The sequence below is a fragment of the Chrysemys picta genome, chromosome 6 (assembly GCF_011386835.1).
Source record: "Chrysemys picta bellii isolate R12L10 chromosome 6, ASM1138683v2, whole genome shotgun sequence".
NCBI classification, from domain to species: domain Eukaryota; kingdom Metazoa; phylum Chordata; order Testudines; family Emydidae; genus Chrysemys; species Chrysemys picta.
Window position 1 is genome coordinate 608,002 of NC_088796.1, and position 114,348 is coordinate 722,349.

At 54.8% G+C, this 114,348-nt stretch overlaps 4 protein-coding genes across 9 annotated transcripts; all 4 read left to right on the top strand.

Annotated features, from left to right (window-relative positions):
• Positions 1-6,994: 6,994 nt before the first annotated feature.
• Positions 6,995-21,977, top strand: LOC101938255 (avidin-like). The gene is made up of 4 exons (XM_005288867.5): positions 6,995-7,216; positions 15,481-15,691; positions 16,946-17,066; positions 19,188-21,977. The coding sequence occupies exons 1-4, from the start codon at positions 7,145-7,147 to the stop codon at positions 19,219-19,221; spliced, it is 438 nt and encodes a 145-aa protein (XP_005288924.2). The 5' UTR covers positions 6,995-7,144; the 3' UTR covers positions 19,222-21,977.
• Positions 21,978-34,360: 12,383 nt separating this feature from the next.
• LOC101938531 (avidin-like) lies at positions 34,361-59,436 on the top strand. Of its 3 annotated transcripts, none has more exons than XM_065598558.1 (5): positions 34,361-34,657; positions 36,743-36,871; positions 39,121-39,331; positions 40,759-40,876; positions 59,107-59,436. In XM_065598558.1, the coding sequence occupies exons 1-5, from the start codon at positions 34,589-34,591 to the stop codon at positions 59,138-59,140; spliced, it is 561 nt and encodes a 186-aa protein (XP_065454630.1). In that variant the 5' UTR covers positions 34,361-34,588; the 3' UTR covers positions 59,141-59,436. The 3 variants fall into 3 exon arrangements, with proteins under 3 accessions (XP_065454630.1, XP_008173122.2, XP_065454631.1); XM_008174900.3 differs by lacking the exon at positions 59,107-59,436 and adding an exon at positions 41,650-42,510 and having other exon boundaries at positions 34,363-34,657; XM_065598559.1 differs by lacking the exons at positions 34,361-34,657; positions 36,743-36,871; positions 39,121-39,331; positions 40,759-40,876 and adding exons at positions 53,609-54,340; positions 56,065-56,272; positions 57,798-57,918.
• A 13,424-nt stretch (positions 59,437-72,860) lies between these two features.
• Positions 72,861-78,413, top strand: LOC101938182 (avidin-like). The gene is made up of 4 exons (XM_065598557.1): positions 72,861-73,015; positions 74,287-74,494; positions 76,314-76,434; positions 78,090-78,413. The coding sequence occupies exons 1-4, from the start codon at positions 72,944-72,946 to the stop codon at positions 78,121-78,123; spliced, it is 435 nt and encodes a 144-aa protein (XP_065454629.1). The 5' UTR covers positions 72,861-72,943; the 3' UTR covers positions 78,124-78,413.
• A 6,930-nt stretch (positions 78,414-85,343) lies between these two features.
• LOC101952043 (avidin-like) lies at positions 85,344-108,892 on the top strand. 4 transcript variants are annotated; one of them, XM_065598563.1, is made up of 4 exons: positions 85,344-85,365; positions 89,707-89,920; positions 91,754-91,874; positions 93,128-93,798. In XM_065598563.1, exons 2-4 carry the CDS (start codon positions 89,749-89,751, stop codon positions 93,228-93,230), a joined length of 396 nt encoding a protein of 131 aa, XP_065454635.1. In that variant the 5' UTR covers positions 85,344-85,365; positions 89,707-89,748; the 3' UTR covers positions 93,231-93,798. The 4 variants fall into 4 exon arrangements, with proteins under 4 accessions (XP_065454635.1, XP_065454632.1, XP_065454633.1 ...); XM_065598560.1 differs by lacking the exon at positions 85,344-85,365 and adding an exon at positions 85,956-86,515; XM_065598561.1 differs by lacking the exons at positions 85,344-85,365; positions 89,707-89,920; positions 91,754-91,874; positions 93,128-93,798 and adding exons at positions 86,312-86,515; positions 104,352-104,562; positions 107,506-107,638; positions 108,589-108,892.
• The last annotated feature ends 5,456 nt before the right edge of the window (positions 108,893-114,348 follow it).

Here is a 114,348-nt window from a genome sequence, read left to right on the forward strand (position 1 = left end):
AGTCCATTTGGTATGATGTCCATCCGTTTGCATTTGGAAAGGAAGATGATATCTGTCTGTACTTGTGCAAGTTTCTTCATGAGGTTGATGGATTTCCACTCCATACAGCTAAATCATAGAATCATAGAATATCAGGGTTGGAAGGGACCTCAGGAGGTATCTAGTCCAACCCCCTGCTCAAAGCAGGACCAATTCCCAACTAAATCATCCCAGCCAGGGCTTTGTCAAGCCGGGCTTTAAAAACCTCCAAGGAAGGAGATTCCACCATCTCCCTAGGTAACGCATTCCAGTACAGTGCCATGCATGGTGTCAAGTATCAGAGGGGTAGCCGTGTTAGTCTGGATCTGTAAAAGCAGCAAAGAGTCCTGTGGCACCTTATAGACTAACAAACGTATTGGAGCATGAGCTTTCGTGGGTGAATACCCACTTCGTCGGATGCATGTAGTGGAAATTTCCAAGGGCAGGTATAAATATGTAAGCAAGAGTGAGTCAGGTTAGAGATAATGAGATTAGTTCAATCAGGGGGGATGAGGCCCTCTTCTAGCAGTTGAAGTGTGAACACCAAGGGAGGAGAAACTGCTTATGTAGTTGGATAGCCATTCACAGTCTTTGTTTAATCCTGAGCTGATGGTGTCAAATTTGCAGATGAACTGAAGGTCAGCAGTTTCTCTTTGAAGTCTGGTCCTGAAGTTTTTTTGCTGCAGGATGGCTACCTTTAAATCTGCTATTGTGTGGCCAGGGAGATTGAAGTGTTCTCCTACAGGCTTTTGTATCTCCAATCTCCCCATCAGGTGTTCCCCGTTCAGAGTCACTGGGAAAGCAGCCCAGAACCTGGAGAGAGAGGTCAAGGACATGCTGGCTTTAGATGTGATCCAGCCGTTCAACAGCCCATGGGCCTCACCCGTGGGGCTGGTCCCCAAGGAAGACAGGATGATCTGGTTTTGTGGGGACTATCGGAAGCTTAAAGCCATCACCGTGTCCGATGCCTACCCCATGTCTAGACCGGGGGAGATGGGGAACGTGGCCCTGGCGTACATCGATGACGTGTGTCTTTAGCCAGACCTGGGAGGAACATGTGTCCCAGGTGGAGAGGGTGCTGGGCTGCCTCAAGGAGGCAGGACTGACGGTAAAAGCCGAAAAGTGCAAGGTGGAGATTGGCCCATTCCCCAGACCAAGAAACAAGTCCAGGCCTTTATCAGGATGGTGGGGTGCTACCGGAGGTTTGTCCCCCACGTTAGCCCCCGAGCTGCCCCATCCCTGAGCGATGTGAGAGGGGTAAGCCAGACGAGGTGGTCTGGACCGAGCAGTGCCAGAGGGCTCTCTGTATACTGAAGGAGACTCTAATCCAGGCCCCAGTAAATCTGGTAAACCCAGACTTTGCCAAGCCTTTTGCAGTGTTCACCGATGCCTCAGACGCAGGGCTGGGCACGGTGCTGATGCAAGCCGATGCTGAGGGGGGAGACACCCCCTCGGGTACCGGAGCAAGAAGCTGCTGCCCCGGGAGCAGAACTATGCGGCCTCAGAGGAGAAACGCCCGGCCATGGGGCAGGCCCTTAGAAAGCTGCAGCTGTATCTATTTGGGCGGCGCTTTACTGTGTATACTGACCACTCTGCTCCAACGTGGCGGCGTCACATGCAAGGGGCTGAGGCCGAGCTGCTGGGGACAGAGACACCTGTTCAGAGGGTGGCCAAGGTCAAGATGGGGACTCTTAACCAAGAGAACCCGAATTGCAGCCCTCCAAACTGGAGCGCTGGGAAAAGACCCAATCCCAGTTTGAACCCCAGGGGTATTGGGATGGCAAAAGGGTACAGGCCGCATAAACCTTCCTGCATGCAGCCTGCAAGCGCCATCAAGCACAACAGACCCCTGCGAGGGTGTGAAACTGGAATGTCCTGGCGTAACTCCCACCAAGGAATGGGAGAGATGATGGGGCATCCATGGGAACGTTGCTGGGTTCGAACTTCCCCAGGTCACTGGCTAAAGTGACCTCGCTCAGTTCGGTCTTGAAGGGGGGAGAGATGTGACGAAGTGGGACTGTTCTTAATGTTTCCTCTGAATACTGTGTGGGTGCCTCAGTTTCTGGCTGACACACTGTCACCTTGCAACTAATGGCTGGGCCCTTCCCCCCGAAGGGGATGCTAAAGGTGTGGGAGAACAAAGAGATCAGGTGACCTCCTGGCCTGGGAAAGGAACAAAGCAGAGGAGGAGGGGCTGGAGGGGGTTTCAGTTTGGAGCTGGCTGGGGACGAGGAGTTAGAGTAGATGGGGGTGTCTGGCTCGCTAGGCCCCAGAATGGACCCGGCGGAGGGATCCCGTTCGCTGGACCGACAAGCTCTGTTTTAGACCGTGTTCCTGTCATCTACTAAACCTCTGTGTTACTGGCTGGCTGAGAGTCATTTCTGACTGCAAAGTGGGGGTGCAGGACCCTTTGGCTTCCCCAGGACCCCGCCTGGGTGGACTCGCTGTGGGAAGCGCACGGAGGGGCATATGCTCAATGCTCCCAGGAGAGACCCAGGAGGAGAAGCCGTGTGAGCTTCTTGCCCTGAGGGAGAGGAGGCTCCCCAAAGTCCTGACTGGCTTTGTGGGGAGCAGTCCCAGAGCATCGCCCGGGGACTCCGTGACAATCTGAATTTCCTGCCCTCAAACATCTGAGGACATATTCCTCCCACCCCCCAATGGGGGCACCAGAAGAGTGTGAATCCAAGGCCTTCAGATTCACAACACAAATCTCTTCTGCTCCAGCAATAGCTGTGACAGCTGGTGGCAGCTTGCTGTTCTTCTCAGTGCCGAGGGGGAGACAGCATCTGCTAGGCCCGTGGGTTACACAACTCTTTGTAAGATAGAGCAGGAGTGCTGGGGAGCAGGATTCCTGGGTTCTTATTCCTGGCTCTGAACAATGGGGACAAGTGGTTGCACTGGCTAGCACATAGCATTTAACTGGGCTGGGCCCGTTCCTTCGTGGGGTTCCCAGCCTCTCCTGGCGTGACCTTGTGTAAGCGCTCCGTTATCTTCTCTGCAAAGGGCGGGGGTGCTACCTGCATGCCGAAGGCTGGGGCACCAGGGGTGGGTTAACAACGGGCAGCAATATTAACTGCAGGCCATGGCAGCTGGGATTCGAGCTCCGTGAGCTTTCCCACAGAGGAGTTTGGGGACCATCTTTCCCAGCAATCAGACTATGGTGAGAGATTGTGCCACACACTCTCAAAGAAACTGCAGAACCACCGGATCAACATCCTATACACCAAACAGAAGAAGATCAAGAATGACCTCTCAAAACTGGAGACTCTTGTAAAAAAAACCAACCTTCCACACAAACTTCCTTGTGGCTAGACAAGCCATTTACAACACACACTTTGCTTCTCTACAGAGGAAAAAAGACACTAAACTATCTAAACTCCTACGTGTCTCAAGGGGCCACAACACTGGTTCTTCTTCGAGTGCTTGCTCATATCAATTCCAGTTAGGTGTGTGCGCGCGCCGCATGCACGGATGTTGGAAACTTTTCCCTAGCAGCTACCTGTCAGGCCGGCTGGGGAGCCCCCTGGAGTGGCACCGATATGGCGCTCTATTTACGACCCTGCCGGCCCGACCCCCCTTCAGTTCCTTCTTGCCGCCCGTGACGGTTGTTGGAACAGTGGTCTCTTGCTCGCAAGTGCTCCACTAATCCCTCGCTCTTCCGATTATCGTTGTGTATAGTTACCCATTGTTAGTTAATTTTTCTCTTTAGTTGTTAAGCGTAGTCCTTAGCAGTTGGGGGGACTTCCCCTTCAACGAGTGCCCTGCGGGGCTCCAGGACATGCCGTCCCAGGACTTCAAACCCTGTAGTTCCTGCGCCAAGCCTATGCCCACGGGCGACCCCCATGACTCCTGTCTCCGCTGTCTGGGGGTAGCCCATCAGGTGGATCAGTGCAAGATCTGCAAGGCCTTTAAGCCTCGCACTAGAAAGGAGAGGGACATTCGCCTGAAACAACTTCTCATGAAGTCTGCTCTCCGTCTGCCACAAGACCCAGCCCCAAGCACCTCGGTGTGGAGCGCTCCTCCGGTGGTGCCGTCCACGGCACTGAAAAAGGACTCGGCATGCCCTCCTCGGGGCCGGCAGTCTCCCGGGGCCCAGAAGCGTTCCCCTCAGCACCGCTCCCTCTCGCCAGCTGCCCGCAAGAAGCAGACTATGGATAAGCCTACACAACGGCTATAGCAATAGACAAGACTTGTTTGCTTACATCACAAGCCCTGAGCAAACATCTACCCTTGAGATCTCTAACAATGCAGACTTGCATTTCAAAGCTCTATTCATTTACATATCTTCCTAATCAATCTCTAAAGTTCGGCCATGGGTCAGGTCAGTCTGTGTGTTAATTAACTCTTTCAGCCCTGTCACCTTTCAATGAGATATTCTATTAAACTCATAACGTCACAGGGGCTCATCGAAATGACGGCGCCCAAGTCCCTGGTCTCAAGGCCTCCACTACCTCGAGGCCCGGTACCGTCAAGAGGCAAACCAGCAATGTTTGGGCCGTCTGCCCCCAGACCAGCATCTCCACGCCGGTCTGACTTGAGGCACCAGTCTTGCAACCCTGATCCTCAGAGCTATTCCTGCTTGAGGTGGTCATTGGCTGATAGGTCTTGGTCCCGCTTGAGGTCTAGGTCCCAATCTGAGACCTCACGGCACAGCTCACGTTGACCTCGGACTGCACTCCCCAATCCTCGTTCGACGGGCCGGCACGACTCTGCACAGTGGCACCGCTCCATGTCACGGCACCGCAGCTCACCGCGGCACCGCTCTCCATTGGAGCACCGGTCCCCAACATAGCACCAGTTGCGATAGTATTCTTGGCACCGCTCCCCATTGAGGCGAAGCCCATCTTCTTGACGCTGGTCCATCTCCCGGTACCGCGCCCCACAACGGCACCGCCGGTCACCGTCCAGATCCCGTCATTCTTTGAGGCACCCTTTCCACCCGCCGTCCTGATTCCGCGCCCGGTACCGTGTCCTCGGTGCGCAGCGAGGCGCTGTCGACGAGTTGGCACCGCTCCCCTGCTAAGAAACAAGGGAAGACTCAGCGGCGCCGAGAGAAGGAGAGGGGTGAGGCCAGACCCGAGTTGGGCAGCCCACGATCCCCATCGGGACAGAGACCTCCAACTCGCGCTGAGCAGAGTAGTCCAGTCCCGTCCGCGTGAGCCTCGCCTGAGGTACGCATGCCTTTGACGCCAGAGACAGCTCAGGCCGCGCGTGACATCTTAGCGCTTCCGGTGCCGGGAGCAACACTGCAGTCGGGCCCCCGGTCCCATGGGAAGCCGCGCTTGGGTGCCCATCAGCCCTCCCCGGAGGTGTCGGAGGTTGAGGTACCTTCCCAGGTTGAGGTGCCGAGCAGAGCCCCACGACGCACGTCCACTCTGCGTCCCGGCTCTTTGGTGAGGTCGCGACACCGTTGGCACCGGCGCTTGTACTCAAGCGCCCGCCATCACAGAGGCCAGGCTTGTGGTGCATCCCGAGGGTCCCCGGCACCGAGGCGCCGTGGCCGCGGGCGCCGCAGGGAGTCCAGAGGCAGCTCCTCGGACATTTATCTCTCGACTTCCTCCAGGTCGAAGTCTCGGGGCAGGAGCCGTCACGATAGAGACCGCTCCAGTTGTTCTTATGGCACTGTGCGCTCCTCCCGGACACCTGTCGTGGAAGGTGGCGTTCTTAGTGGCCATCACCTCAGCCTGCCAGGTCTCGGAGCTCAGGGCCCTGACTTCTGAACCACCGTATACGATCTTCCATAAGGACAAGGTTCAGCTCCGCCCTCACTCTGCTTTTTTGCCAAAGGTGGTCTCAGCTTTTCACATGGATCAGGATATTTTCCTCCCGATCCTCTGTCCTAAGCCCCATTCCTCCAATATTAGACGTGCGCAGAGCGCTGGCCTTTTACTTAGACAGAACCAGGCCATTTAGAAGGTCCCCCCAGCTTTTTATTGCTTCAGCCGAGCGCATGAGGGGGCGACCGGTGTCCACCCAGCGGATCTCCTGCTGGATCACCTCGTGCATTCGCACCTGTTACGACCTGGCAGGGGGTCCCCCGCCTCCTATAGTGAAGGCTCATTCGATGAGAGCCCAGGCCTCGTCTGTGGCCTATGCAGCTCATGTCCCTATTCAGGACATCTGCAGGGCTGCTACGTGGTCCTCTGTCCACACCTTCTCATCACACTATGCGATCGTCTCCCAAACGAGGGATGACGCCGGGTTTGGAAGGGCGGTGCTCTGCCCTGGTAACCCTTAAACCTGTACATTTACACTCCTACCCACCTCCGTCAGGTATAGCGTGGAGTCACCTACAGTGGAATACGCAGGGTCAATCACTCGACGAAGAAAGGACAGTTACCTGTTCCGTAACTGGTGTTCTTCGAGATGTGTTGCTCCTGTCTATTCCACGTCCCGCCCTCCTTCCACTCTGTCCGAGTTGTCTGGCAAGAAGAAACTGAGGGTGGGGGGAGCGCACAGCCCCCTTTATAGCGCGATACGTTGGTGCCACTCCAGGGGTCACGGGGGGCGCTCGCACTACGGATGCTGCTAAGGGAAAACTTCCAGCACCGGTGCCCGTGGCGAGCACGCACACCTATAGGGAATACACCTGAGCAACACATCTCGAAGAACGCCAGTTACGGAAGAGGTAACTCTCCTTTTCTTGTGCCTGGAGCCAAGGACCTCTGTGTGGTGCCAAGCGAGAGCATCCCTCAAACTGAACCTCCTCTGCCCCATGGAGCCTGCCCCCAGGCCAGGACCTCCCCCGTGGGACCCCCCTGGAGCTCCAGTCTGCAGAGCCCAGCCGGCACCCCCGGGCAGGGAGCGGGGCCCTCAGGCCAGCACAGCCCACTCCGAGTTGCGCTCACGTCACCCCCCCGGCCCCACCTGGCACACACGGGCCTGTCCGGCGAGTGGCCAAACACTTCCCACCAGCAGGGCAGGCGGCACGTGGCCAGCCACTGGCAAACACTTCTGGGAAATTTGGTTCCCTCTGCAGGAAAAACAACTTTCAAAAGCCAGCGTTTGCTCAATACCCGGCACCGCCAATGAGAGACGTCACTGGAGCTATAAATAGGCGCCTGACCAGGAGCCCCAGACACGAGTCCCTGGAAGACTCACCTGGCGTCTGCCGCTCCCAGAGACGATGGGGAAAGTCGTCTTCTCCCTGCTCCTCGCCCTGCCTCTGGTGACCCTCGGGGCCTCCTCCAATCAAAAGGTACAGGGTGGGTTGTGGGGCCGAGGGGGCTGGGCACTCGCTCTGGGGTGTCTCAGGCCGGGGCAGGGTGAGAGGCCGAGGGGGCTGGGCACTCGCTCTGGGGTGTCTCAGGCCAGGGCAGGGCGAGGGGCCGAGGGGGCTGGGCACTCGCTCTGGGGTGTCTCAGGGTGGGGCAGGGTGAGGGGCCGAGGGGGCTGGGCACTCGCTCTGGGGTGTCTGGGGCAGGGTGAGGGGCCGAGGGGGCTGGGCGCTGGCTCTGGGGTGTCTCAGGCCGGGGCAGGGTGAGGGGCCGAGGGGGCTGGGCGCTGGCTCTGGGGTGTCTCAGGCCGGGGCAGGGTGAGGGGCCGATGGGGCTGGGCGCTGGCTCTGGGGTGTCTCAGGCCGGGGCAGGGTGAGGGGCCGAGGGGGCTGGGCGCTGGCTCTGGGGTGTCTCAGGCCAGGGCAGGGCGAGGGGCCGAGGGGGCTGGGCGCTGGCTCTGGGGTGTCTGGGGCAGGGTGAGGGGCCGAGGGGGCTGGGTGCTGGCTCTGGGGTTTCTCAAGCCGGGGCAGGGCGAGGGGCCGAGGGGGCTGGGCGCTGGCTCTGGGGTGTCTCAGGCTGGGGCAGGGTGAGGGGCCGAGGGGGCTGGGCGCTGCTTCTGGGGTGGGCAGGGGCCTCTTGCTTAGGGAGGGTGGCGTGACAGCCCAGGCAAGGAGTAGTGGGGTCAGGCACTGAAATGAGTCTTGGGGAGACGAGGGGGGGGTAGGGACACCCCCCCACAGCGATTTTACTCTCGAGGGAAAGCAGCAGCGTCTCGTACAGCGGGCAGCGCTTGGGCTGAGCCGCTGCGCGTCCCTTCAGGAGATTTCACCTCCCCCAAAGGCAGGGACAGGGACGGCTCCGGGGTTTGTTGTTATTGTGACGGGAAGGGGCTCCCGGGGTGCCTGGCGGATGATGGCGCCGGGAGCAGAATGTCGCAGTGGGTGGGTGAGGGGGGAGCAGAGTGTGTGACAATGGGCAGTGCGGTGCTGGGGTGCCCTAAAACCCAGAGCCAGCTGGGGAGCCGTGTCCCAGAGAGCAGACACAGCTGGCCAGGCAGGATACGCAGTGTGAGGGGGCCAGATGCAACAGGCTCAGCTCTGCAAAGCTCCCAATCTTCAGCCCTGGGACTCAAGACTCCCTTCAATTGGATAGCATGACACCCCCTTTCTGGCTGCCGGGCGCCCTCCGGCTGTTTGGCACGAGGGTCCCATGGCCGTGCCTTTGGAGGGTAGAGCAGGGCAAATTGGGCATGTGGGAATTCCCAGCCTGGATTCACCCATGGAGCCAATTGCCTGAAGGTGGCAATTTTTCAACAGAAAGATTTCAAAAAGAGACTCCAACGAGAAACTGCTGAGCTTGAATTGATTTGCAAATTAGATCCCGTTAACTCTGGCTTGAATAGAGACTGAACCCCCCTGAAGGGGGGTTCCAAAGAGGATGGAGCTCGGCTGTTCTCAGTGGTGGCAGATGACAGAACAAGGAGTAATGGTCTCAAGTTGCAGTGGGGGAGGTCCAGGTTGGATATCAGGAAAAACTATTTCACTAGGAGGGTGGTGAAACACTGGAATGCGTTACCTAGGGAGGTGGTGGAGTCTCCTTCCTTGGAGGTTTTTAAGGCCCAGCTTGACAAAGCCCTGGCTGGGATGATTTAGCTGGGAATTGGTCCTGCTTTGAGCAGGGGGTTGGACTAGATGACCTTTTGAGGTCCCTTCCAACCCTGATATTCTATGATTCTATGATTCTAATGGCTGAGTCATTACACTACTTGAATCTATTTCCTTATGATAACTATCCTTACACCTCTTGTCAACTGTCTGTAATTGACCATCTTGATTATCACTACAAACGTTTTTTTCCTGCTGATAATAGATCATCTTAATTAATTAGCCTCTTAGAGCTGGTATGGCATCTTCTCTGTATGTATATAGATACACTCTTATTATATATTCCATTCTATGCATCGGATGAAGTGGGCTGTAGCCCACGAAAGCTTATGCCCAAATAAATGTGTTAGTCTCTAAGGTGCCACAAGTACTCCTGTTCTTTTTGTGGCCAGGTCGTGCGGGGTGGGGGGTGGGGGAGTGGCACTATATGTGAAAAAAATGTAGAATCAAATGAAGTAAAAATCTTAAGTGAATCCACATGTTCCATAGAATCTCTATGGATAGAAATTTCATGCTCTAATAAGAATATAACATTAGGGATCTATTATCGACCACCTGACCAGGACGGTGATAGTGATGATGAAATGCTAAGGGGGATTAGAGAGGTTATCAAAATTAAGAACCCAATAATAGTGGGGGATTTCAATTATCCCCATATTGACTGGGAACATTTCACTTCAGGACGAAATGCAGAGATAAAATTTCTCGATACTTTAAATGACTGCTTCATGGAGCAGCTGGTACGGGAACCCACAAGGGGAGAGGCAACTCTAGATTTATTCCTGAGTGGAGCGCAGGAGCTGGTCCAAGAGGTAACTATAACAGGACCGCTTGGAAATAGTGACCATAATACAATAGCATTCAACATCCCTGTGGTGGGAAGAACATCTCAACAGCCCAACACTGTGGCATTTAATTTCAAAAGGGGGAACTATGCAAAAATGAGGGGGTTAGTTAAACAGAAGTTAAAAAGTACAGTGACTAAAGTGAAATCCCTGCAAGCTGCATGGACGCTTTTTAAAGACACCATAATAGAGGCCCAACTTCAATGTATACCCAAATTAAGAAACACAGTAAAAGAACTAAAAAAGAGCCACCGTAGCTTAACAACCATGTAAAAGCAGCAGTGAGAGATAAAAAGACTTCCTTTAAAAAGTGGAAGTCAAATCCTAGTGAGGCAAATAGAAAGGAGCATAAATGCTGCCAAATTAAGTGCAAGAATGTAATAAGAAAAGCCAAAGAGGAGTTTGAAGAACGGCTAGCCAAAAACTCCAAAGGTAATAACAAAATGTTTTTTAAGTACATCAGAAGCAGGAAGCCTGCTAAACAACCAGTGGGGCCCCTGGACGATTGAGATACAAAAGGGGCGCTTACAGACGATAAAGTCATTGCGGAGAAACTAAATGGATTCTTTGCTTCAGTCTTCACGGCTGAGGATGTTAGGGAGATTCCCAAACCTGAGCCGTCCTTTGTAGGTGACAAATCTGAGGAATTGTCACAGATTGAAGTGTCACGAGAGGAGGTTTTGGAATTAATTGATAAACTTAACAGGAACAAGTCACCGGGACCAGATGGCATTCACCCAAGAGTTCTGAAAGAATTCAAATGTGAAGTTGCTGAACTATTAACTAAGGTTTGTAACCTGTCCTTTAAATCGACTTCTGTACCCAATGACTGGAAGATAGCTAATGTAACGCCAATATTTAAAAAGGGCTCTAGAGGTGATCCCAGCAATTACAGACCGGTAAGTTTAATGTCTGTACCAGGCAAATTAGTCGAAACAATAGTTAAGAATAAAATTGTCAGACACATAGAAAAACATAAACTGTTGAGCAATAGTCAACATGGTTTCTGTAAAGGGAAATCGTGTCTTACTAATCTATTAGAATTCTTTGAAGGGGTCAACAAACATGTGGACAAGGGGGATCCAGTGGACATAGTGTACTTAGATTTCCAGAAAGCCTTTGACAACGTCCCTCACCAAAGGCTCTTATGTAAATTAAGCTGCCATGGGATAAAAGGGAAGGTCCTTTCATGGATTGAGAACTGGTTAAAAGACAGGGAACAAAGGGTAGGAATTAATGGTAAATTCTCAGAATGGAGAGGGGTAACTAGTGGTGTTCCCCAAGGGTCAGTCCTCGGACCGATCCTATTCAACTTATTCATAAATGATCTGGAGGAAGGGGTAAACAGTGAGGTGGCAAAGTTTGCAGATGATACTAAACTGCTAAAGATAGTTAAGTCCAAAGCAGACTGTGAAGAACTTCAAAAATCTCACAAAACTAAGTGATTGGGCAACAAAATGGCAAATGAAATTTAATGTGGATAAATGTAAAGTAATGCACATTGGAAAAAATAACCCCAGCTATACATACAATATGATGGGGGGCTAATTTAGCTACAACAAATCAGGAAAAAGATCTTGGCGTCATCGTGGATAATTCTCTGAAAATGTCCACGCAGTGTGCAAAGGCGGTCAAAAAAGCAAACAGGATGTTGGGAATCATTAAAAAGGGGATAGAGAATAAGACGGAGAATAGCTTATTGCCCTTATATAAATCCATGGTACGCCCTCATCTCGAATACTGCGTACAGATGTGGTCTCCTCATCTCAAAAAAGATATACTGGCACTAGAAAAGGTTCAGAGAAGGGCAACTAAAATGATTAGGGGTTTGGAACGGGTCCCATATGAGGAGCGATTAAAGAGGCTAGGACTCTTCAGCTTGGAAAAGAGGAGACTAAGGGGGGATATGATAGAGGTATATAAAATCATGAGTGATGTGGAGAAAGTGGATAAGGAAAAGTTATTTACTTATTCCCATAATACAAGAACTAGGGGTCACCAAATGAAATTAATAGGCAGCAGGTTTAAAACAAATAAAAGGAAGTTCTTCTTCACCTATCCTTGTAACAAAGCCCGATGCCAACTCTGTCCACATATCTATTCAAGTGACATCATCATAGGACCTAATCACATCAGCCATACCATCAGGGGCTCGTTCACCTGCACATCTACCAATGTGATATATGCCATCATGTGCCAGCAATGCCCCTCTGCCATGTACATTGGCCAAACCGGACAGTATCTACGCAAAAGAATTAATGGACACAAATCTGACATCAGGAATCATAATACTCAAAAACCAGTGGGAGAACACTTTAACCTGTCTGGTCATTCAATGACAGACCTGCGGGTGGCTATATTACAACAGAAAAACTTCAAAAACAGACTCCAACGAGAGACTGCTGAGCTGGAATTGATATGCAAACTAGACACAATCACCTCAGGATTGAATAAGGACTGGGAATGGCTGAGCCATTACAAACATTGACTCTATCTTCCCTTGTAAGTACTCTCACACTTATTATCAAACTGTCTGTACTGGGCTAGCTTGATTACCACTTCAAAAGTTTTTTTTTTTCTCTTAATTAATTGGCCTCTCAGAGTTGGTAAGACAACTCCCACCTGTTTATGCTCTCTGTATGTGTGTATATATATCTCCTCAATATTTATTCCACTCTATATGCATCCGAAGAAGTGGGCTGTAGCCCACGAAAGCTTATGCTCTAATAAATTTGTTAGTCTCTAAGGTGCCACAAATACTCCTGTTCTTCTTCACGCAGCGCACAGTCAACCTGTGGAACTCCTTACCTGAGGAGGTTGTGAAGGCTAGGACTATAACAGCGTTTAAAAGAGAACTGGATAAATTCATGGTGGTTAAGTCCATTAATGGCTATTAGCCAGGATGGGTAAGGGATGGTGTCCCTAGCCTCTGTCTGTCAGAGGGTGGAGATGGATGGCAGGAGAGAGATCACTGGATCATTGCCTGTTAGGTTCACTCCCTCTGGGGCACCTGGCATTGGCCACTGTCAGTAGACAGGATACTGGGCTAGATGGATCTTTGGTCTGACCCAGTACGGCCGTTCTTATGTTCTTATGGATACAGACTAACACAGCTGCTACTCTGAAACCAATCAATTCAGTTTCCCATCTCCAAACCTAGCCAATAGCAGCTTCTTCAGAGGAAGGTGTGAGGAAGCACGGAGGAGGCAGTGATGGGATTAACGTGCCCCAGAAGAGCTTCCGCCTGAACCCAGCAGTCAGGGGTGTGTACTCCTGCCCTGAAGCAGGAGGGGTCAGAGCCCTCCCCAAACTTGTATTTGTTTTAATCGTTACTGTTCTAGTTCAGTCTGGTTTCATTCACCATAGAAACATCTGAGCCTTTTCTGGACAGTGCTAAGCTTTGGCCTTGATGAAATCATGTGGCAGGGAGTTCCACCGACTGTGCATAGTATGAGAATGCATTTCCTTTGGATCAGTTTTAAATGTGCTGCTTTTCAGTTTTATGTAATGTTCCTGTGTTATGAGAGTGAGCGGCAGCACCCGGGAACCTCCTTTGTCCTCGTCACTATCATGTGTCCCTCTGTCATGTTAGCTCTCATTTGTCTCCTCTCTGTCTCCCCCCGCACATCTCTACCCATCCTTGTCACCCCTTTGCGAACCCCTCGACTCCTGCAGTGTCTGGTTTGAGGTGGGATGGCCACAACAGAACCCAGGCTCCTCGGGAGGGGTCACACTGATTTATATAACATACAAAAAAAAAAACGACGTCAAGAGAACAGTAAGAAAAAGTCAGGCACTCAGAAGTTAGGAAATACCAGTTTGCCCAGACAACAGCTGCTTTGTGCATCAGCCCCATGCGACGGTCTCTAATTCCGCAGCCACAGACAGCGCAGTCCGTGCATACAGGCATTCAGTGAGGCCTCAGTCAGTGCACTCATTGAACGCCTGGTTATGCAATATTTGCTTTTATGCTCATTATTCAGACGTAGCCCTGGGCTTTAGTTACTGTACACCGTGTAAAGCCAGCACTGAACACAGAGCTGTTCATTTCCTCGTGGGATTCTCTAGGTAGCTCTTCCTGGAGTATTTCAGTGGGTTACAAATATTCATGAGTTCATGTTCATGGAAACCCTTGGGAAGGGTGCTGAAGAGAGGGAGGAGAACGATCTGCCTAGAACTTCTGCCTTGTGGTGAGAGAAAGCAGCTCAAGCCCTTTAGTTTATCACAGAGACGGCTCAGCAGTGACTGGAACAGGGAACAGAAGTCGTCCGTACGTGGGGCAGAGATTTCTGGAAGCTGCCAGCAACTTGATCTAGCAGCCAAAGGCAGAACAAGACTAGAAATCAGGTGTAGATTTTAACCAGGAGGAGAATTAACGACTGACCTAGGGATGTGGTGGAGTTTTAAAGTCAAGACTGGGTGTCTTCCTCAGAGCTCTGCCGCAGTGCAGCCAACAGTGACACATGATCTGCAGGGCCTTTCTGCCCCTAAATCCATGAGGATGAAGTGTCCCCGTTTTACAGGTGGGGAACGGAGATGCCAAGGTCAAGGCCAGATCTGTCACAAGTGCTGGCTAATTTTGGATGTCCTATTTGTGAGGCCAAGGGTCTGGTTTGTCAGAGAACTTGGGGTTTGACAGCACTTTCCACGCTCAAAGCCCAGCTCCCACTGACTGCAGCTGTGAGCGCCCTGCACTTCTGCAAATCTCACCCCCGCCGTCTCGAGTCAGGCACCCAGAAAATGAGGCACGCACCAGGGCTCTCTGTGACAAGGCTGGTGTAGGCGACTTGCCCAGCATCACATGGGACCCGTGTGGCAGAGGCAGGGACAGAATCTCATCTCCGGGGCAGCATTCAGCTGTCTTCCCCATGAGACCGTTCTCTCTTTCTGCAGTCCCCTGCCTCAGTCGCTCCGCACCTTCCAGCTTCTGCAACAAAGGAGGCAGGGGTCCTACGGCCCACGGCTCATTCCCTGCACAGCCCCAGAGCAGGTCTGTATGGAGCACTGAATGAGATGGGGCCTGTGGGAAAATCGCAGGTGATCTTGTAGTTAAAGACATGGACCTCACTGCTGTGAGATCTCGCTGAGGCCAACAGCTGAGCGGGGTTTGGAAAGGGGCCGAATGTTCCTGTGGGGAATGATTAAGGGTTTGGAACGGGTCCCATATGAGGAGAGATTAAAGAGGCTAGTTTCAGAGTAGCAGCCGTGTTAGTCTGTATCCGCAAAAAGAAGAACAGGAGGACTTGTGGCACCTTAGAGACTAACAAATTTATTAGAGCATAAGCTTTCGTGGACTACAGCCCACTTCTTCGGATGCATATAGCTATATGCATCCGAAGAAGTGGGCTGTAGTCCACGAAAGCTTATGCTCTAATAAATTTGTTAGTCTCTAAGGTGCCACAAGTCCTCCTGTTCTTCTTTTTAAAGAGGCTAGGACTCTTCAGCTTGGAAAAGAGGAGACTAAGGGGGGATATGATAGAGGTCTATAAAATCATGAGTGATGGGCGCGAGGAGAAAAACACAGCACAGGAGGGATCTAACCCCTGAGCCAGCCAGTCCCTGCAGGTTTGGGGCAGAGAAAGAGGCTTCCCTCTGGGTCACGGGAATCCGATCACAGACCCTGCTCTGTTCCTCTCCTGGTTTGTGGGTCTGGCTCCTGCGTTCCTTGCCTGGGGGAGAGTCTGACCCTGCAGTGCTGCGGGAGGACCCGTCCTGCTGACCGTGTCCCTCTTTCAGTGCGTCCTGTCTGGATTGTGGAGGAATGAACTGGGCTCTAACATGACCATCTCTGCCGTGAATGCCGAGGGGGGATTCACCGGTTCGTACCACACGGCGGTGACGGTCACCGACAAACGCATCCTGATGTCGCCCCTGAAGGGGTCCCAGAACCGCAAGAGCCAGAGGAAGCAGCCGACCTTTGGCTTCACCGTGAGCTGGACGTTCTCAAGTACGTGGCCCGAGGGTTCGGTGCCCGGGGTGGAGGGGAACAGAGAGGAATTCAGTGCTAACCAGGCTGAAACACTTCCCCGCCCAGTCTCTGCACCATCCTCTGCTCTTCCGGCCCCTTAATGCTCGGCTCTGGCCAGTGCCGGGGCTCTGAGCCAGAACTGAACAGACCAGAAACGAGATATAAAAGTACCAACCTCTGGGGCCCGGCCCATCGCTCACCCTGGGCTGTGTCTCTGAGGCCGTGTGGTCAGAGCTCCTGGGGTTCATCCTGGGCTCTGCCTGGGACTCGCGGAGGGCTCTCGGGCAGGTCTCCCATCCCCTCTCCACCTGCTCACGGGGACCCTTGGGGGACCCACCTTGCCGGCTTAGCAAGTACTCTGGGAGCGAGAGGCGCTGGGGGGCACCGGAACCTGCTTTGTCTCCACCCTGGCTTGTCCGCAGCAGCCTGTTGGGGGCGCTGGAGAGCTCTGCGCGTTCCAACCCCAGTGTTGCTATGACCTGTTAGTCACTGTCTGTAGTAGGTAGTGCCGAGGCCCCTGTGGCGCTAGGCGCTGTACAGACCCAGACCCTGGCTCAGCGCTCAGCAATCCCGTATGCACAGGGCACTTGTGGGCCTCCCCAGTCTGGGTGCGAGGCCTCGCTCAGCCGGACACGCTGGGGACCATTACTGGGAACTGCCTCTTGGGGGACTCCACAGCAGCGGGCAGGGGCTGGGGGCAGCAGGAGCGTGTCCCCCTGCAGAGGCAGGGGGCTGTGAGACACAGGGGTGGGGGGAGCCTGGAGGAGGGAGTGCAAACCAGAGCCATCCAGAGCAGACTGAGGGGTGGGAACAGAGCCTTATGGCTTACTGGGTGGGGTGGGGGGGGAAGCAGGGGAACCTGAGGCAGGAACTTCCATTCAGCCTCTGCCTCCAGCCCCATCCCTCTGGGGCACCTGGCATTGGCCACTGTCGGCAGACAGGATACTGGGGTAGATGGGCCTTTGGTCTGACCCAGTCTGGCCGTTCTTATGTTCTTATGAAATGCGGCAAGTTATAAACAACTGAGAACAGGGTCTTATAATGGAAAACATCAGGCGCTCTTAACTCTAGGTGCTGCTGCCAGCTCCACCTACAACATGACTTTCTGTTCTATTCTGTAGTGGTTCCTTCCACTCCAGTCGTGCTTTAAGCAAGTCCTCCTCCTTCCCTGGGGTCTGGGCTCTGTCTCTTGGGGGCCTCACTGACGTTCACTCCTGTCCGGTTCCCCCGCAGACTCGATAACCGTCTTCGTGGGCCAGTGCTTCGTGGATGATAATGGGGAGGAGATTCTGAAGACCATGTGGCTGCTGCGCAAGGAGGTCGGATCCCCCAGCGCCGACTGGAAAGCGACCAGGTGGGTGACTAGGCAGAGATTGGCCAGGAGCGAAGGGGCCGCCTCCGGAGCTGGGACTGCAGGGCCTGGGCCCATCTCTGCTCGGCGCTGTGCCAAGGGCAGGGCTGGGATCCCGGCTCCTAGCGCTGGAGATGTAGGAAAACCAGCCTGCGGGGACAGGGCAGGGCTCTCAGTCCAGAGTCACAGACCCATGGGGACCCTTCGCCCTCCAGTGTCTTGCTGGGGGAGGATGAAGTGGTGTGAACTCGAATGCAGGTTTATTCCCCAAGGCTGCAGAGTTCCCTCGGCCCTGTCACACCCCAGGGCTGTGATCCCAGGGGCCCGATCCAAGTCCCTCCAGGCCTGTGAGAGACTAACGGGGGAGCAGAGAGGGGCCTGGGACAGCTTGTCACTGGGGAGCAGCCCCTGGGACAGAACCATCTCTGGGGGTGCACGCGGCTGGGGCACCTGGAAGAACTGGGGGAGGCTGGATAATGAGGCTTCGGGCAGCCCTGGCAAAGCCGTTCCCTGCTGTTGCCCTGGGCCGGGCCCCAGCAAAGGCCAAGTTGCCCCATGACGCACACAGTGCTGAACCCTTCCCCTCATGGGGCTGCTAGTGCCCCACAGCCCTGCCCGCCTTATGGAGGGGCCCACGGGGGCTGCAGGGGGGCTGCCTGCCCTGGGGGGCACCAAGGGGAGCTTTGAGCGGGTGGCTGCTGATGGGTCCCTGCCCCCAACAGCCCTGCTGAGCACCACTGGGACGTGCAGCCTGCGGAGCCCCTGCCCACCCCCGGGTGCTGCTGGGTGGCTCTGAGGCCAGGCCAGTGCGGGGTGCCCACAGCCACGCTGCCTCCCTGGGCTGGCGGCTGGGTTCCCCTGTGAGGTGCAGCCTGGAGGAGGCGTTTCCCCAGGCAGCGGTGCTCAGGCAGGTGGCCTGGGAGGGGGTGTCCTTCTTTGGTCTTTTCTCCTTCTGAGGCTGATGCATTTTCTACCCCTTCGCCCCCCCCCCCCACCCTGTACGGAGCAGCACCGGGCACATGGTCTGTGCTGGGCAAATAACAGGTGAGAACAAACCACAGAGGGGAAATACCAGGCGCTGATGGGCTGCTCAGTCTAGCAGGGAAAGGCAGGACAAGAACCACTGGCTGGAAGCTGAAGCCGGACAAATTCCCATCAGAAATAAGGCCCAAGTGTTTAACCCTTGGAGCAAACAGGGCGGCACTGGGTTCTCCAGCTCTTCACGGGCTTCAGCTCAAACCCGGCTGCTTCTCTGGAAATGCTTCAGCCATTCCCGAGTTACTGGGCAGGGGCCGGGGCAGTGTGGCTGCCCTGTGCTGCACAGGAGCTCAGACTGGAGGAGCTGAGGGTCCCTTCTGACTCAGGGGAAGATTCTGTCCCAGGGATTTTTAGTAAAAGTCAGGGACTGGTCGCGGGCAATGAACAAACATTCAGGGAAGCCTGCAACAAACAGAGAAACAAACAGAGCCTGCCAGCGCTTGCAGCTGCTCCTGCTACAGGGGCTGACCCAACCCCAGCCGCTGCGCCAGCAGGCTGGGCAGTAGCGTAGCTAGCGGGGTGCAGGGGAAGCAGCCGCTTCCCCTCACCCCTTTTCCCAAAAGCGGCACTTTTCCAAAGGCGGCCGCCGGCCGGAGGAGCAAGGGGGGGTGCAGGCTGGCCACCCGCAGCACGGCCAGCAGCCATGGGGGGTGGCAGGCGCGTGGCCGGAGGAGTGGGGGGCGCAGCATGCTGCCCGGCCCCACAGCCACGGCCGGAGGAATGGGGGTGGGGCGCAGCATTGTGGCCGGAGGAGTGGGGGGAGGAGCGGTCAGCGGTGCAGCCGGAGGAGGAGCCAAGGGGGGCGCCTCTTTTAGGTTTGCTCCCCCTCCTCTTAAAAGCTGGCTACGCCACTGAGGCTGGGGACCAATGCCCACCAGCCCCAAGGTTGGCTGCCGGTCAGCTGTTCTAGTGCCTCCCCCGACCCTGGCCGCAGCTCCAGAGACCCCGGTGCTGACAGCTGCTCCATCCCTGCCCCAGAAGAAGTCCTGGAGGTCACGGAAATCTGTGACCTGGCTCCGTGACAGAATTGTAGCCTTACTTCTGACTGTCACTCTATGAATCTATGAATTCTGCGCTTCCCCGCAGGGTCGGCACAAATGTTTTCACCCGGATCAAGTGATGGAACGTGGGTGAATCTGTGAGGAGCGACGGTGTCCGGTGACCCAGCAGCACCGTCATCCCACTCTGCAGCCCCAGGGCTCCTGGTGCCCCTGTCCGGAATCTCTCGAGAGTGTCTCACCCGGCCTCAGGACTGTTTGCTGGGCTGCAGAGGCGCCGTCTCTGTCTCCATCTCCCCTCGCTCTCCGGTTACCCCCCCAGAATTGCTGCCTGCGCCCCCCACGCTGCAGTTTAGTTCCTTTCCCAGTAAAGCTCTAGCGCGGGAGGCAAATGAGTCTCTGGTGTTTTTATCGTTCTTGGCCCTTGGGGTGAAGCTTTTGCTGAGCCGTGATTCCCACTTGCCGCTCTCTGGATTCCCTGGGAGGTGCCGGATTCTCTCCCATGAGCCGGGCCCTTCCTGGGACGCCCCTTGGCAGGTTCATCCCCCGGCTCGCTCCTTTGCTCACTGCCTGTTGCCCGGGGCACAGAGTGCAACAGCCACTGCACAGCCCCTCGGAGACGCCCTTCCTGCTAAACGGCCCTTCGCTCACTCAGCGGTTCCTGTCCAGCGCGCTCAGCCCGGGGGTTCGTTTCTCTCGGGATCCGGCGCCGCCCACCTCGAGTTCTAGGCACCAGGAGCCAAATAAACATTTTCCATCGGAAAAACGGCTCAGTTCTGTGTGGTTCTCCCTTGAACCCCTCCACGGGCGGCGTAATGCTCCGGAGGAACCCAGCACAGGGAAAGGGACGGGCAAACCTGTGGATTAAAGCTCTGGAGATTCAAAGCCACGTGTTCCTGCCCACCCCTGACTAAAATCCCACTGCTGCTTGGGATTTGAACAGCCCATGGAGCATGGGGCTGGCTTGCCCTGTGCATAGGGTGGAGGGGTCAGTCCCTGGGTCTGGCCCACATTAACATACTGGGGCAATAATCCAAAGGGGGGGGGGAGGCCTCTGGGGAGCAGGAGCTGCTCCACCCCCATGGGGGGCAGCTAGTCCCGGAACCCACAAGGGCAGAGGCAATTCTTGATTTAGTCCTAAGTGGAGCACAGGACCGGGCCCAACATGTGCATAGAGCTGAACCGCTCGGTAATAGCGACCACAATATAATTAAGTGTAACATCACTGCGGGGGAGGGGGTACCAAAGAACCTCAGCACTGTAGCATTTAACTTCAGAAAGGGGAACTACACAGAAAGGAGGAGGCCAGTTAAACAGAAGTGAAAAGGAACAATCACAAGAGTGAAATGCCTGCAAACTGCCTGCAAACTATTTAAACACCATAATAGAGGCTCAAATTAAATGTACACCCCAAATAAAAAAAATTGTAAAGGGACCAAAAAAAAATGCCACTGTGGCTAACAGAGAAAAAGAGGAGGTTGGAGGCAAAAGGTACCTTTAAAAATTGGAAGTCAAATCCTAGTGAGAACAAGGGAAAGGAGCATCAACTCCGGCAAGTTAAGTGTAAAAGTGTAATTAGACAGGCCTATAAACAATACGAAGAGCAACTAGCCAAAGACTCAAAAACTAACATCAAAAATGTGTTAAATACATCAGAAGCAGGAAGCCTGCCAGACAATCAGTGGGGGGCACTGGACAATGGGGATGCTAAAGGAGCACCACTTCTTCTTCGTATGGCTGATGGAAATGGAGAGCAAGAACTATAATTTTACATTCACATGGTTAAGCAAGATAACTGCATCAGGAGCAGCGGCGTGTATATCTCTGATGCCTCCTTCGTATTTGTGAATTGGGCATTGACTCATTATATGATCCATGATTTGTTCTGGGTAACCAGTCGCACACTGGAGAGTCTCTAATTTTCCCTTTGTGCAGCAAATATCCCCATCTGCCATGGTTTGTGCGGAGACGGGTTAGGGTTCCAATGAGCTTCGTAGGAGATTGAAGCCAGGGATCTTCTGCATCGGGTTTTTTATGAGGTATTTATTTCTGACTTCTTGTGAACTCCATTCGGCTTTCCAAGCTTCACCAGGGTTGAAGTTGTGACGTTGCACTCTATATGATTTTATGAAAATATGCTAATGTAATTGGAATATGCTTCATGCAAAAGGTCTCTTGTAAGGTATCATTACAAAACTCATAATCTACTGAGTGTGATCATCCTATTTGTATAAATGTATCACTCTTGTATCTGAACCTAGGAATATGAAATATAACTCTGAAGGCCTATTGTAATTATGCAAAGTGTGGGCCATTAATGGTGGTTTGGAATCTTGGTGACTCCCATTAACCAGGACAATTGTCTGTAGATGGCCCTGTTTTACCTGTAAGTCTTCCTGTATACCTGTGTGCTAGCAAGTGGATAATGAAGTCTTACAGTGACATGTGATCATGTCACCTGAACTGGAATCCATCTTTAACCTGGTGCTTTTCCATTCAGAAGGGGAGGGGGGGGAGAGAACCCAGATGGACAAAGGATTCCCACCTTATGCAAAAGATATATAAGGGGGTGGAACAGAACAAAGGGAGGGCCATCATGAGAAATCCCCTAGCTACCACCTGAGCTGCAACAAGGGCTGTACCAGGGGAAAGGATTGGGCCCAGACTAGGAAGGCGTCCAGTCTGTGAAAGAAACTTCTTGAAACATCTCTGAGGGTGAGATTTTATCTGTATTCAGTTTTATTACTGTATTAGGCTTAGACTTGCGTGTTTTATTTTATTTTGCTTGGTAATTCACGTTGTTCTGTCTGTTATTACTTGGAACCACTTAAATCCTACTTTCTGTATTTAATAAAATCACTTTTTACTTATTAATTAACCCAGAGTATGTATTAATACCTGGGGGGGGGGGGGAACAGCTGTGCATCTCTCTCTATCAGTGTTATAGAGGGCGAACAATTTATGAGTTTATCCTGTATAAGCTTTATACAGGGTAAAACGGATTTATTTGGGTTTTAGACCCCATTGGGCATCTGAGTGTTAAAGACAGGAACACTTCTGTTAGCTGCTTTCATTCAAGTCTGCAGCTTTGGGGCAAATAATTCAGACCCTGGGTCTGTGTTAGAGCAGACTGGTGTGTTTGGCTCAGCAAGACAGGGTGCTGGGGTCCTGAGCTGGCAGGGAAAGCAGGGGCAGAAGCAGTCTTGGCACATCAGGTGGCAGCTCCCAAGGGGGTTTCTGTGATCTAACCCATCACAGTTGTATTGTTGAAGGCTAAATGCGAGGGTCCAAAAGGGCTCACATGACTTCAAGCGATGGTGAGGGACGTTGCTAAGGTCCTGGTGGATGGAAAAACATTGGTTTTCCATGATCCTCTGGAATTCCCGAAGGGTTGCAGCATCGTGGCCAATGGATGGGGGAGCAATGTGCGACAGCACCGGCAGCCAAGGCGTTGGGGTCGACTTGAGGGTTCCAGTGATGCACCACATTGCAGTGTTCAACTGGACATCAACAAGTCGAGTGTGGCTACTTCTGGTCCATACTGGTGCACAGATCTCGGCTACGGGGTAGACAAGGGCCCTTGCTGACGTCCGTAACACCGATGCTGATGGTCCCCAACTTGTGCCTTCCGGTTTCTGGACCAAGTTGACCCTTTTCTTCATCTTGGCAGCAACCTCCTTCAGGTGGTCGTGGAAGGTTAGTGTGTGATACGGCTTCCCTCCGGGATAGGTTAGAGTGGGGTCATGTTGCACACTGTTGCCGCAGAAGGTCACTTTCAGAGTGCGCTCAGCGTTCCTGTTATCAAGATGGAATGCGGTGCTGTGGTTTTGTGAGGATTTGCCTTGAGCCTCCCTCTCCGGAAATATTCCTCCATGGTGTTTAGGCCCCCGTTCAAGGTGGACTCGAGGTCCTTGAAAGTGGCTGCTTTCATTGCCAGGTCAAGATCATCTGCATATGCAAATTTGCACAACTTCGTTGGAGGCATGTCGCTCGTGTCGACATTGAAAAGTGTCGGTGCGAGTACTGAACCTTGTGGCAGCCCGTTGTTGAGGAATTGGGGCAAACTGACTTTGTTGCCCAAGTGGACACGTGGAGCCTACTGCTCAGCATCATTCACAGCAGATGTAGTGTTTTGTGGCAGTGGATGATCCTTGCGAGCTTCAGCAACAAGCCTTTAATCCATGTCGTAGGAAGATGATGGGTCTACAAAGCTGCACCGGTCTCAGATTTCCTCTGGAATCTGGCCTCCATGTGCGTTACAAAGGCCAAAACTTGGTCACAACAACTGCATTAAGCTGGAAAGACAAGGCCATTGCAGAGACACTAAATGAATTCTTTGCATCAGTCTTCACTGCAGCAGATGGGAAGGAGATTCCCACACCTGAGCCATTCTTTTCAGGTGACAAATCTGAGGAAATGTCCCAGATTGAGGTGTCAATAGAGGAGGTTGTGATGTTCCTGTGTGTGGAGATTAATGGAAGAAGGAGGCACACATCGGGACCCTAGGGGGGCTCTGGGTTATCGCTACTTCCCACCACCCAACACAGATGTAATGAGGTTGAGTAGTGTCCACAAAAGGGAAACTAAACAACTAATTATTCCTTAAGAAAGGTTTTTAACGACTTACAACCATAAAGGCAACACAGACAGAATGTGCCTAGTGACTTTACATGTATTGTAACCATTCCCAACCAACACAAATTTATATGCAATACTGACGCATTAATTAACTATAGTTTACTAATTTTAACCTACCTATAACCTTATATAACGACTTATAAACTTTTATTGACTTTTATGATAAACTTGATGGTAACTTATACTGAAGACAGGCACAGCGACTTGCAAAACTATTATGATTTATAAACTACCAGCTTCACCAGCGCTGCACCTGTTTCCAGCAAGGCACACAACATGTACAGTTACTATATATTGATTAACTATTGACTACTACTATTTTTAAACAACTTAAACAATTTACTAATATACTTAAAGTATAGTATTAATACAGACTTAAGATTAACTAGCTCGAGCACAACCAGACCTCTTCAGTCCAAGACCTTACCCTGCGTTTTTCCAAAGATACATTACCTTTCAGTCGACCGTTTCCTGCGCTGGCCAGGCACAGATGGTCGGTGAAGCGCAAGTCCCTTTGGTTCAGGTGGTGCATGTGAGCCTGACAAAGAGTGATCTCCTTTAGGTCAACACACACACAAACACTTGCATCTTTGTGCCTTATTTATACGGTATTTCCTGGCCGTGTTTCAAAACAGGTCAACCAATGAAAGTGGCCAAATGTCTCCGGGTGGTATTTGCCATTGTCTTGAACTTATGAACTGTGCACCTGTGCTCAGCTCATTTCTTCTCTATGCAGCTAATTGTGGTCAATTTGCTAGACTCAAAAATGCTCGAGTAGCTTAAAGAGGTATTTGGTTGCAGAGCATAGTAACCACACGTCTGTATCTATCTCTGCAGAGTTTCCTAGCTAGATTATGCTTAGGCTTGCAGGATTTAATTGTACTCACTTCTTACAACTTCCGGAAGTTTTAGGCCTAACACTGCTTAGCCTGACACTACTTGCCAAGGCTTGTGCACATTAATCACACTCTGGTGTTATCTGAACCTGTGATCTGCTAGGTCACTCCAATCCTTGACTCTGGGAGACAGCCTTACCCTGCTCTGCTGTGAGAACCCCCACTCCTGGGCTGTTCACGCACAGCCTCTGGCATGTAAACCGCTCCTTGGATTGTGCAACTGAACGACACTAGCCAATATCTCCGGTCCCAGACACAACCCTAGGAACCTCCTGTGACGAACTGGGCCTGTTCTCACTGTGGTCTGTGAATGCTGACAGGGGAGTGTGCTGGGATAGTCTGCATTGGAGGATGGGATCTGCCCGAGGGCGCATACCTGAGTGTGTAACATGAGAACCCAGGAAGGGGTTGAAGGCCAGGTGACTCCTGAGCCCGGGAAACTGAACAAAGGCTGTGGGAGGGGTCGCTGAAGGCAGAGTGCTGGAAGCGAGCTGGAGAGATGGCTGGGAGACAGAGATGGCCCTGACCCCCCGAAGGGGGGTGGGCTGGAATGCCCTGGGACCCCAAGCTGGACTTAACTGAGGGGGTCCTGTTGTCTGTGCCTGCAAGACCTGTCTTGGACTGTATTCCTGTCATCCAAATAAACCTTCTGCTTTACTGGCTGGCTGAGAGTCATGGTGAATCGCAGGAGGCCGGGGGTGCAGGGCCCTGAGTTCCCCAATACTCCGCGACACCTCCTGTCACGGAGTATTGGGGGACTCAGGGCCCTGCACCCCCGGCCTCCTGCGATTCACCATGACTCTCAGCCAGCCAGTAAAGCAGAAGGTTTATTTGGATGACAGGAATACAGTCCAAGACAGGTCTTGCAGGCACAGACAACAGGGCCCCCCTCAGTTAGGTCCAGCTTGGGGTCCCAGGGCATGCCAGCCCACCCCCCTTGGGGGGTCAGAGCCATCTCTGCCTCCCAGCCATCTCTCCAGCCTCCTTCCAGCCTGCTTCCAGCACTCTGGCTTCAGCGACCCCTCCCACAGCCTTTGTTCAGTTTCCCGGGCCCCGGAGTCATCTGACCTCCAACCCCCTCCTGGGTTCTCATGTTACAAGCTCAGGTATGTTCCCTTGGGCCGGCTCCCATCCCCCGATGCAGACCATCCTAGTCACACTCCCCTGTCAGCATTCACACACCACAGTAAGAACAGTCCCAGTTCGTCACATCTCTCCCCCCTTCGAGACCGAACTGAGCGGGGTCACTTTAGCCAGTGACCTGGGGAAGTTCGAACCTACCCCCGTTCCCATGGATGCCCCCGCATCCCTCCAGTTCCTTGGTGGGAGTTACACCAGGCCCCTTCCGTTCCACGCGCCCCCTTAGGTCGGGGGTGCTTGATGGCACTCGCAGTTCGCATGTGGGAAGGTTTATGCGGCCTGTGCCCTTTTCCCACCCCCATACCTCTGGGGTTCCAACTGGGCTGTGGTCTTCTCCCAGCGCTCCAGTCTGGAGGTCTGTGCTTTGGGCTCTCTTGGTTTAGAGCCGCCCTTTTAACCTTGGCCACCCTCTGGAAAGGATCCTTTATGCTGGGCAAGGGTCCTAAAGCTGTTTTCCCCTTGTCCCAGGCCTTCCTCCCCCTCTGACAGGGGTCACAGGATCCGCAGTACTGTCGGACAGTAACAAAGACCCCAGGCCAGTAAAAGCTCCGTAGCAGCCTCTGCTGGGTACGCCAGGTTCCCTGGTGCCCTGCGAGGGGAATGTCATGGGCCCGGCCCAGCAGCTGGCGGCGATACTTCTGGGGTACCACCAGCTGCCTCCTGATCCCCCCTGACTCCATTTTCCCTGGGGGAGCCCATTCTCGGTACAGGAACCCCTTCTCCCACAGGAACCTTTTCCGGCCACCTCGTTCCATGGTCTGTACCGCATTGAGGTCGGCCAGGTCCCTTATCTTCCGCAAGGAGGGGTCTCTCTGTAACTCGGCCTGGAACTCAGCAGCTGGGACAGGGATGGCCACCTGCTCTTTCTCGCCCGCTGGGTCCGAAGCTGCAGCCTCCCTGAGCCGCGTCCCTGGGCGTTCCCTCCCCACCAGGTTAGGGTCCTGCGCCTCAGGCAAGGCACCCCCCCCAAGGCCAGGGCGCAGGGCCCCTCGCCGGCTCTGACTGCGGGTCACAACCAGTGCCTTTTGGGGGTTGCTTGGCCAGTTCTCCAGGTCCCCCCCCATCAATACCTCAGTGGGCAAATACGGGTGTACCCCCACATCCTTGGGGCCCTCCTTGGCCCCCCACTTCAGGTGTACCCTTGCCACGGGCACTTTGACTGGTGTTCCGCCCACCCCCGTCAGGGTCAGGTAGGAGTTGGGCACCACCTGATCTGGGGCCACCACCTCGGGCCGGGCCAGCGTCACCTCTGCGCCCGTATCCCAGTATCCATTGACCTTCCTCCCATCCACCTCCAGGGGAACAAGGTACTCTCTCCGGAGGGACAGCCCCGCGCCCACCGTATAAACCAAAAACCCTGAGTCTGGGGCATCCAGCCCCCTAGAGGAGCTGGCCTGGGGCCCTTCTCTCTCTTGAGCAGTTGATAAGCTGCCAGCCCCTCTTGCGTGAGAAGCCTGCCCCTCGTCCGTCTGGGCCTCTACCAAGTTAACCCTATGTGGGTTCGGTCTGCTCAGTCTGTCCTTGAGCTTGGGGCACTGGGCCCGAACGTGGCCTCTTCGGCCGCAGTAATAGCAGCTCATGTCCTGTGGGTCCCCTCGAGCCGGTCGGTTGTCCCTGACGCTGGGCATTCCCCGTGGGAGGGGATTCCCCATATTCCCTCTTTGGGAGGTCCCAGGGTGACTCTCTCTCTGCATCACGGCGGGCCTGTTCCTTTGGGGCTCCTCCCTGCCACCCCCTGACCGGCTCTTTACAAACTCATCAGCCAGCTGCCCGGCGTGTCGCGGGTTCTCTGGCTTTCTGTCCACCAACCACAGCCTCAGGTCGGATGGGCACCGCTCATACAGTTGCTCCAGTACCAGCAGTTTAATCAGGTCCTCCTTCGTCTGGGCCCCACCAGCCCACTTGCTGGCGTATCTTTCCATGCGGACGGCTAGTTGCAGATATGAGATCTCAGGGGTTTTATCTTGACTCCGGAACCTTCCCCGGTACATCTCAGGAGTCAGCCCAAACTCACGTAGCAGGGCCTTTTTGAATAGTTCGTAGTCCCCTTTCTCTGCCTCTCCCAGTTGGCGGTACAATGCCACGGATTTGGGGTCCAGTAAGGGGGTAAGGACCCGGAGTCTGTCCGCGGGATCAACCCGGTGCAGCTCGCAGGCCGTCTCAAAGGCCTCCAGGAAGTCATCCATGTCCTCCCCCTCCTTGTATGGGGCCATGATGCACTTATCAAAGCTCCGTGCAGTCCTGGGTCCCCCCTCACTCACTGCAGCCGGGGGTTCGCTGCCCTTCAATCTCGCCAGTTCCAGGTCATGCTGACGCTGTCTCTCATTCTCCTGTCTCTGTCTCTCATTCTCCTCCCGTTCCTGCTGACGCTGTCTCTCTTCACGCTGATGCTGTCTCTCTTCATGCTGTCTCTGTTGTTCACGATCCTCCAGCTCTCTCAGTTTTAGCTCTTTCTCCCATTCCAGCCAATTCCGCTCCCCGGATGCCGAACGTCGCCGGGAGGATCCTCTGCTGGCCGGCGAGCTTCGCCGGGAGGGTCCCCTGCTGGCCGGGGGGGCCACGGCGCCTTCGGTATTTGCTGGGCTCCTCCCCACCCTTCCCCTAGGCATAGGAAGGAGGGGTCTCGGGAAGCCCTCAGCAGCCGGCTGACCACTCCCAGCTGGGACAGACACTGGTGCCTGCACTGCATTTGCCAGGCTGCTTCCCTGAGACACAGGGATCGGTTCATTCGCGCGATCTTCCGCCTCTAGCTGGGCAATGAGCTGTTCTTTGGTGAGCCTCCCAATGCGCAGCCGCCTCTGCTTGCACAGCTCCACCAGGTCGCTCTTAAGCCGCTTGGCATACATCTTCCTGCTGGCCACTCACCGGCCTGTGTGCTCACAGCTCCCCACAGTTCCCAGGGGGACCCCTAGTGTGCCAGCCCTTCTCGAGGTCACCACCTCTCTGCCAGGGTCGAGCTGCAGACTCCTCCGCCCCTGGGACCACTCGCTGCGATCCCCCCGGGGGACCCTGTTACTGCAAAAGTCCTTCTCGCTGGTCACACACTCCCAGGGGTAATAACCGTCTCTCTCCCACTCTTCAGCAGGCCTGGTCCCCGTCAATCCCCCTTCGTTTTACTGCTCCCCAGTCACTTACTGCAAGAAGCGCCGTCCACGGGGTGCAGTAGATCCCACCGCTGCCACCAGTTGTCACGGAGTATTGGGGGACTCAGGGCCCTGCACCCCCGGCTTCCTGCGATTCACCATGACTCTCAGCCAGCCAGTAAAGCAGAAGGTTTATTTGGATGACAGGAATACAGTCCAAGACAGGTCTTGCAGGCACAGACAACAGGGCCCCCCTCAGTTAGGTCCAGCTTGGGGTCCCAGGGCATGCCAGCCCACCCCCCTTGGGGGGTCAGAGCCATCTCTGCCTCCCAGCCATCTCTCCAGCCTCCTTCCAGCCTGCTTCCAGCACTCTGGCTTCAGCGACCCCTCCCACAGCCTTTGTTCAGTTTCCCGGGCCCCGGAGTCATCTGACCTCCAACCCCCTCCTGGGTTCTCATGTTACAAGCTCAGGTATGTTCCCTTGGGCCGGCTCCCATCCCCCGATGCAGACCATCCTGGCCACACTCCCCTGTCAGCATTCACACACCCCAGTAAGAACAGTCCCAGTTCGTCACACCCCCGTCTTGCAGTGTCCAGTTATGCCTGCTGAGTGCTGCAAGCTTATATGAGTTCGTCAATACCAGGCTTGTTATCCCAAGGGGAGACTCTGACTCACTGCAAACCAAACACACTGCTTCAGGTAGAACAAACAAACAGATTTATTAACTACAAAGATAGATTTTAAGTGATTATAAGTCAAAGCACAACAAGTCAGATTTAGTCAAATAAAATAAAAGCAAAACGCATTCTAAGCTGATCTTAACACTTTCAATGCCCTTACAAACTTAGATGCTTCTCACCACAGGCTGGCTGGTTGCCCTTCAGCCAGGCTCTCCCCTTTCATCAACGCTTCAGTCGCTTGGTGTGATGTCTGCAGATGGAGGTGGAAGAGAGAGTGAGGATGGTAAACGTCTCTCTTTTTTATCATGTTCTTTCTTCCCTCTTGGCTTTGCCCCCCCCCCTTCAGCATCAAGTGAGCATGACCTCATCGCAGTCCCAAACTGACCAAGGTAAGGGGGTGACTCACTTGAGAGTCCAACAGATCCTTTGTTGCTGCCTAGGCCAGTGTCATTTGTTCCTGTGAGGCTGGGCTGGGTTTGTCCCATAAATGCCCTGATGAGGTGTGAACTGCTGCTCTGATCTTGGAGAGTTTTTGCCTGGGCTTGTTTTAAGCCATGAGGACACATTTTTAGCCTCATAACTATATACATGAAATTACAACCTATAACATCACTAGAACATTCCTGTAACAACAATGCTCAGTGCATCATGAGCCTTCTGAAGACACCCGATATGACAAACTTTGCATTGGATACCGCACAATCATTTTACAAGGATGAACATGGGGGTGCAGGGAGTTCCCCCGAGGCACAGAATGTCACAGAGTTTTGGGAACAAATTGACAAATTAAACAGTCACCCAGAACAGCTGGTATTCACCCAAGCCATCTGAAGGCACTCAGATACGAAACTGCAGAGTTACCAGAGTGGTATATAACTTATTTGCATAGACTGGTGATACTCACACTGAGGCTGGGGTGCCATAAGTTACTCTTTAATGTGTCTTCTGCAGCTCTTTGCAGCACATGATATTAAAACACTGTGTGATGTAATTATTAACCAGTCTAAGTCACTAACCAATCAGGATGCTTCTACTATGTCATTCACCAATTCTAGTTGATAAAATAATATTTGGTCAGTCATTTTGCTGTGAGAATACACACACACACACACACACACACACACACACACACACACACACACACACACACACACACACACACACACAGCAAAACGAAACATTTACCCTGTCATACTGTTTAAATATGAATATATAGAACTATAGGAAATGAAACAATGAATTCACAACCCTAACTCTCACACCCCCGAGAGAAACTATGCTGCTCCTCTAGAGGAGTTCCTGGCATTACAGTGGCCATGACAGAGAGGTTCCATGACTACCTCTATGGGGTCAAGTTCACCGTAAAGACTAATAATAACCCTTTAACATACGACAAGACAACAGTGAAATTCTCTGTAGCCGGACACCAGTGGTTAGCGGCACTCCCTGCATATGATTTCACCCTGCAGTACTGAGCCGGTCGAACAAACTTGGAGGCGGATGCCTTGTCTCGCCCTAAGAGCTTATCACCCAATGATCGGATGAATGTGGGGACCCCTGAATTAAAAACTTTCTGCCAACGGGTTTCCATTGTGAAGAAAAAATCTACAGCCAATGAAAATCAAGCGATTGACTCTCTGGAAGCACCATCAGAAGCCAAACCCAAAGTCTACTCAAGTTTTACCAGAGTACAGGACCCGCAGCTGCCCAGACTAAACGATCAAGAGGTGGAGCAAGCCCAGCGAGCTGATCCATGGATGAAGGACGTTCTTTACACATTTGAAAGGGGAAAGGACCCCAAGCCTATCCGACCATATCACCCAGAGGAGGCCCTTTTGCTAAAGGAATGGGACCATCTATGGGTACGGGATGGATGACTTTATCGAGGGCAGAAGCATCCCCAGAGGCCTCACCCAGAGCAGTTGGTGCTATTGCAGAAATACCGGCGAGGCATGTTGAAGGCCCTGTCGCGATCGAATGGGGCATCTGGGAGTAAAGCAGTTGGAGGCTCTAGATTCATAGAATATTAGGGTTGGAAGGGACCTCAGGAGGTATCTAGTCCAACCCCCTGCTCAAAGCAGGACCAATTCCCAACTAAATCATCCCAGCCAGGGCTTTGTCAAGCCGGGCCTTAAAAACCTCTAAGGAAGGAGATTCCACTATCTCCCTAGATAACCCATTCCAGCGCTTCACCACCCTCCCAGTGAAATAGTGTTTCCTAATATCCAACCTAAGCCTCCCCAACTGCAACTTGAGACCATTACTCCTTGTTCTCTCATCAGGTACCACTGAGAACAGTCTAGATCCATCCTCTTTGGAACCCCCTTTCAGGTAGTTGAAAGCAGCTATCAAATCCCCCCTCATTCTTCTCTTCTGGAGACTAAACAATCCCAGTTCCCTCAGCCTCTCCTCATAAGTCATGTGCTCCAGACCACTAATCATTTTTGTTGCCCTCCGCTGGACTCTTTCCAATTTTTCCACATCCTTCTTGAAATGTGGGGCCCAAAACTGGACACAGTACTCCAGATGAGGCCTCACCAAAGTCAAATAGAGGGGAATGATCACGTTCCTCGATCTGCTGGCAATGCCCCTACTTATACAGCCCAAAATGCCGTTAGCCTTCTTGGCAACAAGAGCACACTGCTGACTCATATCCAGCTTCTCGTCCACTGTAACCCCTAGGTCCTTTTCTGCAGAACTGCTACCTAGCCATTCGGTCCCTAGTCTGTAGCAGTGCATGGGATTCTTCCGTCCTAAGTGCAGGACTCTGCACTTGTCCTTGTTGAACCTCATCAGGTTTCTTTTGGCCCAATCCTCCAATTTGTCTAGGTCCCTCTGTATCCGATCCCTACCCTCTAGTGTATCTACCACACCTCCTAGTTTAGTGTCATCTGCGAATTTGCTGAGGGTGCAGTCCACACCATCCTCCAGATCATTAATGAAGATATTAAACAAAACCGGCCCCAGGACCGACCCTTGGGGCACTCCGCTTGAAACCGGCTGCCAACTAGACATGAAGCCATTGATCACTACTCGTTGAGCCCGACGATCTAGGCAGCTTTCTATCCACCTTACAGTCCATTCATCCAGCCCATACTTCTTTAACTTGCTGGCAAGAATACTGTGGGAGACCGTATCAAAAGCTTTGCTAAAGTGAAGGAATAACACGTCCACTGCTTTCCCCTCATCCACAGAGCCAGTTATCTCCTCATAGAGGCAATTAGGTTAGTCAGGCATGACTTGTCCTTGGTGAATCCATGCTGACTGTTCCTGATCACTTTCCTCTCATTTAAGTCCTGCCCTTGCCCTGGCTGGCTCCAGACTGACTCAAAAAATGGTTTCTCCCCTCTCCTGAGCTCCCGGGCAAGGGCATCTCACTCCCTATTGGTTGCCGGGCAGACTCTGAGTCTGCCTTGGCTCCCCCTCCCTACCAGGGACAGTGCGCCTCTGGGCTAGGTGATGCAGCTGAACCTCTGCTGCTAATGGCCCGTCTCAGCTGGTGGTGCCGGGGTTTGGCTCGGTGCATCGGCCCCGAGGAGGCGTGGGCACAGGAGTGCAGCAAGGCGTGCTCTGTGTGGGGACTAGGGACCTGTCTCCCTCCCCTGGAGCTGCTTTGCTGGGCTTCGCAGGACAGCTGAGCTTTGGGGCTCTGAATCATTCATGGGCCATCCTGAATCTCCCCCCGCCTCCGCGGCTGGCCACTGTCTGTCCACACCTCCAGCCAAGCTGCCGCTGTCCCTTCTGCCCCCCACTGCTCTGTCCCCCCCTTTCCTCTGCTCTGTCCCCGCACCGCAGGGCTCCCTTAGGGCTCCCATCGCCTCTCTCCCCTGCCCCTGCCCCGCGAGCCAGTGCCGGGCTGAGGCCGCAGAGCCTGGCACCTCTCCTCTGGCATGGAGGCCACTGGCCCCGTTGCTCTCTCCGGGTCTTCAGGGCCTCGGGGTCTGTCTATGGCTCTGGACCAGGGTCGGCAACCTACGGCACCCGTGCCAAAGGTGGCACGCGAGCCAATTTTTGATGGCACATGGTGACGAGCTGAACAGCTCAGCCCGCCGCCGTTCTGGGGTTTCCGCCGCCGGCTCCTGCCATCCGGGGTCCCACCGCCGGTCCCACTCAGCGCCCGCTGCTGGCCTGAGTGAAGGAACCCCAGGTGGCAGCGGGCTGAGACCCCGGCTGGCAGGAGCCAGCGGCCGAAACCCCAGAGCGGTGGCGGGCTGAACTACTCAGTCGCTGCTCTGGGGTTCCCACTGCTGGCCCCTTGCCAGCCGGGGTCCCCGCCGCAGCCCCACTCACCTTGCTTCCGGCTGGAGTTCCAGCGCAGGCCCCCTGCCAGACAGGGTCCAGGCCTCCGGCCCTGCTCGGCCCTACCAGCCGCCAGCTCCACTCACCTCAGCTGCCGAGCTGGGGTTCCAGCCGCTGACCTCCTGCCAGCCGGTTAACAACTGATCACTCAGAAGCCTGTGTGCAGCTTAAAGTATCCAAATCCGGGCCAGACATCGGAAAACTCAGCAAGGAAAAGCAAGGGCAAGGCTCACACTAAACTGATACGAGCTGCATTTTAATTTAATTTTAAATAAAGCTTCTGAAACATTTTGAAAACCTTGTTTACTTTACATATAACAGTAGTTCGGTTATATAATATATAGACTTATAGAGAGACCTTCTAAAAATGTTAACATGTGTGTCTGGCCCGCGAAGCCTTAACTCAGAGTGAATAACTGAAGACTCGGCACAGCACTGCTGAAAGGCTGCCGACCCCTGGTCTGGACATTTACATCTGGCAGGGGTCCCAGCATTGCTGGTCACATGTCCCTTTCCCTTTCCCTTTCCTTTTCACTTTCCCTTTCACTTTCACCCCCTTCCCAAAGCCTGTGCTTGTTTCTGGGAAATCAGCTACTAAGGGGAAAAGGAAACAAACAGAAGATGAAAATGACAATCCCACTGATGAGCTGTTCACTCCGAGGACACAGCTCAGAGGGCCCCTATCAGCTGTGGGGCCAGAGCTCACCAGAGAGAGGCACAGCTGACACCTGCAGTCACCTTCCACTCCAGAGATGATAAAGAAGATCAGCTTCCCGGTGGCTCTGGGGCTGGCATTCCTGGGGGCTTTATCAGGGCAGAAGGTTTGTCTGGATGAGGGGCCGGGGGGGGGGCTGGGCGCTGGCTCTGGGGTGTCTCAGGCCGGGGCAGGGTGAGGAGTCAGGGGGGCTGGGTGCTGGCTCTGGGGTGTCTCAGGCTGGGGCAGGACGAGGGGCCGAGGGGGCTGGGCGCTGGCTCTGGGGTGTCTCAGGCCGAGGCAGGGTGAGGGGCCGGGGGGGCTGGGCGCTGGCTCTGGGGTGTCTCAGGGTGGGGCAGGACGAGGGGCTGAGGGGGCTGGGTGCTGGCTCTGGGGTGTCTCAGGCCGGGGCAGGGTGAGGGGCCGGGGGGGGCTGGGCGCTGGCTCTGGGGTGTCTCAGGGTGGGGCAGGGTGAGGGGCCGGGGGGGCTGGGTGCTCGCTCTGGGGTGTCTCAGGCCGGGGCACGGTGAGGGGCCGGGGGGGCTGGGTGCTCGCTCTGGCTCATCTCAGGCTCTTGGTCCCCCAGTGACTGGGATTCACTTTCAGGTAGGGTTTTATCTGGGTTGGGAGGACTTTAGGGAGGCTTCAGACACTGTTTCTTGAGAGGGGGATAGCTCAGTTGTTTGAGCATTGACCTGATTAAACCCAGGGTTGTGAGCTCAATCCTTGAGGGGGCCACTTAGGGATCTGAGGCAGAAATCAGTAATTGGTCCTGCTAATGAAGGCAGGGGGCTGGGCTTGATGTCCCTTCCAGTTCTAGGAGATAGGATATCTCCATTATTATTTTATTTATATTTATTTTAACGAGGCACCAGTGGTGGAGGGAGATGTGCTGGGTTCTTCCCCTCTCTGGGGGCAGGCAGTGGGCTCCTGGTTTGGGCAGGGGGAGTAGGAGTTGGAGGCAGGGGAGTGAGAGGTGATGGGGACAGGCATTGCACTGACACTGGGGGAGGTGAGAACGGGGTGTGTCCCCTGCCCTCCCCCCACCCCAGGCAGGGATTTCACCCCATGAATATCTTATGCACAAGCTTTAAAATCTTTAGCAATATGTGGGGGCCCTCAACCAAGCAGGATGCTCAGTACAACGGGCCAGAAGCAGCAGGCTTAGTTCTTCACACAACTCACAGTCAACCTGTGGAACTCCTTGCCAGAGGATGTTGTGAAGGCCAAGACTATAATAGGGTTCAAAAAAGAACTAGGTAAGTTCATGGAGGACAGGTTCATCAGTGGCTATTAGCCAGGATGGGCAGGGATGGTGTCCCTAGCCTCAGTTTGCCAGAAGCTGGGAATGGGCAACATGGGATGGATCACTTGATGATTCCCTGTTCTGTTCTGTTCGTTCCCTCTGGGGCATCTGGCATTGGCTACTGTTGGCAGACAGGACACTGGGCTAGATGAACCTTGGTCTGACCCAGTCTGGCCGTTCTTATGTTCTTAACCCCTGTGTTACTCAAGTCATCAGCATTAAAAGCAAGACTGAGCAATTCCTTCCAATCTGAAACCCCTGTTCTGTCCTTCAGCAGCTCCCTGGGACTCAGCCTCCAGCCTGAGAGTCCCTGCCTCTGTGTAGTCTGGGTTTGTTTCATTTTAGATCCTGCTGCTGAAGACTCAGGGATGGCCCTGGCTGGAGATGGGACACTGGGCGGGTGGGCCAGGGCTCGGAGGTGGCAGGGAGCATCCTCTCTCGCAGGGGCTTGGCTGGCTGGTTCCTGCTCCCACACTCAGGGCCTGACTGAGCACCACATGTGGGGTTGGGAAGGCATTTCCCCCAGGTCAGCTTGGCCGGGACCCTGGGCGGTTTCTCTTTCCTCCGCAGCGTGTGGCCTCGGGCCTCGGGCATGGTGCCTCTCGGTACCGCCTGGCTTCTGCCTGTGGCACGTAACAGCCTGGTCTCCTGGGCCTGCCAGACTTTGGTCTCATTTCCGTTGTTGGGTTTAGTGGGCGGTGCTGGGTGGGTCAGTGGCCAGTGACAGCCGGCAGGACCCTTCTGGCCTTAAACGCTGTGTCTCTATGGGCAAAACATCAGCCCCAGGGGCGTGGCCAGGGTCTGGGCACCCGCTGGCATTTTCGGGAGCAGCAGCACCGGGCGCTGGCTGCGTTCGCTGAGTGTCTGCTAAGGAAGGCAGCTGCTCTTCTCTGCTCTCTTTAACAGCTGCTTTGCCAGGAAGATGAAACTGTCACAGAGGGAAAGAAACGCGCAGAGGAGGAGAGAGCCACAAGGAAAACAAAGCCCAGGCCTGGACCGACTCCTGGGCACCAAAGGCAAGCAGCAAACTGCAAGGTAACCTCAGCCTCGGTGCCCGTGCTGCCCAGGCCCCAGCTGGTACCTGGCTGCAGCCCAGGATGCCCGTCTGTCTGGGTAGCTTGAGGCTTTGCAGGAAGTGTGGAGGCTGAGATCCTGGTTGGGCTTTGCCTCCCCTAGCCCCGCCCGCGGCCAGGCTCAATTCCAGATGGGGGCAGCGTGTGAGACGGGGGGAGGCCAGGCTGGTAGCGATGGTGCACCAGCCTGGTGGCCAATACACTACAGGAAAGGCCCCTATGGAGCATGTTGCCGAGGAGGGAGCTGGTTCCAGGACACAGGCTGCAGGAGCAGAGCGTGACTGACCTTGGCGACCAAGGCGCGAGGGGCCCAGGTGGCAGCCCAGCCTTGCTTACGGGTGCAGTGACGTTACCCCACGCCGTGGGGCGAGAGCAGCTGGGCCCTTGCGCAGGCTGGTCACAGCCCGGGGCCGGAGAGAAGTGAACTGGAATTACAGCTGGCTCCCTCCCCCTTTCCCAGCCGGGTGGGAGGGCAGAAGCCGCTCAGTGCTGTGTGCTCAGTGCTGTGTGTGCAGGCGTCTCTGCTCTCCGCACAGAGCGCTGCTGGGCTGATACGCTGGATAGACGCCTGGCGGCTGAGCTCAGAGCCCAGAGGCCAGAGTGGTGAGCGGGGGCAGGGGCACCAGTGAGCAGCATCACTGAGTCAGAAGATGCCCCGTGTGTGCCTGTCCACAGAGCCACCGTGCGGCCTGGGGAATGAGCCCTAATGCCCACGGGGAGACCCTGTTCCCCTCCGTCTTGGGCTCCTTGCTGGCCTGTCTCCCTGTCTGCATTTGCATTTCATCGCCCCACCTCTCGCCCGCTCTGGGAGCAGGGGTCCGTCGCGCCGTACATACGCAGTTGGCTCGGTTTGTACGTTGTGACAGTGCTGCCTGTGGGAGCCAGCTGAGGTCACTCAATCAGCAAACAAAACGGGGCAGACAAACCCCAAACGCTGGTGGATATTCCAATACTTAGATTTACCAACCAGCCCAAAACAGCTTCTATAGAACCTCACTGGTTACTCAGAGTCCAAACAACGCAGTTCCCTTAAAGTGCCCAGCCTCAGGCCTCCGTCCAGACACACCTGTCAGATATGATGATGATTACTGAAAATCTTCTTTCATCATATAAAAGAAAAGGTTCTTCCAACCCCAAAGGATCAGCCACACACCCAGGTCCAATTATAACTTAGATCTTATCCAAAATACACAGTTATAGCCAATTCTTATTAACTAAACTAAAATTTATTAAAAAGGAAAAGAGAGAGAGTGTTGGTTAAAAGATCATTATACAGACAGACTTGAATTTAAATCTTGAGGTTCAGGTACATAGCAGAGATGAGCTTGTAGTTGCCAAAATTCCTTTTAGAAATAGTCCATAGGTTATAGTCCAATGTCCATATTCAGGGTAGCTCCAGTCAATTTCGGCCTGAGAAAACAATAGACTTAATGCGCCTTCCAAACATCCTGGCAATGAGCACAGGGTAATTTATCCATTAAACAGTTCAGATACAGGTTACCACAACCTTCAAAGAGACATAGAGACAATAATACTATTTCCCTCAAGTGTCTTCCTAAATGTTAATATTCCTTTTTTGATCTTTGAATTAAAGCTATAGCAATAGACAAGACTTGTTTGCTTATATTACAAGACCTGAGCAAACATCTACCCTTCTATCTCTAACAATGCAGACTTACATTTCAAAGCTCTATTAATTTACAGATCTTCCTAACCAGTCTCTAAAGTTCAACCATGGGTCAGGTCAGTCTGGGAGGTAATTAACTCTTTCTGGTCCTGTCATCTTTCAATGAGATATCGTATTACACTCATAGCGTCACATATGTTATAGGCCAGCTCGCTGCACGCCCGGCCCTGGGACATTCTGGCCAGAGGACTGACCCAACCCGTCATAGACAGACGTGGTGCTACAAAAGAGCTAAGCTCCCACAGCTGATGGAAATTATCAATGACATTTATTGGAAAGAAAAAGTTAGACAGAAAAATGTGAATGAAAGTTTGGAGTTGTTAAAGAAGAGTTCAGCAAAAGCCCCCAGAAATCATGAGATTAGCATTAAAATCATGAGATTTTTATAAATTAAAAAGTTCAGCCGTCACTGTCCTGCGTTCGGGGCTGTCGAGGGCACAGCCCCGGCTTAGCATCTGACCCCACAGTGCTGTGTACAGGGCGCTGATCCCGCCCACCCACTGACCATGTCCCTCCCCTTTCAGTGCATCCTGACTGGCTTGTGGAGGAATGAGCTGGGCTCCCAGATGCAGATACAGCAAGTGAACGGGGACGGCACCTTCTCTGGCAAGTACCACACGGCTGTGTCGCTCGCTCAGAGACCCATCCAACCCGCGTCCCTCAACGGGTCCCAGCACTTCGATGAGGCGGGGCAGCCGACATTTGGCTTCACTGTCAACTGGAAAAGCTTCTCAGGTAGGAGGCCCCAGGGGCTCCAGCGCCCGGTGGGGGGCAAGGAGGGGAACTCGACTGCCTCCCAATTCCTCCTGGGTCGGTCCCTGGCCCCTCCCCACTCGTTGCTCCTTCAGCCTCTTCTTCCCTCTCCCGACTCGGCCCGTTTCTCGTACTGCCCTTTGCCTGGCACCGTGTTGTACTTAAAGTACTGCACAGGATCTTTTCAGGGGGAATAAGACAAAACGCCACATTTATTAGTAATACATGTATTCATTAACACTGTATTATATGCATATAATATATTACACTTACACTCACACACACACACAAACACATTTCGTCTTGTTGTTACCAATTAGTTGCTTCCCTTAACTTTACTGGCCAGGTGAGTTAGATGGGGGAGGGGGTGGAGCCGGGCTTCTGCCGATCCGGATCGATGCTCCCATGTTGACAAGACGAGACCCGGGGTCCTCTGCAAGACACCTCACTTTTATAGCAGCTTTCCTCTTATGCAAATCTATACCAGATTCAAACTCTGTGTCTGTGTCCATTGGTCCTTTGTGCTGCTTTCTTTTGAGTGTTGTCCCAATGCTGCAAAGAGGGTGTTTCCAAAAGAAGGTGCTTGCTTCTAACCCCCGAGGCCGTCGGTATGTCTGCTTGTCTTTAATGAGCCCACTTGACACGTTTTATTGTCCTTGGGTCTGGCTCCCAGCCCCTCTCCAACAGTTGAGGCTGTCTGGAGGTGCTGCCTTCCATGCCTTGCTCATCCACACCTCATTCATTCAACAGGGCAATTGATTAAGAGGGGGGGGGGGGGGAGAGCTCTTGTTCTACTGCTAGCAAAAAGAATTTTTTCTTCTATCTTATTCTATCCTGAGGGGCTATAATATTATACCAAGGGCACTGCAAAGTTTCTAAATGAGGCTTTGATACAAAGTTCCATGAAAACAGAGGTCACACGTGGGTAGACCCACCACAAGGTTATATGAAGAGGCACAATGTAAAGTCATATGAAAATTATCAGAGATTGATCTACAACCGCCTCCTGCTCCCGTGCATCCAGTAGCCTCCATCCCTGCCTCCCCTCTTCCCCCTTTTAGGGCTCTTGGCACCAACCCTTGGCCTGGCCTCAGCAGTAACGGCGAGCACGCTGGGAACAAACATGCTTGGCCATCTTCCGCTCCCAGGCCAGGCGTGTTTCTGGAACCTGCCTTCTCTAGCGTAACTACAGAGCAACATGGGGCGACAGGCAGATGAGTAGTCACGTGGCTCGGTGCGCTATGGGGGCTCAGACACTATGGTGAGGAGCACTAGCCTAGCCTGCTGGCACGGGGACTCTATTACTGGCCCAGACACGAGCTGCGCTGTGGGGGACACACACACACACTGTGGGGGACACAGAGGGCAGCTCTGACTTTCACCCGAACTCCTGCTTCATTCCCTGGCAGACTCAACCACCGTCTTCACGGGCCAGTGCTTTGTGGACGAGAACGGGAAGGAAATTCTGGAAACCATGTGGCTGCTGCGAGAGAAGGCCAAAGCCCCAAATGGCTGGGAAGCGACCAGGTGGGTGACGGGACACAGACTGCCCAGGAGTGAAGGTGCTGCCTGCGGAGCCGGGACAGCAGGGCCTGGCCCCGTCCCTGCTCCGAGCCCCCTTACTCTGAGCCCCCGGGAAGCGGGGGGCTGGCAGTGAGAGGGAAGCTGCCCTGGGGAGTTCATCCAGCTGGTAGTGCCTTTCCCGCGTGGTGCTGCTCCATGCGCCTCCCCGCACACATGCTGGGGTGGCTGCGGAGCCTGCAGGTGCCTTGTCTTTCTCCGCCGGCGCTCCTCTGGGGGGCTGCAGGGGGCTGCCTGCCCTGGGGGGCACCAAGGGGAGCTTTGAGCAGGTGGCTGCTGATGGGTCCCTGCCCCCAACAGCCCTGCTGAGCACCACTGGGACGTGCAGCCCGCGGAGCCCCTGCCCACCCCTGGGTGCTGCTGGGTGGCTCTGAGGCCAGGCCAGTGCGGGGTGCCCACAGCCACGCTGCCTCCCTGGGCTGGCAGCTGGGTGCCCCTGTGAGGTAGCGCCTGTAGGAATTGCCTGCCAGCCCCTTACCTACCCCTGCATGGCGCTGCTGGGACCCCAGTGAGATGGAGCCTGGAGAAGGGGCGTTCCCCAGACAGCGGTGCTCAGCACCCAGGCCGGGCGCCCTGGGGATGGGGTGTCCCTCTCTGGGCTTCTCTCCTCAGGCTCATGAACCTTCTGCCCCTGCCTCCTTCCCCCCTCTAGTGTATGGGGCAGCCCCGAGCGCGGGCCCCTGCTGGGCCAGTAACCACAGCTCTGCGCTTCCCCGCAGGGTCGGCACAAACGTTTTCACCCGGATCAACGGGCAGAACGTGGGAGAATCCGTGAGGAGCGACCTGTGACCTGTGACCCCAGCAGCACCGTGACCCACTCTGCAGCCCCAGGGCTCCTGGCCCTCCCTCCCCTGAATCTCTCGAGAGCGTCTCACCCGGCCTCAGGGCTGTTTGCTGGGCTGCAGAGGCGCCGTCTCTGTCTCCATCTCCCCTCGCTCTCCGGTTACACCCCCAGAATCGCTGCCCACGGCCCCCCACGCTGCAGTTTAGTTCCTTTCCCAGTAAAGCTCTAGCGCGGGAGGCAAATGAGTCTCTGGTGTTTTTATATCTCTTGGGGTGAAGCTGTTGCTGACACGTGATTCCCACCTGCCCGTCTCTGGACTCCCTGGGAGGTGCCGGATTCTCTCCCACGAGCCGGGCCCTTCCTGGGACGCCCCTTGGCAGGTTCATCCCCCTGGCTCGCTCCTTTGCTCACTGGACATTCAATAACAGATTTAGAAGTAGCCATCATTCAACAAAAAAACTTCAAAAACAGACTTCAAAGAGAAACTGCAGAGCTACAATTCATTTGCATATTTACCACCATTAATTTGGGCTTGAATAGAGACTGGGAGTGGCTGGTTCACTGTAAAAGCAATTTGCCCTCTCTTGGTGTTGACACCTCCTCATCAGTTATTGGGAGTGGACCACATCCACCCGGACTGAATTGGCCTTGTCAGCACTGGCTCTCCACTGGTAAGGTAACTCCCTTCTCTTCATGTGCGAGTATCTCTATAATTTTCATTCCATGCATCTGAAGAAAGTGAGGTTTTTACCCACGAAAGCTTATGCCCAAATAAATCTGTTAGTCTTTAAGGTGCCATCGGACTCCTCATTGTTTTTGTGGATACAGATTAACACGGCTCCCCCCTCATACTCCTTTGCTCGCTGCCCGTCCCTCTGCCCAGCAACACCAGCTATTAGCCTGGACTCAGTTCAGCCTCGACTATCCCTGGTGCTCTGACCTGGGAGCCCCCAGGCGTCCCTGTTACCCCGACTCCCACCCACGTTGCTACTGAAATTTCCCATCCGAGGCAGAAACTGAGGGAACATCTGGACCTGCCTGAGTGGCCTGGTCAGAAAGGGGTCAGGCTGCGTCAGGCAGCACCGACAAACGCCCGGGAGACTGGGGCATGGGGATGTCTGACCCCGGTCAGAACCCGCCCAGCTGCAGAGACTGCCCAGCGCTGGCACCGCCGCAGCATCCTGGCTGAACGTCCAGCGCAGGCGCTCAGAGGCCCTTTGGGCAAGAGGCTGCAGAGCGCGTGTGAGTCTCTGCACAACCTCGCTCCACAGGCTGCCAGGAGCTGTGCTCCAGTTTCCCTGACCGGGGCCAAGGTGTCCACAGCACTGCCAGCCCCCAGCCTTCGGGCTCAGGAGCCACCCCAGCCCCCCAAAAATAACGATTGACTTAAAAATCACGGGGGTTTTAAACATAACACTGTGTTGTTAAAACTGCCGTCCAGTTATTGAGCCGTTAGGGGAAGCTGCCAGCTGCCGTCCACATCGTGTGATCATCTCAGGTTCAAAATGCCACTTTAAATGCACACCCAAAATTGCAGGTTGCAAAGAAAACCTTCCAAACGTGACCAGAGTGCAAAGCGGTGCAGCAATGCTTGCCTGAGTCTGCAGGCAGCCTGACACAACAGCTCTGAGGTGTGGACAGCTCCATGCAGCTCATGCGGTGATAACTCAGGCGGCCAAAGATGATGATGTAAATGTCAACATGATGAAGTATTTCCCTGCATGACAGAAAGGGAGGACCAGAGTGTGAAGAGTGACACGCTCCCTTCTGGAGACTTGTCTATATGGGAAAGTGACAGCGGTCTACACTAAGGTGTGAATTCAAACAGCTCTAGTTTGTATGGCTGTAACGCCCGCGCGGACGCTCATATTTGGACAGGCACGCCTTTCTTCAGTTCCGTTTATTTTGTTTAAGAGGTTTAAGATTAAGTGAAAACAGTCGCTCTTAGTCCGGAATCAGAGTGTCCACACGGGGAGTTATACCGGTATAACAGGCGCGTCGGTTTAACCATCGTGGTGTAATTACATGGGTAAAATGCTTCCGTGTGGCAAGCCTAACTTGACCTGTAATCACTTGGGTTTCCTGTCATAGCGCCCCCGGGTGCCTGGAGGTGGCATTGCAAGGGGTCCTCAACCCTTGTACCTCTGCAGCCCATCTGCCTCCCGTCGGGTCTTCCATGGCTCAGCCTTCGGGCCAGGCACCTAAAGTCCAAGCCCCTTCCGGGGTGCCCAGAACCCCGAATGAACGCCATCTTGAACAACCGTCCCAAATTAGCCTAAACAAAAGGTCCTTCTGGGCTCTACCCACATGTTGTCTTACTCTTACCAGTCCGCTGGCTCCCCAGGCTTTTCCAACTCAGAGTCCACATGCCCCGTACATCACACTGATCATCCACCCCGCCGGACCTCCTCTTCAGGTCCCTGCTCCTGTAGGCCCTGCTCAGGGTCCCGCCCCGGAGCCTTCCCTGCTCCCTGTGGGCTCTCCTAGTCCCTGTTCCCTGTCTGGACAGCCTCCCTGGATCGTCCCCTTCCCCAGGGCCCACCACAGAGATCAGTTCTATCCCCAGGGCTTTCCCCCATCTGCCCACCCCAGCCTTTCCCTATCTCCTCTCTCCTGGGTCTGCTCCCTTCAGCGGAGATCCCGCAGCTCCTTACAAGGCCCAAGTGCCTAATAGGTCTAGCTAGCTCTGCCCTCTCCAGCTGGGAGGCCATTAATTAATCACCCCACAGGTATGGCCCATGACTCTGTTTCTTCCTTGTCTAGCAGGTGACGGGGGATCCCCCCAGCACAGACCCCCACCAGCAGGCAGTGTCTGAACCTCGCTGCAGGTGGTGTCTAGGAGGTGATTCCCAGCTCACATAGATATCCTTGTGCCAGCACTCAGTGAGGTAACGCACTACCAGTAGCCGTGTAGCCGAAGTACCCCAGGCAGCGGGAGCGGTGGCATGGGCCAGCAGACTCTGTACGAACCTGCCTGGACCCCTGGACGTACTCAGGTGGCTGGCCTGGGCCATGGCTGCCCATGTTACCATGGCTACACTGCTGTTTTTAGCACACTAACTCGATGAGGTATGTCTACACAAGTGAGGAATCACCCCCAGGTCACAGTGTAGACATAGCCTCAGGGCAGATCTGTCGTAGTAGGATTTTATGTTTGTATTTTATATAATTTAGAACAAAGGATAAAGAATAATAATGTAGCATGTATTAAATGTATTGGTGTATGATTTGATCATATCCTGCCAGCCACCCTTTTTGAATAGCAGAAAGGAATGGCCTAATGGGTAGAGATACATCAGCCAGATTCTGTGTCTGTGCTGATTTCAAGGCAGTGACAGACCTTTGAGGGTCACCAATTTGTTGTAGGTTTAGCATTTTGAAATAAGTAAAAGAATGCCATGATTGTTTTCTCTTGAATTGCAATGTGATGTTCCTGTTCAAAATATTCTGTGTACATTAAAAAGAAGAACAGGAGGACTTGTGGCACCTTAGAGACTAACAAATGTGTACATTAATTCTGTTTTGTGTGTGAATGAGGAATGTGTGTTAAGAGATAAGTGTGAAGGCCATCGCTGAGCCAGATGTTCTAGGGAGGAACCGGAGACAGATGAAAGGGCGCAAGGAGGCTGCAACACGCCGCTATTGACATGTCAGAGGAGGGCAGATTGACGACTCTAAAGATGAAACAGGCACCTATCAATGGGGACAAGACAGCTGTGATCAAACCCAGCCTGGGGTACCTCCCTGAGAGACCTGATGAAAGAACAGGATAAAGGATGAGAAGGACAATTTAAAAAAAACAGCACTCATCAAACAACAAACGATTACAGAATGACAGTGCAAAACTCATTGGTCCCAATCAGGGCCAGCTCCAGGCACCAGCTCGGCAAGCAGGTGCTTGGGGCGGCCACTCCAGAGAGGGGCGGCACGTCCAGCTATTCGGCGGCAATTCGGCGGACGGTCCCTCACTCCCGCTCGGAGTGAAGGACCTCCCACTGAATTGCCGCCACAGATCGCGATCGCGGCTTTTTTTTTTTTTTTTTTTTTTGGCTGCTGGGGCGGCAAAAACCCTGGAGCCGGCCCTGGTCCCAGTGAAGGAAAATCACTATATAAACAGGGGGCCTTGCCATGGAACTTTGGGTTCGTCCTGTCAAGACTTCCCTGGAGCATCGTGTTGCAACCGACAGAACCCGGCTCTTCCCTGGCCACTAGATTGATCTGGCCTGGTAACTATAACATCGACTGGTGGGACAGTGTGTGTGTGTGTGTGTGTGTGATTGAATGCATATGCTAATTGTTGTATCTTCAATAAACGCGGTGTGTCGCCTTTTCCCCTGAAAAAGATCCCGCGTGCGTCTTCTAAGCGCTCACGTAGCCGTGCCTGAGCCAGCTCTAACCCCTGGGCCGGGAAGCTGCAGCAGCAGGGGCTCCAGCGTGGCTCGCCCTGCGAATGATGACCCGTGGAAAGCCCAGGCCGAAGCCTGCACTAATGCGGCTTCACCGCCCTGTTACCCCAGCTAGTGAGAGAAAAGCTCGCTCAGGCGGGACCACGTGAGCTACAGTCACCTCCCAGATTGCAATGCCGACGTACCCTTAGCTACTGAACATCTCTGTGCTGCCCTTGTGCACCTGATCAGAGCCCCCGTTCCTGAGCCTCCTTGTTCAACGCACAGCCCGCTGCAGTGAGCGGGGGAGTACCAGCTTTTTCTGTGCTGGGCACAGCCGGCTGCACCTGCAGGGGAAAAGGGACCCCACAGACCCGGGAAGGGTTCTCTGAGGTCTGACACTCACTGTTTCCGACAGTCCCTGCCTGGTTCCAGGCTGTGCACGGGGATTGTTAATTGTGGGTGTTGCCGTGACGTCTGCAGGCCCAGCTCCCACGCCCGGGCACCGCACACACACCAAAAGGCAGCCCCTGCGGAACGCGCCCACAGCCTCAGTACAAAACTGAGATTCCTAGGTGTGACGGGCCACTCTGACCATCCAATCTGAGCTCCTGCACAGGCCAGGCCAGAGACCCCAGCCAGGGGTCCTGCACTCAACCCCCCACAGGGGCAGCTGGCCCCATAAGGGGTGTCAGGCCCAGGTCTACCTGCGACGGGCTTCTTTCAGGAGAACCAGCCCATCCCAGCCCACCAGTGAACCGGCTGCTGGCTGGCAGCTACCTGGCTAACGAGCCCCGAGGCTACCGGAGCTCAGCTGGTCGAGGGACTCGTAGAGATACGCTGTGGGAAGGGAGGTGGGGCGGGAGCTGTGGGAGGCCCAGGCTGTGAGGAGCCGTGGGCTGTGGGCAGGAAGGCCCCAGCTCCAGGGACAGGATCATGGTGCGGGGGCGGTGGAGGTGCCTTGAGGGTGCGGCTGAGACGTGGCACTGCCAGATTTGAGGTAACTGATAGACTTAGAGGGCATCGGCCTTCCTGCTGGGAAGCCTGAGTGAGGGGCTTTCTTGTGTCTCTGGGAACTTTCTGTTAATGAATTCAGAACCTCGGAATGGGGCGGTGCTGTTCGATACGAGGGTTGGACTTAGTGATGACCTAACTGGAGAAATGAAGGCAGGGCCCAGCTGCAAGGAGGCTTGGGGATGGCCCAGGACACCTACACCCACTGACCTGGGGCGGAGCTAGTGCAGATCTCATAGACGGAGACCCCGAACTCAGTGCTGGAGACGGCACCGTGTCCCCGGGGAAGCTGTTCCAATGGTTAAACCCCCGTTGATAAAACTCTGTTCTGCCTGGAGTTTGTCTAGCTCGGGTGGAGTTACAGGAAAGTGGCAGGAGCTACCAGAGGGCTGGAGGGCGGGAGTTCGGGGGAGATGAAAGGAGCTAAGCGGGTCGGGCCCGACCTGGCCTTGCTGACTGAGGCCGGGTTTACGTAACAGCTGATAACGCCAGCAGCGCCGTATTGTAAACGCTTCCTACACTGGGGAAGGAGATTTCCTGTCAGTGCAATGAATCCACCTCTGCAAGCTGCTGGCAGCTGGCCAGCGTAGACGTGGCCTAAGTCGCTCAGGGCCGTGAAAACTGCTGCGTGCTGAGCACTGGAGTGCTCTCGCCCTAGCCCCAGTGTAGCTGCAGCTGGGCTGACAGACCAATTCTCCCTAGTCACATCTACACTGGGCGAGGGCGACATCATTCCAGTGCTCAGCGTGTGACAGTTTTCACGGCCCTCGGTGACTCAGGCCACGTCTACACTGGTGCGCGGAGAGTGGCACAGCAGTGCCGATGCAGCGGCGCGGCTGACAGGTCGCTCGTGTAACTGTTCTCCCGGCGATATAATAAAACCAGCCCCCGAGCGGCGGCAGCTGTGTCGGGGGAGAGCGTCTCCCACCAACATAGCGCTGGGCACATGGCCACTTACACCTTCAGGGGAGTGGGATTTTTAACACCCCTGAGCGACATAAGCTTTGCTGGGCTAAGTGGCCGTGTAGACGTGGCCTTAGATGGGTCCATCTGACTTTAAAGTGTAGGCCTGGCTGGAGAGCAGACAAGCCTGCAGTCATGTCTGCCTTGCAGACAGTCTCCACGAGCCCAGATGCGATTTACCAACTCTCTCTCTCTCTCTCCCTCCCTGGCGCAGGGGATGGCGCGGCTGCACCAGGCTCTGTCACTTCCCAGCATCCTGCTACTGCGCAGTCTGGGGGTTCCCTGCCTCACGTTACCGCCTGACATGCTGCTCACGTTCCTCTGCTTCAGCCCCCGCTAACTTACGCTAACGATTGCCCCATGAGCCATTACAGGCCTCGGAGCCGGGCACCTTCCATGAGTCACTGCCCTGTCGCTCTCTCTCCAGTTCTTTGGGGCTCTGCTGTCTGGCTATGTATCTGGAGTTCCCACCATCCTAGTCACAGCCTCACCCGGCCACACATCCCTTGTCACTTTCGCAGCACAGCAGCTGATCGATTCTGAGAAATCACACAGCAATAAGCAAACAAACGAGAGGGGAACCTGCCCATCCCACCCTGCAAACTGCTCACAGTGTAATGAACATCCCAGCTCCGCTTTGCCAGCTTCTGACGCTGGTATCAGCTGTGGGGCCCAGAGCCATAAACAATTTCTGCTGGGTTTTTTGGGGAGGGGAGGGCGGGGGGATTAGCATGTCTGGCTTCTCTCTGGCTCTGGGGCTGGCATCCCTCAGGGCCTTTTCAGGGAGGAAGGTACTGGGCAGACTGGGGCAGGGGGAGGGGCCAAGGGAGCTAGGTGCTAGCTCTGGGCCATCTCAGACTGGGGAAGGGGCCAAGGGGGCTGGGCACTCACCCTGGGCCATCTCAGGCCGGGGCAGGGTGAGGGGCCGAGGGGGCTGGGCGCTGGCTCTGGGGTGTCTCAGGCTGGGGCAGGGCGAGGGGCTGAGGGGGCTGAAGCCTGACCCAGAGTGGGGTATATATAATTGTAACTTGAGGATTAACAGGTTCTTGTCCCAAGATTAGGCCCAGTATCATCATATAATTTGGGAACCCCGATGTGCACAGGTGCAACACTTGCACCATAGGAACTCTATAACCTTGTAACCTGTCCTTTAAATTGGCTTCTGTACCCAATGACTGGAAGATAGCTAATGTAACGCCAATATTTAAAAAGGGTTCTAGAGGTGATCCCGGCAATTACAGACCAGTAACTCTAACATCAGTACCGGGCAAATTAGTTGAAACAATAGTAAAGAATAAAATGGTCAGACACATAGAAGAACATAAATTGTTGGGCAAAAGTCAACATGGTTTCTGTAAAGGGAAATCATGTCTTACTAATCTATTAGAGTTCTTTGAAAGGGTCAACACATGTGGACAAAGGGGATCCAGTGGACATGGTGTACTTGGATTTCCAGAATGCCTTTGACAAGGTCCCTCACCAAAGGCTCTTACGTAAATTAAGTTGTCATGGGATAAGAGGGAAGATCCTTTCATGGATTGAGAACTGGTTAAAAGACAGGGAACAAAGGGTAGGAATAAATGGTAAATTTTCAGAATGGAGAGGGGTAACTAGTGGTGTTCCCCAAGGGTCAGACCTAGGACCAATCCAATTCAACTTATTCATATATGATCTGGAGAAAGGGGTAAACAGTGAGGTGGCAAAGTTTGCAGATGATACTAAACTGCTCAAGATAGTTAAAACCAAAGCAGACTGTGAAGAACTTCAAAAAGATCTCACAAAACTAAGTGATTGGGCAACAAAATGTCAAATGAAATTTAATGTGGATAAATGTAAAGTAATGCACATTGGAAAAAATAACTCCAACTACACATACAATATGATGGGGGCTAATTTAGCTACAACTAATCAGGAAAGAGATCTTGGAGTCATCATGGATAGTTTTCTGTAGACGTCCACGCAGTGTGCAGAGGCAGTCTAAAAAGCAAACAGGATGTTAGGAATCATTCAAAAAGGGATAGAGAATAAGACGGAGAATAGCTTATTGCCCTTATATAAATCCATGGTACGCCCACATCTTGAATACTGCGTAGTACAGATGTGGTCTCCTCATCTCAAAAACGATATACTGGCATTAGAAAAGGTTCAGAGAAGGGCAACTAAAATGATTAAGGGTTTGGAATGGGTCCCATATGAGGAGAGATTAAAGAGGCTAGGACTTTTCAGCTTGGAAAAGAGGAGACTAAGGGGGGATATGACAGAGGTTTATCAAATCGTATTGAAGGGTGAACTGTCAGGTTGGAGGGAGGTTACCAGTGGAGTTCCTCAAGGTTCGGTTTTGGGACCCATTTTATTTAATCTATTTATAACTGACCTCGGAACCGATTGCAGGAGTGGGCTGATAAAGTTTGCGGATGATACAAAGGTGGGAGCCGTTGCAAATTCGGAGGAGGACAGGGATATTCTCCAGGGAGACTTGAATGAGCTTGTGAATTGGAGTATCAGAAATAGGATGAAATTTAATAGTGAAAAGTGTAAGGTGATGCATTTAGGGATGACTAACAACAATTTTAGTTACAAGCTGGGGACGCATTGGTTAGAAGTAACGGAAGAGGAGAAGGACCTAGGGGTTCTTGTAGACCGCAGGATGACTATGAGTCGACAATGTGACGTGGCGGTGAAAAAAGCCAATGCGGTCTTGGGATGCATTAGGCGGGGTATATCTAGTAGGGATAAGGAGGTGCTGCTTCCGTTGTATAAGGCGCTGGTGAGACCTCATTTGGAGTACTGTGTGCAGTTCTGGTCTCCCATGTTTAAAAAAGATGAACTCAAACTGGAACGGGTGCAGAGAAGGGCGACTAGGATGATCAGAGGAATGGAAAACCTGTCGTATGAAAGGAGACTCGAGGAGCTTGGGTTGTTTAGTCTGACAAAGCGAAGGCTGAGAGGGGATATGATTGCTATCTTTAAATATATCAGAGGGATAAATACAAGGGAGGGAGAGGAATTATTCCAGCTTAGTACTAATGTGGACACGAGAACGAATGGATATAAACTGGCCGTGGGGAAGTTCAGGCTTGAAATTAGACGAAGGTTTCTGACCGTCAGAGGGGTGAAATATTGGAACGGCCTTCCGAGGGAAACGGTGGGGGAGAGTGACCTGTCTGGTTTTAAGATTAAGTTAGATAAGTTTATGGAGGGAATGGTTTAATGGTAAAACATATTAGCCAAGGAATACCAAGCAATGGTACGTAAATAGTATAATGGCTAACAGGGGTCAGGCTGGAGACTCTTGCCTACATGCTCGGGGTCTTACTGATCGCCATATTTGGGGTCGGGAAGGAATTTTCCTCCAGGGTAGATTGGCTGAGCCTCTGGAGGTTTTTCGCCTTCCTCCGCAGCATGGGGCAGGGATCGCTAGCAGGAGAGTTCTCTGCCAATTGAAGTCACTAAAAAACAGGATTTGGGGACTTCAACAGCAGAGTCAAGGGAAGGGGTAGGGACGGTTTTGTGGCCTGCAGCATGCAGGGGGTCAGACCAGATGATCATAATGGTCCCTTCTGACCTTAAAGTCTATGAGTCTATGAGTCTAAATCATGAGCGGTGTGGAGAAAGTGAATAAGGAAAAGATATTTACTTGTTCCCATAATATAAGAACTAGGGGCCACCAAATGCAATTAATGGGCAGCAGGTTTAAAACAAATAAAAGGAAGTTCTTCACACAGCGCACAGTCAACCTGTGGAACTCCTTGCCTGAAGAGGTTGTGAAGGCTAGGACTATAACAGGGTTTAAAAGAGAACTAGATAAATTCATGGAGGTCAAGTCCATTAATGGCTATTAGCCAGGACGGGTAAGGAATGGTGTCCCTAGCCTCTGTTTGTCAGAGGGTGGAGATGGATGGCAGGAGAGAGATCACTTGATCATTACCTGTTAGGTTCACCCCTTCTGGGGCACCTGGCATTGGCCACTGTCGGTAGACAGGATACTGGGCTAGATGGACCCGGTACGGCCTTTCTTATGTTCTGAAGAAGGGCTGGCACACTAGGGGTCCCCCTGGAACGGGGGAAAGCGGAGAGCACAGGCCGGCAAGTGGCCAGCAGGAGGATGGATGCTAAACGCCTTAAGAGCGACCTGGTGGAGCTGTGCAGTCAGAGGGGGCTGCGCATTGGGAGGTCCACCAAAGAACAGCTCATTGCCCAGCTGGAGGAGAGGGATCGCTTGGATGAACCGAGCCCTGTCCCTGAGGGAAGCCGCCCGGCGGATGCAGCGTGGGCCCCGGGGCCTGACATGACTGGGAGGGGTCAGACTGCTGCCGAGGACATCCCGAGACCCTGCCTACCTGTGCCTAGGGGAGGGGTTGGGGGAAGCCCAGCGAATACTGAGGGCACCCTGACCCGGCGGCCAGCAGGGGATCGTCCCGGCGGAGCTCCCCGTCCCGGGAGCGGATGCGGCTGGAATATGGCAGGGAAATGAGACTGAAAGAGCTCGAGTTAAGGCAGCAAGAACTGAAGCAGGAGCGGGAAGAGAAGGAAAAACAGCGTCAGCATGAGCTGGAACTGGCCAGGCTGAGGAGCAGTGGGGCCCCGGCTGCGGTGAGCGAGGGGGACCCAAGACTGCAAAGAGCTTTGATAAGTGCTTCCTGGCCCAGCGTAAGGAGGGGGACGACATGGATACCTTCCTGACGGCCTTTGGGAATACCTGTGAGCTGCTCCAGGTTGACCCTGCAGACAGGCTCCAGTTTCTCATCCCCTCACTGGACCCCACAGCCAGGGAGGTGTACAGCCGACTGAAAGGGGCAGAGACGGGACTCTGAACTGTTCAAAAAGGCCCTGCTCCGCGAGTTTGGGCTGACTCCTGAGACGTACCGGAAAAGGTTCCGGAGTCAGCGTAAAACCCGCGAGGTCACATACCTACAACTAGCCAACCGGGCGCAGGGGTATGCCCGCAAGTGGACAGCTGGGGCCCAAACTAAAGAGGACAAGCTTGACCTATTCGTACTGGAGCATGTGTATGAGCAGTGCCCATCCGACCTGAGGCGATGGTTGATGGACCAAAAGCCAGAGAACCCGCAGCACGCAGGCCAGCTGGCCGACGAGTTTGTGAACAGTCAGGCAGCGGATAACAGGGAGGAGTTTGGGGTTTTGACCCCATTCCTCCCCGCCCTGTGGATCCCTCCCACGGCTCCCACCCTCCATGGGTACCCTTCCTTCTTCCTGCAGGCTATGGCCTCCTGTGCTTCTCCAGCTCACCTCTGCCCCGTAGGCGTTTCTGCCCCTTAGCTCGGCCCCACCTCTGCCCCAGCTCGGTCCCCACAGCGCTTGGCATGGCTTTGTCCTGCTCTCGCCCTCTCATCCTGCTGCGGCGGCTGCCCACGTGCTGTCTCCTCTCTCGCCCCGGTACTGAGGGTGCCTAGTTGCCGTCCTGATTCCCCATCCATGAGCCACTCTTCCAGGCCCTGGTATTTAGCGTTGTGTCGCTGGCAGCCTGTGCCGTCGCAGGGTGTAATTCACAGTCGTGTGTCTTCACAGAAACCACCCGGAAATGGGCCCGTTTCCCTGCACTGCGCTGAGCCACGCTGCTGTTCGTACACGTTCCCAGAGCCCCCCAGCAGCTCTTGGTTCCCAGGGGGCCGTTACTGCCGCCTTCGTCAGTCAATTCTCGCACTGCAACAGCCGCAGAACCTCTGGACTCCAGCGTTACATCTGGGCCTCAGAGCCCAGCGAGGAGCGAACCTGATGAGCCTCTGCACCAAAGTGCTCTCAGCCAGGCCTGGGCCTGGTTCCATCGCTTCACACGGACTCAACAGACGCTCCGGGCATCAGGGTACCGAGAGAGCGACAGTCCTGGACTTGCGTTCGGTAGGAAAAACAACAGGAGTACTTGTGGCACCTTAGAGACTAACAAATTTATTAGAGCATAAGCTTTCGTGGGCTACTGCCCACTTCTTCAGTAGGAAGTTGCACATCACTGCCTGGAAGACATGGCCCTTTTCACTTTCTCTTCCTTGAAAATTAAACTTATGCAAACAAAATATCAATTTCTTGGAACTGTTAATCAGTAAACAACCAGCGTCCATCCCAGCCCCGCCTGTGTCAAGGGCTATAAAGAGGGGCCTGACTGGGAGCCCCAGACACCAGTCCCTGGAAGGAGACTCACCTGGCACCTGCGGGCAGCCTCCACTCGCAGTAGCAATGGAGAAAACAGGCTTCTCTCTGATCCTCATCTTGGCTCTTGTGACCCTCAGCACCTCTTCACAGAAAAAGGTACTGGGCTGGGTGAGGGGCTGAGGGGGCTGGGTGAGGGGCTGAGGGGGCTGGGAGCTCACTCTGGGGTGTCTCAGGCTGGGCAGGGAGCACTGAGAGACTGAGGGGAGCGATGGGTGATGGATCAGACACTGAAATGACCGTGGGGAGGTGAGGGCAGGGTGGGGCCTTTTCCCACGCTGGGATTATGCTCTCAAGGGAATGTCTGTCTGTCACAGCAACATGCGGGCTGAACGCCGCACACCCCACTCAGTCCAGGCAGGTTATTTCCTTGTGGTGAGAATTCTCGTGCCAGACAATAAACGCCCTGAGACGGTGGCAGGGCCAAGCCAGGGAGCCCCACCGGTGCCCGAGGCACACGCTCACAAAGCTCTAGCCACCCGCGGGCACCTGGACCGTCTCCCTGAGGGAGCGGCCAAGCAGGACACTTGTTGTACTTAAAGTACTGCACAGGATCTTTTCAGGGGGAATAAGACAAAACGCCACATTTATTAGTAATACATGTATTCATTAACACTGTATTATATGCATATAATATATTACACTTACACTCACACACAAACCCATTCCGTCTTGTTGTTACCAATTAGTTGCTCCCCTTAACTTCACTGGCCAGGTGAGTTAGATGGGGGAGGGGGTGGAGCCAGGCTTCTGCCGATTCGGATCGATGCTCCCATGTTGACAAGACGATACCCGGGGTCCTCCGCAAGACACCTCACTTTTATAGCAGCTTTCCTCTTATGCAAATCTATACCGGATTCAAACTTTGTGTCTGTGTCCATTGGTCCTTTGTGCTGCTTTCTTTTGAATGCTGCAAAGAGGGTGTTTTCAAAAGAAGGAGCTTGCTTCTAACCCCCGAGGCCGTCAGTATGTCTGCTTGTCTTTAATGAGGCCACTTGACACGTTTTATTGTCCTTGGGTCTGGCTCCCAGCCCCTCTCCAACAGTTGAGGCTGTCTGGAGGTGCTGCCTTCCATGCCTTGCCCATCCACACCTCATTCATTCAACAGGGCAATTGATTAAGAGTGTGGGGGGGAAAGAGCTCTTGTTTTACTGCTAGCAAACAGAAATTTTTCTTCTACCTTATTCTATCCTTAGGGGCTATATGCATATAATACAGTGTTAATGAATACATGTATTACTAATAAATGTGGCGTTTTGTCTTATTCCCCCTGAAAAGATCCTGTGCAGTACTTTAAGTACAACACACTCAGTGCAACGGGCGGGAAGCAGCAGGCTCACTTTTCAGAGCTCCGCATTATCCCAGCCAGCAGAGTTAAAACAAGACTGAGCAATTCCCTAAAATCTGAAACCCCTTTTCTCCTTCGAGAGCTCCCGGGTCTCAGCTCCCAGCTCGCGGGGCCTGTCTGCCTGAGCCGCCGGGGGCTAGAACCGGGCAGATATCACTGCTGCTTTGCCTGGGAATTCGCCTTCTCGGAACAGAAATGTCCCAGGCCAGAGTCACTATGGAGACTGGCCTTTCTGAGCAGACTTGGCAGGGGCAGCTCGGCTGCGGATCCATCACAATAGAAATCACAGATAGAAATGGGGGGGTCCCTCAATGGCCAGGAGTCAGAGCACAGACCCCCTTTGTCACTGGTCGTCTTCCGCTTTGTGGGGTCTGTGTCCTGCATTTAGGGCTCTCGGGGTCATGGCCTCAGCCGGGCGTCTGACCCACCTGACCCCCCCCCATGCCCTCCCTGCTGACCCCCCCCCCCCTTTCAGTGCATCCTGACTGGAACCTGGCAGAACGACCTGGGCTCTAACATGACCATCTCTGCCGTGAACGAGGCCGGGCAGTTCTCTGGGTTGTACCTCACAGCGGTGTCAGCCGCAGAAAAGCCGATCCTCGTGTCGCCCCTGAACGGATCCCAGCACATCGACAACCTGGGGCAGCCGACCTTCGGGTTCACCGTCACGTGGAGCTTCTCAGGTACGTGTCCCAGCGGCTTCGGGGACCGTGCGGGCGGTTGCGGGGAGAGGAACTCGGTGCTTGATGGATAGGCTGAAATCCCCCCAGCTCCACCCTGGGGCAGTGCCTGGCACCCCCCACCCCGCCACCCGGCCTACCCCAGCCCATCTTTTGCAGCCTCCTCCTCTCATTTGTGCCCCTGCCTGTCTCAGGCCACTGCTTCAGCCTGCCACTGCCTTCCCGTCTGGGCACCCAATGGCCAGCAACCCGCTGTGGGTGATCCGGCTCATCACGGAGCAGGATCCTCCCCCGCCCCCCGACACTGAGTAACTTTGGTTCCTGCACCAAAGTCGCTGCCGTCGTCACACCGCCTCTCTGGGCGGGGAACAGCCGTTTGCCCTGGGACACTTCCGTCCCGGTGGGGCACGTTTTGGCAAAGTGGTTGCATTTGCCACGTTGTCGACATTCTTGCCCATACGCAGGACGGCTCCTTACAGCGAGGCCACGGCCACATTGAGAACAACCCTTAGCCTCTCTCTACACTACACAGTATTGAGCAACATGGCCGAGTCGCTAAAAGTCGGGCAGTGTAAACGCTGTTTGTGCCGACAAAAGTGCCGACAAAATACTTCCACCCCCTACGAGTGGGGTTCGCGTTGTCGAGAGGAGAGTTCTGTCCATGGTGTCAAAGCCTGTCAGAAACATTAATGATCTCACTGCACCCCAGCGGGAGGACAATGGCCTTACCCCAGCAACGGGGGGAAACTGAGGCACAGAGATTAAGGCCAACATTTACAGAACGCCCCAGGAATTGGGGTGCCTCAGCGGCTGGGTGCCTAGCGTAGGACACACAGGGCCTGTGCACCTGCAGCTCCCACTAACCACGTGCAGCTGTGAGCGCCGAGCACTCTGGCACACCAGGCCTGGCCACATGATCTGGGGCGCTCAGCTATCTCCCTGGGGCCCAACCTCCAAACTGATTGTGACAATATTGGAACAATCAAGTAAATGCACCGTCGCATCTCCCCCCAAATCCTCTGACAGCCGGACGGGTCTGTCCAGCTGGGTCTGCAGCCGCACGGACTCTTCCCAGGAAGTGTCCACTGTCGCCCTCGCATGATCTCAGCTCCAGCAAAGGGAGCCCAAGTGCCGGCTCCCTGTGAGTCTGACCCATGCAGCGGTGAAACCCCCGGGGCTGGTGTGCACCAGGCGCTTCCCTGGAAATGGTCCCTATAGCCAAGACCTGTGAGGTCAGAGCTCCTGGGGTCCATCCTGGGCACTGCCAGTGACTCACTGGGGCCTTGGCCGGTCACTTCCCTTCCGTACGAGATCACTGTCCAGCCCCACCTCCCAGGCTGGGCGTGGTGCCTGGGACGTGCTTGTGAGAGAGATGTGCAGGAGCGTGAGATCGTCACACGACTGGCACTCAGAGCACTCCCTCTCCCTCCCCACGCTCGTGGGCACCGTCCGGGGACACCGGGGCTCTGGGGGTCTCAGGCCGAGTGTCGCTGACTTTCGCTCTAACTCCTGTTCGATTCCCTGGCAGTCTCGACAACCGTCTTCGTGGGCCAGTGCTTCGTGGATGATCAGGGGAAGGAAACTCTGCAGACCATGTGGCTGCTGCGAGAGAAGGTCAAATCTGCAGAGGATAACTGGAAAGCAACCACGTGAGTGACTGGGAATCCTCATTCCCCGGGGAGCAGAGAGGTCTCTGGTGGTCTGGGCTCCCTGTCCCAGCCTGTGTGGAGGAGACTCAGGTGATGGGGTGGGGAACAGGCCTGTGGCCAGAGGAGACAGGCACTGGTCTGCAGGGGGGCAGCAGCGCGTCTTCCCCAGACGCTCCTGCACTGGGCACTGGGAGCTTCACCCTGCCAGGGAGGAGAAGGAGAGAACACAGGGACAGGACCATCAGAAAAGCCCCAGAAGTCCTAGGCCTCCTGTAGCGTTTGGCCGAGAGGCCGTGAATTGTGTCTGTCAGCGACGGAGCACAGCCCGCGCTGGGAACAGGAGCAAGGCCTCTGCACGGGGAGCGGCTTCAGCACCAAAACTGTCCCCAAGCCAGGCCCCGGAACAGGCTGTGCGTCTCGCAGAATCCTGGACATGTAGGGCTGGAAGGGACCTCGAGAGGCCACCTGCTCCGTCCTGCCAGGCTGCTGCAGGACCACGTACACCGAGAGCGTCCCAGACAGGCCGTGTCCCACCTGTTTGCTCGAGACCTGCAGGGATGGGCACTGCACACGCTGCTTGGTAGCCTGTTGCAGTACTGCCTGATCGGTAGAGAGCTTTTCCTAAGAGCTAACCTAACTCCCCCTTGCTGCAGAGGGAGCCCATTGCTTCACGTCCCACCTTCAGCAGACGTGGAGAACAACTGAGCAGGGAGGGGTGGGGGGCTGCAGGGGGGCTGCCTGCCCTGGGGGGCACCAAGGAGAGCTTTGAGCAGGCGGCTGCTGATGGGTCCCTGCCCCCAACAGCCCTGCTGAGCACCACTGGGACGTGCAGCCCGCGGAGCCTCTGCCCACCCCCGGGTGCTGCTGGGTGGCTCTGAGGCCAGGCCAGTGCGGGGTGCCCACAGCCACGCTGCCTCCCTGGGCTGGCGGCTGGGTGCCCCTGTGAGGTAGCGCCTGTAGGAATTGCCTGCCAGCCCCTTACCTGCCCCTGCATGGCGCTGCTGGGACCCCCGTGAGATGGAGCCTGGAGGAGGGGCGTTCCCCAGACAGCGGTGCTCAGCACCCAGGCCGGGCGCCCTGGGGAGGGGTGTCCCTCTTTGGGCTTCTCTCCTCAGGCTCATTCACCTTCTGCCCCTGCCTCCTTCCCCCCTGCTGGGCCAGTAACCACAGCTCTGCGCTTCCCCGCAGGGTCGGCACAAACGTTTTCACCCGGATCAAGTGACGGAACGTGGGCAAAGCCGTGAGGAGCGACGGTGTCCGGTGACCCCAGCAGCACCGTGACCCCACTCTGCAGCCCCAGGGCTCCTGCCTCCCCCCCACCCGCCCCCACATCCGGAATTGTTCTGGGGTCTCTCGAGAGCGTCTCACCCGGTGTCAGGACTGTTTGCTGGGCTGCAGAGGCGTCGTCTCTGTCTCCATCTCCCCTCGCTCTCCGGTTACCACCCGAGAATCGCTGCTCGTGCCCCAGACGCTGCAGTTTAGTTCCTTTCCCAGTAAAGCTCTAGCATGGTAAGCAAATGAGTCTCGTGTTTTTATCGCTCTTGGCCCTTGGGGTGAAGCTGTTGCTGAGACGTGATTCCCACCTGCCCCTCTCTGGACTCCCTGGAGGTGCCGGATTCTCTCCCATGAGCCGGGCCCTTCCTGGGACGCCCCTTGGCAGGTTCATCCCCCTGGCTCGCTCCTTTGCTCACTGCCCGTTGCTCTGGTGGCTCTAGCCAGGCTCTGTGGGTGCAGCTGCCCCCACACGTACCCTGCCCAGGTGCTCACAACCGCACATGCTGTCACGGAGTGTGGGGGACTCAGGCCCTGTACCCCCGGCTTCCTGCGATTCACCGTGACTCTCAGCCAGCCAGTAAAGTGGAAGGTTTGTTGGGTAACAGGAACACAGTCTACAGCAGAGCTTGTAGATACAACCAGGACCCCTCAATCAAGTCCTCTTGGGGAGCGCAGGGAGCTTAGACCCCAGCTTGGGGGTTCCCTGCGTTGCACCTCCCAGCCCAAAACCCTCCAGCAGCTCTCCCCCCTCCCCTCTGCTCCTCCTCTCCTTTGTTCCGTCTCCTGGGCAGAAGGTGTCACTTCTCCCACCCCCCTCCTGGCTCAGGTCACAGCTCAGGTAGTTCAATGTAACTCCCAGGTAGGGTGACCAGACAGCAAATGTGAAAAATCGGGACAGGGGGTGGGGGGTAATAGGAGCCTATAGAAGAAAAAGACCCCAAAATCGGGACTGTCCCTATAAAATCGGGACATCTGGTCACCCTACTCCCAGGCTCCATCCCCAGGTCAAACCCGCCCCGCTCCCTGCTCCGTCACACAGCACCTGACATGGCTGAGACAGAGCACAGCCAGCCCCCGGAGCCTGGAGACAGCAGGGAGGCACAAGGATTTCAGGGGGTGGGGGACAAGGCAGCCTGTTCCCGCCTGCCTGGCAGGGGGCTGCCCACTCCCTGCTCACAGTCAGGCACAGCTGGGTGAGGGAGTCTGGTTACAAGAGGACGAGAAAGGAGAGGAGAGGGGCTTCTTCTGTCTTCTGGGAGCACCTGTCTGATGGGGAGGATGCTGCTGAGTGTCCTATCCGCCGAGCTGAGCCGAGCCAGCTCTAGAATGGTGAATGATGCAGAGTGTGGGGGCTGGAGAGGTAACAGCTGTAAGCAGGGTGTGCGTGAACCATCCCCTGACATCCAGGGGGAGCTGGGGGGAAAGACTCCAGGAGCAGACCGTGTTTGCATAGACGCACCCACTCGGCCTAGGTGTGCGGCAGACAGATGATTCCATGGGAAAATTGGAAAGAGTCCAGCGGAGGGCAACACACAGACACGTTACAGTCAGTTCCAAGCAGCCCGGTGAGCCGGTCCCTCTGGTCGGGGATTTTTATTCCTTTCCCCCAGAGCTCAAAGTGGGGTGGGACGCGGGTTTTCGCACATCCCTCTTCATGGGGTTGGGGGGAGCAAAAACAAAGTCCCCTCTCCAATGATGTTCTCCAGAGGTTCATCTGGTGTCTACGGCCTCCTGCTGTTGGGCGGGGGTGACAGCCCTTGTGGTTCACTGGTGTTGCCGGCACAGGGGCCCGAGTGCTTTGCGTCAATAAACATACCGGGGTGGAGAAACAATCAAAGTTTATTTGAGATCTCAAAGTGGTGCAAGGAGACAGGCAAGTCTCAAATCAAGCACACCAGCAAAAACAGTTTCTCTCTTCTTTATACATTTTACAACTAAGTCCCCCCTCTCTCCCCCTCTCTACCAGCCCCCTCTACTCCCCCTCCCCTCTCTACCAAAGGCATGTTTATACATTTAAGCAATTAAATCATTCTAGGGCTATAAATCTAGCTTGTTAGTAACTTCTTCCTAAACTGTTATTTGGTTCTGTTTACCCTTAGTTTATTACCCCTTCCCCAGCTAGAAACATGCAAACCTCATCATTATCGTTTGGTACCTGGTATGAGCAAGGTCGTAATTGCTAACTAGCTGTTTACACATTCCAATTCCTGTCCTTGGCTGTTGAGGTCGATTAGAGTTAAACATGGAAGGACAGAGTTTAAACATGGAAGAACTTTGGCTCAGGCAGGCATAGTAACCCCAACACTGGTATGTCCCACTGCGTAACACTCCTCTTCTGACTGGGGGTTTCCAGGGCCAGAGCAAACACTTCTCTAGTTACAGAGCAAACCCTTCCCTGTTCCCTATAGCATGGGGTGCAGCTATTACCAGTGAGATCAGTGCCGGCAGCAACTCGCACGCAGTTCATAAAGGCCAACCAGCAACCACACTGTAGTTAGTCACTGGCTGCGTGGGTGTCTCTCTGTGTGCTGTCCCCACTCTGCGCACAGAGCCGACACCGCAGACCTCGATCGAACCGCCCAATGAGACCACAAGACGTGGTTTGTGGCGAAGGCACCCGGCCGGGTTTACTGCCGACAAAGCACGGTATTAGTGCCCTATGCATCTACAGGTACACTTAACCCATGTTCACCCGGGACAATGCACCAGGTCAGTGAATGGCAGGACTTTCCATTCCCCCCTCGGCTGGCCAAAGACCCCCCCTCTGAGACCCCTTTTTATACACCGATACCAACAAGTTATGTATTGCCCCTGTGACATGGTTAGCTACCACCCTTTGCCTTGTACATTTTGGATCGATCACAACCTCTCTATCCACCCCCCCGTCATGCTGACCTTAGCTTTAGGAGAAGTCAGCCGGTCCCTGTTATCTCTGGGGAAGGTGTTTGTACGCACGGGGCATCAGGGTGTTCTGGTACCACCCTTCTGGAATGTGTTTGCGTGAGTGTCCTGTGCCTAGCACTGCTCAGGAATGTGTGTTTGCAACGCCAGCCCTGCCCTTGCCAGGTTCTGTGAGCTTGCTCGCAGGCAGGGCCTGACTCCTGCTCACAACCTGACTGTTGCTAACTTTGCTTCACATTAGCAGGGCCTGACTAGCACCTTAGTTCAGGCCTCCTACCCGGCCTCTTCTACCAGGCCTCATGTCTCCGGCTCTCGCTTTCCACTACACACATCTCTATAAATCTAATTCCTATTTTAACAGCGCTAACACACAGGCGGGACAGACCGGTTTCCAGCTGTGCATTTGTCAGAGCTCGGTGAGGCCTAGGCAGGAGCTGGCACCTGGTCTGCCAGAATCACAATGCGCCTGCCGTGTGTGTGTGTTTGTGTGTGTTGTGACAGACCCAGACCAGTGGGGTACAGGAGTCTGGTAGAAGGCAAATATACTGGTCACTGGATGTACAATTTTCTGTTCCCTGAGTGACAAGAGCAGGGGCTGCCCTAGAGCAATCGGGAACCTGCTAGAACCAATTAAGACAGGCAAGTTAATTAAGACACCTGGAGCCAATTAAGAACTTCCTAGAATCAATGATGGTAGGCAGGCTAATCAGGACACCTGGTTTAAAAAGGACCTCCCATCAGTTTGTGGGGGGCACACAAGGAGGGAGAAGGTGTGCTGCTGGAGGACTGAAGAGTACAAGTGTGATCAGGCTTCAGGAGGAAGATCCTGCAGTGAGGGGGAGAGGGATAGCTCAGTGGTTTGAGCATTGGCCTGCTAAACCCAGGGTTGTGAGTTCAATCCTTGAGGGGGCCACTTGGGGATCTGGGGCAAAATCAGTACTTGGTCCTGCTAGTGAAGGCAGGGGGCTGGACTCCATGACCTTTCAAGGTCCCTTCCAGTTCTAGGAGATGGGATACTCCATTAATCAAATTAAAGGATAAAGCAGGTGCTGGGGAAGGCCATGGGGGAAGTAGCCCAGGGAGTTGTTGCTGATACAGGGAACATTGTAGACAGCTGCTATCCACAGGTGAGCTTAGTGGATGGCAGGTTTGAGCCACTAGCAAAAGTAGCCAAACTGAGGGCTGCCGTGAATCTCTGAGGCAAGCAAATGTGCCGATAAGTGCAGGACCCACCAAGGCAGAGAAGGAACTTTGTCACTGGGGGGGAGTTTGCTGCATTGCCATACTTTGAGAAACAACCTCGCCTTTCCAGACTACTGTATTAATAACATCAACATCTCCCTAACGTCAGGTGCTGGCTGGACTTGCTTAGTACAATCGGTATTTTCAGGTACCCGAATGGTCCAAACATTTGGGTGAAAATCGGTAAAAACCAAATCCTCATTTGTAGACCAAGGGGTTGGACTAGATGACGGGAGGTGGGGGGATGAAATGAGGGAATGAAATTAAATGCAGACGGGGAGACAGGCCAGCAAGGAGCCCAAGAGGGAGGGGAACAGGGTCTCCCCGTGGGCATTAGGGCTCATTCCCCAGGCCACACGGTGGCTCTGTGGACAGGCACACACGGGGCATCTTCTGACTCAGTGATGCTACTCACTGGTGCCCCTGCCCCCGCTCACCACCCGCCCTGGGGGAGGCATCACGCCCCCCCCCCCCACAGCTTTCTTAACATGGGGGTTAAGAACATCAGAACAGCCACACTGGGTCAGACCAAAGGCCAGACCAGAGGGAATGAACAGAATAGGGAATTGTTGACGTCATTAGGCCTATGTGAACCAAAGTTCTTCCATGTTTAAACTCTTTCCTTCCATGCTTAACTCTAATCGACCTCAAAAGCCAAGGGCAGAAATTGGAATGTATAAACAGGCTGCTATCAATTACGACCTTGCTCATACCAGGTACCAAGCGATAATGATGAGGTTTGCATGTTTCTAGCTGGAGAAGGGGTAATTAACTAAGGGTAAACAGGACCAAATAACTGTTTAGAGGAGTGTTACTAACAAGCTAGATTTATAGCCCTAGAATGATTTAATTGCTTAAATATATAAACATGCCTTCGGTAGTGGGGACTTTACCTGTTTTGACCTGGGGACGCCCAGTGTCTCCCTAGAGTATGGGGCAGGGACAGAGTACTGCAGGCAGGGCAAGGTGTACGCCCTTAGAATTCATTCTGGTGAACTGGAAAGTGTTTGGATCTGATCCGTTGATTAAAAGTAAACTGAAAAGATTCTGTACAGTAGACTGGCCTCAATATCAGCTAGAGGACCAGGAAAGTGGCCACCGGAGGGATCACTTAATTATAATACGATCCTTCAATTGCTTTTGTTTTGTCAGCGTACGGGTAAATGGAATGAACATATGTATGTACAGTTGTTTATGTTGTTAAGAGATAGGTCAGATCTTTTACAAAGGTGTAATTTGACTCCGACAGGTTCGGTAGTAACTATTGTTAGTCCTCAGAAACCCCCCCCCCCCCCGGTTGTAATGGCAGAGTCGGTGTCCCCTTCGGCTCCAATACCCCCACCGTATAAAGACAGGGTGCCTCAGGTCCCAGAGATTGCCCCCTCGGTGGGATTCTATCCATTGATTACTGAGACTCAGATAGCCCGTACTGGAACAGAAAATCGCCCAGCCACTACAATGCAGGTTTATACCCAGGTGCCTTTTAACCCAGTGGACCTAGCAGCTTTTAAGGCACAGGCAGGGGAATTCTCTACGAATCCAAGCAAGTTTATCTCGGTCTTTGAAGGGTGTCTGGCTAGCCATAAGCCTGACTGGGATGACTGTAACGTCCTTATGCGGACCCTGCTGTCTGAGGTGGAGCGTAATCTGGTTGTGTCTAAGGCACGAGAGGAGGCACAGCGTAGACATGAGGCAAACGCAGCAAACGTTCCTGTTGCTGCAGTCCAGGTCCCTACAGCAGACCCCCGGTGGAATCCCAACGTGCCGGCGGATCTCACCCGTCTCACTGTATACAAGGAGCTCCTATTCCATGGTCTCCGACACTCAGCTGTCCGACATAACAATTGGGCTAAGCCGTATGAGCTAGTACAGGAGCCAAAAGAGAGTCCGGTTGCTTTTCTGCAGCGTATTCGGGATACCATCAGGCAAACTACTAATGCCAATCCCGATGAACGGGAAACTGAGGCAATCATAAAGGGTATCTTTTCCAGCCGTGCCGCCCCTGATATTAAAAGGAAACTGCAGAAAAAGGAGGATTTGATGGGCATGACCATGGCACAGTTTCTGGAAACTGTAAACTGGGCTTACAGCCTTAGGGAGGGAGAAAAGGAAAAGAGGCAAGTGAAAATGATGGTTGCAGCAGTACAGGCCGGTGGCAGGGGAAGATTTCAGGAAGGTGGAAGGGGCCGGGGAATGAGAGGACGTGAGCGTGGGCGCCTTGGCTCACAGGAAAGGCATCTGGGTCACAACCAGTGTGCCAGATGCCGAAAGGAGGGACATTGGAAAAATGAGTGCCCCGAAAGGGAAGGTACCCCTATGATGGCAGCAGAGGACCAAGAATAGGGGTGTCAGGGGAGACGGACTATCCTGCCCCCGGAACCCCGAGTAAAAATGCGGGTGGGAGATTCAGACATAGACTTTTTAATAGACTCTGGAGCTGCACGAACTGCTGTAAACCAACCCCTGCAGCTGCCTGTGGCAGATTCCCTCACTGTGGTGGGAGCCACAGGGAAAGGAACTAAGTGCCCAGTATATGCCCCAGTGGAATGTGCTTTGGGAAACAGAACTCTATCTCACAGACTGGTTTACCTCCCCGATTGTCCAACGCCACTATTAGGACAGGATCTGCTTTGTCGCTTAGGTGCCACCCTGCATTTCACTCAAGATGAAATAAGCCTCACCTTACCTCCAGAGAATGCCTGGATAATGACACTTGCAATTGAGCCCTCAGCCATGCAAGCCCCAGAGTGGAGTCAATGGGAGAAGCGGGTTTTTCCTCTGGTATGGGCATCAGGGATCCCAGGAAAGGCAGCCCATCATACTCCTATTACTGTTCAGCTCTTGCCAGGAAAAGGTCCAGTGCGAATCAAGCAGTATCCGATCAAAAGGGAAGCCAGAGAGGGACTGCAGGAAACTATAGACCAGTTCCTAAAGTGCGGGGCTCTTCGAGAATGCCAGTCAGCTTGGAACACTCCTATCTTGCCTGTACAAAAGCCCAATGGCACATACCGGCTGGTCCAGGACCTGAGAGCAGTTAATGAGCGGGTTAAGACTCTACACCCCCTTGTTCCAAATCCGTATACACTGTTGGCCTCTATATGGGGGCAGTTGTTGTACTTAAAGTACTGCACAGGATCTTTTTAGGGGGAATAAGACAAAACGCCACATTTATTAGTAATACATGTATTCATTAACACTGTATTATATGCATATAATATATTACACTTACACTCACACACACACACAAACACACTCCGTCTTGTTGTTACCAATTAGTTGCTCCCCTTAACTTCACTGGCCAGGCGAGTTAGATGGGGGAGGGGGTGGAGCCGGGCTTCTGCCGATCCGGATCGATGCTCCCATGTTGACAAGACGAGACCCGGGGTCCTCTGCAAGACACCTCACTTTTATAGCAGCTTTCCTCTTATGCAAATCTATACCAGATTCAAACTCTGTGTCTGTATCCATTGGTCCTTTGTGCTGCTTTCTTTTGAGTGCTGTCCCAATGCTGCAAAGAGGGTGTTTCCAAAAGAAGGTGCTTGCTTCTAACCCCCGAGGCCGTCGGTATGTCTGCTTGTCTTTAATGAGCCAATTGACACGTTTTATTGTCCTTGGGTCTGGCTCCCAGCCCCTCTCCAACAGTTGAGGCTGTCTGGAGGTGCTGCCTTCCATGCCTTGCTCATCCACACCTCATTCATTCAACAGGGCAATTGATTAAGAGTGGGGGGGGAGAGCTCTTGTTCTACTGCTAGCAAAAAGAAATTTTTCTTCTATCTTATTCTATCCTTAGGGGCTATAATATTCTACCAAGGGCAATGCAAAGTTTCTAAATGAGGTTTTGATACAAAGTCCCATGAAAACAGAGGTCACACGTGGGTAGACCCACCACAAGGTTATATGAAGAGGCACAATGTAAAGTCATATGAAAATTATCAGAGATTTATCTACACAGTACACCCATTTTTCAGTCCTGGATTTAAAGGATGCTTTCTTCACGATTCCGGTTGACCTCCAGTCTCAGGAGATTTTCTCCTTCGAGTGGGAGGACAGAAGGAGGGTTAGAAAGCAGCTTTGCTGGACAGTGCTGGCTCAGGGATTTAAAAATTCCCCCACCCTTTTCAGCCAGGCCCTGGCTAGAGACTTGGAGGAGTGGGACAACGAGGACAAAGTCCTCCTCCTGCAATATGTGGATGACTTGTTAATTGCTGCAGTGGGTCTAACCTCTTGCCTTAAAGCCACTGTGAGCCTCCTGAACTTCGTTGGACTTCAAGGATATCGAGTGGCACAGAGTAAGGCTCAGATTGCTCCCCCAGTGGATGGAATCTGACAACGGAACACATTTCACATCCCAAGTCGTTCAAAAGATATCGGATGCCATACAGATCCCCTGGAAGCTTCACACGCCATGGCGACCGCAGGCCAGTGGGGTAGTGGAGCGCACAAATCAGACACTTAAGCGGCACCTCTCAAAAGTTTGCCAAGAAACTTCCGTTAAGTGGCCTGATGCCTTACCCCTTGTTTTGCTCCGCATTCGTGCTCTCCCAAAGGGCAGGTTAGGGCTCAGTCCCTTCGAGATTATGTTTGGAAGGGCATGGCCTATGAATGGTACACCGGTTCTGGCAGGGGAGTGGGAAATGGGGTGTGGCTTCTTATCTCAGTACATGTGCTCTCTGTCTGCTGTTCTCTGTTCTCTCCACAGGACGGTATACCAAAGATTTGCAGCCTCTCCCGCTGAATTCCCCGATCCACTCCTTGCAGCCAGGCGATTCCGTACTCGTCCGGACCTGGAAGGACGAGCCTCTCCAAGAGAAGTGGAAGGGACCCCACACCATCCTGCTGGTCTCCCACACAGCAGCAAAGGTTGAGGGACACAAGAACTGGATTTATCACTCTCGTCTGAAAGCAGTGCCTGCTCCTGAACGGTGGACCGTCCAGCCTGCAGAGAAGACTGCCAGCGACGATCTGGGACTTAAGCTGTTATTCAGACGACAATAGCGTCTGCTGGGAATGCCCTGTGATCTCTTTGGACTGTCACAGTGCACTCCCTGCGAGACATCTGAGCGTTGGTTGTGTTTGTTTTCACAGGACCGGCCTAACCTGGTGGCCTGGTCCCTTTTGTTTTTAATCTGCTTGCTATTGGTAATTGTTATTTTGTGGGTATTTGGGGAATTGTGATTGTTAGGCCCTAGGGTCACCTGCCCAATATGAGTTCAGATCCAGGGTCTGCCACAGTGGTGCTCTTTGCCATAGGGACACTCCTCTTGTTAACTCCTGTTTCCCCCCAGGCACATGCGGGATGGAAAGGAATCCCTACTAACTTAGAGACAAACACATATGAGTCCCTGAAGGTTTGCTTTGCCCAAGAGTTTAACCTCTCCAACTGCTGGGTATGCTCCCAAATCTCGCACCATGCTGCAGGGTTACCCTGGAGGGTAGTTCCCCAGAATTGGTCAGATATCTGTTGGGGATGGTTCAGTAGGGGGAAAAATGCCTCGAGTACCCCCTTGTCGCAGAACTGTACCATTGAGTCCCAGTATGCGTTAAGGGACGACCCCTGGAAGCCGCAGGCCAACTCAACGTATATCCCTTCCCCTATTAGGTTGCGGCCAGTGGCCCCTGGGTTGGTGTGCTATTGACAGTTCAAGTCCAGCAATCATACCTGGTTTGCTGGGAATAGCACCTGTCAGTATTATCTATCCCCTGACAGTGATGCTTCAATCCCTGTCTATGTTAACGGCAAATCCGACTCTACCACCCGGTTCGGATCGTTTAGTGACACCCAAACAAATAGGTGGAGTAGCGGTTATAATGGCTTGGTAGGGAATGGCCACTCCTTTTATATTTGCGGTACCTCTGCCTATAAGTGGCTACCGCATCGGTGGTATGGAAGCTGCTATCTAGGATATCTTGCCCCTCCCATTCATGTCCTCCCTAAACTGCCCCCTGGCCACGCCAGGCAGCGTAGATCTTTGTATGCCACCCCAGAGCCCATTACAGAAGGAGACAGACCGGGTATGATCTTTCTCCCATCCTATGGGGTAGGACGACTGGCTCAATTTTATCGTAGGCTCTCTGTGTTTCTCACCAAGTATGCCACTGAGACCTTGGCCATAGAGAAAAGCCTTAACTCAGAGCTTTACCAGCTCCGGTTGCTGTCCCTGCAAAACAGACAGGCCTTAGATTATGTTTTAGCCTCCCAGGGCGGGGTGTGTGTCCTTATTGGGAGTGAATGTTGTACTTATGTCCCAGAAAACTCACAGGACATTAACAAGCACGTCCTGTCAGCCGAACAGGCTTTTGAGCAGTGGAAGGCTCAGGAAAGAGAACCCACAGTTTTTTATTCCCTTTGGAGTTGGTTGCCCAACCTGGGAGGACTGGGAAATAGCCTTGTGCATCTCCTCCTTACAGGTGTGGTACTGTGCTTGGTCACCCTCCTCCTGATTGCTTGTTTTAAATTGCTCCTCCGTAAGCTGTGTGCCCCCCGTTCCTCAAAAATCCCGGCATACCCTCTCATTGAGAACCCCAGCTCCATGGCACTCAATCGTATCTTGTCCACAGAATATGAGAAAACTCAGCCAAAAGCTTGTTGAGTATTCTCAAAGGAGGGAACTGTTGGGGTTACTAGGCCTGCCTGAGCCAAAGTTCTTCCATGTTTAAACTCTGTCCTTCCATGTTTCACTCTAATCGACCTCAAAAGCCAAGGGCAGAAATTGGAATGTATAAACAGCCTGTTATCAATTAGGACCTTGCTCATACCAGGTACCAAACAATAATGATGCTGTTTGCATGTTTCTAGCTGGGGAAGGGGTAATAAACTAAGGGTAAACAGGACCAAATAACTGTTTAGAGGAGTGTTACTAACAAGCTAGATTTATAGCCCTAGAATGATTTAATTGCTTAAATATATAAACATGCCTTCGGTAGAGAGGGGAGGGGGAGCAGAGGGAGAGATAGAGGGGGGGTGGTAGAGAGGGGTGGGTGGTAGAGAGGGGGAGAGAGGGGGGGGCTTAGTTGTAAAATGTATAAGAAGAGAGAAACTGTTTTTGCTGGTGTGCTTGATTTGAGACTTGCCTGTCTCCTTGCACCACTTTGAGATCTCAAATAAACTTTGATTGTTTCTCCACCCCGGTATGTTTATTGGCGCAAAGCACACCAGGCAACGAACCCGCTGTTACTGTCCTCGGGCCTCTGTGCCGGCAACAGAATCATCCGGTGATCATCCCCTGTCGCCCATTCCCAGCTTCTGGCAAACAGAGGCTCAGGACACCCTCCCTGCCCATCTTGACTTTGACTTATAATCACTTAAAATCTATCTTTATAGTTAATAAATCTATTTGTTTATTCTACCCGAAGCAGAGCGTTTGGTAGGAAGTGTGTCAGAGGTTCCTCTTGGGATAACAACCTGGTGCATATCAATTTCTTTGTTAAATTGACAAATTCATATAACCTTGTAGTGTCCAGAGGGCATAACTGGACACTGCAAGACGGAGGTTCCTAAGGTTGTGTCTGGGACTGGAGATATTGGCTAGTGTCATTCGCTTACAAGTAGCTGGGAGCAGCTTACATGCCAGAGGCTGTGCGTGAACAGCCCCGGAGTGGAGGTTCTCACAGCAGAGCAGGGCCAGGCTGGCTCCCAGAGTCAAGCATTGGAGTGACCGAGCAGATCACCGGTTCAGATAACACCAGAGGGGAACGTCACACATGTGACGAACTGGGACTGTTCTTACTGTGGTGTGTGAATGCTGACAGGGGAGTGTGGCTAGGATAGTCTGCATTGGGGGATGGGAGTCTGCCCGAAGGCGAATACCTGAGCGTGTAACATGAGAACCCAGGAAGGGGTTGGAGGCCAGGTGACACCTTGGCCCGGGAAACTGAACAAAGGCTGTGGGAGGGGTCGCTGAGGGCAGAGTGCTGGAAGCGAGCTGGAGAGATGGCTGGGAGACAGAGATGGCTCTGACCCCCCCCCAAAGGGGAGGGGGGCTGGGATGCCCTGGGACCCCAAGCTGGACCTAACTGAGGGGGGCCCTGTTGTCTGTGCCTGCAAGACCTGTCTTGGACTGTATTCCTGTCATCCAAATAAACCTTCTGCTTTACTGGCTGGCTGAGAGTCATGGTGAATCGCAGGAAGCCGGGGGTGCAGGGCCCTGAGTTCCCCAATACTCGGTGACAATACATACTTAGGAAATCATAACTTTTCCACTGATACCTTACATGGCATCTCCTGTAAGATTCATTACAATTTTGTAATATTGGTATCAAGAATATTATAAATGGTCATAGAATCATAGAATATCAGAGTTGGAAGGGACCTCAAGAGGTCATCTAGTCCAACCCCCTGCTCAAAGCAGGACCAATTCCCAGCTAAATCATCCCAGCCAGGGCTTTGTCAAGCCGGGCCTTAAAAACCTCCAAGGAAGGAGACTCCACCACCTCCGTAGGTAACGCATTCCAGTGCTTCACCACCCTCCTAGTGAATAGTTTTTCCTGATATCCAACCTGGACCTCCCCCACTGCAACTTGAGACCATTGCTCCTTGTTCTGTCATCTGCCACCACTGAGAACAGCCGAGCTCCATCCTCTTTGGAACCCTCCTTCAGGTAGTTGAAGGCTGCTATCATATTCCATAAAGCATCACCCTTCAGACAGCCTCTCCCCACAGCACTTTCTCTGAGGAGCCCGCGGCTCCCACCCTCCATGGGTCTCCTCCTTCCCCCTCCAGGACACGGCCTCCTGTGCTTCTCCAGCTCACCTCTGCCCCGTAGGCGTTTCTGTCCCTTAGCTCGGCCCCACCCCTACCCCAGCTCTGTCCCCACAGTGCTTGGCATGGCTTTGTCCTGCTCTCACCCTCTCATCCTGCTGCGGCGGCTGCCCACGTGCTGTCTCCTCTCTCGCCCCGGTACTGAGGGTGCCTAGTGCCGTCCTGATTCCCCATCCATGAGCCACTCTTCCAGGCCCTGGTATTTAGGGTTGTGTCGCTGGCAGCCTGTGCTGTCGCAGGGTGTAATTCACAGTCGTGTGTGTTCACAGAAACCGCCCGGAAATGGGCCCCATTTCCCTGCGCTGCGCTGAGCCATGCTGCTGTTCGTACACATTCCCAGAGCCCCCCAAGCAGCTCTTGGTTCCCAGGGGGCCGTTACTGCCACCTTCGTCAGTCAATTCTCGCACTGCAACAGCCGCAGAACCTCTGGACTCCAGAGTTACATCTGGGCCTCAGAGCCCAGCGAGGAGCGAACCTGATGAGCCTCTGCACCAAAGTGCTCTCAGCCAGGCCTGGGCCTGGTTCCATCGCTTCACACGGACTCAACAGACGCTCCGGGCATCAGGGTACCGAGAGAGCGACAGTCCTGGACTCGCGTTCGGTAAGAAGTTGCACATCACTGCCCAGGTCACACGGCCCTTTTCACTTTCTCTTTCTCTTCCTGGGAAATTAACCTTAAGCAAACAAAATATCGATTTGTGTAAACAGCTGGTCAGCAAGAAACCAGTGCAGGTGTCAGCCCCACCTGTGTTAAGGGCTATAAATAGTGCCCGGAGTGGGAGCCCCAGACACCAGTCCCTGGAAGGAGACTCACCTGGCACCTGCGGGCAGCCTCCATTCGCAGTAACAATGGGGAAAACAGGCTTCTCTCTGGTCCTCGCCTTGGCTCTTGTGACCCTCAGCACCTCTTCACAGGAAAAGGTACTGGGCAGGGTGAGGGGCCGAGGGGGCTGGGTGAGGGGCCGAGGGGGCTGGGTGAGCGCTCTGGGGTGTCAGGCTGGGCAGGGAGCACTGAGAGACTGAGGGGAGCGATGGGCGATGGATCAGACACTGCAATGACCGTGGGGAGGTGAGGGCAGGGTGGGGCCTTTTCCCACGCCGGGATTATGCTCTCAAGGGAATGTCTGTCTGTCTGTCTGTCACAGCAACATGCGGGCTGAACGCCGCACACCCCACTCAGTCCAGGCAGGTTATTTCCTTGTGGCGAGAATTCTCGTGCCAGACAATAAACGCCCTGAGGCGGTGGCAGGGCCAAGCCAGGGAGCCCCACCGGTGCCCGAGGCACACGCTCACAAAGCTCTAGCCACCCGCGGGCACCTGGACCGTCTCCCTGAGGGAGCGGCCAAGCAGGACACTCAGTGCAACGGGCGGGAAGCAGCAGGCTCACTTTTCAGAGCTCCGCGTTATCCCAGCCAGCAGAGTTAAAACAAGACTGAGCAATTCCCTAAACTCTGAAACCCCTTTTCTCCTTTGAGAGCTCCCGGGTCTCAGCTCCCAGCTCGCGGGGCCTGTCTGCCTGAGCCGCCGGGGGCTAGAACTGGGCAGATATCACTGCTGCTTTGCCTGGGAATTCGCCTTCTCAGAACAGAAATGTCCCAGGCCAGAGTCACTATGGAGACTGGCCTTTCTGAGCAGACTTGGCAGGGGCAGCTCAGCTGCGGATCCATCCCCGGGCCATGGGGGTACGACCGGGCAGACGGCACCCAGAGCACCCCCGGGTGGTGCCAGAGACAGCACATCCCTGATGATTCGCTGCTGCACTTGTCCTGTCCTCGTGCCCAGCAGTCCCAGTGCAGACCTGCTCCGGGGAACTGGGAGAGGCGCCAGCAGCAGGGAACTGACACCTCTCTAGGGCCCATTGGGGCCCTGCTGCTCCGGGGGGACAGACAGCTGCTGTCTCCCCTGCCTCCGAGACACTCCCCTCGTTGTGTGCGGGGAGGGGAAGGTGGGCTGGGGACGGGGACCGGGTGCTGTGGTTGGGAGGGTTTTATTTCTGCTTTTCACTTTGAAGTTGCAGCATGAGACAATCACAGATAGAAATGGGGGGGCGGTTTCCCTCAATCGCCAGGAGTCAGAACACAGACCCCCTTTGTCACTGGTCGTCTTCTGCTCTCGGGGTCACGGCCTCAGCCGGGCGTCTGACCCGCCTGACCCCCCCACGCCCTCCCTGCTGACCCGCCCCCCCCTTTCAGTGCATCCTGTCTGGAACCTGGCGGAACGAGCTGGGCTCTAACATGACCATCTCTGCCGTGAACGAGGCCGGGCAGTTCTCTGGGTTGTACCACACAGACGTGTCAACCGCAGGAAAGCAGATCCTCGTGTCGCCCATGAAAGGATCCCAGCAGGTCGACAACCAGGAGCAGCCGATCTTCGGGTTCACTGTCACGTGGCTGGTCTCAGGTATGTGGCCCAATGGCTTCGGGGACCGGCGCGGGGGGGTTGCAGGGAGAGGAACTCGGTGCTCAATGGATAGGCTGAAATCCCCCCAGCTCCACCTGGGGCAGTACCCGGCTCCCCCCCACATGTCCTCTCCTCTCCCCTGGCTGCCTCCTCCTCCCATTCCTTGCCCTGCCTGTCTCAGGTCGCCCCTTCGGCCTGGCACTGCCTCTGTCCATGTGCCCAGCAGCCTCCCTCCCCCGCTGAAACCCTCTCTCCTCTCCCCCTCCGGGCAGGGCTCTGAAAGAGCTGTGAGACATTGGGAACAAAGGACAGGGACGGCCCCGCCCCTGCCCTTCCTCTGCCCTGACCTCTGCCACGGCTCCTCAGTCCTTTGCCTCCTGCAATAGCTGCTGCCAATTCTCTACTCTCACAAGAGACACCGGAGACTGTTCTGAGTAGCCGGGAACGCGTCACGTAGCTTGGAGCTGAGAACTGCCCAGCTCGGTGCTGCCGGCTGCCCGACCCGGCCCCTGGCCAGCAACCCGCTGTGGGTGATCCGGCTCATCACGGAGCAGGATCCTCCCCCGCCCCCCGACACTGAGTAACTTTGGTTCCTGCGCCAAAGTCGCTGCCGTCGTCACACCGCCTCTCTGGGCGGGGAACAGCCGTTTGCCCTGGGACACTTCCGTCCCGGTGGGGCACGTTTTGGCAAAGTGGTTGCATTTGCCACGTTGTCGACATTCTTGCCCATACGCAGGACGGCTCCTTACAGCGAGGCCACGGCCACATTGAGAACAACCCTTAGCCTCTCTCTACACTACACAGTATTGAGCAACACGGCCGAGTCGCTAAAAGTCGGGCAGTGTAAACGCTGTTTGTGCCGACAAAAGTGCCGACAAAATACTTCCACCCCCTACGAGCGGGGTTCGCGTTGTCGAGAGGAGAGTTCTGTCCATGGTGTCAAAGCCTGTCAGAAACATTTAATGATCTCACTGCACCCCAGTGGGAGGACAATGGCATTACCCCAGTGACGGGGGGGAAACTGAGGCACAGAGATTAAGGCCAAAATTTACAGAACGCCCCAGGAATTGGGGTGCCTCAGCGGCTGGGTGCCTAGCGTAGGACACACAGGGCCTGGTTGGTCAGACGTCCTGAGCACCTGCAGCTCCCACTAACCACGTGCAGCTGTGAGCGCCGAGCACGTCGGCACACCAGGCCTGGCCACGTGATCTGGGGCGCTCAGCTATCTCCCTGGGGCCCAACCTCCAAACTGATTGTGACAATATTGGAACAATCAATTAAATGCACCGTCGCATCTCCTCCCAAATCCTCTGACAGCCGGACGGGTCTGTCTAGCTGGGTCTGCAGCCGCACAGACTCTTTCCAGGAAGTGTCCACTGTCGCCCTCGCATGATCTCAGCTCCAGCAAAGGGAGCCCAAGTGCCGGCTCCCTGTGAGTCTGACCCATGCAGCGGTGAAACCCCCGGGGCTGGTGTGCACCAGGCGCTTCCCTGGAAATGGTCCCCGTAGCCAAGACCTGTGAGGTCAGAGCTCCTGGGGTCCATCCTGGGCACTGCCAGTGACTCACTGGGGCCTTGGCCGGTCACTTCCCTTCCGTACGAGATCACTGTCCAGCCCCACCTCCCAGGCTCGGCGTGGTGCCTGGGACGTGCTTGTGAGAGAGACGTGCAGGAGCGTGAGATCATCACACGACTGGCACTCAGAGCACTCCCTCTCCCTCCCCACGCTCGTGGGCACTGTCCGGGGACACCAGGGCTCTGGGGGTCTCGGGCCGAGTGTCGCTGACTTTCGCTCTAACTCCTGTTCGATTCCCTGGCAGACTCGACAACCGTCTTTGTGGGCCAGTGCTTCTTGGATGATCAGGGGAAGGAAACTCTGCAGACCACGTGGCTGCTGCGAGAGAAGGTCAAATCTGCAGAGGATAACTGGAAAGCAACCACGTGAGTGACTGGGAATCCTCATTCCCCGGGGAGCAGAGAGGTCTATGGTGGTCTGGGCTCCCCGTCCCAGCCTGTGTGGAGGAGACTCAGGTGATGGGGTGGGGAACAGTCCTGTGGCCAGAGGAGACAGGCACTGGGCTGCAGTGGGGCAGCAGCGTGTCTTCCCCAGACGCTCCTGCACTGGGCATTGGGAGCTTTACCCTGCCAGGGAGGAGAAGGAGAGAACACAGGGACAGGACCATCAGAAAAACCCCAGAAGTCCTAAGCCTCCTGTAGCGTTGGCCGAGAGGCCGTGAATTGTGTCTGTCAGCGCCGGAGCACAGCCCGCACTGGGAACAGGAGCAAGGCCTCTGCACGGGGAGCGGCTTCAGCACCAAAACTGTCCCCAAGCCAGGCCCCGGAACAGGCTGTGAGTCTCGCAGAATCCTGGACATGTAGGGCTGGAAGGGACCTCGAGAGGCCACCTGCTCCATCCTGCCAGGCTGCGACAGGACCACGTACACCTAGAGCGTCCCAGACAGGGCGTGTCCCACCTCTTTGCTCGAGACCTCCAGGGATGGGCACTGCACACGCTGCTTGGTAGCCTGTTGCAGTACTGCCTGATCGGTAGAGAGCTTTTCCTAAGAGCTAACCTAACTCCCCTTGCTGCAGAGGGAGCCCATTGCTTCACGTCCCACCTTCAGCCGACGTGGAGAACAACTGATCCCCGTCCTCTTCTAACAGCCCTTAACATATTTGCAGACAGCCGTCAGGTCCCCCCTCGCTCTTCTGTTCTCAAGACTAAACATGCCCAGTATTTTTACCCTTTCCTCAGGTTGCCTTTTCTAAACCTTTGATCGTTTGTTGCTCTCCTCTGGCTCCTCTCCAATTTCTCCACATCTTTCCTAAAGTGCAGCACCCAGAACTGGCCCAGTCCTCCAGCTGAGGCCTCCCCAGCACTGAGGAGAGCGGGACAATCACCTCCGGTGTCGTACATGCCACGCTCCTGTTAACACAGCCCTCGATTATAGCAGCCTTTTCCCCAGCTGCATCACGCTGTGGGCTCATGTTCAGTTTGTGCTCCAGTACGCGCCCAGCTCGCTTTCAGCAGTGCGATCTCCTAGCCAGATAATCCCCACTTTGCAGCTGTGCACAGGATTTTTCGCTCCTGGCTGAAGTACTTTGCACTTGTCTTCTTTGAATTTCATCCAGGTGAACTCAGACCAATTGTCCAATTTCTCAAGGTCGCTCTGGATTCTAATCCTGCCCCCCAAGTGCTCCCAGCCCCTCCCAGCCTGGTGTCACCCCCACATTGTATAAGCCCACTCGCCAAGCCATTGTTCAAGTCATTAAGAGAAACATTGATTAGCTCCGGTCTCAGGGAGCCCACAGCCACGCTGCCTCCCTGGGCTGGCGGCTGGGTGCCCCTGTGAGGTAGCGCCTGTAGGAATTGCCTGCCAGCCCCTTACCTGCCCCTGCATGGCGCTGCTGGGACCCCCGTGAGATGGAGCCTGGAGGAGGGGCGTTCCCCAGACAGCGGTGCTCAGCACTCAGGCCGGGCGCCCTGGGGATGGGGTGTCCCTCTTCGGGCTTCTCTCCTCAGGCTCATGCACCTTCTGCCCCTGCCTCCTTTCCCCCTGCTGGGCCAGTAACCACAGCTCTGCGCTTCCCCGCAGGGTTGGCACAAACGTTTTCACCCGGATCAAGTGACGGAACGTGGGCAAAGCCGTGAGGAGCGACGGTGTCCGGTGACCCAGCAGCACCGTGACCCCACTCTGCAGCCCCAGGGCTCCTGCCTCCCCCCCCCCCCACGTCCGGAATTGTTCTGGGGTCTCTCGAGAGCGTCTCACCCGGTGTCAGGACTGTTTGCTGGGCTGCAGAGGCGCCGTCTCTGTCTCCATCTCCCCTCGCTCTCCGGTTACCACCCGAGAATCGCTGCTCGTGCCCCAGACGCTGCAGTTTAGTTCCTTTCCCAGTAAAGCTCTAGCATGGTAAGCAAATGAGTCTCTGATGTTTTTATCGCTCTTGGCCCTTGGGGTGAAGCTGTTGCTGAGACGTGATTCCCACCTGCCCCTCTCTGGACTCCCTGGAGGTGCCGGATTCTCTCCCATGAGCCGGGCCCTTCCTGGGACGCCCCTTGGCAGGTTCATCCCCCTGGCTCGCTCCTTTGCTCACTGCCCGTCGCTCTGGTGGCTCTAGCCAGGGTCTGTGGGTGCAGCTGCCCCCACACGTACCCTGCCCAGGTGTGCACAACCGCACATGCTGTCACGGAGTGTGGGGGACTCAGGCCCCCGTCCCCCCGGCTTCCTGCGATTCACCGTGACTCTCAGCCAGCCAGTAAAGCGGAAGGTTTATTGGATAAGAGGAACACAGTCTACAGCAGAGCTTGTAGGTACAACCAGGACCCCTCAATCAAGTCCTTTTGGGGAGTGCAGGGAGCTTAGACCCCAGCTTGGGGTTCCCTGCGTTGCACCTCCCAGCCCAAAACTGAAAACTCCCAAATCCCTCCAGCAGCTCTCCCCCCTCCCCTCTGCTCCTCCTCTCCTTTGTTCCGGCTCCCGGGCAGAAGGTGTCACGTCCCCCACCCCCCTCCTGGCTCAGGTTACAGCTCAGGTAGTTCAATGTAACTCCCAGGCTCCATTCCCAGGGCAAACCCGCCCCGCTCCCTGCTCCGTCACACATGCACCTGACATGGCTGAGACAGAGCACAGCCAGCCCCCGGAGCCTGGAGACAGCAGGGAGGCACAAGGATTTCAGGGGCGGGGACAAGGCAGCCTGTTCCCGCCTGCCTGGCAGGGGGCTGCCCACTCCCTGCTCACAGTCAGGCACAGCTGGGTGAGGGAGTCTGGTTACAAGAGGACGAGAAAGGAGAGGAGAGGGGCTTCTACTGTCTTCTGGGAGCACCTGTCTGATGGGGAGGATGCTGCTGAGTGTCCTAATTACATGTCTGCCGAGCTGAGCCGAGCCAGCTCTAGAACGGTGAATGATGCAGAGTGTGGGGGCTGGAGAGGTCACAGCTGTAAGCAGGGTGTGAGTGAACCATCCCCTGACATCCAGGGGGGAGCTGGGGGGAAAGACTCCAGGAGCAGACCGTGTTTGCATAGACGCACCCACTCGGCCTAGGTGTGCGGCAGACAGATGATTCCATGGGAAAATTGGAACGAGTCCAGCGGAGGGCAACACACAGACACGTTACAGTCAATTCCAAGCAGCCCGGTGAGCCGGTCCCTCTGGTCGGGGATTTTTATTCCTTTCCCCAGAGCTCAAAGTGGGGTGGGACGCGGGTTTTCGCACATCCCTTTCATGGGGTTGGGGGGATCGAAAACAAAGTCCCCTCTTCAATTATGTTCTCCAGCGGTTCATCTGGTGTCTACGGCCTCCTGCTGTTGGGCGGGGGTGACAGCCCTTGTGGTTCACTGGTATGTCCCACTGGGTAACGCTCCTCTCCTGACTGGGGGTTTCCAGGGCCAGAGCAAACCCTTCCCTGTTCCCTATAGCATGGGGTGCAGCTATTACCAGTGAGATCAGTGCCGGCAGCAACTCGCACACAGTTCATAAAGGCCAACCAGCAACCACACTGTAGTTAAGTATCAGGGGGGTAGCCGTGTTAGTCTGTATCTACAAAAACAACAAGGAGTCCGGTGGTTCTCTCACCAGTTCTCCACTTGCGAAGTAACTCCCTGCTCTCCATGTGTCAGTATATAATGCCTGCATCTGTAACTTTCACTCTATGCATCCGAAGAAGTGAGGTTTTTACTCACGAAAGCTTATGCCCAAATAAATCTATTAGTCTTTAAGGTGCCACCAGACTCCACACTGTAGTTAGTCACTGGCTGCGTGGGTGTCTCTCTGTGTGCTGTCCCCACTCTGTGCACAGAGCCGACACCGCAGACCGCGATCGAACCACCCAATGAGACCACAAGATGTGGTTTGTGGCGAAGGCACCCAGCCGGGTTTACTGCCGACAAAGCACGGTATTAGTGCCCTATGCATTTACAGGTACACTTAACCCATGTTCGCCCGGGACAATGCACCAGGTCAGTGAATGGCAGGACTTTCCATTCCCCCCTCGGCTGGCCAAAGACCCCCCCTCTGAGACCCCTTTTTATACACCGATACCAACAAGTTACGTATTGCCCCTGTGACGTGGTTAGCTACCACCCTTTGCCTTGTACATTTTGGATCGATCACAACCTCTCTATACACCCCCCGTCATGCTGACCTTAGCTTTAGGAGAAGTCAGCCGGTCCCTGTTATCTCTGGGGAAGGTGTTTGTACGCACGGGGCATCAGGGTGTTCTGGTACCACTCTTCTGGAATGTGTTTGCGTGAGTGTCCTGTGCCTAGCACTGCTCAGGAATGTGTGTTTGCAACGCCAGCCCTGCCCTTGCCAGGTTCTGTGAGCTTGCTCGCAGGCAGGGCCTGACTCCTGCTCACAACCTGACTGTTGCTAACTTTGCTTCACATTAGCAGGGCCTGACTAGCACCTTAGTTCAGGCCTCCTACCCGGCCTCTTCTACCAGGCCTCATGTCTCCGGCTCTCGCTTTCCACTACACACATCTCTATAAATCTAATTCCTATTTTAACAGCGCTAACACACAGGCGGGACAGACCGGTTTCCAGCTGTGCATTTGTCAGAGCTCGGTGAGGCCTAGGCAGGAGCTGCACCTGGTCTGCCAGAATCACAATGCGCCTGCCGTGTGTGTGTGTGTGTTGTGACAGACCCAGACCAGTGGGGTACAGGAGTCTGGTAGAAGGCAAATATACTGGTCACTGGATGTACAATTTTCTGTTCCTGAGTGACCAGGGCAGGGGCTGCCCTAGAGCAATCGGGAACCTGCTAGAACCAATTAAGACAGGCAAGCTAATTAAGACACCTGGAGCCAATTAAGAACTTCCTAGAATCAATGATGGCAGGCAGGCTAATCAGGACACCTGGTTTAAAAGGACCTCCCATCAGTTCGTGGGGGGCACACAAGGAGGGAGTCAGAAGCTGCTGGAGGACTGAAGAGTACAAGCGGGATCAGGCTTCAGAAGGAAGATCCTGCAGTGAGGTTGATGAAGGTGCTGCGGGGAGGCCATGGGGAAGTAGCCCAGGGAATTGTTGCTGTCACACAGCTGATACAGGGAACATTGTAGACAGGTGCTATCCACAGGGCCCTGGGCTGGAACCCAGTGTAGAGGGTGGTCCCGGGTTCCCCCCAACTCCTGATTGGACACAGAGGAGTTGACCTGGTCTGTGATGAAACACCAGAAGGGAAGGTCTAAATTGGAAAGGGATCTGGCCTGTCCCTGACCCACTAGGTGGGACACACAGACTGTGGGGATTGTTCTCCGTTTCCCCCATGCTGGCCAGTGATGGGGTGAGCTGAGTGGATGGCAGGTTTGAGCCACTAGCAAAAGTGGCCAAACTGAGGGCTGCCGTATATCTCTGAGGCAAGCAAATCTGCCAATAAGTGCAGGACCCACCCAAGGCAGAGAAGGAACTTTGTCACTGGGTGTGGGTGGGTGGGGTGGGGGTGGGGGTTGCTGCATTGCCGCATTGCCGCATTGCCATACTTTGAGAGACAACTTCGCCTTTCCAGACTACTGTATTACTAACATCAACATCTCCCTAACGTCAGGTGCTGGCTGGACTTGCTTAGTACAATCGGTATTTTCAGGCACCCGAATGGTCCAAACATTTGGGTGAAAATCGGTAAAAACCAAATCCTCATTTGTAGACCTGGGAATGTTTTGGTAGCCGCCGAAGGGCCTTGGGCAGAGCTGAGCCGGCTTTGGGGGATGGTGGTGAGGTAGCGTGGGCTGAAGCAGCAGAGGACTAGCCGCCTAGCAGAGGGATTCCAGTGCTGGTCTCTGGAGCAAGCAAAGCAAAATCCCCTCAGCAGGGTCAGGAAGCAGAGCCCCGGCGCAGCCCAGAGAGCACTGGCCTGCCGGCCTCTTTGGCCTCCCCAAGACAGCGCAGCTGGCTGTGAGCGTGGCGCTGGGCCGAGGGCGATGCTTGGACACGACTGCCCCTCCCCACTGGCAGAGGAGGTCTGAGGCTGGGGCTATCGCACCCTGGGTGAGTGGGGAGGAGGGAGTCTTACCTAATAGTGTTACTGTATTTGCTGGTTTTCCCAGGTTTATTCTGTGGGTCCTGCCCTCCCCCGACACACGTTTGTCCCCCGATACAGTTCTCTTTGCTTTAAGCCCTGGGACTTGGGGCTTGCGGGTGGGGAAGTACGGCCTGCCAAGGGCACCCACGTGGTGCAGATAGTTTCTTGGCAGGGTTCGAGCTGATGTTATTTCAGTCTTTAAAAGGAGCCCCTAGAAAACTGAACCTGGCCCTAGTAGCTGCCAGCAACACTTGTCAGAAGGGCTACAGGGCATGGCTGGGCCATTGCTGTGCTGGTGGGAACCGGCCCAAACGCCCTGCTCAAAGGGTTACAGGGAAGTCTCGCCTTGCGGGCTGCTAGGACCGTAGCTCTGCAAATGCACACGAGGACGTTCTTAAGATGCAAAGAAGATTTCAATGGTGCTGCTGTGTGGTGCCCTCCCCGGCAACCGGTGAAACGCCAGGCACGGGATCCTGCCTTTCAGAGAGATTTTAGCTAAAAAGAAAAAGGCAACAGGAAGCCAGACAGAGGCTGACTTGCTATTTATCTGGCATTCTAAGTAAGTTGCTAACAGCAAGTAAAATACAATAGAACCTCAGCGTTATGAACACCTCGGGGATGGAGGTTGTACGTAACTCTGAAATGTTCATAACTCGGGACAAAACGTTCTAGTGCTTTCAAAAGTTGATAACTGAACAGTGACTTAATACAGCTTCGAAACTTTCCTAGGTAGAAGAAAAATGCTGCATTTAACCATCTGCATGTAAATGACAGAAGCACAGAAACCGTTTCCTTCCCTTGTCAAATCTTTGTTTTTCACTTCCCCTTCATTTTTTTAGAAGTTTACGTTTAACACAATGCTGTACCGGGGCCCCCTGAGGTTCCCAGCTGCCGCAGGGGGAGGGCCCCTCCAGAGCTCCCGGCTGTTGCGGGGGGCGGGGGGTCCACTGGAGCTCTGAGCCACCAAGGGTGCCAGGAATCCTTCAAAGCTCCTGGCCATAGCGGATGGAGGGGGTACCCCGGAGCGCCAAGCTGGAGGACCCTGCAGCTCCAAGACCCCCTAGGTGGTGGGGGCCCCGAGAACTCATAGAAGTTCCCACAGCTGCCCAACCTCTGCAGGGGGTGTGGGGACCCCACACCTGGGCTCCCCACTTTGTCAGGGGTATTTTTAATAAAAGTCAGGAACAGGTCACGGGCTTTTGTTATTTTTTTCTTTATTGCCGATGACTTTTACTAAAAATACCCGTGACAAAATCTTAGTCTTAGTTATAATTATGTGTGATATACCTGCAGCTCCAACCCGTACTGTGTTTCTAGGTGGCACCCTGTCACGGACTCACAGATCGTGCCCACTCTTGGCCCCGTGCGGTCCGTGGGGGGTGCCCCTTTCAGTGAGACAGCCCTTCTCGGGGGTCCACTCTCTCTCGGGGCCAGGTCACTCCACCTCCTGGAGCCGGACCTCTCTGAGCCTTAGCACGTCTGTCTCTGTCATGGGCCCCCTCAGGGAGTCCCCTCGCTCTGGACCCCTCGGGCCTCCACCCCCGAAGGGGACGATGCCACCCCCCGCCCTGTTCTCCAGACCGGAGTGACTCTCAGCCAGCATAAAACAGGAGGGTTTATTGAGCATTGAACACAGCACAGGAAACTCTCAGGGCCTCAAGCAGGGCCGGTGCTACCATTAAGGCAAACTAGGCGGTTACCTAGGGCGCCAAGATTTGGGGGTGCCAAAAAGCGGTGCCCCCAATTTCCCCCCCACAGCAGCTCCCCCACCTCCCCGGCCCGGGGAGGGGGGGTGGAGAGCTGCTGTGGGGGGGGGGCCTTCAGGAAGGGGGGAAGCTGCCGCGGGGGGGGCACCTCAGGATGGGGAGGGGAGCTGCCGCAGGGCTGGCGGGGGGTGGGGGCACAAGGTGGAAGTTTTGCCTAGGGCATGAAACTTCCTTGCACTGGCCCTGCCCTCAGGCCTGGCCTCCCTTCGCACAGCCCATCCAAGTCTCTCCCTGCATCCAGGTGGGCTCTGCCTGCTCCCTCTCTCCAGCCCCAAGCCCCCTTGCTTCCCAGCTCGGCATCTCATATCACCGGCCCCAAGCCCCACCTCTGTCCATTGCCTTCTCTCCAGGTAAATGGGGTCGCCTCGGCCTCCTGTCCTCTGGCTGGAACCGGCTGGTCAGGTCACCGGGGTCCTCTCTCTGCAACCCATTGTCCTCCCACTGGCCAGAACCAGCTGCTGGGTCTCCGGGTCATCAGGTCACCAGTCGCTGGGGTGTCCCTCCTCCAGGCCATCAGCTGAGGTCCCAAGTTCCCTCTCCGGTCCTCTGCAACAACAAACTCCCTCTCCCCTCACCTCGTTAAACCAGTAACACCCAGGGAAACTGAATCCCACCCCCTCTGCATGCAAACCATTGGAAAACAAGGAAAAAACAAGAAAATCCCCCACTTGGTCACAGCCCCCCAGACAGATTGTCATCAGCACTACCCAGCCTGCTTGACGGCCTATCAAGGGCAATGAGCAGTATAACAATCCCATTGAGAGACGCCAGGGGCTACGCCTGAGTCAGTAGGACCCGTAGGGACATGCTTATGGACAGGGACTCCAGGAGCTTTTCCATGCCCATGTGCTGGGGGCTTGTGTTGGGACAGAGGATGCACAAGCCACGTGGCAAAGGATATAAAAAGGCAGCTGCAGCTTCTCCATTTTGTCTTCAGTCCTGCTTCCCACCTCTGGAGTCACGTCTCTACACACTGACGCTTTGAAAAAAGGTCTGAATGACCCGTCCAAGCTTTGGTTGTGTTCCAGAGGGACTCTACCAGCCAGCAAACTCACCAATGCTGCCAAGAATGGACTCTGAAGTCACATGTATGTATCTGATTGCTTTGACCATTTAACAACTCTCTTCTCGTTCTTTTCTTTCCTTTTATAATAAACCTTTAGTTATCGATCCTAAAGGATTGGCTGGCAGCGTGATATTTTGGGTAAGATCCACACCAGTATTGACCTGGGAATGTGGCTGGCCCTTTGGGGATTACAAGAACATTCTGTATCGTGAATAGAGTTTTAAATAACTTCTCACTGTACTGGACCTAGGTGCTGATTGGGAGGCAGAGGCTGGGATGCAATAAAGGGGGCTGGGTGATTTCTGTGTTTGGCTTCTGGATAACGAGTGTGGTGGGGATCAGGAGCAGAGTTGTGACTGGGTGGTGAGTCGAACTTCAGTGTTACTCACCGGTTTGGGGAGAATCGGCTCTGCTTTTGCAGCCGGCCCTGGCTTTGGCAGTGTCAGTGAGGGCTGCCCCAGGCTCCTTGGGTCACAGGAGCACCCTCAGGAATTGGGCTCCCAGCAGAAAGCACCAAGGGGACCTCACCTTTTGGACGGCCAGTGGAAAGAGATGCATGTTCAGACGCGTTTGACACTGTGTGGGGCTGGTGACAGAAACCTTCTATCCCAGGAGCCACTGTAGGAGTTATCCCAGCCTGGGCGTGCCAGCAAACCCGGGGAGGCCTCTGGCCCATCAGCACCTTAACGCTCAATGAGCAACACTGCAGCTTACCTCTCCCACCAGCTGCTGCCCTGGCTAAGGTGCCTTCACGTGGTCCTCTCGCTCCGCCTCTCCCGTGTGCTGGGATCTATCTATAGCTGGTCACTGAGCGCTCTCCTCACATCGCTGCCCAGGTCACACGTCCCTTCTTTTCATGTTGTCTTGCTGGCCCTGCCAGCGGCTTGGGCTGCAGATTGAATGTCAGTGAGACATGAACAAAATAACCGAGGTGCCCGCTCACTTCTGGGAACTGCCAGCAAGGAGAGAACCAACGCAGCTCAGGTTGCAGCCCCGGCCCGCTGCGAGGGGATATAAAGACGGGGCCTGACTGGTGGCCCCAGACTAAGTGCTGGGGAGACTCAGTTGGCTTCTGCAGGCGGCTTCTACTCCAAGAGATGATGGGGAAAATCGCCTTCTCCCTGACCTTCACCCTGGCTCTGGTGACCCTCAGCACCTCTTCAGAGAGAAAGGTATGGGGCAGACTGGGCAGGGAGAGGGGCCGAGGGGGCTGGGCGCTGGCTCTGGGACGGGGCAGGGCGAGGAGCCAAAGGGGCTGGGCACTGGCTCTGGGCTGTCTCAGGCTGGGGCAGGGCGAGGGGCCGAGGGGGCTGGGCGCTGGTTCTGGGATGTCTGGGGCCAGGGCAGGGCGAGGGGCCGAGGGGGCTGGGCGTTGGTTCTGGGATGTCTGGGGCAGGGCGAGGGGCCGAGAGGGCTGGGCGCTGGCTCTGGGGTGTCTCAGGCCGGGGCAGGGTGTGGGGCTGAGGGGACTGGGTGCTGGCTCTGGGACGGGGCAGGGCGAGGAGCCAAAGGGGCTGGGCACTGGCTCTGGGCTGTCTCAGGCTGGGGCAGGGCGAGGGGCCGAGGGGGCTGGGCGCTGGTTCTGGGATGTCTGGGGCCAGGGCAGGGCGAGGGGCCGAGGGGGCTGGGCGTTGGTTCTGGGATGTCTGGGGCAGGGCGAGGGGCCGAGAGGGCTGGGCGCTGGCTCTGGGGTGTCTCAGGCCGGGGCAGGGTGTGGGGCTGAGGGGACTGGGTGCTGGCTCTGGGACGGGGCAGGGCGAGGAGCCAAAGGGGCTGGGCACTGGCTCTGGGCTGTCTCAGGCTGGGGCAGGGCGAGGGGCCGAGGGGGCTGGGCGCTGGTTCTGGGATGTCTGGGGCCAGGGCAGGGCGAGGGGCCGAGGGGGCTGGGCGTTGGTTCTGGGATGTCTGGGGCAGGGCGAGGGGCCGAGAGGGCTGGGCGCTGGCTCTGGGGTGTCTCAGGCCGGGGCAGGGAGAGGGGCCGAGGGGCTGGGTGCTGGCTCTGGGGTGTCTGGGGCAGGGTGAGGGGCTGAGGGGGCCGGGCGCTGGCTCTGGGGTGTCTCAGGCCGGGGCAGGGAGAGGGGCCGAGGGGCTGGGCGCTGGCTCTGGGGTGTCTGGGGCAGGGTGAGGGGCTGAGGGGGCCGGGCGCTGGCACTGGGGTGTCTCGGGCCGGGGCAGAGTGAGGGGCCGAGGGGGTTGTTTCAGTGATAGTTTCTGCAGCAGGGGCCAGAAGTTAAAATATGGGCTGGATGAATGGACTATAAGGTGGATAGAAAGTTGGCTAGATCGTCGGGCTCAACGGGTAGTGATCAATGGCTCCATGTCTAGTTGGCAGCCGGTATCAAGCAGAGTGCCCCAGGGGTCGGTCCTGGGGCCGGTTTTGTTCAATATCTTCATTAAGGATCTGGAGGATGGCGTGGACTGCACTCTCAGCAAGTTTGCAGATGACACTAAACTGGGAGGAGTGGTAGATATGCTGGAGGGTAGGGATCGGATACAGAGGGACCTAGACAAATTAGAGGATTGGGCCAAAAAAAACCTGATGAGGTTCAACAAGGACAAGTGCAGAGTCCTGCACTTAGGACGGAAGAATCCCATGCACTGCTACAGACTAGGGACCGAATGGCTAGGTAGCAGTTCTGCAGAAAAGGACCTAGGGGTCACAGTGGACGAGAAGCTGGATATGAGTCAACAGTGTGCCCTTGTTGCCAAGAAGGCTAACGGCATTATGGGCTGTATAAGTAGGGGCATTGCCAGCAGATCGAGGGATGTGATCATTCCCCTCTAGTCGACATTGGTGAGGCCTCATCTGGAGTCCTGTGTCCAGTTTTACGCCCCACACCACAAGAAGGATGTGGAAAAATTGGAAAGAGTCCAGCGGAGGGCAACAAAAATGATTAGGGGGCTGGAGCACATGACTTATGAGGAGAGGCTGAGGGAACTGGGATTGTTTAGTCTCCAGAAGAGAAGAATGAGGGGGGATTTGATAGCTGCTTTCAACTACCTGAAAGGGGGTTCCAAAGAGGATGGAGCTCTGCTGTTCTCAGTGGTGGCAGATGACAGAACAAGGAGCAATGGTCTTGTTGCAGTGGGGGAGGTCTAGGTTGGATATTAGGAAACACTATTTCACTAGGAGGGTGATGAAGCACTGGAATGGGTTCCCTAGGGAGGTGGTGGAGTCTCCTTCCTCGGAGGTTTTTAAGGCCCGGCTTGACAAAGCCCTGGCTGTGATGATTTAGTTGGGAATTGGTCCTGCTCTGAGCAGGGGGTTGGACTAGATGACCTCCTGAGGTCCCTTCCAACCCTGATAGTCTATGATTCTATGAGAATCCCTTTGCTCCATCGATCTGGTGAAATGGCAGCAGGCGGTGGCCATGCAGGTGCTGGGGGCGGGAGGCAGCAGGAGCTTGACAGGACAAAATCCACAATATCTTTTGTAAAGCCCTCTGTTCTGGGGCCTGACTTGGGCATGTTTAGAGTAGGGGAGACCAGCGGAGCAGGGTCCAGTCTGTAACAGGCTGCCATGAAGAGGAAATGCCCAGCTGCTATCCCTGTCCACTGAGGGGGGGCAGGAGGGGTTCAGCTCAGTTTGCACCAAGGGAGATTTAAGTTCAATACTCAGAGAAACTTTCCAGCCATCAGGGCGTTAAGCACTGGGGCAGGTTCCCAGGGGAAGCGGCGCAATCCCTGTCACTGGAGGGTTTTAAGAGCAGGTTAAATAAGTCCCTCTCAGAGATGGTCTAGGTACAACGTAGGCCTGCGGCAGCACGGGGCTGGACCAGATGGCCTCTCCAGGTCCCGTCCAGCCCCACATTTACGGGGTCGGATTCACGTTCTGAACTGGTGGTGTTGGCTATTCTCTGCTCCACGCTGTGTCAGGTCGGACTCCAGCTCCTCATGTCTGGGCTCGGCAGTGCCCGTCCCTGACCTGGGGGCGGGAAGCTGCATAGTGCAGGCTGCTCCAGTGTGGGAGCGAGCACGAGGAATGCAGTGCTTGGGTTCCAGTAAAAGCACACGCTGACCATGGCGAGACGCAGGGGAATCTGCAAAGCCATCCCTCTGGTGCGCTGGGACCCTGCCTAGAGGGTTCTTTGCTGGCCAAGCCAGGAGCTCACTAATCCTCCATCAGAAATTATGGCCACTAGAAACACAACCTCCACGCCCACAAAGAACAGGGCCAGAGGTTCTTCTCATGACCAGCTGGTCCCCTGGGATCTCAGGAACCAGAGCACAGCCAAGGCACTTGGGTTTTTGATTTCCTAGTTTGCAGGGTCTCTTTTGCGTTCGGGGCTCTTGGGGTCACAGCCTCAGCTAAGTGTCTGACCGTGCAGCGTTGGGCGTGTGACCTCGTCTGTTCCCCTTTCAGTGTGACCTGTCTGGACTGTGGCGGAACGAGCTGGGCTCGCTGATGGAAATAAATAAAGTTAACGATGCAGGAGAATTCTCCGGCAAGTACCTCACAGCTGTGACGGCCACCAGCAACTGTATCCACAGCTCGCCCCTGAAGGGAGCCCAGCATGACAGGACACAGAGGAGCCAGCCGACCTTCGGCTTCACTGTGAACTGGGAGAAGTTCTCAAGTACGTACCACGTGCTGCTATGGGGCCGAGGGGGGAGGGGGGATTACTGTCAGCATGAATGGGGGCGCCAGGGGCACCTGGAGGATTATTTTGGTTTGTTGGCGTGCCAGAAATGGTTGTGGGAAATATGTGACTCAGTGCAGTAATTGATTGTCAAGTATCAGAGGGGTAGCCGTGTTAGTCTGAATCTGTAAAAAGCAACAGAGGGTCCTGTGGCACCTTTGAGACTAACAGAAGTACTGGGAGCATAAGCTTTCGTGGGTAAGAACCTCACTTCTTCAGATGCAAGAAGTGAGGTTCTTACCCACGAAAGCTTATGCTCCCAGTACTTCTGTTAGTCTCAAAGGTGCCACAGGACCCTCTGTTGCTTAGTGCAGTAATTGTGTACAATACTGGGAGGTTAAAGTGAATTGTGTATGGCACCAGCAAGCCCGTTACTGGCTACTGTCCGTTTCTGCTGTCCGCCTTTCAAAGGGATATTACAGCCTTGGAAAGGGGTCAGAAAACAGCTAGCAGGATGGTTTGAGCTCTGGGAAACCAGCTGCCTGGGGAGAAACTAGAGCACCTCAATCTATTGAGTTGATACAAGAGGAGGTTATGGGGGTGTCTGATCATGGCCTATGGGTGTGCACAGCAGTTATAATTTGAGTCACCCCAAACTCACCTCCTGGCCACCCACACACGTGTCTAGCTTACGTAACGAGGTGCCCTAAATCCCTGATAGCTACCCCGTTGGGGGTGGGGGTTGAAGCCTGGGTGATGCTGAGGCTCCAGCTAATAATGCAGGGGGACGGGGGTGCAACAGCTCCTGTTACAACAACTCATCAGCAGCCAATTCCATCGTTCTGCTAATCCAGCCGCTCGTGTAACTCCAGTGCGGCCGCTCTCACGACAGCTCGGCTCGTGCTGTAACACAGGTACTCACGTCAGCTAGCGCAGTGACGATAAACCCTGCAAGAACCTGCCTGTGGAGAGCTTCCTGACAGCCGATGACTCTTTAATCTAGCAGACAAAGGTGTCTGGAAACTGAACCCAGACGTATCCAAATTAGAAATGAAGTGGAACTTTTTACCGGTGCAGGTGATTAGCCAATGGGACAGCTGAGCTGGGCACGTGGTGGATCCTCCATCACTTGGAATCTTTAAGTCAAGACGGAGTCTGTTTCCGAAAGCTCCCTCTGGCTCGACCAGCCGTGGCGGTCTGGATGCTGGGATACCTGGGGGAGGTCCCAGGGCTGGGTTACGCGGGACGTCGGATTGCGGCTGATCACAGGGAGGACGATGACGTGATCAAATGACCAGGGGCGGAAGATATCAGCTGCACTTTGTATGGGCTGCCGTGGGGCGCGGGTGGGTTGGGGAGGCCAGAGGAGCCTGCGCACAGCTGAGCGGGTCGAACCAGGGCCCAAAGGAGCTCTGCCCCTGCCCCTGGCGCATGGACAGAAAAGCGCAGATCTGGTGATGGTGAGGAGGAAGCCAGCAGACTTTGGAAATGGCCTCGGCACGTTGGGCCTGGGAGACGGCGGAGTCCAAGTGTCCCCCAGCCTGCAGGCCTCTCCTCGCCCCTTCCCAACCCTGCCCCGTCTCATGTAGCCGCCCAGAAAATGGAGTCATTGTGCTGCTCCGCCGTCTGGGCCGGTGCCAGGGAAAGCGCGTCAGCGGGGAGAGATGCTGTGGAGGCAGAGAGGGGCTCTTTGTATGCCTGTGGCAAGGGAGTCGTGTCATCACCACAGCGTGCCCTCTCCCTCCACCCTGAGCTCTGGGCCCGGTGTCTGCGGGACGCAGAGCGTGTGGCAGTGTCTCTCCCTCTGACTCCTGTCCGGTTCCCTCACAGACTCGACAACCGTCTTCGTAGGCCAGTGCTTTGTTGGTGATAAAGGGAAGGAAACTCTGAAGACCATGTGGCTGCTGCGTGAGGAGGTTGGATCCCCTGGAGACGGCTGGAGAGCAACCAGGTGGGTGACTGGGCACAGACTGGCCAGGAGCGAAGGTGCCACCTGCAGAACTGGGGCTGCAGGGCCTGGCCCCATCTCTGCTCGGCGCTGTGCCAAGGGCTGGGATCCTGACCCGGCTCTGAGCCTGTGCGGGATGAGCTGGTGAAGGGCAGGGTGGGGCTCTCAGCCCCAAATCCCAAACCCTTGTGCCCCCCCTCCCCGTATCTGGCTGGAGGAGAAGGAGGTGGTGTGAACATGAATGAAGGTTTATTCCTCAAATGTGCTGAGTTCCCTGGACCCTGCCACACCCCAGGGCTGTGTGTGATCCCTAGGGGGTCAGGCCGGGGCCAGGGCCATGTCCTCCCACAGCTCTTCTCCGAGAACTTGCTAATGGGTGAGCAGCCCACCGGGGGTGTGGGCATCTTGTGGGGGGGGCATCCCCTGGGGGCCGAGTCAGCGGCCAGGGAAAAGCACAAAGGGTGGCCTTGTTGATCCACCCAGGAGGGGATGGCTGGATGAGCAGCCCCCAGAGCCCCTGCCCACCTCCGGGTGCTGCTGGGTGGCTCTGAGGCCAGGCCAGTGCGGGGTGCCCACAGCCACACTGCCTCCCTGGGCTGACGGCTGGGTGCCCCCGTGAGATGGAGCCTGGAGAAGGGGCGTTCCTAGGACAGCGGTGCTCAGCACCCAGGCGGGGGCCCTGGGGATGGGGTGTCCCTCTCTGGGCTTCTCTCCTCAGCCTGACGCACTCTTAAAGGGCCCTTCAGTGTAACAGCAAAGCTATAACTAGAGCCAGTGGCTGGAAGTTGAAATTAGGCAAATTCAAATTAGAAATAATCACAAGTTTTAAACAGTGAGGGTACCACTGGAAACGCGTAGCAAGAGCCGTGGTGGATTCTCCATCACGGGCAGCTTTTAAATCAAGATGGGATGTTTGTCTAAATGATTTGTTCTCCTTCAGTCCCTGCTTCTGGACTTGACGCAGGATTTAATTCAGGGCAGTTCTCGGCCCTGTGCCGGGCAGGGGGTCGGACCGGTCCTGGGGCCCTGTCCCGGGGCAGGGGGTCGGACCGGTCCTGGGGCCCTGTCCCGGGGCAGGGGGTCGGACCGGTCCTGGGGCCCTGTGCCGGGCAGGGGGTCGGACTACATGATCACACTGGTCCCTTCTGGCCTTGGAATTTATGAATCACTTGGTGCTCCTGCCTCTCCTTGTATGGGCCAGCCCCGAGCGCAGGCCCGTGCTAGGCCAGTAACACCAGCTCTCTGCTTCCCTGCAGGGTCGGCACAAACATTTTCACCCGGAAACGAAATCTAGAGCCAGGGAAAATCCTTCAGCAGCAGTCTCCACTCTGTGATTCTCCAGCTCCAACAGCACCGTGAACACGCCCTCCAGCCCCACGGCTCCTGTGCCCACCCCGTCTGGAATTGTCCTGGCCCCTCTCGGGAGCGTCTCACCCAGCGGTTTGCTGAGCTACAGTCGCCCGTCTCTGTCTCCATCTCCCCCTCGCTCTCCGGTTACCCCCCAGAATCGCTGCCCGCGCCCCCAACACTGCAGTTTAGTTCACTTCTCAGCAATGCTCCAGCGCTGGAGGCAAATGAGTCTCTTGTGGTTTTATCGCTCTTGGCTTTTGTGACGCCTACCTGCCCCTCTCTGACTTCCCTGGATGGTCCTGAAATCTCTCCCGTTAGCTGGGGTCTTTCCGGGACACTCCTGGCAGCTTTATTGCCCCCGGTTCACTCCTTTCCTCGCTCTCCATCAGTCTAGGGTAGCGATTGCACCAGCCTTACTAAAGTCACAGGGAAATGGTGCTCCCCTTCCAAATGACCTTGACGTTAGCTCAGGGCTAGCCACTGCTCCCAGCTCAAAGCTTCAGTTCTCTTAGAACGTTTCAGCCCTTCGTGAGTTCTCGACTCTAGGTACCAAATAAACTTTGTTCCAATGGAAAAATATTGTGCCATTCTGTGTTATTGTTATTTGAAACTAGATCTTAGTTCACCATCTGCAGCAGGCTACTTAATACTGCCCAGTGACCTGGGACAAGGAGTGTGATGGGAAACTGCTTAATGTACCGGGGTCACACTCCATCGGTGGGGAGTGCTGGGTTGCGAATATATTTCCCCTTCTCTCCCCCTCTCAGCAATTCAATCCCCCCTCTCAACTGCCCATCATGCTGACTAATACGGTCTCGTAGTTTCCTCGTACTCCCCTGTTGGTTTGTCTGTATCGTAGAAATGGAAGGGCCCTTGATAGGTCATCTAGTCCAATCCCTGCACTGAGGCAGGACTAAGTATTATCTAGACCAGGGGTGGGCAAATTTTTTGGCCCAAGGGCCACATCTGGGTGGGAACACTGTATGCAGGGCCATGAATGTAGGGCTGGGGCAGGGGTTGGGGTGCAGGAGGGAGTACATGGTGTGGGAGGGGGTGCAGTGTGCAGGAAGGGGCTCAGGGCAAGGGGTTGGGGTGCGGGAGGGAGTGCAGGATGTTGTTAGTAACCACCTGACAAGACCAAAGTGATATTGGCTGCGGTGTCCCTCCATGCCATACACCTCACTCCATTCCCTTCTGCGCTGCTAATAAACTCTGCGTTATTTCCCTCATATTTAGCTTTAATATGAGTTTTAAGGTCAAAGTCTTCAGAGACCACAGAAACAGCATTTGCACACACGGCACTAGGGCTGGGCTCTGTGTGGCTTGCCTGTGAGTTTATAGTAGCAGGATTAGCATTTGCCATGACATTTGGGGTTGCTGGTTTTGGGCTGCCCTTCAGAGTCGGGCAATCTGGTCTCATGTGGCCCAGCACACCACAGTGATAACATGTAACCTGTTTATTCTTGAGGGGAGAGTTCCTATCCTCTGGGCCCCCATGAGCTCCTCTAGAAGAGTCAGGACCAGGTTTACCTTTAAATCCTTCCCTGAACTGGGGAGAATGGTGATTAGTTTTCCCCTGGGTTTTATACCCTTCTCGAGCCCTGTTTTGGGTATGGGCATCCGCAATCTCTGCAGCCTGTAGGACTGACTCAGGGTCCCTATCACACACAGCTGCTCTCACATTGTCCGGCACAATATCTAAGAACTGTTCCAAAGTTATTAAATCCAGCAGTTTTTCAAAACTCCCATGCGCCTTGGCTCCCACAACCCACTTTTTAACAAAACCCATCAGCTTATGAGCACATTCTACAGAAGTACAATCCTTAGACATTTTAAACTCTCTAAACTTAACTCTGTAAGATTCAGGAGTAACCTCGAACCGCCTTAACACAGAACCTTAAACTGTTCATAATCCAAGGCTTCTTGTTCCCCCAATTCATTAAACACCTCCCTGGCTTTTCCAGTCAGTCTGGTCAGCAGGACAGGCATTCGCTGACCCTCGGGGATCTGGTACAGATTGCAGAGGCGTTCAAAGGTAGACAAAAACTCCTCTATATCCTCAGTATCATTGTAAATGGGACACATCCTTTCCCAGTTTTTCTCCTGGCAGTGGGGAAGTGGAGCACCAGGTGGCGATGACTTTTTCCTCTCTTCCATTACTTGGAGCTGAAGTTTGGCCGTTTCCTGTTCCATCTGTCGGGCTTTCTCCTCAGCAGCCGGCAGCTCCAGACGCCCCTTACGAGCTCTTTCTTCTCTCTCATCAGCCTCTCTTTCTAATTCAGCTATTTTTTTGCTTTCCCAGCAATCGAAGATCTGCTAGTTTCTGTTCATGCTCAAATTGCAGTTTACTTGTTGCCTTTTGCACTCTAATTTTTTCTGCATCTTCTGTAGCCTCAGGTAAGGGCTGTGCTCTTGCCCCCTGGTCACTGGCTATTAACAGATTTCTCAGTTCTTGATTTGTAGCTTTCTTTCTAAAGCTTATCCTCTTTTCTGAACACAAATCTTTCAGGGCTTTTTTGTCAAGGCCTCATATGCTCTTTGCTCACCCATTGCAACTGCTCTTTAACCAACCAAACTCTCAATCCCAACATTCAAATGTGGATAGCGCGGGGTTCTGACCCAAAGCTTAATTGACCTGGTTCTGTGGATCCAAGCACGACTACACCACTGTGACGGTGCTGCCCGTGGGAGCCACTGAGGTCACTCAGTCAGGGTGAACTGCAAACAGAACAGGACAGACCAACCCCAAACACTGGTGGTTATTCCAATACTTAGATTTACCAACCAGCAAAAAACAGCTTCTGTGTTACCTCACTGGTTACTCAGAAGTCCAACCAACGCAGTTCCCTTAAAGTGCCCAGCCTCAGGCCTCCATCCAGCCACACGTCAGATATGATGAAGATTACTGAAAATCTTATCTCATCATATCAAATAAAAGGTTCTCCTGATCCCAAAGGACCAAGCCCCAGACCCAGGTCAAATGATAACTTAGATCTTACCCAATATACATGCTTATAGCCAATTCTTATTAACTAAGCTAAAATTTATTAAAAAAGAAAAGAGAGAGAGTGTTGGTTAAAAGATCAATATACAGACAGACTTGAATTCAATTCTTGAGGTTCAGATACATAGCAGAGATGAGCTTGTAGCTGCCAAAAGTCCTTTTAGAAATAGTCCAGAGGTTATAGTCCAATGTCCATATTCAGGGTGACTCCAGTCAGTGACTGGGGATCTCAATCATTATTGCTTAAGGTTTCCCCCTCTTGAAACCCAAAGCAGATCTGAGATGCAGCAGGATCGTGTCCCAGGGTCTTATACATTTCCAGCAGCCTTTTGGCCTGAGAAAACAATAGGCTTAACTCTCCTTCTCTCAAACATCCTGGCAATTAGCGCAGGGTAATTTATCCATTAAACAGTTCAGATACAGGTTACCACAACCTTCAAAGAGACATAGAGACAATAATACTATTCCCCTCAAGTGCCCTCATGAATGTTAATATTCCTCTTTTTGATCTTTGAATGAAAGCTATAGCAATAGACAAGACTTGTTTGCTTACATCACAAGACCTGAGCAAACACCTACCCTTGAGATCTCTAACAATACAGACTTGCATTTCAAAGCTCTATTCATTTACAGATCTTCCTAACCAGTCTTTAAAGTTCGCCCATGGGTCAGGTCAGTCTGTGAGTTAATTAACTCTTTCTGGCCCTGTCACCTTTCGATGAGATATTATATTACACTCATAATGTCACAATACTATGATGTGTGTAGATGTTTGTTGTAAATATAGGATCTGGCTGTGCTGGTGTGAGCACTCTAGCAATGGCAGGATTTTAGCAAGGGGACTGCTGGCCCCTTAATGAAACTCGGGGCGGGGGGGGTTGGTTGCCTTTCTCCCAGTGCCAGGAGAAAAGGGAAGGGCTGAAGAGGAGTCAGGACCCTGAGACTGACAGTCCCCATGGCCAATTGGGAGAGGCCAGCGCTCCAAGTCAGCTGGACTGACAGGGTGGGCAGGGCAGGGCAGGGAGGGAGTCCAGATCCCGGGGCCCATCCTCCGAGTGAGCTGGGGCGAGGATCGCAGGGCAAAGCTGCAGCCCCGAGCCGAGTAGGGCAGACCAGCCGCTGCAGTGGGGAACCGTGGGGCCAGAGCCAGGAGGGCGGAGGCTGGCCATGCTGCAAATAAACTGGAGCTGAGCCGGGTGAGCAGCTGGGAAGAGCGAGGGAGACTCTGGGCAGAGGGCCCGGTGGAGGGAGATGTTGCTGGACATGATGTGACCCCCATGGGAGGGCCAATGCTGGGGTGAGGTGTCATGGCACCTGGAGCCTGAGGACGTGTAGCCACCACCAGAACGGGTGTCTGCCCCACGGGATCACCACAGCCAGGGCCTGGGGAAGAGGCCTGGGGCCGGTAAGGAAGAGACTGTGAATTTTTTTGAGCCCCAAAGACTGTTGTAGCCTCTGTTTAAAATAGGCTTGATAGTTCGGTGTTAAACAATGTAACATTATTGACATTAACTCTGACCGTATAGATCATTGTTGCAACCACTCATATATCTGCAGCAAATATTGTACAAAGGTTGTCGTGTGAGGGGTCTATGGGAAGGTTAGGATTTTCTGGTTATGATGATGCTGTCTGTATGTATCATTTTTGTAGTTGAAGTTATGAATATTGGCTCTGTACTTGTATCTCAGTGTGTTTGATTCTACAGGAGCCTTAGGGCTTGGCTACACTTGCAAGTTACAGCGCAATAAAGGAGCCCGGGTGCCCTAGCTCACTCCCCGTCCACACTGGCAAGGCGTAGAGCGCTCTGACTCCACGGCTACGGCGCTGCTGGTTCTGCACCTCGGCGAGAGGAATAACGTTTGCTGCACCTTGGCTACAACGCCCGGGCGTCAGTGTGGACGCGGTGTTGCGTTACTGCGCTCTGATCGGCCTCCGGAAACATCCCATAATCCCCTTAAGTCCAGTGGCCACTCTTGTCACTGTTTTGAATCACTGTAGGAATGTGGAGATGCCCTTTGAAAGCTCCGTTTCTGAGAGCCGGCTGCTTATCTGCTCCGAGACAAAGCAACCATTAGTGTGGGATGCTGTGTGAGAGAGAGAGGCGGGGGTGGGGAAGGGCGGTCTGCTGCTGTCTGCGCTTACAAGACAGCATGCTGACATGCTCTCAGCCCCCCCAAAACCCACACTCTCAGCCCCCACATACACACAACACACTCCCTGTCACACTCCACCACCCCCCTTTGAAAAGCACGTTGCAGTCACTTGCATGCTGGGATAGCTGCCCATAATGCACTGCTCCCAATGCCGCAAATGTGGCCACGCCAGTGCGCTGGCAGCTGGCAGTGTGGACAGACTGCAGCGCTTTCCCTACTGCGCTCTATGAAGGCTGGTTTAACTCACAGCCCTCTACAGCTGCAAGTGTAGCCATACCCTTCGTGAAGCATTGGGTTAGCTTCTTGAGAAAGGAATTTTCAGATTAAGTGCCCAGTCAATAATAATAAATTAATGGAGATATCCCATCTCCTAGAACTGGAAGGGACCTTGAAAGGTCATTGAGTCCAGCCCCCTGCCTTCACTAGCAGGACTAAGTACTGATTTTGCCCTAGATCCCTAAGTGGCCCCCTCAAGGATTGAACTCACAACCCTGGGTTTAGGAGGCTAATGCTTAAACCACTGAGCTATCCCTCCCGTCATCAAGAAACACTTAACTGACAATGGACTTTGGGAGACTCCAATCCACATATGAGGAACCTTCCTGGGAATGTTCAAGGTAGCATGTGAGCAATGGCCACTCTACCTGTAAAGAACCGAGTCATGCATGGACATGTGACTTGACCATGTGACTCCAAATTCCACCTGGCTGCTGTGATTTTCCACAGTAAGAACAAAGGGGTCCTTCCACATGGCAGAGGATATAAAAGGCCCTGGAAACCCTTCCATTTTGTCTTCAATCCAGCTTCTGACCTCTGGAGGAACTTTGCTAGAAACTGAAGTTCTGAACAAAGGACTGAACGACCCATCCCAGCTGGGGATGTTCCAGAGACTTGATTGGCTTAAATCAGCAGTAAGCCCATCAAGCCTGAACTAAGAACTTTGAAATTGTATGTATTTGATTCCATTTAACCAATTTTAACGCTCATCTATATTTCTTTCTTTTTATGAATAAACCTTTAGATTTTAGATTCTAAAGGATTGGCAACAGCGTGATTTGTGGATAAGATCTGACTTGTATATTGGTCTGGGTCCTTTGGGATCGGGAGAACCTTTTTTCTTTTACTGGGGTATTGGTTTTCAAAACCATTCATCCCCATAATGAGTGGCACTGGTGGTGATACTGGGAAACTGGAGTGTCTAAGGGAATTGCTTGTGTGACGTGTGGTTAGCCAGTGGGGTGAGACCGAAGTCCTCTCTGTCTGGCTGGTTTGGTGCCTTAATAGTAAAGGACTCCCAGCTGTGACTGCCCGGCTCTTAGCAATTTGTCCTGAATTGATACTCTCAGTTGTGTCCCGCCAGAGGCAGCTTCATTACAAATGACAGCGTCCCTCCGGAGTGAGTTTGTCTCCCCTGGCGCCAGTGTTCAGATCAATAGGGTGAACATTACCTTGGTGATTCTCTTACAGTGGGAGACGCTGAGCAGCGTGCACGGAGCGAATGCAGCGACCACGCACGGCTACAAGTGAACAGTTTGTTTGTATGATGGGTTATACTCAGCAAATGACTAAGGTTGCAATCACACTTGGGTGCACACAACCTGAGCTACTGCTGTATCCATACTCCTCTGCTCCAATGGATCTCTCAACAGGCGGTCATCAATAGCGGGCTGGTTCCTGCTGGGGTCTTCCCACACTGTCCATGCCAGGGACCCCTTTTATCTTGTGGCTTGGCCACGCCTAACGCAATATGCATATGCAGAAGGGTTCTAACCACCTTGTCCTTATCTGTACTTCCACACCCCATACTTTGTCTGGTGCCCCACTTTTCAAACGGTGTTTTCTTAATTCACCTTATTCTCATTGGCAGCTACATAAACATGTTTTCATGGGAGCCTGCGGTCAAAGCAGAACTTTCCATGATGTTACTATCAGGAACCTTGCCGTCTAGATGGGTACCTGGCGGTCTGTTTTCCCAGAACATCACCGGCAGGCACGTCCGTTACCGTAATCTGGTTACCTTACCGGCACCGGGTCACTTCTGGTCATCTACCTGTGTCAGGCCTCCTGAAGCCTGGTGAGGTTAATCTGAAATCTTACAGGCCTCAGCCTGTAGGCCTTGCACTAAGTCGTGCTCCACTTCTATACTTAATGCACACTCATCCCTCCTACATACTTGTCCGTCTGACAGTCCTATCCTACTTATAGCACACGTGCATCAAACATTAACTCTGCATGAAATAACATAGGAGGTTACAACATGGTCACAACACAATTAAATGATAGCATGAACTAATTGGCTACAGGTATCACCGCAGAGAATCCAGCTGCTGGAAAGGAGGCCTGGGACCGGTAAGGAAAAGGCTGTGAATTGTTCTTAACTTAGAGAGACCGCACAAAAGCATGGAGCTGGTTTTGCCAGATGTGGCATTGCTAAACTAACAAAGACTGGAACTGGCCCTCGGTTTGCTAGCAAAGATTCTAAGATCTTCACAGTGGATTATGGATCTTAACATGTTCTGCCTAGTCCTGAATAGCCGCAGAGTAATGGTTATAACTGCAAAGCGCTGGCTAAGAGAGGCTGGCCCCAGATCACTCATTGCCACCTGTCTGGGAGGCAGGGGCGGTTGCTGGCTAATATGAAATGTCATTATTTCCGCTAGAGTTAGTGACCATTCAGAGGCTCAGGATCTTGACTGCTAATGGACTCCAGTTCCCGCCTTGCCCCTGCTCTGCCGTGCATGGCACACGGAGAACCTTTGTCCTGCCATCACCTCTCTCACCGGCCCGGGGTAATGTGCCCTCGCACACCCCATGAGCCATGGCAGGGCATAGCCCTCAGAGCCAGGCACCTTTCCACCTGTCACTGCAGGCCAATGGCCCTGCTGGTCTCTGTCCAGCTCTCCCGTGTGCTGGGTTCTATCTATAGCTGGTCACTGAGCGCTCTCCTCACATCGCTGCCCAGGTCACACGTCCCTTCTTTTCATGTTGTCTTGCTGGCCCTGCCAGCGGCTTGGGCTGCAGATTGAATGTCAGTGAGACATAAACAAAATAACCGAGGTGCCCGCTCACTTCTGGGAACTGCCAGCAAGGAGAGAACCAACGCAGCTCAGGTTGCAGCCCCGGCCCGCTGCGAGGGGATATAAAGACGGGGCCTGACTGGTGGCCCCAGACTAAGTGCTGGGGAGACTCAATTGACTTTTGCAGGTGGCTTCTACTCCAAGAGAGGATGGGGAAAATCAGCTTCTCCCTGATCTTCACCCTGGCGCTGGTGACCCTCAGCACCTCTTCAGAGAGAAAGGTATGGGGCAGACTGGGCAGAGTGAGGGGCCAAGGGGGCTGGGCGCTGGCTCTGGGGTGTCTCAGGCTGGGGCACGGTGAGGGGCCGAGGGGGCTGGGCGCTCGCTCTGGGGTGTCTCAGGTGGGGGCAGGGTGAGGGGCCCAGGGGCCTGGGCGCTGGCTCTGGGGTGTCTCAGGCCAGGACAGGCTGAAGGACCGAGGGGGCTGGGCGCTGGCTCTGGGGTGTCTCAGACCGGGACAGGCTGAGGGGCAGAGGGGGCTGGGTGCTGGCTCTGGGGTGTCTCAGGGCGAGGGGCTGAGGGGGCTTGGCGCTGGCTCTGGGGTGTCTCAGGCTGGGGCAGGGTGAGGGGCCGCGGGGGCCAGGCGCTTCCCCCCCATCCACAAGACTTATTACCCTGTCAAAGAAAGCTATCAGGTTAGTATGACATGATTTGTTCTTGACTGATACACACTGACTGTTACTTATCACCTTATTATCTATTAGGTGTTTGCAAATTGATTGCTTAATTATTTGCTCCATTATCTTTCTGGATGCTGAAGTTAAAATGACTGGTCTGTAATCCCCCGGGTTGTCCTTATTCCTCTTTTTATAGGTGGGCACTAGATTTGCCCTTTACCAGTCCTCTGGAATTTCTCCCATCTTCCATGACTTTTCAAAGATAATTGCTAATGGATCAGATATCTCCTCAGTCAGCTGCTTGAGTATTCTAGGATGTATTTCATCAGGCCTTGGTGACATGAAGACATCTAACTTATCTAAGTAACTTTTAACTTTTTCTCTCCCTATTTTAGCCTCTGATCCTATCCCATTTTCACTTGCATTTACTGTGTTACATGTTGAATCACTACTAACCTTTTTGGTGAAAACTGAAACAAAAAAGTCATTTAGCACTTCTGCCATTTCCACATTTTCTGTTATTGTTTTCTTTCCCCTCATTGAGTAACAGGCCTGCCCTGTCCTTGGTCTTCCTCTTGTTTCTAATGTATTTGTGGAATGTTTGTTTGTTTTTTGTTACCCTTTATGTCTCTAGGTAGTTTAATCTGGTTTTGTCCTTGGCTTTTCTAATTCTGTCCCTACATACTTGTGTTGTTTGTTTATATTCATCCTTTGTAATTTGACCGAGTTTCCACTTTTTGTAGGACTGTTTTTTGAGTTTCAGGTCATTGAAGATCTCCTGGTTAAACCAGCGTGGCCTCTTGCCATACTTCCTATCTTTCCTATGCAATGGGATAGCTTTCTCTTGTGCCCTTAATAATGTCTCCTAGAAAAACTGCCAACTCTCTTCAATTGTTTTTGCCCTTAGATTTGCTTCCCATAGGATCATACCTACCAACTCCGAGTTTGCTAAAGTCTGCCTTCTTGGAATCCATGATCTTTATTTTGCTGTTCTCCCTCCTACCATTCCTTAGAATCACAAACTCTCTCATTTCATGATCACTTTCTCCCAAGCTGCCTTCCGCTTTCAAATTCTCAATCCGTTCCTCCCTGTTTGTCAAAATCAAATCTAGAACAGCCTCTCCCCTAGTAGCTGTCTCCACCTTCTGAACTAAAAAATTGTCTCCAATACATTCCAAGAACTTGTTGGATAATCTGTGCCCTGCGGTGTTGTTTTCCCCACAGGTCTCTGCGTAGTTGAAGTCCCCCATCACCACCAAGATGGCAGATTACAAAGCAGGATGCCGAGCGTAGCTGTGCTACATGCACCCAGCTCAGCTTTCCCCACCCCTCCGGTTACCCAAGTTATACCAGCCGACTGGCAGGACCCAGCAGTATCTCACAGGGTGACAATCCCTTGTCTGCCCTCGGGAAGGAAGGGCCCGGGGGTTCTAGGGATTGGACTAGGAAAAGGGCAGGTTCTCGAAAACAGGTTGCTAATGTTTTAAGTAACATTTTTAAAACCCAGCTGTAAGCAAGATGAACTGTATTTTAACACGTGTTAGCTGGTTATGTTGCAGCCTAGGCTCCCACATAGGGTTCACCGTCCTTGACCAACCAATACTTAACCTACAGCTGGCCTTGTCTACATTAGGGTTCTAAGACTTGTCAGCCAACCTGTTTTTGTCTAGCGTAAGTGTTGTGATTGTGGGTCAGTTTGTATTTTGCAGCTCCTTTAATGGTCTGCCAGCGATGGCCCACAATGGCTTAAATAAAGTGTGGGCCACACAGCGCCACCTCGTGGCCGAACAGCGCGATACAGCTTAGCATCCCGTTACAGTACGAGCCCCATGGGGCCTGTCACCTCTCCAGGACCCTCACCCAGCCTGGGCCCCACTGCTCTTGGGTGCAGAGACCTGCAGCTGCCTCAGTCAACTCCTCTGCCTATGGGGAGAGGGAGTGGGTGGCAAGGGAATGGAGGAGAGCTCCCCGCACCCTATGGCTTAGGAAGGAGAAAGCAGAAGGGCCCCCAGTTCTGTGTTTAGGATTTAGGATTTATTCAGTTAGTTGCATTTCTGGTGGAATCCCCAGCTGAAAGACCCAAAGACAGGTGGGGAGCGAAGGGGCTCCGCTGGAGAACTCAGGAAGCAGAGCGCACACCAAGACTTCATTTTCATCTCCGGTTTGAGTCGTCTGTGCCCTCGTTCCGGGCTGGCAGGGCCATCGCCTCGGCTGAGCATCAGGCCCTGCAGTGCTGGGTGGGACCCTGGTCCTGCTGACCGCGTCCCTCCCTTTCCAGTGTGTCCTGTCCGGATCGTGGAGGAGCAGACTGGGCTGCAAGATGGTTGTATCCGAACTCAGCGAGGCGGGAGCGTTCTCAGGTTCGTACCTCTCTGCAGCAATGGCCCCCAGAGCTGATCTCCTGTCGTCGCGTCTGCACGGAATCCAGCACAGCGCCAGCCAGAAGGAGCAGCCAACCTTCGGGTTCACCGTGAAGTGGCAGTTCTCAGGTGTGTAGCCTGCTCTGCCTCAGTGCCGGCCAGGCGGAGCCAGGGGTAAGCGTGGTCTGAGAGGGGGCTGACAAGGCTGCGGGTCTCATTCCCCACTCTTGGGGAGGGCTGGCCTCTTTAAGGGGCTGGCCTCAGCCCTGCGAGGCGATGGGATGCTGGGAATTGTCGTCCGGGGGCTCAGTGACTCGGGGTACCTGGGACTGAGGTCAGCTGGGAGCAGGACAGTGTATAAGGCAAGCCTGTTCCTCAGTCAGTGAGAGGCCTGGAGCCGCTTGTGGTGGTCTCTGGAGGTAGCCCTGGAAGCCCGGTGCCTGGCAGTCCAGGCTTAGGCTGGGAGGAGGTGAGTGATGGTCGAATCAAACTTTAAGCAAAGGCGGAGAGAATGGAAGCACTCCAGACTGGTCTGGGGAGAAGGACCCGCCGGGAAGGCTCAGGGTGGGGATCTCTGTCTCCATGGAATTCCCTGCCATGCCAGACACATCCAGCTACAGCTCGCAATGAAAAATACTCGTTGATGGAAACTTCGTGATGCTCATGTAATCCACTGACCAGTGTGTTACGCGTCCTCGTCGATGCTCGAGCCACGGTGGATGTGAGTCCGTTACAGACACTAGCTTTGCAGCTCACACTGTAGGGCAGGGGTAGCCAACCTATGGCACGCGTGCCGAAGGCAGCACGCGAGCTGATTTTCAGTGGCACTCACACTGCCCAGGTCCTGGCCACCGGTCCAGGGGGCTCTGCATTTTAATTTAATTTTAAATGAAGGGTTTTAAATATTTTAAAAACCTTATTTACTTTACATACAACAATAGTTTAGTTATATATTATAGACTTATAGAAAGAGACCTTCTAAAAACGTTAATGTATTACTGGCACGCGAAACCTTAAATCAGAGTGAATAAATGAAGACTCGGCACACCACTGCTGAAAGGTTGCCGACCCCTGCTGTAGGGTGTTGTGCTTTAGCTGGGGAGATCCTGAGTTCGGTGCCCAGAGGGTGACTGTCACACTTACTTTCCACAACAACTTGGAAGTTGTCTTCAGGTGGCCCAGCGCAAAACCTCCTTCCCCCAGCCCTGAAATCCAGTTGACTCCTCCTGGGGGAGCAGGAGGCTGCTGCAGGCAGGGCAGGGAGACGGGAAACGTGTTGGTGTAGCACAATAGTGAATTTCCACGGCAAAAATATCAACTTCTGCAGCTGCAAAGCCATGGACTCTGTGGACGCCTGACTGGGACGGTCCCATCGTTCAGCGAGTGCTGCAGGTGTTCTGCAGATTTGCTCTATGCACAGGCCAGGTTTTCAAGGTTCTCTCTGCTACCAGAAGGGCTAGAAACACAATTTTAATATTAAACATAATAATAATTCAGGAGCCAGGGGAGAACTCCATGTTGTGGAATTGTGGAAGACAGATGATCCTGGTTTAAACCATGCGTCTAATGTCACTTCCTTTAATAAAGAAAATAGTGACTTAAATCTCTCTTCTGTAATACACACTGAAGCTGGGAATGGGCGACGGGATGGATCACTCGATGATTCCGTTCTGTTCTGGAGCACCTGGCATTGGCCACTGTCGGCAGACAGGACACTGGGCTGGATGGATCTTGGTCTGACCCAGTCTGGCCGTTCTAACGCTCTTATGTTTTTATATGGTGTATCCTTACTGCAGGGGCTTATACCAAACCCCATGCTCTTACACGGGAAAGACCCAGGTTCAGGGACTCTCAGCAAGGCAGTATGGGGGCGATGCGGTTTTTGCATCTGTTCAGTGAAGATGTTTAATGTATTTTTGTTTACGCCAGAGCCCATGTGCATGTCTGGGGACTCTTCGGGTGTGCAAGGCAGGTGGTCCTGCCCCAAAGAGCTCCCAGAGTAAGGAAAGACAGACCCGGAGGCAGCGGTTTGGGGAAGGGGAGCAGCAGGTCATCTGGATGCTGGGTTTTAATGGGGACTGAAATGTGGTGATCAGGGGGCCCCAGGCCCAGGGTGAGCATGTGGGTGAGCGTGGGGCAGGGGGCTCCAGGCCCAGGGGCCATGTGGGTGAGCGTGGGGCAGGGGGCTCCAGGCCCAGGGTGAGCGTGTGGGTGAGCGTGGGGCAGGGGGCCCCAGGCCCAGGGTGAGCGTGTGGGTGAGCGTGGGGCAGGGGGCCCCAGGCCCAGGGTGAGCGTGTGGGTGAGCGTGGGGCAGGGGGCTCCAGGCCCAGGGGCCGTGTGGGTGAGCGTGGGGCAGGGGGCTCCAGGCCCAGGGGCCATGTGGGTGAGCGTGGGGCAGGGGGCTCCAGGCCCAGGGGCCGTGTGGGTGAGCGTGGGGCACTAGGCCCCGGGGGCCGTGGGGGGAGGCACAGTGGTGACTGCACAAGGAGCAGGAGGGAGTGACACATCATGGCAAGGGGGGGGCTACACTGGGGCAGAGCGCTGAAGGCAGGGAGGGGAAGGGGCGTCAGTGCAGGGATCCGAGAGGACAGGGAGGGGGCAGGTGCCGTCAGTGGCTGCCCTTGCAGGTGTCTGTGTGGGAGGCCAGTGGAGCCCGGTGAAGGCAGGGTACAGTGAGGGGCTGAGTGAGGTTTGGCTGTGGGGCACGGAAGGAAACGCACAGATCCTGGACACAGGTGCGATGCGGTGGGTGCTCTGGGTGCTCAGCACCCACCAGCCACAGCTGTTTGGCAGCTCCAGGAGGGTTTGGAGGAGGGCAGGCAGTGGCAGGGGAGCGGGGGCCTTGGGGAGGGGCAGAGTGGGGGCAGGAAGAGGTGGAGCGGGGCCGCAAGGGAGGCTGAAGCCAGCCTGGCCCTTGGGGACCCAGTGGGTCGCTCTGGGTCACTATGGCAGGTGAGCAGCACCACCCCAGCGACACGCAGCAAACTCCCTGGGGCTCTGGGCTCCGTCTGGGGGCCCGCTGGGGGGTCTCAGAGCCAGCAGCCCTGACCCTGTCACTCTATCACCTGTCAGAGTCTCCGCCAGACTCCATGAGTGTTTTCGTGGGCCAGTGCTTCATGGATGACCAGGGAGAGGAGACCCTGCAGACCACGTGGCTGCTGCGTGAGGAGGTCGGATCCCCCAGCGCCAACTGGGAAGCGACCAGGTGGGTGACTGGGCACAGACTGGCCAGGAGCGAAGGTACCGCCTGCGGAGCTGGGGCTGCAGGGCCTGGCCCCGTCTCGGCTCAGCGCTGTGCCAAGGGCTGGGATCCTGACCCGGCTCTGAGCCCGTGGTGCTGGAGATGCAGGGAACCCCGTGTGGGATGAGGTGGGGCAGGGCAGGGCTCTCAGCACCGAATCACAAACTCTTGGGGGACCCCCCATGTGCTCTAGGAATTTTAGGGGGAAGCTCTAAGCCCTGTGCAGGGGGTCGGACCGGTCCTAGGGCCTGTGCCGTGCAGGGGTCGGACCGGTCCTAGGGCCTGTGCCGTGCAGGGGTCGGACCGGTTCTAGGGCCTGTGCCGTGCAGGAGTCGGACACAGATCACAATGGTCCCTTCTGCCCTAGGACTCTAGGAACCTGTGACACTTGCTAGGGAAGGATGAAGGTTTGCTGAGTTCCCTGGGCCCTGCCACACCCCAGGGCTGTGTGTGATCCCTGGCGGGTCAGGCCGGGGCCAGGGCCATGTCCTCCCACAGCTCTTCTCCGAGAACTCGCTAATGGGTGAGCAGCCCACCGGGGGTGTGGACATCTTGTGGGGGGGCATCCCCTGGGGGCCGAGTCAGTGGCCAGGGAAAAGCACAAAGGGGGGCCTTGTTGATCCACCCAGGAGGGGATGGCTGGATGAGCAAAGCCCCTGCCCACCTCTGGGTGCTGCTGGGTGGCTCTGAGTCCAGGCCAGTGCAGGGTACCCACAGCCACGCTGCCTCCCTGGGCTGACGGCTGGGTGCCCCCCTGAGGTAGCGCCTGTAGGAGCCCTAAGAGGCACCTCCTATCTGTCTCAGATTAATGCACCTTGTGCCCTTCTCCCCCTCTCTCCTCCCCCCGTATATGGGGCAGCCCCGAGCGCAGGCCTGTGCTGGGCCAGTAACCTCAGCTCTGCGCTTCCCCGCAGGGTCGGCACAAACGTTTTCACACGGATCAAGTGACGGAACGTGGGCAAAGCCGTGAGGAGCGACGGTGTCCGGTGACCCAGCAGCACCGTGACCCCACTCTGCAGCCCCAGGGCTCCTGGTTCCCGTGTCCGGAATCTCTCGAGAGCGTCTCGCCCAGCCTCAGGGCTGTTTGCTGGGCTGCAGAGGCGCCGTCTCTGTCTCCATCTCCCCTCGCTCTCCGGTTACACCCCCAGAATCGCTGCCCGCGCCCCCCACGCTGCAGTTTAGTTCCTTTTCCAGTAAAGTTCTAGCGCGGGAGGCAAATGAGTCTCTGGTGTTTTTATCGCTCTTGGGGTGAAGCTGTTGCTGAGACGTGATTCCCACTTGCCCTCTCTGGATTCCCTGGGAAGTGCCGGATTCTCTCCCATGAGCCGGGCCCTTCCTGGGACGCCCCTTGGCAGGTTCATCCCCCTGGCTCGCTCCTTTGCTCACTGCCCGTTGCTCGGGGCACAGAGTGCAACAGCCGCTGCACAGCCCCTCGGAGACGCCCTTCCTGCTAAACGGCCCTTCGCTCACTCAGGCGGTTCCTGTCCAGCGCGCTCAGCCCGGGGGTTCGTTTCTCTCGGGCATCCGGCGCCGCCCACCTCGAGTTCTAGGCACCAGGAGCCAAATAAACATTTTCCATCAGAAAAACGGCTCAGTTCTGTGTGGTTCTCCCTTGAACCCCTCCACGGGCGGCACAACGCTCGGGAGGAACCTGGCCCAGGGAGACTGTTTTGTGTAGGGTGTCCAATTCCGCCGGGGCAGGGGGCCAGAGATGCTCTTAGGGCAGTGCCTGAGCTTGGTACCAGGTGCTCCCCGCGGGCCCCGCTCTCGGTTGGTTCACAAAGCTCCTGGGAGGATCTGGCCTTTATGTGGCACCTCAGGTCAGGTCTTCTCACGACACGCGGCACTTGCAGCTGCACCCATGGGACTGCGCAGTTGTAGCGCGCTAGTGAAGACGCTCCTGCCCCGACGGGAGAAACTCCTGGCAGCGCAATGAACCTCCTCCCGCTGGCCGAGCGCTGTCCCCACAGGCTAGGCTGGTGTGACCGCGTTGCTCGTGGGGGATTTCTCACGCCCCAGGGCAACACAGCTGTACGGATCTACCACTGTCATGCAGCCCTGGCCTGCACCTTCTCCGATCACGCCTGTGGCCCAGCCCCTCATCGCCCCAGGCTGGCCATAGGGCCAGGGACTAGGGACCTCACCAGTGGGACACCCGGGTGCAGAGCCAGGGCTCGGGCATCCCCATGCTGCCTGCAGGTGCAGCCTCCACTCCCCTGCTCCCCGCCCTGCTCCGGCTCAGCCCGGCTCCTGCTCCCGCCTCTGCGAGCCGGCGGCCTGAACGAGAGTCACGCTGCCAATGGACAGTGAGTGAGGCGTCTCGGCCAGCCAATGGGAGCCAGAACCAGGTGGGGTGGGGAGAGGAGGGGACTAAAACCGCAGGGCAAAGAAGAGACCAGGAAGTGTTAGGGTGACCTGACCCCATGCCCCAGCTCCCAGGGGACCCCTCCCTGTGCTCCCAGCTCCCATCTGGGCAGGGGGAAGGTTCAGGCATAGGTTAGGTTGACTTCTATTTTGTCTGGGCGGAGGCCAGCAGGGCTTGAGCCAGCTCCGCACGGCGGGCTCCGGGCACCACCTCCACCCCCTGACTCACCTCAGCAGGCTGCCCGCCTGTCTGGATTGTGGGGGCAGGGGGTGCAACCAAAAATTATAACTCAAAGGTGGGGGCAGGCTCAGCTCAAAAAGGTTGAAAACAGCTCAGGGTGCAGGAAGGGGGCTGCTAGGGGCTGTGTGCAGGAGGGGGTTGCTAGGGGCTGTGTGAGGCCGGGGGGTAGTGGAGGATGCAGGGAGGGGGTTGCTAGGGGCTGTGTGAGGGCGGGGGGTAGTGCAGGGTGCAGGGAGGGGGTTGCTAGGGCTGTGTGAGGGCGGGGGGTAGTGCAGGGTGCAGGGAGGGGGTTGCTAGGGGCTGTGTGCAGCAGGGGGTAGTGCAGGGTGCAGGGAGGGGGTTGCTAGGGGCTGTGTGAGGGCAGGGGGTAGCTCAGGGTGCAGGGAGGGGGTTGCTAGGGGCTGTGTGTGGGCAGGGGGTAGCTCAGGGTGCAGGGAGGGGGTTGCTAGGGGCTGTGTGTGGGCAGGGGGTAGCTCAGGGTGCAGGGAGGGGGTTGCTAGGGGCTGTGTGTGGGCAGGGGGTAGCTCAGGGTGCAGGGAGGAGGTAGCTAGGGGCTGTGTGTGGGCAGGGGGTAGCTCAGGGTGCAGGGAGGGGGTTGCTAGGGGCTGTGTGTGGGCAGGGGGGTAGCTCAGGGTGCAGGGAGGGGGTAGCTAGGGGCTGTGTGTGGGCAGGGGGTAGCTCAGGGTGCAGGGAGGGGGTAGCTAGGGGCTGTGTGAGGGCAGGGGGTAGTGCAGGATGCAGGAGGGGGTTGCTAGGGGCTGTGTGAGGACGGGGGGTAGTGCAGGATGCAGGAGGGGGGTTGCTAGGGGCTGTGTGAGGATGGGGGGGTAGTGGAGGATGCAGGGAGGGGGTAGCTAGGGGCTGTGTGCAGGCAGGGGTAGCTCAGGGAGCAGGGAGGGGGGTTGCTAGGGGCTGTGTGCGGGCAGGGGTAGCTCAGGGAGCAGGGAGGGGGGTTGCTAGGGGCTGTGTGCAGGAGGGGGTTGCTAGGGGCTGTGTGAGGCCGGGGGTAGTGGAGGATGCAGGGAGGGGGTAGCTAGGGGCTGTGTGCAGGCAGGGGTAGCTCAGGGTGCAGGGAGGGGGTTGCTAGGGGCTGTGTGAGGGCAGGGGTAGCTCAGGGAGCAGGGAGGGGGGTTGCTAGGGGCTGTGTGCGGGCAGGGGTAGCTCAGGGAGCAGGGAGGGGGGTTGCTAGGGGCTGTGTGCAGGAGGGGGTTGCTAGGGGCTGTGTGAGGCCGGGGGTAGTGGAGGATGCAGGGAGGGGGTAGCTAGGGGCTGTGTGAGGGCGGGGGGATAGCTCAGGGTGCAGGGAGGGGGTTGCTAGGGGCTGTGTGCAGGAGGGGGTTGCTGGGGGCTGTGTGAGGGCGGGGGGTAGTGCAGGGTGCAGGGAGGGGGTTGCTAGGGGCTGTGTGCAGGCAGGGGTAGCTCAGGGTGCAGGGAGGGGGTTGCTAGGGGCTGTGTGCAGGAGGGGGTTGCTAGGGGCTGTGTGAGGGCGGGGGGTAGTGGAGGATGCAGGGAGGGGGTTGCTAGGGGCTGTGTGAGGACGGGGGGGTAGTGGAGGATGCAGGGATGGGGTAGCTAGGGGCTGTGTACAGGAGGGGGTTGCTAGGGGGGCTCTGGGCTGGGGAGGGGGAGCAGGCAGAGCCCACCTGGATGCAGAGAGACTGGGATGTGCTGGGCTGAGGGAGGCCAGGCCTGAGGCCCTGAGAGTTTCCTGTACTGTGTTCAACTCTCAATAAACCCTCCTGTTTCATGCTGGCTGGGAGTCCCTCTGGTCTAGAGAACAGGGTTGCATCATCCCCTTCGGGGGTGGAGGCCCTGGGGGTCCAGAGCGAGTGGACTCCCTGAGAGGGCCCACGGCAGAGACAGATGTGCTCAGGCTCAGAGAGGTGCGGCTCCAGGAGGTGGAGGCGCCTGACCCCGAGAGAGAGTGGACCCCCGAGAAGGGCTGTCTCACTGAAAGGGGCACCCCCCCCCAGACCGCACAGGGCCACGAGTGGGCACGAATCTCTGTGAGTCCGTGACAGGAGCCTGTAACCCTTCGACATGATGCTAGACAGAAGGGTCAGCCTGCAGCATTTGCCAAGAGAGCAAAATGCTCTGCATGGCTAGAGAAGGACTGTCCAGCCATTGCGTCTCAATGCTGCAAAGTATGACCAGGCTCTCTTGGGACGTGATCGTCTGAGCGTGTGGACACAGACCACGTTTTGGCAGCATGTGACCTCCAGAAGAAGAAAGAGGAGCGTCCATGCACCAGCAATGGAGATACAGGTGAGCAATCGTTTCCATGTTCTCTCTACAGGTGCTAATGCGGAGAGTGGACTAGATGGCCCATCTGAGGGAAGGGAGCAGAAGGAGACTCCACCGATTGGAAGGCAAAAGATGCACTGTCCTAGGGATGGGGGTTCCACGACCACCACTCCCAAGAGGAGGAGGAGGGTGGTGGTGGTCGGGGACTCCCTCCTCAGGGGGACTGAGTCATCTATCTGCCGCCCTGACCGGGAAAACCGAGAGGTCTGCTGCTTGCCAGGAGCTAGGATACACGATGTGACGGAGAGACTGCCGAGACTCATCAAGCCCTCGGATCGCTACCCCTTCCTGCTTCTCCACGTGGGCACCAATGATACTGCCAAGAATGACCTTGAGCGGATCACTGCAGACTACGTGGCTCTGGGAAGAAGGATAAAGGAGTTTGAGGCGCAAGTGGTGTTCTCGTCCATCCTCCCTGTGCAAGGAAAAGGCCGGGGTAGAGACCGTCGAATCGTGGAAGTCAACGAATGGCTACGCAGGTGGTGTCGGAGAGAAGGCTTTGGATTCTTCGACCATGGGATGGTGTTCCAAGATGAAGGAGTGCTAGGCAGAGACGGGCTCCACCTAACGAAGAGAGGGAAGAGCATCTTCGCCAGCAGGCTGGCTAACCTAGTGAGGAGGGCTTTAAACTAGGTTCACCGGGGGAAGGAGACCAAAGCCCTGAGGTAAGTGGGGAAATGGGATCCTGGGAGGAAGCACAAGCAGGAGAGCGCAAGAGGGGAGGACTCCTGTCTCAGGCTGAGAAAGAGGGACGATTGATGGGTTATCTTAAGTGCCTATACACAAATGCAAGAAGCCTGGGAAACAAGCAGGGAGAACTGGAAGTCCTGGCACAGTCAGGGAACTATGATGTCATTGGAATAACAGAGACTTGGTGGGATAACTCACATGACTGGAGTACTGTCATGGATGGATATAAACTGTTCAGGAAGGACAGGCAGGGCAGAAAAGGTGGGGGAGTTGCGTTGTATGTAAGAGAGGAGTATGACTGCTCAGAGCTCCGGTATGATACTGCAGAAAAACCTGAGAGTCTCTGGATAAAGTTGAGAAGTGGGAGCAACAAGGGTGATGTCGTGGTTGGAGTCTGCTATAGACCACCAGACCAGGGGGATGAGGTGGACGAGGCTTTCTTCTGGCAACTAGCAGAAGTTGCTAGATCGCAGGCCCTGGTTCTCATGGGAGACTTTAATCACCCTGATATCTGCTGGGAGAGCAATACAGCGGTGCACAGGCAATCCAGGACATTTTTGGAAAGCGTAGGGGACAATTTCCTGGTGCAAGTGCTGGAGGAACCAACTAGGGGCAAAGCTTTTCTTGACCTGCTGCTCACAAACAGGGAAGAACTAGTAGGGGAAGCAAAAGTGGATGGGAACCTGGGAGGCAGTGACCATGAGATGGTCGAGTTCAGGATCCTGACACAAGGAAGAAAGGAGAGCAGCAGAATATGGACCCTGGACTTCAGAAAAGCAGACTTTGACTCCCTCAGGGAACAGATGGGCAGGATCCCCTGGGAGAATAACATGAAGGGCAAAGAGGTCCAGGAGAGCTGGCTGTATTTTAAAGAATCCTTATTGAGGTTGCAGGAACAAACCATCCCGATGTGTAGAAAGAATAGTAAATATGGCAGGCGACCAGCTTGGCTAAACAGTGAAATCCTTGCTGATCTTAAACGCAAAAAAGAGGCTTATAAGAAGTGGAAGATTGGACAAATGACCAGGGAGGAGTATAAAAATATTGCTCAGGCGTGCAGGAGTGAAATCAGGAA

Bases quoted from the DNA above. Each gene is read 5' to 3' on its own strand.
- LOC101938255 (XM_005288867.5), top strand. From the start codon at position 7,145: ATGGGGAAAGTCGTCTTCTCCCTGCTCCTCGCCCTGCCTCTGGTGACC. The intron at 7,217-15,480 runs GTACAGGGTGGG...TCCCTCTTTCAG, and splicing joins GGGCCTCCTCCAATCAAAAG to TGCGTCCTGTCTGGATTGTG. The intron at 17,067-19,187 runs GTGGGTGACTAG...GCTTCCCCGCAG, and splicing joins GCCGACTGGAAAGCGACCAG to GGTCGGCACAAATGTTTTCA.
- LOC101938531 (XM_008174900.3), top strand. From the start codon at position 34,589: ATGATAAAGAAGATCAGCTTCCCGGTGGCTCTGGGGCTGGCATTCCTG. The intron at 36,872-39,120 runs GTAACCTCAGCC...CTCCCCTTTCAG, and splicing joins GGCAAGCAGCAAACTGCAAG to TGCATCCTGACTGGCTTGTG. The intron at 39,332-40,758 runs GTAGGAGGCCCC...ATTCCCTGGCAG, and splicing joins CAACTGGAAAAGCTTCTCAG to ACTCAACCACCGTCTTCACG.
- LOC101938182 (XM_065598557.1), top strand. From the start codon at position 72,944: ATGGGGAAAACAGGCTTCTCTCTGGTCCTCGCCTTGGCTCTTGTGACC. The intron at 74,495-76,313 runs GTATGTGGCCCA...ATTCCCTGGCAG, and splicing joins TGTCACGTGGCTGGTCTCAG to ACTCGACAACCGTCTTTGTG. The intron at 76,435-78,089 runs GTGAGTGACTGG...GCTTCCCCGCAG, and splicing joins GATAACTGGAAAGCAACCAC to GGTTGGCACAAACGTTTTCA.
- LOC101952043 (XM_065598560.1), top strand. From the start codon at position 86,441: ATGATGGGGAAAATCGCCTTCTCCCTGACCTTCACCCTGGCTCTGGTG. The intron at 86,516-89,706 runs GTATGGGGCAGA...TTCCCCTTTCAG, and splicing joins GCACCTCTTCAGAGAGAAAG to TGTGACCTGTCTGGACTGTG. The intron at 91,875-93,127 runs GTGGGTGACTGG...GCTTCCCTGCAG, and splicing joins GACGGCTGGAGAGCAACCAG to GGTCGGCACAAACATTTTCA.